This window comes from Canis lupus, chromosome 32 (assembly GCF_011100685.1).
Source record: "Canis lupus familiaris isolate Mischka breed German Shepherd chromosome 32, alternate assembly UU_Cfam_GSD_1.0, whole genome shotgun sequence".
In the NCBI taxonomy this organism is placed as follows: domain Eukaryota; kingdom Metazoa; phylum Chordata; class Mammalia; order Carnivora; family Canidae; genus Canis; species Canis lupus.
Window position 1 is genome coordinate 14,977,228 of NC_049253.1, and position 144,179 is coordinate 15,121,406.

A 144,179-nucleotide genomic window follows, 5' to 3' on the forward strand; every position below is an offset into this window, starting at 1 on the left:
TGTTGTTATTATTATTAGCTATAATTTTCAAGTAATAGACTTCAGTTGTTGATGATCAACCAATTAAGCAGTATTTTAGGAGTTCTCCAATTAGAAGTTAATGGATCATCTCTATACTCTTGAAAATTAAATTAGTAAGTAGTTTTTGACTAATGGACTAATGAAGTCCAGTTAGACTCTGGAACTCATACTTCTGTCAAGAGAGAGACCTCAGGAGAGTTGAAAGCACAGGATAATAAGTAGCAAAATGAAATAAAATCTAGTATAGCTGGATTTGAGCATCAAATCTTAATCTTAGGAATAACGTAGAGATGGTTGAGAGTACTGGCTTAAGTAGAGAGTTTGAGGAACTTCTCTCCTTTCTAGGACTTGATATAAATCTTTGAAATTTACCAGAATCCAGTTAGCAACTTTGAAGAAGAGAGTACAAGATAAGTAAGAAAGTTAGAGTTTTCCTATGTGGGAGCAGTACAGGCTGTTCACCACAAAATGGAGAAAGACGACTCCATACCTTAGTGCATGACCTCCTAATCTGGCAGCTCTGCCAACTCACAATCATGGTCCAATTAGAGCCTTAAAAACTGGACAATCTATAACAATTCCTCTTTGGTGAAAGAAGGGCTTATGACATAAATGAAGCAAATTTCCTCCCTTACTCATTCCAGAGAACTACATAGGAACAAATGAATTGCAATACATAATTACTTCCCTCCAAAGCTTGTCATATAATGTAAGGTAATTCAAATTACTACTTCTACATAACAAAATACCTCAAGATTTAGTTGCTTAAAATAATTATTTTTTTTTCATGGATTCTGTGGATGGTGACTTTGGATAGGGTACATTAAATATAGTTTGTTTTTGCTGAAAAGACTAGATGAATGACATTGATCATTGTTCCACAGCCTAGGACTGGCATCAACAATAAATATGGTTTATTTACACATATGTATAATAATTCATAATGGCTATTTGCTGGGTCCTCAGCTGAGACTTCCACAGAACCTCTTCATGACGTCTGCACTTCCTCACAATATGACTGCATTAAAGTAATCAAACTTCTTAAATAGCATTTCAGAGCTCCAAAAGCAAATATCATGGTGACCATTTCATCATCTTTTCTAACATAGCCTTTGTAGTCATGATGCAATTGACTCATAAGCCTACCCAGAATTCAAGGGAAGGGGACAAGTGTCAAGGTCACATTGTCAAAGAACATAAAGGATGGGAAATATTAGTGTAGCCATCTTTGTAAAATATAATCTGCCACAAAGACATAACATTACAATGAAAGATTAATAAAAATCATGTTAAAAGCAAACAAATTAATTGTCAAATTTTGGAAATTATACTATGAGCATGAATGAAATTCAGGAATTGCAGATATCAGTGAAAGCAACTCTAGCAACAAATAACCTAATGGAAGGGACTTGCCCTGAATTGGGCTTTGAAAGATATGTAATATATTTTAACAATCCCTCTATACTTCAGGAAAAAAAATATTGATGCCCAGCTGTTCTCCATTTTCCATTTAAAACCAATTATGGTTTGCCAATTTCCTGTTAGAGTTAGTGTTTAAAAGAAGAAAGAAACTTTTATATCATTGGCAATGATAAATGTAAGAGTAAGATCTTCTAAAATAGGCTGAAAATATTAAAACAACTTTTTCTAATAAAGCTAGCACAAAATTTTGCTTAACATACAAAAAGGAACAAAATTTTAAGGAGTCACAAAGTTTCAGGTTAAAGAATGTTGGAAACTATAGATTACCCATTGAAAGAAGATTGAGAAATGAGTTTTGGCATTTTCATGATAAGTATCTTTTGAACAACATTTTTTGATGATCTTTTAAGTAACTTAGAACCTGAGAAATAAAAAATCTTTCTGGCCTACCTCATTCAAAACAAATGGCTCACTTCGTAAAAAATATTTTCTGGATACCAGTTTCTAGATATAGCATTCTTTCTCTGAAAAACTAGAAAAGATTAATTTAGTTTATAATAAAGAAAACTGAAAAAAAAAAGAAAAGAAAACTGTTATCTGAATAGCAATTTTAAATATACTGTGAGGGGGATCCATGGGTGGCTCAGCGGTTTAGTGCCTGCCTTTGGCCCAGGGGCGATCCTGGAGTCCAGGGATTGAGTCCCACATCGGGGTCCCAGCATGGAGCCTGCTTCTCCCTCCTCCTGTGTCTCTGCCTCTCTCTCTCTCTTTCTCTCTCTATCATAAATAAATAAATAAATCTTTAAAATAAATAAATAAATAAATATACTGTGTGGTGTCCAAGCATATTATGAATTAGTAGTGAGTAGATTAAGTACATTAGTACTAATAAGTTTCAAATATAAAAATAAAACAACTGAAATCATTTCAGATCTTAAGAATGCTTTGCATCATAAATTATTATTTCTTATATTGAATGGTTATGTCTGTTTGCTGAAAACATCCAACAACGTTGAAGCACACTGAACCACAGATAAGATAGCTTAGCCAATAGGCCATTTTTTAAATACTGGTTCTTTAGCTGCTGGGTTTCATCCACCAATATTTGATGCAATTTTTTCTTGACCATTATAATCTTTGTTTATATAGTCAGTCTTGCTTTGCTTTTAACCCTCTTGCTTTTTGTGCAATTTCATTTTGTGCTCTTCCACCAGGCACAGTCCTGTCATAACTTATTCAAATAATAGAACTCCATTTGCTCCCTCTGGACTACCTACATCTGCAAACTATATTTCTCACTAAGCAACCATGTCTTAGTCTCTTCTTTGACTAGCAAATACAACAAAATGCTAAAACACACTGTGACTTTTCTGTTTGTGTTTCAACACTCTGGAAGATCTGTCTTGATTTTTAATGATCCTTATGAAATGTAGTCTATGCTAATTTCACTTAATCATTTTAACACACAATTTTTAATTGAATAGACAGTGAAACACACACACATATATTTATAAAACAATACATAGCAAGAATCATTACTTTGATGGCACATAAAAGCATAGCAGAAATATATGAAATATGTGTTCTAAAACTTCATTAGAAGACTTGTAGTTTCAGCCCTAACATGTAAAGATCTTATACATTTTCCTCTCATCCTGCTAATGAAAACAAGTTGGACAAACTGAAAATTGGTGCCTTCATTTGGATCCATCATAGAATTGAAGTCATAGGGCAAATGTCACTCCAAAATCTGGAAAAAGAGGTATGTCCAGAAAGTATGACAACCAAGATTTGCTTACCTGGAGCAGAAGCCTATAGAGCCATTAAGTTGAAGAAATGTGTTAATTTTGAGACTGAGAATAGGGCTGTAGTCTTAGAGGAACTCATCCTTTCATAGGCTTCCCCTCCAAGAATCCTACCAGGTGCTCACTGTAATGATCCAAGAAAGTTCCCCTTGTGGCTCTGACAGGGTGAGGAGAACAGTAGCCAATGTGAGACACTCCCAAAGCCTACTTTTCAGGGGAAAAACTTTGTGGGAGCAAAATTTTGAAACCCTATCTAGCTGAGTGAAAGGAATTCCTATCCACAGCAGTCTCTCTGCAGTAGAAGAAAAATTAGTTTCTTGCCTCACTATGGGGAAGAAACTAAATCAACAGGAGACAGAGCTAGAAGGCTATAAATTAGGAATGCTTCAGACAGGCAAGGGAAACATCAAAAAAAAAAAAAGAAAGAAAGAAAGCTATAAAATGGAAGAAGGTCAGGAATATTTGTGAAGGACACAGTCCAAGTCAAAGTCCCACTAAAAGACTAAGGCTTAACCAAAATACAATAGAAAAATTTCCCCTCCCCCACACCTTACTACCACAGAAAAAGGGCTCTCATTTATTTATTTATTTTTAAAGATTTTATTTATTTATTCTTGAAAGACACACACACACACACACACACACACAGATAGGCAGAGGGAGAAGCAGGCTCCCTGTAGGAGCCTGATGTGGGACTCGATTCCGGAATCCTGGGATCACACCCGGAGCCATAGGCAGATGCTCAACCACTGAGCCACCCAGACATCCCAAGGGCTCTCATTTAATAATAATGATTACAACTGAAAAAACTCAGACTCTGAGGGACAATAATGGGGAAGCCTTTAGGACAGGAGAGAAGACAAAAACAAAGTCATTAGAAGAATTTAAAGCCTTTGCACCTATAGCTACAACAAATATTAAACACAGTCCAACTCCAAGATGATGAATAAAAATCCTTGCACTCAAGGCTGATTTCCTTTATTTACTATTACCCAACACAACGTGTATGGCTTGCAACAAAATATTATAAGGTATGCAAAGAGGCAAGAACACCCAGTGGGAAAGGATAACACAATTATCTGAACTAGGCTCACATATGACACACATGTTGGAGGTATCAGAAAAGAAATACAAAATAATTATGATTAATATGTTAAGAGCATGTAATAGAGTTCCCATGATAACCCTCAGGCTCACTGATTTACTAGAAAGACTGCCCAGAAAATGGGAAAGCTATTATATTCACGACTAAGGCTTTTTACAATGAAAGGAGACAGATTAAAATCAGCAACTGAAATGATACATGGGGCAAAATCCAGGAGAAAACAGACATATGTTTCCTGGTATCCTTACCCAGGGAATCACACCGGAATGCACTTAATTTTCCCAGAAATGATGTGTGAGAACACATGATAAATGTTGTCCACCAGGGAATCTTATGTGAGCTTTGATGTCTTGGTTTTTATTGTAGATCAGTCACACAAGCATGCAGCATCTACATGACTCATCTCAGCCACTCAAAATCCCCTCCTCCCAAAATAAACTAATATATATATATGTGTATATATATGTTATATATATACACATATATATACTAATATAATATAAACTAATATATATCTATATCTATATATAGATATAGATATATATTAGAATAGCTACATTACATAAAGCTAACAATACAAATTGCTGGCAGGAATGCAGAACATCAAAAACTTTCATTCATTGCTGGTGGGAATATAAATGGCACAGCCATTTTGAGAGACAGTTTGGTGATTCCTTCCAAAGCTAAACATTGCCTTACCATGATCCAACAATGGCACTCCTAGGTACCTGCACAACTGAATTGAAAACACATGCCAACATAAAAACCAGCATATAAATGTCTATAGCAGCTTTATTCATTTTCTCCATATACTGGAAGCAACCAATGTCCTTCCATAGGAAAATGAATAAACAAACTATGAGACATTCACACAATGGAATAATACTCAATGACAAAAAGGAATAAGCTATCCAGCCCCATAAAAAATATAGATGAATTTAAATACATATTTCTAATTGAAAGAAGTCAGTCTGAAAGTGCCATATAGTTCCATCTTTATGACATTCTAAGAAAGATAAACCACGAAGTTGGTAAACAGATCAGTAGTTGCCGGGGTTTTGTGAAAAGAGATATTTTTAGGGTGGTTAAGCTATAATATGATACTGTAATATTGGATACATGACATTCTGCACATGTCCAAACCCATGGTAATTTACACCCATAGAGTGAATCTTAATGAATGCACATTTAAATTTAAAAATCACTTAGGGGTGCCTGGACGGCTCAATAGGTTAATTGTCTGACTTTTGATCTCAGCTCTGGTCTTGATAGCAGGGCTGTGAGTTCAGTGTAAAGCCTACTTAAAAAAATCATTTACAAGGTTGAAAGGATTGTAGAGTGGAATTCAGACTGTGACAAAGGAATTGAACCATATTAAAAATACATTAAATAACCTCATTTGTGTGAGTAAGGAAGAAAGCTTAGCTTCTGAGCTAAGCTACTTTGAAAATGGCTGAGTTTGTATGTTTAAAGCCAAAAGAAACTGAACACAAGCAAGGTACTCTAACTGGCAAAGTCGTTTTCTCTTGGAGGTACAAGTTAACAATTCTGAAATCATTATACAGGTATAATGGAATTGACAAATAAATAAATTGATGGGTGATGGTGAGATCCAGGTTCATCACATATGGAATGGAATATTATGGTCAAGCCAAAAGAAGGGTAGAAAGATCCATGTAGTACTAGATTACAGTTAGACACATCAATACTAGTACATGTTTAGCCTAACAGAGAAAAAGATGAATACATTTAGAAATATTTGTAGATATGAGTCTATACACAGGCTACTATATGCACATACACATCTTTGTTCTGTCCTCTGAGAGGGCCTAGAATCAAGGACAGCCCAGTAGCAATGAACACACTCAGAGCCCAGATCTAGATTCCTTTTTTTTCTCAGGATTTTATTTATTCATTCATGAAAGACACACAGAGAGAGGCAGGCATAGGCAGAAGGAGAAGCAGGCTCCCTGCGAGAAGCCCAATATGGGACTCAATCCAAGGACCCCGGGATCATGCCCTGAGCCGAAGGCAGACGCTCAACCGCTAAGCAACCCAGGCGTCCCGATTTTGATTTCTAATACCATTCACCAATCAAACGAAATAGGGCTTCTTAGATAAATGTCTTATTCTTAAGCTGGGACAGGAAATATACCAGATAAGGCTAAAGCATCTTACAGCGCCAGAAAGTAAGGAAATGCTAAAATAATAATAATAATAATGATAATTATTATTATTCCAACAATGGAATTTGTTGAATTATGAATAATTATGAATTATGAATAATAATAATAATAATGATAATTATTATTATTCCTACAATGGAATTTGTCAAAGAGACATGGAAGACAACCAAAAGAGCTCCCAAAGGCCAAAGCTTAAATAATTTGAGCAAGAAAATAAAAATACAGTAGTATTAAATTATAATCCAAAATATAGAATAAATATCCATGAGTCTGTACTGATATAGATAGGTAGATAGATAGATGGATAGATAGATATGTACATAAATGGGTAAGAGAGAAATTTCCCATTCAGAAGATACCCAATACATAAATTATTTATGTAGCTACTCTGCCCTGAAGGAGGTAAGCACAATTCCACACTTCTTAAGCATGGGCTACACATGGTGGCTTACTTACAAAGAATAGTATAGAAAGAGAAAGAAAAGTGAGTAACTTTAAAATGGCTAACCATGACAAACACTACCTCAGTCAAGTGATCAAGGCCAATATCAACAGAGATAAGTCTTATTGATATAATGAACCTTTGATGCCATATGATGAGAATAACTTCATCTCTGTGGTCTTCCTCCCCACACCATGTTACTTCGGTCTAATCATGAGATAAGACTTCAATAAACCCACACTGAAGGGCATTTTTTAAAAGACTGATTTATTCATGAAAGACAGAGAGAGAGAGACAGAGAGACAGAGAGAGAGGCAAAGACACAGGCAGAAGGGGAGGCAGGCTCCTCACAGGGAGCCTGATACAGGACTTGATCCCAGATCCCAGGATCATGCCCTGAACCTAAGGCAGATGCTCAACTGCTGAGCCACCTAGGCGTCCCTGAAGGACATTTTATAAAATGGCTCACCAGAAGTTTTCAAAAATGCTTCAGATCATCAAAAACACAGGAAGTCTGAGAAACTGTCACAGCCTAGAGGATCTAAAAGTATAAGATGACTAAGTGTATTATGATAGCCTGAATGACATTCTGGAACAGCAAAACAGCATTATGGAAACACTAAGAAAATCTGATTTAAAAATGTACTTTAAAGTAACACATTTATTAGTTTTAAGAAATGTATCAGAATCCAGATGGGGCACCTGGGTGGCTCAGTGGTTGCCCATCTGCCTTTGGCTCAGGTTATGATCCCAGGGTCCTGGGATTGAGTCCTGCATTGGGCTTCCAGCATGGAGCCTGCTTCTTCCTCTGCTTATGTCTCTGTCTCCCTCTGTTTGTTTCTATGAATAAATAAATAAAATCTGTAAAAATAAAATAAAAAATAAAATTATCCAGAAAAAAGTTATTTTTAAAAACCATTACAATCATAAATTGATTATACTCTCTAGGGGGAAAAGATAGATAGATAAATAAATAAATAAATAAATAAATAAATAAATAAATAAGTTTTAAAGATTTTTCTTTTTAGCTAAAGAGGTTCCTAAGTATAATCAGTGTTTACATTTCATCAATAGTCAAAGACCTATGACATGAGTTAAATTACTGAAGAAAATATGGAGTTTTACTACTTAATATTATCTATATACAAGCACAGGAAAATATAAAAATATACATTTTGGCAGTAAATGTATTTGGTCTCTGACCTATTGATGAAATGTACACCCTGTGTATTTTACACTCTGTATGATGATTTGACATTAAAAAAAACATATTAGCCTCTTCCAATTACTTCCCAATTAAAATGAGGCCAAATTTAAAATGGTTATAATTTAAAGTTGTTAAGTGGGTGGTATTTGCTGTTGAAACCTCTGGATTTGAATGCTGGCCCCGTTAGTTAAATTTCAAATTACTTTTCTGTTAGTTTCCTCACTCATACAATAGAGATGTTAACAATTATGGTAGTATACTTCTATATATATATAATTTTTTGGACTATATACATGTCTATAGTTGACTCAGGGGCACTGATTCCCTGCACAATCAAAAATCCAAACTTTAACTCCCCAAAAACTTCAATATTAATGTCCTATTGTCTCCCAGAAGCCCTACCAATAACAAAAACAGTCAATTAACACATATTTTATATGTTACATACATTATATACTGGATTTCTACAATAAAGTAAGAAAGAGAAAAGAAAATGTTAAGAAAATAATAAGAGGAAATACACTTACAATACTATATTTATCAAAAAAAATCTGCATATAAGTAGATCCACGCAGTTCAAACCCTTGTTGAAGGGTCAACTGTACTATAATACCTTGTGTATGTACTTGAAAGACTTCTGTTCAGGAAAAATAAGGAGTTACATTCAAAAATTTAAAAAACAGGGTATATGGGGAAAAAAGGTTTAGGGACCCTTCTCAAAATATATACAATTTAGTTACAAGAGCACTATCAACACTTCAAATCAGCATTGGAGGGATACTTTGGACGAGTGAAGTAAGAGGTCAACACACCTGGAGGTAGCCTCAACTGATACTAAAAATGTACCCACAAGGGACACCTGGGTGGCCAGTCGACTAAGTGTCTGACTCTTCATTTCACTCAAGTCATGCTCCCGGTTGTGAGAGTGAGCCCCCAAAATAGAAACAAGATACTATGCATCAACTTCCCAGTACTAGAGTTATCATTCCCTCAATTGCCAATCTCATGAAAACTAACACCTACAGGTACTTCAGTATGGAGTGTTTTATCTTTAGTTTTGGGGATACTGAGGAATTCCAAATGTTCCCAGGGAAGAGAATAAAACTTCCTAAAAAGAAAAAAGGAAAATATCTATGTTTCAATCAATTAGGAGGTATATCAATACTATAAAAATTAGGACAACCATTTCTGCACACACCTGCTGACTCCCAGCTGCGTAGACAGCCACGCAAGTTGCAGGGCTGCAAATAACTTGTTTGTACAGGTTGTGTGAGGAAAGAAACTATGAAACATTATTTTTTTTTACTATGAAACATTATTAATATTTCAAATTAATTACAGAAGGGGAATTTTCATATCTATGACCAGATCTATGTGGATGGAGATTACATATTGGGATCCTAACTGTATTTTTAAAAACTATTGTTGGGCAGCCCGGGTGGCTCAGCGGTTTAGCACCTGCCTTCATCCCAGGGCGTGATCCTGGAGACCCGGGATCGAGTCCCACGTCAGGCTCCCTGCATGGAGCCTGCTTCTCCCTCTGCCTGTGTCTCTGCCTCTCTCTCTTCTCTGTGTGTCTCTCATGAATAAATAAATAAAATCTTAAAAAAATAAAAACTTGTCAGTGGTTTCATCTTTCAATTTCATTATATCTTAAATGTACATAATATGTTAGTGCAATAATGCAATTTATATATTATTTGTGCATAAATACATAATGATGCTTTCTTTTCAGCTCTTGATCAACAGCTAAATACTAAACTAGTCAGTTTATAATAGTACAAAGATTAGAAGGTAATTTGTGCCTCAGAGTATTAGCTATATTTGGTTTTTTAATCTAAACCAGATTTAGATTAAACTATATAAAATGCTGATTTGATTATAGATTATGTTCTTAGAAATCTTCTTAGACCACTAAGGACATTTTGGAATAAATATGTATCCAGAAAATTTTGTGCACTATTATGAGCAAAGTTTACCTATTTTCTCTTTAATATCTTTCCATTCTTGTGGAGTTTATGCAGTGATCATATTTGAAATGAAAAATTATGCCAAGCAAAACTAAGCTACTTAAATAAAGATATCAACCTCTCCTCTACACACTAATTTCTGATTCCTCCTTTAAATGATAGTAAATGAATGTGTAGTACAGAAATTATATACCAATCATGGAATCCTATAATTGTACTGATTACCTTTGATTTAATTAACAGATAGGAGTTCTCCAAGGAGCTCTTATTTTGAGAGCTAAAAAAAGCTGAATTGTCCCCCCTACCTACTCACACACATTTTTAGCAGTTTTTAATTTAGAGTAATAGATACTTTAATGAGTTTTGAAAGATTAATTCTTCTCTTAATTATGTCACCTGTATATTTTGAATCAACATGGGAAATGCCAGTGTTCGTAGATAACCAACAGATGTCTCACCTACCACTCCATACTTATTTGAGTAGAACCCTTTCTTCTCTTAGACAAAAAAAAATTAACACATCTTAATGTTATTAAAATTCTGTTGATGAATTTATACAAATATGCTTTTCTTTGGAAATTGTCTCCAAATTACTCAAGGGTATAAATGCAGGTAGCAAAATTGCCATCCCTCTATAACTCTATAAATTATATGTGCATTTCATTTTCTAAAATTCCAATAAACATACTTGGAAAATAAAGGAGGAAATAAATTTCTGTTGTTTTAGGCCACTCAGTTTCTGGTAATTTATTATGACAACCCTAGAAAACTGATATAAATGTCAAATACTAATGCTACAGAAAGGTCAAGGAAGTTAAGGACAGAAAGTGACAGTTTGATTTAACATGCAGATAATTGATAGGACTGTGCACTAAGAGAAAAGTATTAAATATTTGATACTTAAGAATATTATTGTGAGTGAGGAAGTGAAAATATTGAGTTTAGATATTTTGCTAAAGAAGCTCATATGGGAATAGAAAAGAAAGAAAAGTGGTGACCAAAAGGAATGTGGTCAGAAAAGAGCTATTTTAATGTAGAATCTTAGATATGTTTCAATTCTAAAGAAAAAAAAAAGATGCTAAAAGAGAGACAAAAGAGAGGATTTGTTGAAAGAACAGGTAGCACAGATAAAAGAATTGGTTTTAGTAGAAGATAAAGCACTTTCACCAAGATGATAACAAATGATGAAAAGATGGATGAAATGTACAGAAATGTGAAATTCATGGCTGATGTTCTTTTTTTAAGATTTTTTTAAATCTATTTATGTATTTATGTATGTATGTATGTATTTAGAAAGCAGGGGTAGGGGCCGAAGGCAAAGGAGAGAGAGCATCTCAAGCAAACTCCGTGCTTAGATCCCAATGCAGGGCTTGATTTCACAACCCTGAGATCATGACCTGAGTCAAAATCAAGAGTCAGTCACTTAGCTACCACCTAGGAGCTCCAACTTGGCTGATGTTTTTTGGTTTTTGGTTTTTAGGGTTTTTGTTTGTTTGTTTGTTTGTTTGTTTGTTTTCAGATAAATTGGAGATAACTTGCTGAGCAGGAGAAGGATGATGAAGAAAGAAGAAAATTGAAGGAAAGTTTGGATTTGGGAAATAGGAATCACAATACCCCTTTTCTGTGGGATATCTGGCAGACAACAAGCATTTTCAAGGAACACCTGTCTACACAATTGAGTGCAGTTGTATCGATTGTTGATTAGTGATTGATTGCCAGCAGTACTCAGTAGCCTGACTGTAGGAGTCCAAAACTCAGAGAGTGGAAATGACCCGAGGTAATTGCAAAGGAGTATGATGAAATAACAAAGGAAAAAAGTGCAAAGCAAGAGTAGAAGTGTGGACTATCAGACCTGAAATTCATAGGAAAGAAAAATAAATCTCAAAAAGTGGTAACAGTGAACATACTGAAACCAAACTGTCAAAGAGAAGTTGGTTGTCAGAGAAATCTGGAACTTTGACAAGTTTTTTCTAAAAATAACTTCTTCACTAGCCAGCACCAATACCTGAAATTCTACCTTATTATTTTTAAGAGGACTGTTAAAATAAAAATGTAAGTGTGAAATATGCCATATGGTTTCCTTGAGTTGTAAGAGAGAGAATAAAAGGAGAAAGGAGGCAGGGAAAGCATGTCATCAGTATCCATTTTATTATTATAAGTTGTTAGCAAATTACTGGGGCACATTACCAATATGTATTCTAAGTGAAAATATGGAGAACAAATGAAACGAAGGAAATGTAATCTATTACACATCATAAAATAGGAAAACCTTTCTTGGTCATTAGGAATAAATAACAAACATTCACATAAAAGATCATAATTTGTATTAACATTTATGCAGTCAAACCAAAATTTAATCACTATTATATAAAACCTATTAACATCTCCTATGATACTATGCTTGGCTTATTTCCTAGCAGCCTCATGTATTTACATACGGTTTAAATATGCTCAAACACACTCCTAAGCTTCTTTTCCCCCTTACTATACACGTCTCTTTTTATTCTTTTGGTAATCTCTTCCAAAGTTAACCACTAATTCCATTGGTACATGATGAAACATGTTAGGAATCGACTTCAAACATTGGCACAGCTCTGAGCATGGCCTTTCCCTTTACTTGAACTCAGAATTAATACTTTCAGTTCTTATTTTCTTTTATTCCGGTCCCAGAAGTAGTTTTCACTGTAGAAGTCATTTGCAGTCAGTCTTCTGCTTTCTAGTAGTAGTCTACAACCAGGCTCTAGTTTCTCCAGGACGCAACACAGGATGGGTGTAACTATTAAACTAAGAGGCATTCTCTCAAAGAGTTTAAATGCAACTTATCTTTACACAACCTACATGATACGTAATATATATGTATATATATAATAAGATATATATGTGTGTATATATATATATATATATATATATATCTAAAAACAATGCCTCTGCTCCAAATAAATCAGAGTCAAAAAAAATTATGAGCTCAAGATGACATCAGGCCCATTTGTCTAAGTCCTAGTGTTGTGTGAGTGAAGAGCAACAGCCAGTTATGACAACAGGTGATATATCCAAAATAATAGCTAAATTCAGTAACATTTTTCCATTTCTAATCCATTCTTAAAGAAAATCATAGATGAGGTCACTCCATTCTCCAGTAGCCCAGCAGAGCAACCATGCCATCTGTATTCATGTTTTCTCCAATAAAGAACTGGTAAGTTTTGAAATTAGCTAGTATGTGCCTGATTTGTTCCGCAGCTCCTGTCACAAAAATTTTTACTCTTTCTGGCCTCTGTTCTTCAAGTTTGCCTTTGATTGATTTCACATAATCTCAGGTATACTTCCTGTAGGTTTCTTTTGTGAAGCTAGTTTCCTGCAAGTGATGGTTCATGACACTATCAACATCATTGATTACTGTGCTTCCAGTATGTTTGCCTTCATCCCTGTGTGACTTACTTGTTACATAACTGGAAACTTCTGTCTCCCAATCCCCTTCACCCATTTTGCCCACCCTCTCCTTTCCCCACTGGCAACCATCAGCATATTCCTTATAATTATGGGACTGTTTCTGCTTTTTTGTTGGTTTGTTTTGTTTTTTGGATTCCACATATAAGCAAAATCATATGGCGTTTGTCTTTTTTGACTCATTTCACTTATGATACATTCTAGGTCCATCCATGTTGTCAAAAATGGCAAGATCTCATTGTTTATGGCTGAATAATATTCCATTGTGTATATATACCACAACTACTTTATCCATTCTTCTATCAATGGTCTCTTAGGTTGCTTCCATATCTTGGCTATAGTAAATAAAGCTGCAATAAACAGAGAGGTACATATCTTTTAATTACAAAGAAATTCTTTAAGAGAAGTTGAAAGAATCCAGAATCCAGTGAACACAACATCCTCCTATTCAGTTGCACACTTCCATTTTCCTCTGTACCTTCCTATTTTACTATTCATAATACTCTAATGTAATACTTGCTCTAATGTCAAAAATGCTGCCAGACTGCAGGTTCAGTGAGGGCAGGGTTCATATCTGGCTTCTCCCTGTAGTTTCATTCCTCCATCCTTAGTACTTGGCCCAGCTCCTGTAAGGAAGTATACCCAGTACTGATGGGAAGAATCACTGAAGCAATGAATAAACAATAAATCCTCTACTTGGGTACAGAGAGATTCGCTCTGTAGAAGGCAGATCTAAAAGGAAAGCCATGACCTGGATCTTTCTCTTCCTCTGAAAGGAAAGAACTCACTGATTAAACCCCTGGCATTGTAAGTACTTCTAATCCTGTCATTATCACTTTTTTTTTCATATCATTTCCAATCAGGGAAAAGTTCAATGAAGGCAGAATCACAGACATGATACTCTGTACAGACAAGTAAAGCAACAGAGTAAACTGAATGGATTTCTACACAAGTAGATAATTCTACGTTAAATATTTTATCAAAATATCCATGATTACCAAGCCACCACATGACTTATTTGATGAATGGTGCATGTCACACAAAACGTTTTTAATTCTTCCTTGATTTCATTAGAGAAGAAAGAGGTTTTCATTTGTAACTCAAGTAATTTCTAAGTGGTGAATTGGCAGAAAGAAATAATCTGCCATTCAAAAGAAAATAGTTACACTTAGAATTAGTAAGCAGGACATGTGGCATCTCTATTAAATTCTCTTATAATTTATCACATATTGTCACAGGACTTTCTGAGAAGAAATAGTAAATAATAACTTCTGAAAATCATCATTTTCAGCATGCATTTATTTTGAAGCAGGTTTGTATCAAAATACTTATCAGGTTGCCTCAAACATTTCTATACACTACCTTGTTTGTCATAAAGACTACAAGAAAGAAAACATTATTCATTACCAGACATCCTAAGTTCATTTGTACAATACTCACTGCAGAGTTTTGGAAAAATACATCCTTCACCAGGAAACTAAGGAATACAAAATGTTCACAAATCACATGCTATCATTTCTTGAAGCAAATAAAACTTGCTGTGCCAGCCTATTTACCTGAAAATGTCTAGATGAAACAGACAATGATAACAAGAGGAAAGGGTGCTAACACATATGGAGGTCTCCCTCTTCTCTCCTGTTGCTGAAAGTCTGTTGTAACTACTCATCCCATAATTATTCTGTAAATAAGATTTTCTTAATATTCACTTTCAAATGAGGAAACTCAAGTTCAAAGAGTTCAATGTTTGGGGGAGGCTGCTAAAACATGCTTAACCCTAAATCTCTCTATCCCTGCCCCCCTCAAGAAACTAGAGCTTCTACTCTGGAACATATTGATAAATCATCCATCTAAGCACAGACTACATCTTCCAGCTTGCACTCCACGGAACACTGCTGCTCACCTGCTCCAGGCCAACGCTCAGAAGTCAAGGCCCCTGGGTCTGCACAGGAAACAGGTTACTGTCACTCATCCTTCTCAGTGTGTCCTCTTGGTCAGAGCCAAAAACTAAGGTACCGAATATCCAAAGCCATATAACCAAATGAATATGTTCAGATCACTTACAAGATACGTTCACACCAGAGAAAAGAAGTGATTCAATTCTCATCATTGTATTGAAAAAAAAAAAATATCTACACCGGGGGCTTTCTGATTTACCCTCAGCGTGTTATGGCATTCCAGCATGAGCAGAATCCTCCAGGAGAAACCATAGTTTCTGCCTGGGAGGAAGTCAGAGGAAACTGATTTCTAAGTGAGGGAGCTTAGAAGAGGACGAATGGCTAGACCTCAGAAGTGGGAGCGAGAGGGAGAAGGATGTGAGAAGTGAGAACATAAACACACAAGCAGAAAGTGGAGCGAAATTCCAAAAGCCAGGGAACCCCCAACAAAGTGCGCGTCCCAGCCGTGCCCACAGCCTGCAGCCCGTGACACCCACACGCGCCCTTGTGGGCAGATCTCCGGGGATCTTGCCTCCGCTTTGGGGGTGAATGCTTTGATTGGTTTAGAAAAGAACAAACAGCCCGTAATAAAGGTCTGAGAGCATGGACCTTAGCAAAAGAGCTTGAAACTAAAAGAGGGGGAAAAAAATCTTTTTTTTAATTTATTTTTTATTGGTGTTCAATTTACTAACATACAGAATAACCCCCAGTGCCCGTCACCCATTCACCCCCACCCCCCGCCCTCCTCCCCTTCTACCACCCCTAGTTCGTTTCCCAGTTAGCAGTCTTTACGTTCTGTCTCCCTTTCTGATATTTCCCACACATTTCTTCCCCCTTCCCTTATATTCCCTTTCACTATTATTTATATTCCCCAAATGAATGAGAACATATAATGTTTGTCTTGTACAGGTTTCAATTACAAGTGAAGAAGCGCAGCCCTTCCCGAGCGCCTCAACCCCCTAAGGTCCCGGTGCGCGGCTTCCAGGAGCGAATGAACGAGATGCGTGCCAAGGGCGCGCTGGGGAGAGGAGCTCAATCGTAGCCCACGAAGGGGTTCGTCAGCTCCCGGCCCCCACAACGTCACCGAAGCAGGGGACTGCAAGAGACTATAAAGACCCTCTGCAGCGCCCGGGGCCCCCGGAGTGCCCCGCTGGTGACAGCTCCTAACATCTCCCTTCCCTCCCCTCTCCGCCTTCTGGCCTGCGAGAGTCGCCCACTCCTCCTCGGAGAAGGTGCGTCCCCTGCCCCCCCCCCGCATCACCTGCTGGCTCGGAGCATCTCAAACCCAGCCAGGGCCGCGGTAGCGTCTCCGCCTCGCTCGCTCGCTCGCAGGCGGGAGCTGCGGGCCGCCCAGCAGCCCAAGGACCGCGAAGCAGGAGCTCCGAGGGAGGCGGCTGCGCGGGCAGACCCGGGGCTGGAGGCGCGCGGCGATGGGCTCTCTCCCAGCAGCCGCCACCTGGACCGACCGCGCGGGCCCCGCGGGCGCGGGCGGCGGCAACCTGAGCGCGGCGCTGGCCGCGGGGGCGGCGGCGGCGGCGGGGGCCGAGTGGCTGCAGCTGCTCGGGCGAGCGGGCAACCTGTCGGCCTCTCCGCCCGCGGCCTCGGCGGCGCCGGCGCAGCCCCGGGCCAACCTCACCAACCAGTTCGTGCAGCCGTCCTGGCGCATCGCGCTCTGGTCCCTCGCCTACGGCCTGGTGGTGGCCGTGGCGGTCTTCGGGAACCTCGTGGTCATCTGGATCATCCTGGCCCACAAGCGCATGAGGACCGTCACCAACTACTTCCTCGTGAACCTGGCTTTCTCCGACGCCTCCATGGCTGCCTTCAACACCTTGGTCAACTTCATCTACGCGCTTCACAGCGAGTGGTACTTCGGCGCCAACTACTGTCGCTTCCAGAACTTCTTTCCGATCACGGCGGTGTTCGCCAGCATCTACTCCATGACGGCCATTGCGGTGGACAGGTGAGGAGAGGGCGGGGGCGGGCAGGGCTGGGCGGTGGCTGGGCGGCGGGATGCGGTCGCGCGGGCACGGCGACTAGGCGGATCTCGATAAAAGGCGGGGGCCCGGGAGGGAGTTCTTGGGCAAAGGAGGTCACTGACACGCAGTCGTCCTGCAGCGGGCTCAGCCGGTTTCTGCTTCGGCGGCCTCCCACCGCTGTCCCCCGACCCCTGATCCCATTCCGGGCCCTCAGAGGGGCTGAGATGACAAATGAGGGAGATGGGGGAAATCTGTCATTCCAAGTAGGACAAACTCAGCTAGAAACAATGCTAGCAAGCTTTCTCAAGTGGCTTCAAACAACTGCTGAAAGACTCATGGTCTCTTTGGGTCTTCCTTCTTTCTAGTAGTCACTACTCTGTCAGAGGAATGGACTAGGAGTCACCCTCCATCCTTCCCCCTTCCCTCTGGTCTGCTGGGCCTCATCCCCACCCACCGTATTCCCTGGCCTTGCTCCAAAGCCGATACTGGCTGGCGTGGGCTCCCGGTCATGGAGCATGCACTAGAGGTAACAATGACCCTCCAAAAGACTGCTTTATGCTGGAAGTTTCCACAGTGTCTTGGGTTAGATTTCACTTTCAATGATCTGGGGAGGCTATGAGCTGGGTGCACGTTGTTCTTGGAAGATTACATACAACCAAATGTTTCAAATGATGAGGGGAAAATCTCAAATAATAAACGGTTAAGGGGATCCCTGGGTGGCTCAATGGTTTGGCGCCTGCCTTTGGCCCCGGGGCACGATCCTGGAGTCCCGGGATCGAGTCCCACTTCGGGCTCCCGGTGCATGGAGCCTGCTTCTCCCTCCTCCTGTGTCTCTGCCTCTCTCTCCCTCTCTCTCTCTGTGTCTATCATGAATAAATAAATAAATAAATCTTTAAAAAAGTAATAGACGGTCAAAAATGAGACATACTACCTTATAGCTATTTAATTTAGCTAATAATTTATAATAATTAGCTAATAATTTATAGCTAATAGTTTTTTTAAATATTCCCCCATCCACAATGGGGATTTCTGAGATTGTCAAGCGATTAAAAGAAGCTAGATAAGTCACCAACATTTGTTCTCGTATTTAAGTTTTTACATTTTCTGTTTGCATTTGCTTTCTCCTATTGAATATTATGGAATATGCATACTTGTGTTAAGACAATGGTGAACCCCTACTTATTACTGAAAGCTGGTTACACTTTAATTCAATATTATTGTAAAACTTCAACAACACCAGTTGATTCCTCTCTGTTCTGTGATTGGCAGCTGCATGGGAAATGTAGGGGAGGTGGTGATGTGACTTTAACTTCAAGCCTCAATTTTAACTGTGAAAAGAAAGTACTTTTTCTATCTTAACAGCCTGTTTCAAAATAAAATAAGACTTAATATTCTTACTACATTAAGCCACCACTATGAAATAAAACAAAAAAGAAAAAACAAATTCTTTCCATAAATCCATCCTCTGTATTTACTATTTTGAAATAGTGAGCACAAAGATATTGAAAACATAAATCTTTAATAACTACTTTTACATGCTAGGCTCAGAGGATTAAACTGAAGGAGCAGTAGTTAGTAGCCACTAATTAGGATAAATAAGCACAAAATCATATCTTCTAAAAGCCTTGAAACTGTCAATCTTCCCTTTATCTCTGATCTTCCACATATATCTCACCACTTTACTTTTGCAGAAACAGGAGTACAAAGTAGGAACAAATCAGCTCCAAGTGGAGGGATAGGTGAAACTGCCTCTAACCTTGCTCCACCAAGATAAAATGAAATGTTCTTTTGGTTTGAGCATCTTCCTTTTTTTGTTTTGTTTTGGTTTCGTTTTTCCTTTTTTTTTTTTAATTACTTGTAAACATGTGGTTTTTAATGGAATCAGGAGGGGCATTAGCATATCATGTTTTAAAATTCTCACAATCTTCTTGAGCTATTAATAATTCATTATGAAATTTGATGAAAATTTACTGTGTGGGAAATAGGCATTTCAAAGTCTGAAGGGTACAGAAGTGTTACTTTTCCGTTACTTTCTGCCAGCATTTATACAAAATCTGAAGTGGTCTTGGAGTTATTTCAGTTGATAATATAATGCTATTTCATCACAATCACTGACCTGATCTTAATGAATACTTATTCTTTACTATTTCTTTAGTAGAAAATATTATTCAGTCACCAAAACAATACAAAATTTATTGAGCATGCAATTTGTAACAAAATTTGAAGAATGTTTGGCTTAGATACTGAAAAGCTTTTTAAAAACTTGTTATTTAAAGTAATACTTTGAGCATACCATTGACAAAAAGAAATACAAACATATAGAAAAATCTACTTCAGATAATTTTTAGAATAAAAGACTATATGAATATAAGTTATTAGAATTCTCAATAGTTTACCATCCCATGGAATCGTATCTGCACTAGTGTCTTATCAAATATGAACTGGACAAACTAGTCCTGTGGTATTTGTAGTTACTTTGTAGATTCAAGTTTGCAAGATTGACCCCCCATACACACCCTGAGAAATTTCAGGTGAGTCACGGTGTCTTTGGTTATGGATGCATGGACTCTACACCCCGTATGGAACATAGGCAATAGCAGGTGCTCACAGAAATTATATTTTCCCGTATAATTAATGCTTATTGAAATAATCATAAAGGTTATTAGTTCCCTAATTAGTTCTTATTGATAAAGGAATACATCATTTAGACTGCAACATGAATACTTGTTATTGTGCTTTCTATCCTCATTAAATATAAACTGAATTGCATTCTTCTAGGCTAAAGAGAAAACATATTTAACTCACTCTATCCCTCTGCATAAAATCAAAAGACCCTCTGAGCTTGAAAACAATTTCAGCTTTGAGTCAAGCACAAATGGCTTTTCTTCAGCTGTAGCAAAATGCTTGCAATCTCCTATGAACTTGGAAATTGTAGACCTGATTGTAGGTATTCCTTTTATGAACACATGTATTTTGCAAATGGAGAACCTCAAGCTAACTGTGACCACATTTTGTTTTGTTTTGCTTTTGTATGATACTAGTAACTCTGCTAAAGATGTTCATGTGAGGTCACAGGTTCTGGTCTTATCCTGACACATTTTCCCTTTTGCTTTGTTAGAAATTTCTGCAAAGCTATTTTTATTAGCTCAGAAAGCATCTTTCAGTTCTACACAGTCCCCTCATGCCTGGAAGTCTAATACCCATGCCCACAGATACCCACACACATTACAATTATTTGCCAATGAGCTTGCATTTCTCTTCACCATCCTTCCCAAATTTGCCATTTTGAATCTTAACAATTTTTTAAGATTTTATGTATTCATTTGAGAGACTGAGAGTGTGCACAGTGAGAGAGAATGAGAGAGAGAAGGAGCATGAGTGGATTGAGGGGCAGAGGGAGAAGCAGACTCCCTGCTGAGCAGGGAGCCCCCGATGTGGTGCAGGGCTCTATCCTAGGACCTTGGGATCATGACCTGAGTGGAAAGCAGACGCTTAACCAACTGAGCCACCGAGGCACCCCTTGAATTTTAACATTTAAACATGACATTTATTTGAAAGATACTGTACTTTTCTCACCTGAACTCTGGATATAGCCTGAGAAGCAGATAACTCCAAGTTGTAAGGTACGGCTAAAGCTCTCCAAATCATCTTCCTTCCAGCCCTCAATTTCTGATCCTTATCTATCCTCTCTACCATTCTTTTTCCCAAGATCATGCAGTATAGCAAAGATTCAAGACACTGTAATCCACTCATGAGTCTGTGCTATTCTCAGGTTATAATACACTCTTAATGGCTCCTAAAGAATCCTGATGACTGTAGAGTTTAATTAGACAAAATATTACCTTCATTTAAATTAGACTTTAGTGCTTGTTTATATTATATAAATTTTGTATCTATATATTATATATTTACATGTATATATATTTTACATATACACTAATAACAAGATACAACACTAATATAAAAAGAACAAAAGATATGAACAGAAAACGCATAGAAGTAAAAATGTCTAACAAACATAAAATTATGAGCTGCTTACAATCCATATCTGCATTCCTTCACCTGCTATTTGCTCCTCAAACTACTCAAATCTGAATTCGTCTCCAAACACTATCTAAAGGTAAGTTGTGAAACCCAGTAGCCATTTCAGTCCTCAACTTCTTTGATTTTTCGGTAGTATTCCTATCAGGTAGCTACTGCTTCTTGGCTTCCCACTTCCCAGGTGCCCTCCTTCCTCCTTGGCCTGTCTTCCATGCTTGTATTTCTGATTCTCTGCTTCTATATAGTAATTAAATACATAGGTTCCTCAATGCTAAATCCTGGGCCTGAGTTTGTCCTAACTTTATTCTCTCCCCAAGTAAGTTCATCCAAACCCATGGCTTTATTTTTCACTTTTGAATAAAGAGCTCTCATTTTTTTCTATCATCTAATTGGTTTTCCTCTGGATTGTAAGATACATAACAATCTGTACAGTAGACAAATATAAATGAATGAAAAATTAAGTCTGGACAAAATAAAGAGAAAATAGGAACAAAATCAGGGTAAAGTTATAGCATAGACATCAAGTTAAAGAGTCATAATCATTAAAGTTGAACTTAAGATATGTCTGAGATTCTTGATATATATGCAAAAAATACAATTAGTAATATAGCCTACACTGTCCATAAAATAATATATTCCTTAAGAGCTAAGGAATTTCTGGTATTAGGTTTCAAGAAATTCTTTGTATGGGCAGTAAAGAAGATACTGTCCTCAACCACTCTGTCACAAATACAAAAGCAGGTTTCCTACAGGGTTTTTTTTTTTAAATAATAAATTTATTTTTTATTGGTGTTCAATTTGCCAACATATAGAATAACACCCAGTGTTCATCCTGTCAAGTGTCCCCCTCAGTGCCCGCCACCCAGTCACCCCCACCCCCTGCCCTCCTCCCCTTCCACCACCCCTAGTTCGTTTCCCAGAGTTAGGAGTCTTCATGTTCTGTCTCCCTTTCTGATATTTCCTACCCATTTCTTCTCCCTTCCCTTCTATTCCCTTTCACTATTATTTATATTCCCCAAATGAATGAGAACATATAATGTTTGTCCTTCTCTGATTGACTTACTTCACTCAGCATAATACCCTCCAGTTCCATCCACGTTGAAGCAAATGGCGGGTATTTGTCGTTTCTAATGGCTGAGTAATATTCCATTGTATACATAGACCACATCTTCTCTATCCATTCATCTTTCGAAGGACACCGAGGCTCCTTCCACAGTTTGGCTATTGTGGACATTGCTGCTAGAAACATCGGGGTGCAGATGTCCCGGCATTTCATTACATCTGTATCTTTGGGGTAAATCCCCAACAGTGCAATTGCTGGGTCGTAGGGCAGGTAGCTTTTACAGGGAAACCTTCCATGAGGCTTCCAATTTAAATTAAATGTCCCTTTATTTGTTAAGTGTTCCTCTGGGTGAGCTAAAGGCATGTTTCAAAGCAGAATTCAGTGAATGAAGTCCTCAGGATACCAAATCTCTTTTTGAACAGTTTCTAGATGGTCAGGTTGGATGCACTGAAGAAATTACAAGAAAGGATAAAGTACATTTCCCCCAGAAGTATTTTTCTCACCTGAACCCTGGATATAGACTGAGAAGCAGATAACTCAAAGTTGTAAGGTATGGCTAAAGCTCTCCAAATCATCTTCCTTCCAGCCCCCAATCTCCGATCCTTATCTATCCTCTCTACCAGTCTTTTATTCCAATTTTTTTTCACTCATTCATTTTAAGAGGCACATATGCACGGTGCAAAAAATTCAAAAATTTAAATATTAGGAGGTTAAATTTACATCTGGTTATCCTACTCCCCAAATATAGCCAACCTATGATCTTCATATTTGCATTTCAACTCTCATTTTGTGATTTATAATCTCCTCTCATATATATATGATATTTATACACATACTCTGGTGCATAGTATATTATATACATGCATAAATACAAATGTCTTTCATTTATTACTAAAATAATGTCACATTATGTCATTTTTAATTTAATATACTTATAAACATTTATTGAACAAATTATAGATCTCGGACACTATTTGATATAAGAATATAGAGATTTATCTTGCTCTATAATGTTCTTTAAATTTTTAATAGACAATACATATATTTTGTTTAAAATTCAAAAAGTAAATGGCTCACAATTTAAAATCCTATATCTAAACCTTCTTTGAGCTGTGGTTATATGTATTCAGTTACCTACTTGACATTTCCACTTGGATGTCTGAAAGCCCCTTAAACTCCATCAAATGCATTACCTTACCTCTAAACCTTTTTCTTTTCCAATGTTCCCCATTTCAACAAATAGTACAAGCATCCATTCAGTTGTTCAAATAGCTCCCAAATCTATTACCTTTTTTCTGTCTCTACCCCAATTTCCCAAGTCCAGCTATCATTATGATCATACAAAGAATGATGCTTTCAAAATATATATAAGACCATGATTCTGTACCCCTGCTTAAAATCCTACAGTGTTTTCCCATTGCTCTTATGAGAAAAAAAATATTCTTAATCCAGACAATAATGACTGATTCCTTCACCTGTCTAGCTTCATCTCATACTCATACCACAGCTCAACCGGCCTAATCTCTGTTTTAGGCACTCTTATCTTCTTTCAAGTCCCTGAATGTATGATGCTCTATTTTTGCCACAAAATCTTTTTTTTTTTTTAAGATCTTATTTATTTATTCATGAAAGACACAGAGAGAGAGAGAGGCAAAGACACAGGCAGAGGGAGAAGCAGGCTCCATGCAGGGAGCCCGATGTGGGACTCGATCCCGGGTCTCCAGAATCAGGCCCTGGGCTGAAGGCGGTGCTAAACTGCTGAGCCACCCAGGCTGCCCTGCCACAAAATCTTTGAACACAATTTACCATTTCAAATTTCCTTCTGCCATTTCCTCATTAGTTAAATGTACTCCTTTTTTTAAAAAAAGATTTTATTTATTTGAGAGGGACACAGTGAGAGAGAAGGAGAGAGAGAACAAGTGAGCTGGGTGGGTTGGGAGCAGAGAGAGAGGGAGAAGCAGACTCCCTGCTGAGCAAAGAGCCTGACACCAGGCTTGATCCTCAGACCCCTGGGATCATGACCTGAGCCAAAGGCAAATGCTTAACCAACTGAGCCACCCAAGTGCCTCAAAGGTACTCCTCTTAAATAACAGATCAAATGTCACTTTTACAGGGAAACCTTCCATGAGGCTTCCAATTTAAATTAGATGTCCCTTTATAGACTCTTTTAACACATCAGTCATGGCCTTTTTCATACCTTAAATTTCATTTTTATTTAGGAATATTTGATTAATAATTTCCTCTAATAGACTTGTTTATTTTTTCTAGTAGACTTGTAAACACCATGAAGACATGGTCAATTCTGATCTTAGTGCCTTCTGTATGCTTACGCTGATCATAGTGGTTTACACATGGTAGCACACAATCCAGACTATTGAATAAATAAATCTTAAGAGTAATTAAGCAAATGAAAATTAAAATAATGAAATACAACTCTTTATTAAAATTGGCAGAGATTGGTAAGTATGTTTGTAGTGAACAGGGCATTTTTATATATGCTTTTAGGTTGAACCATATGCAATTGCCATTTTTTTTTTTTTTAGTTTAAAATGTCAATATTCTGGGGGATCCCTGGGTGGCTCAGGGGTTTAGTGCCTGCCTTCAGCCCAGGGTGTGATCCTGGAGTCCCGGGATCGAGTCTCACATTGGGCTCCCTGCATGAAGCCTGCTTCTCCCTCTGCCTGTGTCTCTGCCTCTCTCTCTCTCTCTCTCTCTCTCTTTCTGTGTCTCTCATGAATAAATAAATAAAATCTTTAAAAAAATAAAAAATAAAATGTCAACATCCTATATCATTTAGCCTAACAATTGGATATATTTTGTAGAAACCTTTCAGGAGTTCAATTTGCCAATATATTCAAGGATATTTTTCTTATTTTTCTTTTCTCTTCCTCTTTTTGTTTTTAAAAAGATTTTATTTATTTATTCATGAGAGACACATAGAGAGACAGAGACACAGGTAGAGGGAGAAGCAGGCTCCATGCAGGGAGCCTGATGTGGAACTTGATCTCAGGTCTCCAGGATCACACTGAAGATAGTACTAAACCACTGAGCCACCAAGGCTGCCCAGTCTCTCTTTCTTTTTTCTTTCTTTCTTTCTTTCTTTCTTTCTTTCTTTCTTTCTTTCTTTCTTTCTTTCTTTCTTTCTTTCTTTCTTTCTTTTCTTTCTTTCTTCTTTCTTTCTTTTTCTTTCTCTTTCTTTCTCTTTCTTTCTTTCTTTTTCTTTCTTTCTTTCTTTCTTTCTTTTTTTCTTTCTTTCTTTTCTCTCTCTCTCTATCTCTTTTTTTTTTTTGAGAGAGAGAGCGAGAGCGAGTGTGCATGGGAGAGAACAGGGGAGGGGCAGAATGAAAGGAAGAAAGAAAATTCTAAGCAGGATCCTTTCACAAGGCTCCGTCTTAGGACTCTAGGATCATGACGTGAGCCCAAATCAAGAGTCAGACCCTTAACCAACTGAGCCACCTAGGCACCCCTCAAGGATATTTTTCAAATCAAAATTCAAAGTTTAATGAAAACATTAAACATTCAAAGTTTAATGAAAACATTAAAAATTCCAACAAAAGAAAATGATCAAATAAATGATGGGGCATCTATGAGGCCAAATGAAATTCTGTGTAGAAATTTAAATCCCATATTTGAATATAACATTAGTCCTCTCAAGTCTCCAGGCACACATGTATAAATGTGGTAACATTATCAGAAATATCAATATTTTTAGTTCATAACCTTTCCTTATAAACCACTTCTTGGGGCGCCTGGGTGGCTCAGTCAGTTAGGTGCCTGTCTTCGGCTCAGGCAGTGATCCCAGGGTCCTGGGACTGAGCCTTGAATTGGGCTTTCTTCTCAGCAGGGAGCCTGGTTCTCCCTCTCCCTCTGCTACTCTCCCTGCTTGTGTTCCCTTGCTCTCTCACTCTCTCGCTCTCTCACTCTCTCGCTGTCTCTCTCTCTTACGAATACATAAATAAAATCTCAAAAACAAAACAAAAAAAACACTTCTTGGTAGTCTCCAATGATTTCAGAGTCCCTAGGAAGGTCTGATAACAGTTCATCAGTAGTCCTCTTTAGCACTTCTAATCTCCCCATCCTACCCTAAGGAAAAAAGAAAAAGAAAAAGCAGTATCATCACACTGGTAGAGAGCATGACAGTTTCTCTTGAGGTGGAAACACTGTCTTTCTCCAGCTTGTTGTTTGGGCACATTGCATCCAAATCTGCAAAATTCATAAGTTACAATCTTTATTCTGTGCTTGAAATTTTTGTGATGACTATTTGTGTTGAAAGAGCATTTAGAAGAAATCATCTCGTTCCTAATCTTTGTTCCATTAACAGTTTCCTAATGACCAATATTCCTTCATCTTCCACTTGCAATTCTCTCTCCCTGGGCTCAGCAATAAATGATATGTCCAGGATGGGGAACCATACCTCCTCTTCCCCATGCCTCATAACTCTGAGCATAAATCATTTTTATTGAAGCCTGCTCACTGGTATATTAAATAAATTCTGCAAAATACACAATTGGGGTTTGCAGCCCTACCACCTCATTAGACACAGTCAGAGTCTGAATCCCATTTTCGACTCAGCAGGATTTCTAACACATGAGAAATTTTTAGACTATGGATTTAACAGTCTGATATAATTCTATATATGCAAAAGGTTTATTTGCTCTGAATGGTGAGACTTTGGGTAACTTTATTTTGTTTTGTACTTTTCTTTTTAAATTATCTACAACATGTGCTTATTTTACATGAAACAAATTATTAATTAATTGAAGTTCTGTGGATAGTGGTGAAGGCTGCACAACAATGTGAATGTACTTAATACTTGGACTATACACTCAAAAATAGTTAAAATGGTAAATTTTATGTATGTTTTACCACAGCACAAATTTTTCAAATATTAATTAAATATTTTTTTAAAGAACCAATAGTGACTCTGAGATATATGCCAAATAGTTTGAACTGCAGAGCTAAATAACTTGATTAAACTTTGTATAGACATTCTTGTGGTAGATGTCTTATGGCAACATTTTTAAACATATTTCCTGGCTGAGTTTGAATTTATGAAGAAAGCTCTGGCAAGAGAGTACTGTTAACATTATAATAGATTATTTTATAGGCTGTGAAATCTTTTTTTCCAGGAATTGTATAATAATATCTCAGCTGTGTGGAATAGCTTAAAAGCCTGGCTAATGGTACAAGATAAACTTAGTTTGGTATGTGACATAGGTTTTTAAATATTTGCTTAAATATCACATTTTGAGCTTTTATTATAATCTATGAGATTTTTTTCTTCCTATTTGCCCAAGTATCAAGGTTATTTAAAATTCTCTTTTATGCACACCTGTAAGTAAGGAAAATATGTATATGATTATATCACTAGGTAAGAGTTGGCTCAGTTTTGTTCTGGAGCTGGTTTATACTGGCTAGAGGGACTCAACTGCACACATTTCTTCCCAACTCTGCATTTAGTGATGTTAGTTTGGTAGCTGGAAATCATGGTAGGAGTTTACATCACAAAAATCTGAAAACACTAGAAATCGGAAGTTTTGTTTTCCATTTGATTTTTTTCACCCAGTGTGGTTGTAGTTGAACATTTACCAGCATACAACTCACTATATTTGTAGTCACTCACTCAACAGGTATTTCTTGAGTACCTTCTAAGTACTAAACACCGTATAGATATGGTACACACATTGGGATAAACAAGGTAGATATGGCTCATATCCTAATGAAACCAATTAATATATCTAACTTGAACCCCTCAGCTGTATTCCAGCATCTTAAATCCAACAACCTATTCAACTTTACCAGTGAAATGTCTAACAGGCATCTCAGACTATCCTGGGGTTGAGATGTACCCAGACTTTACTGAGTTCTTTACATTCCTTCAAACTTATTCTTCCTGCAGTCTTCTGAGGTCAAAATCTGAGCCTCAGGTCAAAACTCTTAAACATATTCTTGACTCATATCTTATTTCCTACTCCATATCCAATCCATCTAGAGACAAATCTAACACCTCTATTTTTAGAATATATGTAGAACCTAATCACTTCTTAAGATATCTACTGTTGCCTTCCTAGTCTTAATCCATTTCTCACCTAACATGTTTCCCTACTCCTACTCTTATTCATTTTTGGTTTGTTCTAAATGAAACCACCAGAGGTATCCTGTTAGTAATGAATCTGATCATTTTCCCCTCAACAAATTCTCCAATGGCTCCCCAATTCTCTAAGGACAGAAATCAAAGTTCTTACAATGGTTTATAGAAATTTGTAGCAACGGGTCCTTTGTTACTCTCTGCTCTTATCTCCTGCTACTCACTACTCCACCACTCTGCTCCACCATCATTAGTCTCCTCTGTTTCAGCAATATAGTAAGCATATTTTCACTTCAGGATCTTTCCTTTTTCACTTTCTATGTGAAACATGCTTCCTCCAGATAGCCACATTCCTCATTCCCTGTACTACTTCTGAACTATAACAGTTTTACTTAAAATTGATTTATTCTTTATCACATGTATCACCTTCTAAAATACTATACAGCTTTTTTAAAGATTTTTTTATTTACTTATTCATGATAGACATAGAGAGAGAGAGAGAGGCAGAGACACAGGAGGAGGGAGAAGCAGGCTCCATGACGGCAGCCCGACGTGGGACTCATCCCTGGATTCCAGGATCGCGCCCTGGGCCAAAGGCAGGCGCTAAACCGCTGAGCCACCCAGGGATCCCATGAAATACTATACAATTAGTTCATCTTTATTGCTTATTGTTTTCTATCTGTCTGTCCTACTGAGTTGTAAGTTCTATGAGGACTAGATAAGACCTTTATTTCAATTAAATGAGTGAATAATAAAATCTATGATAACTATAAGAATATGTAGTAGGGGAAAGCACATGCAGACTGTTAGAATAGAAAAAGACAGAAATTGTAGAAGCATTTTTAAAGTTCATTGTACAGAGGAATAGAAACTATCTCCTAATAAGTTGACTACGAGTAGTTAATATTTAAGTAAAAATGAAACATTTTAAATACTCTATGCAGCCTAATGCATGATTATAATATCCAGCTGAATTATCAATAAAGAAAAAGGCTTGGAGATTTTCAAAGCATAAGAAACAATTTTGAAGAAAACAAAATATTCACAAAATTGAGTGTTTATGTTGAGTAAGTACCTTTAATCACAATTCAGAATTCCCAGATAAAGAAACCTATTGAATTTAAAAGATGGCATAGTACCCTGTGTATTGATTTTATATACCTTCAAATTGAATGGATATATGTATGTAATTTTTCCCATAAGCTAACTACTCGGCATAAGATAAATTCAAAATCTTTTACTCCTTAAATCAAGATGTTGTCAATATCTCTTCAACAAAGACTTACATAATCCTAATTTCATATTGAAGACTACAGTGTTTCAGAATCAAACAAAATGAGTATAATCCAATATTATTTTTTGAATAATAGATTAAAATATCATTACTATGCAAGATATTACTCATTTACCTGTCACAGAACCATTGCTGATAAATATCTCAAATGAACTTAATATGCATTTTTCCTTTTTTTCTCTCCCCTTAGACAGGACAGGAAGGCTAGGGTAGGATAGAGTAGGATACTTCCCTTCTCCTACTTGCAAGGCTATACAGGGCTGGATTTTGCTATACCTTTCCCCTAAAACAGTTAGTTAGATTCTGAAAACTTGTCAGATTAGACTTGTCTGATTAGGCTCTGGCTAACTAGTTTCTCCTATTGGCAGACCTAATTAAGAACAGTCTTTAATGTGTTTCAAATAGTTCCTTCCCCCCTCTCCTTGCCAGAGCATGAGGGAGTGTTTCTCCGATAGTTACTGTGGTAACATGGTCAAGTTCCTGGAGATAACTCTGATAATATTGTGGGCCCCCTTATGAATGGGTCTCCCTGAAGTCTTTAGGTCTCAGACATGTCCACTCTGAGCCTCCAGCAATTCATATACTACAGCTGAGGTTTTCCTACCCGCACACTAGTTCTGATGGAGTTTTTGCTTGTGAACCTCTGTTCAGATATTTGCCTGTCTGCTCAACTTTGGTTCAGTGGTTTTCCCTACATCCTTCCCTCTCCTCCAGATCTGAGAAACATTGCTGATTTTTCAGTCTGTGCAACTTTTTACTAGTTAGGATGAAGTAGTAACTTCCAAGCTCTCTGCATGCAGAACCCAGAAACCAGAAGTGTCATGATATTTTCTTTTACACACACAAAAAGAAAGGGAAGGAGGGAAGGAAGGAAGGAAGGAAGGAAGGAAGGAAGGAAGGAAGGAAGGAAGGAGGAAGAAGAAAGAAAAAGAAGAAAGAAGAAGAAAGAAAGAAAGAAAGAAGAAAGAATAAGAAAGAAAGAAAGAAAGAAGAAAAGAAAGAAAAGAAAGAAAAAGAAAAGAAAGAAAAAAAGAAAGAAAGAAAGAAGAAAGAAAGAAAGAAAGAAAGAAAGAAAGAAAGAAAGAAAAAGAAAGAAAAAAAGAAAGAAAGAAACCACACTTATTTTTCAACATTTCGAATGTTTAAAATTACACTGCATGAAATATTAGTTTTACTATTTTTTCATTTCCTTATGTACACATGACTGAGATTTTTAAGTTTTTTGCAGAAATTTTTAAAGGTTACAGGAAATCTGTCATTTTTCTCATTGATTATTAAGATCATTTTGCACAATTTCAACTTGCATAGTCATTATGATGTTCCCATACTTTGCTAAGTGAGAACTGCTGGCATGTTAGGCATCACAACTTAATTGCCTAAGTTTGGTAATAAATACTTTTTTTCTCAGACAGTTGCACACTGGTTAGCACATACAGACCATTCTATTCACCCAAGATAATTATTATATTATTTAAGAATAAATCTTGCTATTTGCAATGACATGGATGGAGCCTCAGTATAATGTTAAGCAAAATAAATCAGAAAAGACAAATACCATAGGATTTCCCTTGTATGTGGAATTTAAGAAACAAAACAAATAAGCAAAGGGGAAAAATTAGAGCACAAGAGGGGACCAAACCAAGAAACAGGCATTAGCTATAGAGAACAAATTGATGGTTACCAGAAGGGAGGTGGGTTGGGGATATGTTAAATGGGTGATGGGGATTAGGGAGGACATTTACTGTGATGAGCACCAGGTTATGTATGTGAATGTTGAATCATACATTGTACACCTGAAACTAATATTACACTGCAAAAAAAATAATAATATTATACTGCAAGGTAACTAACTGGAATTTAAATAAAAACTTAAAAAAATACCTTTGTCAGTGATACAAATTATAAAGCTATGCAAATAGAATTGAAAAGGATTATACAAAGAAAATACCAGAAACTAATAAAAAGCATAGTTAGTCCAATAAGAAATTTGGAATTTAATATTTTGGAAAAACACAAGTTAGAGTCTCACTTTACACAATGTGCTAATATAAATATCAGATAGACCAAATAGTTAAAATATAACAATCAAACCATGAAGAAAAAAACAGAAAATCTTATCATTAAATAATCCTAGCTAGGAAAAAAATTCTAAACATCAGAACAGCAAAAGAATACAGAGTAAGATATTAGTTGCTTTGACTGTAAGAAACTATATAACCAAAACATATAGTTTAACCACAAAATCAAAAATATTAAAGCATAATTAAATAGCAAGCAAACTGTTTTAATTATTTTCAGTATAAATTATAGACACAGGGTTTATAACTTTATAATAAGTTCCTATAAATCAAGAAAATATTAATGCAAATATACAAAATATGACAATTTTTTTAAAGAATAAAACTATTACAAAATAAATGAAAAAATATTTATCTTCACAATATTCATTTCAAAATATTTTATACCTTGCTAATGAAAGTTAGAGAAGCAGCCATTCTAAATTTTTGCTGATGGAAATAGAAATCAAAAAACATTTTGTGAAATCAATTTGGTAATGTATATACTAAAATTGCTCATTCCATTAGACACAGCAATTCTAACTCCAAGTATCTATCCATAAAAAATAAGGTTGCAAAGAATGACTTTATTGTTTTCAATTTTTTCACATTATAATAGGTCAGAAATAGATATTCTTAGGCACATTTTAGAGTATTGAGTAGTGATTAAGAATAACATTTCAAGAATATTTATATTCAAAGAGCATACAGTAAAATATTAATTACAGAGAATGTATATTACTATAAACAGGTAGAGGATATAATGATACATGCATAAATATGCATATGCATAAATAAAATAGTAAAAAGGAAATCAATGGGGAATATAAATAATAGTGAAAGGGAATAGAAGGGAAGGGAGAAGAAATGGGTAGGAAATATCAGAAAGGGAAACAGAACATGAAGACTCCTAACTCTGGGAAACAAACTAGGGGTGGTGAAAGGGGAGGAGGGCAGGGGGAGGGGGTGAATGGGTGACGGGCACTGAGGGGGACACTTGACGGGATGAGCACTGGATGTTATTCTGTATGTTGGCAAATTGAACACCAATAAAAAATAAATTTAACATTAAAAAAATAAATAAATAAAAGCCCTCCAGCCCCCCACCCCCGCAAAAAAAAAAAAAAAAAAAAAGGAAACGGAAAATGAACCAGGATATATAGCAATATTGTCCCTTAGTGACAGGATTATAGGGAATTTGTATTTTCTTTTTTTTTAAGATTTTATTTATTTATTTATTTAGAGATAGAGAATGGGCATGGGGAGGGGCAGAGGGAGAGGGAGAAGCAGAGCCCCTGCTGATCAGGGAGCCTGAATTCAGTCTCCATCCCAGGAGCCTGGATCACAACCTGAGCTAAAGGCAGAAGTTTAATCAACTGATCCACTCAGGAGCCCCTGTATCTTCTTAATATACCCTAGTATCCTCAGTTTCATAATCTGGGAGGGCGGAGTAACTTTCTATAAAGTAGGAGAAGATTATTTTTCCACAATTTCATTTTGTAGAAAGACCTGAACATTCACATGCTCATTATTCTATTACTTTGCTGATATACATCGGCTTTGCCTTTGCTGTGACCTGTTCCGTAAAACTCATTTTGAGGTACTTTACATGTATCTGTTCCTACAAATCTATGGAGTTACGGAATAAAGGAGATTTAATGAACCTTTGTACAGTATTTTCCATTCATTTGCTATTTGGATATGGTTCCACTATTTGATTTGTTAATTTTTAGGGAATCACTCTGATAGGTTGTTTAAAAAATTCTACAAGCACCACATATATAAAGTTTCAAAATAAAAGGAGAGAAGTGTTAACATTTTCTGATGTGATGAACTCTCCTCTGTAATTACATCAGGTTCACTAATCATGTTCAGCTCTTCTTCATCTTTACTAGGTTTTGTTATTGTTGTTGTTTTGTTTTCTGCTCTACCAGTTACTGAGAAAAGTATGCAATAGTCCAACTATGCCTGGGAATGTATTTTTCATCTTAGTTCTGTCTAATTTTCTTTGCATATTTTAAAGCAATGTTAATACAAATCTAGGATTTCTTTTGCATTCCTGTTGAATGGATCTTTTGTATCATTATGAAATGTCTATCTTCACATTTTGTATCACTTCATGCCTTAAAGTCTAATGTTTGTGATACTTTTTTGGGGGGAGGGAGACTGTGTTTACATAATAACCTCTTTCACAGAAATATTTTAATACCAAAAATATCTAATATGATTAGAAATCACAAACTTGATTTCAATAATGTATGAAAATATAAATTCCAACTATATAACTTTATTTATGATTAACATACAGTATAATTGATTTTAATTGATGTACAAATGCAAGATTTTTAATGCATGAATAGATTCATTTAACAACCACCACAATCAGAATACATTTTTTTCCCTTTTGCTATATCTTTGTATTCATACCTTCTCTTTGCCCTAAGACCTGGTAATCACTTATTTGCCTTCTACCACTGTAGTTTAGTCTTTTGGGAAAAAAAAATATTAAATTAATATAATCATACAACATGCAAACTCTGAGTCCAGATACTTTCACTAACCATAACATCTCTGAGGTTTATCTAAGTTGCCAAGTATTTCAAAAGTTTTCTCCTTTTTATTACTGAGGATATTGAATTGTATGGATGTACCAAAGTTTGTTCATCCACTGTTGGTAAAACGTTTGGGTTGTTTCTAGTTTTGAGTGATTATGAAGAGAGTTGCTATAAACACCCATGCAAAGATTTGTGTGTGAACAGAAGTTTTCATTTCTCTAGGGTAAATAACAAAAGTGGGATTGCTGGGCCATATAATAAATGTATATCTAACTTTATAAGAAATTGTGATAACACTTCATACCTGTCAGAGTCGCTATTATCAAAAAGACAAGAGATAACAAGTGTTGGCAAAGATGTGGAGAAAAGGCAACCCTTGTGTACTTCTGGTGGGAATGTGAATTGGTGCAGCCACTATAGAAAACAGTATGGAGGTTTCTCAAAAAATTAAACGTAGAACTAGCATACGATCCAGCAATTCCATTTCTGGGTATTTATCCGAAGAAAACAAAAAAGGTTCATTTGAAATAAATAAATAAATAAATAAATAAATAAATAAATAAATAAATAAATAAATAACTGAAATATATATATGTGTGTGTGTATATATATATATATATATATAATCACTATATTCATTACAGTGTTATTTACAATAGCCAAGGTAAGAAAGTAACCTAAGTGTCCATCAATAGATGAATAAAGAAGATGTGCTATATGTATGCAATGGAATATTATTTAGGTATAAAAAAAATGAAATCATACCATTTGCAACAACATGGATGAGCCTAGAGGGTATTATGATAAGTGAAACAGTCAAACAGAGAAAGGCAAATATCCTATGATTTCACTTGTATGTGGAATCTAAAAGATAAAACAAACAAAACAGAAACAAACTCACAAGTACAGAGAATGAACTGGTGTTTGCCAAAAGAGAGGTGGGTAGGTGGATGAGCAAAATAGGTGAAGGGAATTAAGAGTTACAAACTTCCAGTTATAAAATATGTAAGTAACAGGGACATGAAGCACAGTATAGGGAATATAGTCAATAATATTGTAATAATTTTGTATGGTGACAGATGGATAACTACACTTATCATGGTGAACATTTCATAATGTAAATAAATGTCAAATCAGTGTCATGTACATCTGAAACTAATGATATTGTATGTCAACTATACTTTAATAAAAAGAAAAAAGAAAAAAATGTGAAACTGTTTTCCTCAGTGGCTATACCCTTTTGCATTCATACCAACAGTATATGAGAGTCCAACTTATCCAGATCCTCATCAGCAATTGATATTGTCAGTATTTTTGTTTTTATTTAAGCAATACTAATGTGTGTGTAGTTGTATCTTAATGTGTTTTTTTTTAATATTTATTTCTTTGAGATAGAGAGAGTGAGTGAGTGAGAGAGAGAGTTAGAATCTGAAGCAGACTCCACACTTAGCACGGAGCCCAATGTGGGGCTTGATCCCACAACCATGAGATAATGACCCACAGGAAACCAAGAGTCATATGCTTAACCAACCAACTGAGCCACCCAGGCTCCCATCAATGTGGTTTTAATTCACGTTTCATTAATGAATAATAATGTTGGACATTTTCGTGTGCTTATTTGTCATTAATATTTCTTCATACATGAAGTATCTGTTCAAGCCATTTGCCCATTTTTAAATTAGATTGTTTTCTTACTGTTGAGATATTTTTTAACCTTATTGAATTATAATTTACATTCCATAAAATACAGTCATTTTAAGTACATAATTCAATAATTATTCATAAGTTTTTAGTTAGGTAACCATTAACACAATCTAATTTAAGAACATTTTTATTTCCCCGAAAAGAAACTTCACTCTAATTGTAGTCATTCCCTGTTCCACACCCAGACCTACACAACCAAAATGCTATTTTCTCCTGCTATAGATTTGACTTTTCTGGAATTTGGTATAAATAGAGTCATACAATATGTAATCTTTTGTATAGACTTCAAATTGTTTTCTCTGTTTTGAATTGGATTATATGTCTTCTTATTAAATTGTAAGAGTTATTTGTGTATTTTAGACACAAGTCCTTTATTGTACATATTGCAAATATTTTCTCCCTGTCTTTGGCTTGTTTTTTTACTCTCTTCATGGTGAATTTGAAGAGCAAAAATTTTAATTTTGATGAAGTACAATATATCATTTTTCCCTTCATTGTGCTTTTGTGGTCAATTCTAAGAAATTATTAGTTACCTCAAGGTGGTAAAGATTCAGTTGTATGTTTTCTTCCTGATAGTTTTATAGTTTTAGATCTTACATTTATATATGATCCATTTGGAGATAATTTTTGCGTGTGGTGTGAGGTAACAACACAATCCATCTTTCTGTGTGTGGCTACCCAATTGTACCAGTACTGTTTTGTTGAAAAGGCTACAGTTTCCCCTCACAGATTGCTTTGGCACATTTGTCAAAAATCAATAAATGTGTTTATTTCTGGACCTGGGATATTTCTAGTTCATTGATCTACATGTCTATTTTTCTACCAGGACTATAGTATTTTGATTACTGTAGCTTCATAATAGGTTTTGAAATATAGAAGTGTAAGTCCTTCAACTTTGTCCTTATTTTTCAAAATTCTTTTGACTATTCTAGGAGATTTGCATTTCCAAATTATTTTTAGGATCAGCTTTTTAAATTTTTAAACCACAATAAGGATTTTTATAAGGTTTGTGTTGGACTTTTCAATTTAGGAAGTAATGTCAACTTAACAGTTGAGACTTCCCATCCATGAACATGGACTGTCTCTCCATTTATTGAGGTATTCTTTATTTCAGCAATGCTTTGTAGTTTTCAATGTACAAACCTTTCATTACATTTATTTCTAATATTGTATTCTTTTTGGTGCTGTTGAATAGAATTTTTAATATAATTTTTATTTAAATTCTAGTTAGTTAACATACAGTGCAATATTGGTTTCAGGAGTAGAATTCAATGATTCATCATCACTTACATACAATACCCAGTGCTCATTACAAGTGCACTCCTTAATCCCCATTACCCATATAGACTTACTCCTCCCTCCATCAACTCTCAGTTTGTTCTCCATCTTTAAGATTCTCTTATGGTATGTTTCCCTCTCTCTTTTATTTCCCCCTCCTATATGCTCATCTGTTTTGTTTCTTAAATTCCACATTGCTGAATGGAATTATTAAAGTTTATTTTCAGATTGTTCATAGCTAGTATGTAGAAATGCAGTTGACTTACTTTGTTGTATCCTGTGACTTTGTTGAACTTATTTATTGATTCTAATGGGTTTTGGTTTTGGTGCACTCTTTAGGATATTCAAGATAGAGGAATAAATCATCTGCTAATAAAGATAATACTTTCTTCTTTTTAATTTGCATGCCTTTTATCGTTTTTCTTTCTTTTATATTTTATTTTTGTTTGGTTGGTTTTTGCCTGGTTGATTACCCTGGCTAGAATCAATCTCCAGTACAATTTTTAATGGAAGTGATGAAATTGGACATCTTTGCCTTGTTCCACATTATAAGGAAAAAGAAATAAATTTTTAACAATTAAGTATGATATTAATTTTAGATTTTTAATCAGTCCACTTTAATAGGCTGAAGAAGTTCCTTTATATTCCCAGTGTGTGGAGAGTTTTTATTCTGAAAAGCTTTTGGGTTTTGGTAAATGACTTTCTGCCTTTGTGAATATGATCACATGGTCTTTGTTCTTTATGCTATTACTATGGTATATTACATTAGCTGATTTTCAGATTGACCTTGAATTTCTGAAATAATTTCTGCTTTTCCATCATGGATAATACTTTCTGTATGCCACTATTTATTTCAGAAAGGAATTTTTTATTTATTTATTTATTTATTTATTTATTTATTTATTTATTTAAGATTTATTTACTTATGATAGACATAGAGAGAGAGAGAGGCAGAGACACAGGAGGAGGGAGAAGCAGGCTCCATGCCGGAAGCCCGACGTGGGACTCGATCCCTGGATTCCAGGATTGTGCCCTGGGCCAAAGGCAGGCACTAAACCGCTGAACCAGCCAGGGATCCTCTCAGAAAGGAATTTGATATTCTCATTAGACAAAGTTGAGGGGAATTAATTCCTAGAATATGCAAAAAATTTTTAAACTCTCCAAGTGTAACATTGAATATTTCCATTGAATCATTGAATCATTGAGCATTAGAGGGCCTTATTGAAGTTGCATAAAAAAATCTCATTACTCTCTATATAGAAAATTGTTTCAGATGGAGAGATTTAGAAGAGAAATAATCAGTATGTCCTACCTGGATGGGATAGGTTTGTGTTGAAGAGCTAGGGACAATATCAAAAGATATTTTTTCAATCCTTAGAATTTTGGCATAAACTTATTTTTCTTTTAATGCCAATCACAAGTTCTAAGAACTGAGTTAAATTGTTTTTGCCTCAAGCGTACCACTTTAGCTGTTTTTTTGCTTTTGTTTTTTTTTTTTTTTTTGCTTTTGTTTTTATCCTAGGTGTTAATTTCATTTTATTCAACACAGTTTGAGATGTTTTAGATTGTCTAGTGTGCCTGACATTATCTTCATCTCTTTGTACACACTGTTATTTAATGCTATTTTAACTTCATAATCATACTCTATATTATGCTTATTATTCCCATTTATCAAAGTTGAGAAAACTATTGCTTTAAAAATTGTAAACATGCTGAAATTTCTATTTGTAAATAATTATTCACTCCATCCAAATATTCCACAGCCATAGAAGTATTCAAATATTCAACTGTCCAAATGTTCAATAACCATTTGCAGTCACTATTCAACTGTAATGTCAACTACTATAGGTATTTTGTTAGGTGCTATGGAACACAGAGAAAAATAAATGGGTAAAAAATCAATCAATCAATATTTCCAATGAGCTAAAATCAAAATATGAGCATAATGCTGTTGGAGCACTGAGAAGGTTGAAAACTAACTCCAGACAGAGAGAAGTGAAGGAATCCAAAGTGATCATTCTTTAATCTGAGTGAAAACTCAAGGATACTTGGAAGTTAAGCAGGCATAGAATTTTAGAATAAGGTATAAGCAAGAGATGAATTATCACAGTAAAGAAGCTACCATATGAGAAATATGAAATTATTAAAGGCCATGTGAGCTGGACAATTTCTATTTCAGTTCAGATCTACCCTCTACTTATTCCACTGTTTTTTCTGTCCCCTCCCCACCAGGCCATTTCTGTGGACTAAATGCATCTATAGAGTCCCTTGCTCTCTGGCCTCTTCTTGGCCTTGCCTAGGGGGAGACACTTGGAAGAGATGGGAGAAAGAGAGGAGAGCAAGTTTGGGTTGTATCTACCACTCCTTCCATTCAGGATTGCTGTGAATTGACTAAGCCCTCAACAGTATCCGTATTTCTTGTCAAGTGCTCTTCCCCCAAGGGTTCATCTCCTCACTTTAGATTATAGTAGCATCCTTTCATCCTTCAGACCTGGCCAGGGGGGACACCCATTCCTAGTCCTAGGAATGTTCATTTCAAGTTGATTTCCTTTAACACCTTTGTAAAATGGAGTTTGTTAAATGGCTTATCTATTTAATTTTGTAAATGGCCCCTTTATTAAACTCTCTTCAGTTTTCCCACTCCAGTGTGCAATCTCTTTTCCCTGGAGCTCTGACTGACACAATGGAGTAAATTTGAGCATAAAGTAAGATATTTAGTGACACTGTAGTAAAGATTGTGCAGCACTGCAGTTAATTCTGTCGAAAGTGAAGAAACAGTGAAATAATTTAGAAAGATAACTTTAAAGACATTGTGAAGAAAGCGAAGAAAGAGTAGCATCAGGAAAATTCATTATGACAATGTTCCAATAGTCCAAGAATTGAGATTTGGAAGGGACAATAGAACAGATTTGGTGATGTCAGAAGTTGAACTGATAAGGTTTATGATTGTGCAAAGAAAATGAGAAAAATAAAGGGGTTCAGAGTAACTCATATGTATATATGAATGATATTTACAATGATTCATACTCAAAAAAGTATTCATTTTCCAAAAGTGAAAAGCCTATTAATGAAGCATGAACATATTTTCATATGAGTAGTACTATTCATGCTTTTTTCTGAAGCCATTGACACTGTAAAAGAGTAGATATAACATTGTTTCTCTTCATTCTAATAATACTCTTAATGTTGCCCATTAGTTAAGAAAAATGTCTGCCAAAACTATTGACTTATAGTACCAATTATAATATGTAACTTTACTTAACCACATGCATATAAAAGCTATATAAAAAGGGAAGCCAAATAATTTTAAGGCAACACTGATAGAGAGGAAGTGAATTTTGGCTCAATACCATTTAATATATGAGTCATACATGTAGTACTCTGAAAATTATACAAAGTAATAAGTTATTTCACTCAATTGTCCCAACAATCTTCTTCCTGTTATAATTCTCTGATAAGGGACTGGAATTATAATTAATTTTCAGACAAACTCTCTCTGATTAAAATTAGAATCTCAAAGTTGCGTGGGAGACTACTTTTACATATTTCAACAATTTGCCTTACATTTATAATCCTTTAATTCATTCAGTAAATGGTGATTCATTCTATTTCTGATTCCTGAGTGCCTTAACAAAGGAGAGAAAGAAGAAAAAAGACTTATTACCACTGGAGACAATCTATTGTCCCCTAGAGACTTGTGATTCATCTATGTCCAAGAAGTGTAGTTTGAGTTTTACCTCCTATCATGATCTCAAACTGCTCTATCTATTCTATAGCTCTTCATACATTTGACTAAAGCTAGCAAGTGTCCTGAGTCTTCTCTGCTAAAGAAATTTCAGTACCTTTGTTCATTGATTATAATTTTACATATCTATTGCTCCCGCCTGGGAATTTCTTTAGCTCTTATTCTAACTCCTCCACTTTGGGGCAGCCTTTTGAATTCTCTTTTTATCTAAAAACTCTTTTCCTTATAAAACAAAATAAAACTGGATGCATATCTGTTTGTATTGCCCCAAAAAGAGGCTTTGTGTATGCATTTTAGGAAGCATGTTATAGTATAAATAGAATATCATGTATAGTTATACACAATTAGGTATATAGTGTTTTGTATTATCTCTATGAAACACTGAATACTAAAAATATTTATAGGTCAATTTCAACTTCAAATACATTTAAATGAAGGGATTGCTTCCAGGAAAATAATCTTCCAGAGTTCAAAAGTATTTTCAAGGGGAATTAGTTTCTTAATATCTGATTGATAACATAAAGGTGACTGTGAAAGCAGCACTTTCGAAGTGATGTATAGAAGTGGTTATGTATGTTCCCATTAACTTTTAAAATTTATTTATTTATTCATGATAGACAGAGAGAGAGAGAGAGAGAGAGAGAGGCAGAGACACAGGCAAAGGGAGATGTAGGCTCCATGCAAGGAGCCTGATGTGGGACTCAATTCCGGAACACCAGGATCACACCCAGGGCCAAAGGCAGGTGCTAAATCGCTGAGCCACCCAGGGATCCCTTCCATTAATCTTCTAAGACAATATAGAGATGACACAAGATGTAAGTTAGTTGGACTCTGAAAAAATGATTAAGAGTTTTATAGTATCTCATGGATGAAATAATCTATTATATTCTGATTTTTGAATTATATCATCAGAGATAGTATAAATAACATAAAATAATCTTTTATTTTATAAATAAGTTTTATATTGTCAATACAGAAAGCCACTTCTAGGGATCCCTAGGTGGCTCAGCAGTTGAGTGTCTGCCTTCTCCCAGGGTGTGATCCTGGAGTCCCAGGATGGAGTCCCACACTGGGTTCCCTGCAGGGAGCCTGCTTCTCCCCCTATGTCTCTGCCTTTCCCTCTCTGTGTCTCTCATGAATAAATAAATAAAATCTTTAAAAAAAAAAAAAAGAAAAAGAAAACCACTTCTAAATTCATATTTGAAATTCTGACAAGAAATTGTTTTATGTCATACTTAATGAGGTAGCTTTTTGTTATAACTCATTTTATAATTACTATAAATAGAATTTAAAGATTAAATGATTTACATATAAAGCTCTTAGAAGAGTGTCTGGTAGAGGTGTTGGCAATTATTGCTTTTATTGTCAAAAAAGAAAATCTAAATATATATTGAATATGTAATATCAGTGAAGTCATGAGTAATAAATACCTCCATCTCCAGCTTCATTTGACACCTCTGCTTTCCCCTCCTCTGTACTATAGCGAAGCTGGCTTTTTTATTTCCTCAGATGCCTCATGGTTTCTCCAACCTCAGGACTTGTTATTCTGCTTTCTCATCCAATCCCACCTTCATTCTAATTAACTCCTATTTATCATTCTAAATTGATGTTGCTTCCTCAGGAAAGCCATGACTATTAATATATCTCTACCATCATTTCAACCTAGGTCAAATTACCTGTTGTATGCTTTATAATTACTAGTACATGTCTTTATAGCATCCTGGTGTACACAATGGAGACAATTTTATTTTGCAGACCTCCCAAAGGATTAAACTAGACTGACTAGTCTATTGACAGTACAGGGAACTGGGCTAAAGTTCTCAAAGCATTGTAAATGACAGGGTCACCCATGGTACATGTAGAGTTTTTTTTTTTTAATTGCATAATATAAAGTGAGTATAACAAAGAAGAAAAGTCAGGTTTAGAATCATAGGATGAAGACTAGTGGTATATTCTCTCCTCCCCTAAACTCCTAAAATTTTGAAATCTGAAATTCTTTATATAATTGGATTTGTTGTGGAAATCATATGACAGTACAATTTCACTCCAGGTTCACAATGGGTGAGATAAATGTTTCTGACATGGTTTCAAGAACAGAAACAGAGGGTACCAAGTAGGTCAGATTGGATATCACTTAGAAATCATGGGGGAGGATGCTGAACGTGTGCAGGCCATTACAATAAAGCTCCAAGGAAAGTTTAACTAAATATCCTTGAGTCAATGTTTCCCAAGCAACATTTAGGTAATTTCTGAAGTATTTTGTGACTATTTGAATAATGTATTTCTTCTATGTAAGACTCTGAACTCCACAAGAGTAGGAACTATATCTATTTCACTTACCAATATGGCCAGAAAATGTAATACAATCTTGGAAAAAAGCATTCAAGAAATAATTGAAAACAAATAGTTGATACTAGATTAATAAATGAGTAGACAAACCTAATTGTCAAATTTAAATTGAATGTGTATACATTGAAAGTCAAGTACTTTTTCTATTCAGAAACTTTATTTTTTAAATACAGTCTCCCTTAAATGCCTGTTTATAAATTTTACTCATACAAAACAAAAACTTGAGTAAACAAGTGATTTGTTTCTTGCTTGATAATATTTTGAAGTTCCTATTATATGTGTACATATATTTGAATATATGTATATATGTTTGTTTTAATAAATACTTGTTCCCTTAAAAAGTCACTAAGACAATATTTATAATAAATTAATTGGCTCACTCTTGCTTCTTTAAAACACTTATGAAAAAGCACAAAATAAAATTTGTCTACAAAATGCAGTTTCATAAAAGATTATATTTCTCTCTAGTGATTTTTCAAAGCAGAAAATGCCTTAGCACCAAAGGCCTGAAGTTGAAATTTTATGGGTCATGAACAGCTGTTATAACTAATTATTTTACACAGACAATAGCCAGACAGCATATTATATTTGGGCTTTAGAGACTAAAACATTGTCTACCGTGGCCAGAAGCAAATTGGAAAACAGCAAAATCCATGTCTTTTCAGGCAAATATTTTTTGCATTGTTGATATAATCAAGTACCATCTGCAGAGTGTACTCTGTATTCATACTAAAGCTTTAAAATGCAAAGAGGCTCATAAAGATCCAGAAACAGAGCTTAATAAAAATGTTCACAAAAGGAAGAATTATACCAGATATCAAGAACAATTGCAAAATGGAAAAGGCTTACTTATTGAAAAAATTATGTCAAAATATTCTATTTTAGACATCAAAGGACCAGAAAAGACCCTTAAATTATATCAGAAAAATATAAGTGGTAAAGGAATGTGAATCTTATAGTAGAATGAAAAGGGAAATTGATAAAAGATGGCATTAAAAATATGAGCTTTCAATGGGTGCTTCTGAGAATTTCAGACTAATGGATAATGAAAAAGTGATTTTAAACTTGTTTAAGTGATTATGCTAATTGGAAGAGTGAAGAATCCAGTCTTAACTATTGCATACAAAATGACCATACCAAGGAAACTAATGTATTTATGAATCTGTTTAGTGAGAAAAGAATGGTAGTGAGAAGCCCAGCCTAGGAACAGCTAACCTTTGATCACATAAAAAGTATGCATTTCTTTAAAGGAGAAATAAAGTACTGACAATCATTTGAATGATACTGTGTCTCAGATTGGATCATTTCTTCTCAGGGTCCCAGTGATATTCATATGGATGAGCCTTAAAGATCCAGGGTTTTTTTCATGCCTACTTTTGAGCAAATTATTATGGAGACAGTCACAGAATAGGAAATGTTGATGCCACAATGAATCCCTAATTACCAATTTCAAATTGGTCTTGTCAGCAGTGCCTGGAACTCTACCTACTTCTTAGGCCAACGGGCTCTCCCTTTATACAGTGTTTCAGCATTTCTTATTTTCCTCAAACCGTTAACAGAATTCAACCTTCCAGTAACACCCTACTCCAGGCAGCAATCTTCTTATCCAAACCAAAACAATAGCCAGGTTACTTCTTCCCCTGCTTCCATTCTTTTTCCTCCTTCAGTTCCTTTTCTGTACTAAAATCTGATTATTCTTCTCTGACTAATCATCTTGATTACTTGCCATAGGACAAAAAAACAATCTGCTCTGCAACTCCATCTTAAACCACTTCCCCTTTCACTTTCCATGTTCCTATTACAGTAGTGTTTACTCAAGTGCCCAATGCTTCCCCCATCCTTACCCATTGCTTTGGTTTCCTGGGGCTGTTGTAACAAAGTACCACAACCTGAGAGTTCAAAACAACAGAACCTCACTGTCTTAACAGTCTGGAAGCTAGAAGTCTGAAATCAGGGTTTGGCAGAGGCCACGCTCCCTCAGAAACTTGTAAGGAAATCCATCCTTGCCTCCTCCTAGCTTTTTGTGGTTTGCAGGTAGTCTTTGGCATTGCTTGGCTTTTAGGTGCATCATTCAATTCTCTATCTTCATATAGCCTTCTCCATATGTTTCCCTCTGTTCCCAAATTTCTCCTTTAAATCAGTCATATTGGATTAGGGCCCACCCTAATAACCTCATTTTGACTCAGTTGCCTTTATAAAAAGTTGATTTCCAACTAAGACACATTCTGTATCTCTTTAAAAAAGATACAACATATCTTTTTTAGAGAGACACAACTCAACCAATAAAAACCCATTAACACAGGATTTTTTCACATATCTTTTGTTCTTCCAGAAATCTTCCTGGTAATTCCTTTTCTTTTGCCGCCTTGCATAGTCACCTTTCCAAATTTCAACTCAGAATTTTCTTAGGGAAGACTGAGTCACATTCCAAATATGTTTTTCTCAGTAAATGCATTCACATGTCTATATATTGCTTGCCTTTGTACACTTGTCACATTTGTAATTTTATGTTTATTTTACATTATTTGGTTAGTCTAGACTATGAGCTCTGTGAAGGTCATTTCTCCTCAGTGTTGTATCACTATAGTGTCTGGAATATCACAGTAGGCATTCAACAAATGTCTGGTTGAATGAATAATGGATCAGACCAGAAATGACAAAAATGTCAAATTGAAGTTCCTAAATTTCTATTTTCACTAATAGTTAGTTAATGAGAACATAAACTGTTTGTTTTCATATAATTCATATGAAACAATACCTGTCAGGAAATAATTTCTGTAATATAGAGTAATTTACCAAAAAAAATCAATAAGCAACTTGCACCTCATTTTGAATTATATGTGCTAGAGTAACTGTGTAGGACTCTAACTCTGCTCATGTCACTCAAATTCTCTTTTTTAGTCTCAAAAAATAAACTGTTTAAACATCGATATTGCATTCATACACTTCTGAGGCAAGCAGAAAAGCAAAAAATTGTTAGAGTTGAAGAATATTCAGTTCAGTACAACAAAATTTATTGATAAGTGTTGTGCTTGGCTCTAGAAATGCCCATTAAGCAACAAGTCAATATAATGAGAGAAATGCTGTGGTGAATCATAATCAGCAGCAGTGTAAACAGAAGTGCCCAACTACAATTATTGCCTTTCTGTGCTTGACTTTTGTCTTTAATATTGAACATGAACACTTTTGGATTCTGAGGCATAATGTGGTTCTTTGGATGGCATCTACCATATATATTTTTCTTTCTCTTTCACAATTCCTTACATGAACAGTCATATTCAAAGCCATAGTCTGTAAATATATGGACTTTGAAGACTGGCAGGACTGGTTTAGAATTCTAGCTTTTACCATCTGAGGTCATTTTGAACAATTTACTTAATGTCTTTAAGCTTCAGTTTTCTATCAAATAGAGATAATAACAAAAAAAAATAGAGATAATATTATTCGGTTGATTAGATTGTTCTGGATATTAAATATATGTAATGTATATAATAAATTGCCTGCTCATTGTTAGCAATCAGTACATGCTGCTAGTTCTCACCAACATAAGCACAAGAGGTACATTTTAAACAATTTTCAGTTTCAAATATATGCATTTTATTTTCATTGTGTGGTTCACTTTATTTTCTGAAACTATGGTACTGTTTTTATGATTTTTTTCATACTTAACATTCACTTTTATCTATTAGCTGTCATACATAATAATGAGGATGTTTCCTTTAAGTAAATCTCAACTGAAGTTAATATTATTAGTGGTATATAAATAAGTTCCAAAATATCTATTAAAGGTCCAATTTTGTCTAATATTCATAAAGCAAAGAGCAATAAGCAAGTTAATAAATTATCCTTATCCTGAGATATTTATTCTTAAGATTAAAATGTTTTGTGCTTGAGTAACACTCATTCTTTGATTAAATTGTTGCCTTTGAAAATTTTTCATAAATCAAAATACATTTGAGAAACACAAAATGGTCAACAGTAAAATATTTAAATAATGTTTTATTGATAGAAATGCAGAAATACAATTGATTTTATGTATAATTTGTAATTAATTTTCTGCTCTATTAGCCAGAGTTTGGTAATTAAGTATGTTATTCAATTTAAAACTGTAAATTGATTCACTATTTTACCAAGTGAATAAACTTGACTTTTGTTAGCATATTCAGAGAGTTTCCAATTTCCCAAAAAGTTGCACTCAAAAAATCATATATGTGTTTTTCAGAGTCTCAAATATATTTTCCTATAACTATTATGTTATACGTAGTTACATAGACAGTATGAATATTTTCATGATAAACCATGACTTCAATTTAGAGGTAACAGCAAGACATAGCCTCAGTCAAGCTTGACTTATTCATTATTATTTGAGTCCTGAACTTGTCTCTTGAAGGTTTTAAGTGAAGTTGATGATATACTTTATAGGGGGCTCCTCATCTTTGTCAATCATAGCCATATTAGTTCTCTAGAATTTTCTTCTGAACAGTTAAACATATAGAAGAAAAATGGTAGTTTTGAGGTGTAGAACTCATTTTTAAACACTGACTACACACTTTACCAATTCCATTCAGCAGACATTTATGAATTCTAATAATGTGCTAGGCACAGTACCAAATAATTGATACCTTTCACTTACATTATTTCTATTGATCTCGACTTTACCCCTACAAGGCGGATGTTCTTATTTCTATTTTTAAAATAATGAAGTTGAGGTTTAAAAATATTAAATAAGTGACAAAAGAGGATTTGAACTTCAGTCTGCCTGATTCCTAAGACTCTGCCATGATTATCATTCTATGCTGCCTCTATGAGCAAAATCCTCATTAACTTGCTTACCAGAGAGATAACTCCCTTGAAACTCCATCTTTCACTTTGCTAGCAAGAGAGACAACAAAATGGTTTTGTTTGTTTTTATATAGGTATATGGCCATTATTGATCCCTTGAAGCCCAGACTGTCTGCCACAGCAACCAAGATGGTCATCGGAAGTATTTGGATTCTAGCATTCCTACTTGCCTTCCCTCAGTGTCTTTACTCCAAAATTAAAGTCATGCCAGGCCGTACCCTTTGCTATGTGCAATGGCCAGAAGGTCCCAAACAACATTTCACGTAAGTTAATTCTCTATTATGGCTGTTAATTCAATTTAATGAACAGTTGAGGGACTACAGATTGGGAGCAACAATTAAGCAAATAAGATAAACATTTCTGTGAAGGGTTCACACATTACTTGGGGAAAGAGACACATTAAAATACCACAATACATGGGGCACCTGGTTGGCTCAGTCAGTAGAGCAACTGTTTGAATTTTTTAAAATATTTATATTTGTTTAGGACAGAGAGAGAGAGGGAGAGAGCAGGGGGAGTGGCAGAGGGAGATGGAGAGGGAGACAGAGAGAGAGAGAGAGAAAGAGAGAAAGAGAGAGAGAATCCCAAGCAGACATCACACTGACCGCAGAACCCAACATGGGGCTCAATCCCAGGACCCTGAGATCATGACTTGAGTCAAAGCCAAGAGTCAGCAGCTTTTTTTTTTTTTTTTATTGGAGTTCAATTTGCCAACATATAGCATAACACCCAGTGCTTATCCTGCCAAGTGCCCCCCTCAGTGCCATCACTCAGTCTCCCCAAGAGTCAGCAGCTTAACTGACTGAGCCACCTGAGCGCCCGTTTGCATTTTTTACTGCAATTATTTAAATCTTAATCCAATAAAATCTTATGTAGTGTCCTACTTTTCCCTTTCACAATAACAAATGATACAAATATAACGGTTACCTTTTAAAGTAGCTGTTTTAACAAACTGGTCTATACCAAATGTCCAGATTTTTTAAATTTTAAGTTTTTATTTTAATTCCAGTTGGTTAACATGCAGTGTAATATTAGTTTCAGGTGTACAATATGTGATTGAACACTTCTATATACCACCTGGTGCTCATCATAAGTGCCCTCCTTAATCCCCATCACCTATTTCACCCCTCCCCCCTACCCACCTCCCCTCTGGGAAGTATCAGTTTGTTCCCTGTAGCTAACAGTCTGTTTCTTAATTTGTTTCTCTCTTTTTTCTTTCGCCCATTTGTTTCTTAAATTCCACATACGAGTGGAATCACATGGTATTTTTCTTTCTCAGATTGCCCAGAGTCCAGATTTTTAAAGAAAAATATTAGGGAGTATTTATCGAAGGAAAAGCAGGCAGCGGTCATTACACTGAGTGCTGTTATTCTATCCGATATTAATAAATCTTAGCTGTATAAGAAAACAAAAGTAATCATGGTAACAAAATGAAATTACTGGTTGACAGAATTGCTTCCCATTACTGTAATTCAATACCAAATAACCTATCAGGAAATGGGAAGGCAAGGAGGTAAAAGATTCCCTTTACAAAGAAACAGATATTGAGAAGCCTAGTGTACCAAATTCTTTAATTACTACTTTAAAGCCTTCCTAAGACAATAGAAGCTACACAAAACTTTATACAAATTCTAATTGCATGGTTGTATTATCAGTTGCCTTCCTATTCCTCCCCAACTGCATCCTTATAATTTTGACTGAAAGCTATGAAGTCCTAGAATTTAGTTTGTTAATCCTGACACTGATGTGACTAAACATCTGAATGTTATTTACCAAATCAACAATGCAACTGAATGTGTCATGACATTGAAAAAAAATGTGTGTGTCCTTACCTGATTTTTAAAATTACAGTCATATAGCTTAGAGATCCAAAGTGCCTTAGAATAGCTATTACATTTTTTATCTGGATAAAAAACACAATTTATTTCAAATATGGCTGGTGTTGCAGGGATACATAGAATAATTTTATGTGTGAAAAAATATCTGTAATTTGATTCATTTATTCTGTTTGACATCTTTCTCTCTGATAATAAATTTAATTAGGTTAATTCAATAATTTCCAAGCAGAGAAATGGCATTCATCCTGAATCTCCAGGCAAGGAGAGTATGGGTAGTTTAAATTAGCAATGCATTGCAGCTATAGTTTTTATATATGAATCAAAGATTGACAAAAATCAACTTGTAGCCATGACTGTAGTAGACAATAACACCATATCTTGATGGATTTGTGAAATGATGACTTAGAGAAAATGTGGAAATAATCTTTGGAATTGTCAATTATTATTTAAAAGGAGATGATTTCAAAGTTCACATATTGCATCTCAATATGCTCTTTGGCATGTGTTTTTTTTTTATTATTTCTTGCAGTTACCATATTATTGTCATTATACTGGTATACTGCTTCCCATTGCTCATCATGGGCGTCACATACACCATTGTTGGAATTACTCTTTGGGGAGGAGAGATCCCAGGAGATACCTGTGACAAGTATCATGAGCAGCTAAAGGCTAAAAGAAAGGTACTGTTCCATATAATTTTACATAACATTTGTGCAAGTGGCCCATCAGAGAGTGCGAAAACTTAACTATGGCATTTTAATATGATTTAATGCTTTACTCCTATTTTTGTGTTGTTTTCTTTCTATCAATATTTTAGTTTCTTTCTGTCTTCTATAAGCATTGTCTATGTACAATATCAGTCTAGAATATTCACTTTCTTAAAACCAGACTTTTATTATGTTTTGCAGAATACTCTCAATTAGTCCACCTGAAACTTCTGAAATTTCACTTTAAGTCCCAGTGATTATACTTCTGTCTGTAGCTATCTTTGTCCTTTATTGAACAGAATGCCTCTGATGTCCTCTAATCTTCCAACAGCTTCTTTTATCCCAGAATCTCTCCTAGCCTGTGTTATAATTTCCTAATATCCATCTACCTATCTCTCTCCTTCCACCCACACCTCGCCTCCTCCCTCATCCCCATCTGGTTTCTTTCTTTCTTTTTTTTTTTTTTTTAAGATTTTATTTATTTATCCATGAGAGACACACACAGAGAGGCAGAGACATAGGCAAAGGGAGAAGCAGGCTCCATGCAGGGAGCCCAATTTGGAACTGGATCCCGGGACTCCAGGAACACGCCCTGAGCCAAAGGCAGATGCTCAACCACTGAGCCACCCATGCATTCCCCTCCATCTGGTTTCTACCCAGCCATCATATATGTCTGATTAAGAGATAAGAGCTGCTCTAATACTCTTCTATGACTTATTGGGTGGCAAGGAAAAGCTTATTTTTTAACAATTTGCATTAAACAAAAAGCCTCTAAAATTATTATATTGACATTTTACTAGAACTACTTTTTCATTAAGATTTTTTTCTATCATCATGTGACTCAGTAAGTGAGATTTTTTAAAAAATTTGTGGAGTTAAAAAGAATCCTAGAATTATCTATTCCATCTTCACTCTCCAGTTCAAATCAGAGAGGTTTTCCCAGAGATAAAAGTCATACTGGCTATGCCAATTATTATTTATTCCATTTATGATTCATTTATTTATGTAGAACTACTACCTACTACATGGACACTTCCCTTAAAAAACACTCAACAATTTAAATACCACTTACCTACAAACACTCACTTAACAAAGATCAATCATGTTATAAAATCTAATGTAGCAAATTGATTCCATTTTAGTACTGTTATGTTTTTCCTCTGTTATTGATAAATAATGGAAGATAAGACTTCAGTTCAGTCCACATTTTATCATAGTCTCTAGTATTTGAAAACAAAATGTAAGCATGAACTTTTACACACTAATTTAGTCATTTCAGCTTATAATATGGATAACTGGATTTATTTCTCTTTCAAAGAAACTTACCTTAAGAATGAAGTGCACAAACAATCGAACTATGCCTTTAGCACCAAAAACAAACAAAAAAAATCGCCTAAAACTAGCAGAATGCCAATAACACATCTTAAATGAACATTTCTCTTTATACTTTGTAGTGTCAGTCCTCATTTTCCAACATCTTGCTCATATTGCAGGATGCTTTTGGGGATAATATTTTTTATAGCTATATTTTAGGTGTCATCACATTAAATAACTGATAGGTATTTCAGAATAATGTCTGTTTCTGTACTACCCATTTAGTTTCCCATCTTTTACTTCTTTCTTTTGGGTTAGGCATCTTTTTTTTTTTTAACATTTTTTCCTTGCTAGCTCCTAAACAACTTAAAATAAGCCAAGTAATTGTTAATGAAGTTCTCTTTTTCTCATATTCATATACTATTGTCTAGCAAGACATGAAGTGAGTATTCCTGTTTTATTTTTGACAAGGCAAATCTCTGTGTCCTGGGACCCAGGAGACTTTTTGATTTAAGTCCCAGAGGGAAGAAAACCAAGAGGGAATATTTTTGTCTTTGCCCTTATATAACTGATGAGAGTAAGGCAGAAATGTTTACTTTTTGTTTCTTTACTCTATAATTTCAAAGTATAAAGTACAATTCAAACTGAGAGAGTCACTCTTCAGGAACATTTCAGAAAGGTAAGACACTTAAAAGTTCCAGTCCTTATTTCTGTCATATTGTGTTCTGGGCTAAAATAAGCCAAAACGACATCCATGCCATTGACTTCTCATAATAAATCACCTTGCCCTTGGATTTCTTTCTCAGACATGTATTGGAATGATTATCAGTATCTCAGGAGTAACACTCATTTTGTCTAAAAAGTTAAATTTCAAAATAGAGCTAGGTTTTCTCTTAATTTCTTTATTTGTATCTAAAATTAAAATAATGTCTTATATGGTCTGGAACTCAATTATTTATCTAGTAATCATATTTTTATATATTTTAGTATGACAAATTAAGTCAAAGATGTAAATCCTACTCTGCATGAGCACTTTAATTATATGTTTGCTATCTTCTAGAGAATTATCTTTGATAATACAGATTGGACTTCAGAGATTAAATGAGAGGGTATCAGTTATGACAGTACAAATTCATCATGACTATGGGGAAAAACAACTCCACTATGGGGAAAAACCACTCTGAGCCAGCCTCCTAGTAATAAAAGAGTAGTGGAGCTGCCTAAATACATGAACAAGAATAAATGAAAGCTTAAGAAATTTAGGCAAACACTGAGGTCTTTGCAACCATTGAGAAGCCTTGCTTCCATCTCTCTTTTTCCCACAATATGCAGTAATTGTTTTCATTTAAAGCATTGTAGATTAAATTCTCTGAAGAACAGCAAGTAAAATAAATTACTATGTCTATGTTATAATGAATTTAGAAACCTAAAAATTAAACTAATATGAAACTTTCACATAATTGAGGATTAACTTCTCTACTCAATCTTTACATATGACCTGCCTAAGTATATATATATATATAGTTTGAAAATACTACCAGTACTTCTAGCCAACACCAGGTAAAAACAACAACAACAACAACAAAAACAAACAAAAACAACCACTAAATATAGTCTTGAAAAATAAGTTAATACCTCCAGAAATATTTCCTCATCATTAAAATTGGAGTGTTGAAACTGAAAATCAGTATTAAAAATCAAGGGCTCGAAGCAGCTCACTAAACTCTAGGAGGTAGTAGGTAGGATTGTCCAACATTTGAGTCAGAAGTATAGAACTAGGCTTCCAAAAAAAGGTTAGCAATCACATTAATAAATTCTTATATAAATGTATTTTACAACTTTGTGTACCTAATAGCACAATCAGGTATCCTTAATTTATGGTAAATGTTCTAGATTTTAAAATATTCTATGTCACATACCCATTGGCTTTCAATACAATTCTATTTAAATATACATACTAAAATAATAATGTACCTTTAATATAATAAAGTGGTTAACTTAGAATCCAGGCACTTAAATACGACTGTTTTCAAAGAGTGTCAAAATATAAAGTTTCAATTAATATCACACAATCCCCAGAGCTTTGGCTCTCGTTAATCATAATTTTAGTCCCACATCAGGCTCCCCGTGGGGAACCTGTTTCTCCCTCTGCATATGTCTCTGCCTCTCTCTCTATATATATATATCTCTCATGAATAAATAAATAAAATACTAAAAATATATATACTTTTACAAATTTTTAAGAGAATGCTTTTTAAACATTATCCTGTCTGCAAAGCTTGCTATACTAACACTTGCACACCAGTGTGAGAATAATTTAGTATCTAGAAGAAAAACCTGATTCTGGTCTACTTTATTCTACTTACTGGTATATATAGTCACAGATTTTGACTACCTGTGGCTGGAATGCTGTGTATGAAAGGAATCTACTTGTAGGCATAACAATTATACAACAAAATTTGATACTATCTCCTTATGTTGGCATTGTAAAAAGTCAGATTTTTTAATATCTAGTGGTCAACTTACAAACTAATTTAAAATACATTCGCAGTTTTAAAAATTTATTCTAGAATGACAGATATGATCAGAACATTAATTTCATGTATCCCTTGCTTACTGCTATTCTGGATTAAAATCAAATACAGTATAAGGAGAAAATGAGTATGGAGTGTTAGCATCTCACATTTAGGATATTTTGGTAAAAGAAATAAAATATGTTCTTTGACTTTTTTTTCATTCTTGTCAATATTGTTCAATTTCTTTGTATCTAGAAGTAAGAAAACTAAAGTTACTGCCTCATAAGCCATTGTAATGCTTATTTAAGTTAGGATTTTATATGCAACTAAATCTACAGAGCTATAGTTTTAACTCATTCATTTTGGAAAGAATTTGGAAGAGTTACTATCCATCTCTCCCACTTAGTATTCTTATAAATTTATTACTTTCTTGGCAATGTGGGTGAAAAAAAAGTAGTGACCTTCTTTTATAAATGATATTAAATTCTTGACAATGACAAGATATATCCCAAAATATATGTGTGAGTCTGCTGGAATTTTGGAGTAATCATGTAGAACATAAATTCCAGAAGACCAGTGATTTTCAAGATGGAAAGAAAATAAATTATACCTATTAATAGATATATGAGTTGGACATAAAACATAGCTTAGTACTTCAAATAATTGTAACTATTGAATGCATCAATAGGAAAAATAAATAGTGACTAGATAGAAATGAAAACAATGATAGGAAATATATTATATCAACTTCAATTCATTCATCAAAGGTTATTTATTAAAAGTTCCTATTATGGAAAGACCACTGACTAAGTTTGCTGATATCAGAAAAAAATGCTGTCTTGTAATATTCTTACAAATCAGGTAAAGAAAAATGGCCTTGTTGCAAATTGCACTAATATTTATTGAATTTGGATGTTCCATGTGTGCTGATGAAGAGGATATAAGTCTAAACAGAGGCTTTAAGGTGGCATGTCAGAGCTCTGTCCTCAGTACTAGCTCATTCAAACTTGATCAATATCAGGAATATCAACTCTTTGACGATGAAAAAAATAAGTCTACAGATAGAGACAGAATATTAGATGACTGAATTAAGAACTAAGAAAGAAAAAAAAAAAAGAACTAAGAAAGACAAAACCATAGGGCCATGTACATGATGTATGGTCTTGATCCCATGGCTGACCAGAAAGAGCAGGGTATTGGATGTCAATTATCTCTATTCTCTTTTTCTCTAAATTTATCTATGTATTTATTTATTTGGAGAAAGAGAGAGAGAGCAAGGGGAGAGAGATTCTCAAGCAGACTCTGAATGCAGAGCCTGACCTGGGGTTTGATCTCATGACCCTGAGATCATGACCTGAGCTTAAATCAAGAATCAGGTTCTTTTTAACCAACTGAGCCACCCAGCTGCCCCATCAATGATCTCTATTCTAGTTACTGCCCTATCAAAGTATGATCTTAAACATATCTCTTTAACTTTCATAGGCCCTGTGTACTGAAGGCTGCAGGTTTGAAAAATGACCTTTTGGAATTAAAATTCTGTGGTTCTAATGCCCAGCATCATGACTTTTATGTAGCAGATGCTTAATTCCTAATTCTTCTTGAGCCATTTTCTACCTTTTTCAATATGGAGAACCTAAAACTAAATGCAGAACTCAGGTCTAGTTATTTATATCTGACTCTCACTTTACTCCTTTTAATAAATCAATGCTTTGTATTCAAGACAGCTATAAATTTTATCAGGACTTATAGTTGAGATAAACTACATTAAGGATAAAATCCATTTCCACATGGCCTAGAGTTGCTTGTTTATTTCTATGCATTAATTTACAAAAAATATAAATGGAAAATTTCCTGTGAGTACATTTAACCAAAGTAACAACAATAGCTCAACTACATGGGGAAAAAGTGTAACTTTCAATTTTTCAGATTTAGCCTATAAGCCTCTCATTCTTAGAAAATATCCATTATAACAAGGTGAGTCAATAATTTAATAGCACATTTCCCTCTCTTGTGTTTTAAAATTTACATTACATTTTATTCTATTAATCTGATTTTTTCCTAGCAATTGTCTTCCTTTACCTACTGAGCTATATAGCAAATAAAGTAACACAATATGTGCATATTTTTCTAAAAGAGAGCTCGTTGTGCAATGTCAGCGGTGGCAAACACTTAGATTAATTGAGAATCTACTGAAGTGTTGGCTTTGTGAATAAACTAGAAGTTTTGTGTCTGACTTTTTCCCATGACCAATTGTTTTATCTTTATGGACTTCATTTTTTTGCAATAAAAAAAACTTAATGTTATCTATATGATGTAGACTTTAAATATTGATACATTATGTAAATGTACAAGCGAGTGTATAATTCAGAGTGATTTTCCTATCTCTGTAGCCCTCCCTCATTTGTATGCCTCCATGACATATTTCCACTTATTTCCATGCATCTTCCTCAATAATTTCCATAATAATATTATTCATATTATTTTTTTTTTTTTTTTTAAGATTTTATTTATTTATTTATGAGAATGCACAGAGAGGAGAGAGAGAGAGGCAGAGACGCAGGCAGAGGGAGAAGCAGGCTCCATGCACCAGGAGCCCGACGTGGGATTTGATCCTGGGTCTCCAGGATCGTGCCCTGGGCCAAAGGCAGGCGCCAAACCGCTGTGCCACCCAGGGATCCCTATTATTCATATTATTAATCATAAAACCATATATCCCTTTAAAATTATCTATTTTAAGAAACACATATACCTTCTCATGTATTACTTCCTTCAAAATGTATATACTATCATCCAGGTATAAAACCAGTATTTTAGTAGTAAATTTCCTAGGGAAATGAAAATCAAGAACTATAAAATATCTTTTTAAATTTTTTGCTGTATTGCAAAATGTCTCTTCCATAAAGAAAAATAAACATGGTGAGCACTTTAATGTAGAAGTTCATGATAATTTATCAACTATTTTTCATTCATTTATTTTTAAAACAGTTTGTGGGGTTTTTTTGTTGTTTTTGTTTTTGTTTTTAATTTAAGTGAAGCTTGGTTTATTGCTTAAAGGTAAAGGACAAAGGTGGGAGGGAGGATGGCTGGTCCCCACCCACTATGTGCTGGGGCCCAGGGCCTGGCCTCTCTTGCCCATCTTCACCTTCCCTGTTCCCTCCTTCAGTGTCTCCCAACAAAGCCCCCACGTGTCATTTGTTTGCTGGAACTTGTTCTTATCCCAGAAAGGGGAAGGAAGTAAGGTAGTAAGGTAGTAGGTAGGTAGGTGCCTCTAGAGGCAGAGAGACACCAGAAGTCAGCTGATGGGGTGGGTGGGGATGGTGCAGAGAGCCTTTCTTATATTTGCCTTGGGGGTGGTCCCAGGCCCTAAGAGGGACTCCCAGGAAGTCTAAATCAGAGGTTGGACTCATTAAGGCAGGGTTAGGAGGATTATTGGGGTGGCTTGCGGGAAATAGTGCTGCTGAAAAGCCAAAGCCATGGTCTTGCCCCCTCCCCAGATGGAGAGCAGACAGATTTTTAAATGCAAATGAAAATTTAATTCCTTTTCACCACGAAGTATTGGGAAAGGGAGTTGTAGCGGTGCTGCAGAACAACTGGGTGAGGATGACCAGGGTGGTATCATGGAGGAAGGAAGGTGACAGGGAAGGATGAGAACTCAGCCAGTGACTCAGGCACCCACATCTATGCACAAGCAAACAGCTGCAAGTCATGTCCTCAGACACACCCTTACTCCTGCTGCGCCGAGTCAGACTTGCGTGTATGGGAAAACAAACACAGGCCTCTGAACAAGATCTTCCTGTGGGCAAAGGACTCAAAATCATCGCCAGGTGCCCCATAGCCTGCACACAGCCCCCTACAGGTGCGTTAGTACACACATACAGGATGACACACAGTCTTACTTGAACATGCCCACACATGCATACACACTGACTCTCAGTCACACAAGCCCAGACCTCTGAAGAGCTGCGCAAGGACAGGCCCATGCCCAGAGTGCACAGACACACCCCTCTGCCCTTCTACAGTGGCACTGAGCACAGGCCCTTCCCCAGCCCCTGGGGCAGTAAAGAAATATACAGCTTAAAAAGATGAATTACAAATTATACTCTCACCATTTGGATCCTGTGTGGAGAGGGAATGTGAAATTTAAGTCATTTCTTTTGGGAGAGACTTGTTTTGGAAGCTCCTCCCAGCCCCTTTCTCCCCCACACTGTAAAATGTTGGGATTGTGGGTCACAAAAAGAAGTGGGTTTTTTATTTGAAATTTTTTTTTAGATTTTATTTATTCATGAGAGAAAGAGAGAGAGAGAGAAAGAGGCAGAGACACAGGCAGAGGGAGAAGCAGGCTCCATGCAGGGAACCCGACGTGGGACTCGATCCCAGGTCCCCAGGATCATGCCCTGGGCTGAAGGCGGTGCTAAACCGCTGAGCCACCTGGGCTGCCCTAGTTGAATTTTTTTTTAACATTCCTCATAAATGTAAATTTGTACTATTTAACTGACTATTCTTGGTGTAAAATCTTATCATGTGTATAAAAATAAAAAAGATCCCAAATACTCAAAGAAAAAAAAAATCAATGAGCATCATTAGAACATATCTGCTTTTCTTTTTTTATTTTGGAAATTATATACATATTTTAATCCATTGGGATAAGATGAAAATTTATATGATTGGGTCTTTAAAAACCTCGATGTCTTCAAGGAAAAGAATGAAGATCAAAACAAAATCAAAAGAGTACCCGAAATTTATGATAGATAGGAATAATATTACCTTGATATACTTCTAACTGCACTTGATCTTAGCCAAAAGGCCGAGAAGCGATGAAATACTTGTATTTCTTTCTGGCATGCCAGTAGCACTCAAGAAGAGGAAATGTTTACTCCTTTTGAAATGATAGCACTTTTTTTAAAATTATTTACTTATTTATTTATTTATTCATGATAAACATAGAGAAAGAGAGAGAGAGAGAGGCAGAGGGAGAAGCAGGTTCCACGCAGGGAGCCCGACGCGGGACTCAATCCCGGGACTCCAGGATCATGCCCTGAGCCAAAGGCAGGTGCCAAACCGCCGAGCCACCCAGGGATCCCCAAAATGATAGCACTTTTGAAGACAATGTCTGCAGCCCCTAAGTGCTTGGAAATCACTTGAAAATATTTCTCTATGGATTACCCATTAATAGTTCTTATTCTGCAATCACAAGTGCAGAGAATATTGGGACCAGGTTCAGAAATCATAGATTTCTCATGGGAAAGTTAAGCTTAGCATATGAAATCTATAACAAGTGCTATAAAATCAACACACAGGAATCTGTTGCATTTCTATACACTGATTAAAAAAACTATCAGAAATGAGAAATAAACAATAAACAAAACAATCCCATTTACAATTGTATCAAAAAATAAGAAAATACCTAGGAATAAATTTAACCAAGGAAGTGAAAGACCTGTACGCTGACTATAAGACACTGATAAAAGAAAGTGAAGACAACACAAATAAATGGAAAGATACTCCATGCTCATGGATTGGAAAAACTAATATGCCAAAATGTCCATACTACCCAAAGCAATCTACAGATTCAATGCAATTCCTATCAAAATTTCAATAACATTTTTTAACATAAATAGGACAAACAATCCTAAAATGTGTAGGAACCACCAAAAAAATGCAAATAGTCAAAGCAATCTTTAGGAAGAAAAATCTAGCTGGAGGTATTAACTTCCTGATTTCAAACTATATTACAAAGCTATAGTAATAAAACAGACAGTATAGGCAATAAATATTGAATACTCCAAAAAGTGCCTAGCACATAGAACTGTTCTTAGTAAATGGTACCTTTAGGTACTTCATTGTAAATATAGATGCCAGTACTGTAGAGATCAGAAAGGATACTGTGGTAGTGAAGTAAAGAGGTATAAAATTGGCTATTTATCTTTTAAAACAAATATTGACTGACAATTCTGTTTGTGCTCTTAATTCCCTTCACTTATGTCATCCATCCCTCCACCTACCTACATTGACTTCCTTCCACAGATATATTAATTCTCACAATATCTGTGTGAATTTTTCTTGCTTTACAGAAAAAATGAAACTGAGTCCCAAACTTATAAAATTAATAAGTGGCAGAACTTGGACTTGAATCCTAGACAGAAGTTTTTAGGACTGTGTTCTTTTAGAAAACTATTTAGTCCAGAGAACCAGGTTTCAGAATGATACTCTATGTCTGAGTATTATTTGTATTATACAAGGTGCATTCTTATATATTTTCTGTACTGACCTTCATAATTCCCCTGGGGAAGTAGACCTGGTGGAAGGTGTTTTCTTCCATTTAACAAATCAGGAAATTGAAGATCCAGGAAGGTGAAAGTTGCCCAAACTTAGATAGTTGGTAAGACAGTTGGCAGCCTATTCAGAAGGAATGCAAGATGACCATTCCTTCCATTACATTCAATTCTTTTACATTAAATCCCTAGACAATACTTTGCACATTAAAATTTTCCTCCTGACAATTCTGTTATGCATTCTGACATACTCTAGAATAATGCTGTCCAACAGACGTTTCTGCAGTGGTGGAAATGTTCTATATCTGTCCAATGTGTCATTAGCCACATGTACCCAAGTGAATGGACACCAAGTACAGCTACTATAACAAGAAGCAAAAATTATTTTATTATTTTATTTTATTTTATTTTATTTATATAAATTGCAACTTAAATCACCACGTCTGGGTACTGACTATCATATTTTTATATTAGAACAATAAACCAACTAGTTCTTTCAACCAGTGTTTATTCTCATTTACTATGATAATATAGAAGAATTGAAGAAAATTAGTAGAATTAGTAATTCTACCATTAGGTTCTTACAAAAATTAAGATTCTTTTAACATTTTGCTCATTGAATTCTCGTATTTGAAATATCATTTCTCTGTTCTTGATTCTTATTATGTGTCATGTGTATTTCAACTATATTGTGTCACATATATACTTATTTTTGCTACAAGTTTCTTAAGCCATAAGTAAAGATTTATTTGTAAGAAAAGGGCCATCATGACTTCCTTGCATTTCTGAAATCATGCCTAATATAAACACATGTAACATATTTGTGCATTGTTAATGGGAAAAAAAAAAAACATGAACTGTGAAGTCAGATAGGCTGCTTCAATTCCTGTATTGTCTGCTACTCATTCTCTGACCCTTAATCTCTCACCCTCCATTTCTTATTTATGAAATACCAAAATACTATGTCTTTTCTTGAAACTTTTTGATGAGAGCTAATCAAGATAATGTATGTATTATAGTATCTGGTACCTAATGCTCATAAATATGCAATTCCGGTCTGCACTTATTTTCATCTATTCATGAGACAAAAATAAACCTAATTATGATCACTAATAAAAAGAATAATGTTTATGATAGCTTTATAAAATCAACAAGCATTCATTGTGCTTGTTATGTACCAGGCACTTGTTCAGGTGCTTTAAATAGATTAGCCAACTGAATTCAGACAACCACATGAGGAATTTTACAGATGAAGAAGCAGCTAATAGTTGGGTTAAGGAATTGCCTAGTCTCCTGAATGATAAAGTCAAGATTTGAACCCAGCAAATCTGATTCTACAAAACATGTTCTTTTTCTTTCAGACTTATTTGAGAGAGAGCGAGTGAGCACAAGTGAGAATGGGGGGAGGAGGAGAGGGGCAGGGGGGAGAGTGAATCTCATGCAGACTCCCTGCTGAGTGTGGAGCCTGATGCAGGGCTTGATCTCAAGACCCTGAGATCATGACCTGAGCAGAAATCAAGAGTCAAATACATAACTGACTGAGCCACCCAGGCACCCCTAGAGGATGTGTTCTTATTCTCTCATTATACTGATCATTTCCATACTTTGCTCAAGGCGGGGGGAGTAAATAAGATAAAGTAATTCTTCACTTATTTCAATTTGTTTAATTACTGGCAGTACAATTTAATTATATTATTGTATTATTTATTGACATACTCTGAGTTAAAAGGCTTTTGAAGATTAAACTAACCAAAATACATAACATGGTTTTTAAGGAATAATTATTTCACAGTACCAACAGTCAACTTAAAAATTAATTCTTAGAAAACAATCCATCAGTAAACTAAGACTGCATGCAGTCACCAAATTGAAGAGGCATCTATTTTAGATATGCAAAAAATGTACACTAAAAATGTGTTGCTAATCATTAAAAGTTATAAATCAGCTCAATATATAGTATTTTTTGTATATTTGGCTTAGATCAATTGTTAATATTCTAAAGCTCCTTTTGATATATACTGAATAAAAACAACACCCCCCAAGTTCCCCTTAGTTAATATAACACCCTAAAGAATGCTGATATTGTTTTGCAACAACTAAAACAATTTCTCAATAATGATATTACCATTGCCAACTAGCATTAGACAGGTATAAATACAACTATTATATTTGGAGGAAATCTAGATATGTAAAGTCAAATAAGCACATTTTCTGTATGCCAGAGAGGGAGATGAAGAGAGAAGAAGAGAGGGAGTGAGGAGGGAGAGAAAACCAAGTAGAGTGATACACATGATACAAAACAGAAGAAATGAAACATTTTCTAATATAGTGAAGGGAAAACTGGGACTCAGGATGACTGAGTGCTAGACCTGCTATATTTCATCATTCTCTTATTTAAATCATCACTTTTCTCTGGATTCATTGTCTTATTTGTAAAAATAAGAAGATTGAGATATATCACCTGTAAGTTCTATTCCAACTATAAATACCTGTGACTAAGATTCATAAAATCTTTATTCAACATCTAGTATATACCAGGCATTGTGCACAAGTGATTTTATTTCACCTTAAAAGAGGATATATTTCAGGTCAGAGATATTAGTGGTCTAAGCTCACTGAAAATTTTCTAATGGATTCTCTGCAGTTGATTCTGCTTACATACCAAAGTTTTCCCTCGATTCTCTGACCCCACTCAAGCAATCAAAGTTACACATAATTATATTGTTGTCTGAAAGTGATGTATCATGCAGATAGATGGATAGAAAGACCCACACTTAAGGTCAGTTAAGCATCGAGTCCCCTCCATTCAAAAATAAAATCTATCCTTCTTTTAATTTGTAGCGCTTCAGTCCCTACATTTCTTCTCTGTGATCTCAGCCATCCCTCCACTTCCATCTCTACCCTGACCCCTATCTAGTTGGGGGAAAGAAAAAGTATGTGCTTTGATGTATGTTTAGGCAAGTGTTTCATGGGGCAGAAAACAGGAAGGAAAATCACAGGAAATATTAATACTTAGAGTATCAACTTATGCTTATAGTTCAAGGTCATGTCATTTATATGCAGTAGTTCTGTGTCCATTACTTATATAATATGTATTCATATAAAATTTACATGTCTTTATATGCACTGCAGCAGTGCACTAGATGGTGAGGCAAGGAAACAATCGAGCCTGCAACTAGCTCAGAATCTATGATGAAAAAGTTTTCCAATTCCATAACATTTATAACACACAATCTCTACATTATTTTACTTTACACTCACAACAATGCTCTTGGAGCAACAGGAAAGGTTTTTATCTTACTTTAGAGATACATAAGCAAGAAGTCAAAGTTAGTGAAGGTAGAGGTGAAGTAGAAAGAGATCAATGTGAAAAACTTAAAATAATCATCAGAATTTGGTGACTGATTAGATATGAAGACAGAGAGAGGAAATTAAAAGTTTTATTTAAAGACTCAATTACTGAGAAAATTAAGATGCTAGTGACAAGAAACATGAAGCCTGTGAGCAAATCCAGCAATTTGGAGTGAAGATGAATTCACTTTTAGGAGAATCCAGCAAGGTGGAAACGGTCTGCATACAGCTGGAGGTGTGTTCCAGCAGAGGGAACACTTACTTGTGCTAAGGAAGATGACAACTCATGTTACAACTGTGGAAAATGTTTCACACTCCTGGAATCTAAGAGCATGGTGGTCAATCAATCTATTCTGTACTGTGATTAGAAATTTTCATAAGAACATTCTCTGCCACCCTCTGTAGGACATAATTATGAATATAGGTGCAACCCCTTCCATGTATCATGAGCACAAATTTCTCTGTTCATGTCTCTTTTTCCTTCCTCCCATTCTCCACACCACCAACCACCTGAAGCCCAAGTTAGAGGAGCAGAGAAAAATATTTTTGCCAGAAGAGTCTGCTTCTATTTATATTTATTCCATTATTTCTACTTTATTATTTTCAACTCTGTTAAATATCTTTCGATCTGCAGAAAATTCCACTGATAGCATTGTTACTCTTTACTAGAGGTAACCAATTAATAACAGCCTAGTAAAATATTCTTTGAAACAGGTGAATAGCTAACTGACACTTTATGCAGCTATTTTTGTGCTCTCAAAAGTGAAAGTGAATAAATATCTTCTTCTATGCCTGTTTGCATCATAGTCATACAGCCTGTATTACTATCAATGATAATGTAGTAGTAGTCTTCAGCTTGAGATTATCTGATGTGACTGGGTAAAAGTCAAAATCATGAAAGGGGAGAACAATTCTGGAATTTAGACTTCCTGAGTTCTACCCTGGTCCTCTGCCCCTTGTCCCAGCATGCACGGGAAAGATTTTAGGCTAAGTCTGTGGAATAAAGTGAATGTCTTCAAGACTATATTAATATTCTCAGTGCTAAAAAATGAAGTCTACTGATCTATTGCTGAATGAGTTAAACTGTCCTTGAAAAGTTTCTATATTTCATTAAATAAAAATATTCTTAGCCCTGTCACAGGTAATATATAGGACTCTCTCTATTGTACAGATTCTTGATAAAGTATTCCATTAAGCTAAGAAGTCTAGTCAGTAAAACGAGTTTATATGCATGCATATAATACTCATTACATAATTCCAAATTCCTGTAACATAAAATTATGCTGGAAAAAAGTCTCCTTTCTTTCATAAAGGAAAAAATCATTTCAGTGTTTTTGCAGGACTAACTTTATCAATATCAAATATAAATTGCCTGACCATGTAAAATAATTAATAGGTTCAGTTAACAGAACAATGAATAACAGAGGGTATACTCCTAGGCTTAAGTATTGCATATCTGCATAGCAGATTTGCTGTCCTAGCAAACATTTTCACAAACCTCCTGTTCTGCCCTATGCCCTCAGCTGGTAACATCAACCATAAATCTTTTTCTAAAAAGAAAAATCCCTTCCAAAACCCCAAAGAATACATGAAGAACAAGCATTTCTTTCTTAGTGTCCTTTTGGTTGACAGCTAGGACCCAGGGGTTGACAGAATTAAGGGCTCTCTCTGCTGCAGGTAACCAGTAAGAGATAGCAGATTAAATTAGCCACTTCAGCCACAGGAGCAGCTATGTGAATTGCATGGAACTCACCGTGGATCTATCGAGGTTAGGTAACAGAACACAAGTATCAGTTATATTTCATAATACCTCCCACATATGATTTAGAAGTGGTGAGATGACGTGGGGGAGAAAGGTGGAAAGAAAATGTATGAGTTTGTTAGCGAAGCCATAACAAATAACCTCAGACAAAGTGACTTAAAAACAGAAATTTGTTTTTCCAAGGTTCTGGAGGCTTAGAAGATCAAGGTGTCTTTCCCTGGCTTGTGGCTGGCCGTCTTCCTCCAGTGTCTTCATGTGACTTGCCTCTGTATATAAGGACAGCAGTCATATTAAATTAGGGTCCACCCATAGGACTTTCACTTTACCTTATTTAACTTCTTAACGGTCCTGTTTCCAAATACAATCACCTTCTCGGGTATTGAGGGTTAGAACTTTAACATATAAATTTGAGAAGGGGGGGCATTGATAATTTTTGGAAAGGAACCCTCTGATTAAGTCACTTCAGGGCTCTGGCAGCTTGCTGGCACCAAGGAGTATTTCTGCTGTTATAAAGATGCAAGTTCTTTAACAAGGGAGAGAGAGTACACTAAATGGGAGGGTTAGGGTAGTACTTCCCTCTACTTCATTCCAACAGGCTTATCTTCGGCTGACAGAAAACCGAAACCATTTTTCTGTTTGCTGGACTTGAATGTTTTATTCTTTCTCATCCCTAGTTGGCAGTTGGCTTGTGAGAGCCCTCTTCACTACCCTGTTCTCCTCCAGTCCTCTTTTTTCATTCCTGCCCTCAAAGAAACAGTGCCTTCTGAAAAGACTTCACCTTCCCATCTTTACATAATCTTTGCAATCTTTTAAAGTGCCTGCCATGGAGCCCCTGGGTGGCTCCATGTTTGAGCGGCTGCCTTTGGCTCAGGTTGTGATCCCGGGGTCCTGGGGTTGAGTCCTGCATCAGACTCCCCACAGGGAGCCTCCTTCTCCTTCTGCCTGTGTCTCTGCCTCTCTCTGTGTGTCTCTCATGAATAAATAAATAAATAAAATCTTTTTAAAAAATAAAAATAAAGTACCTGGCATGATGCCCAAGCCCCCCAATACAGAGCTTGTGAGTGACTGACTCCCCCCATGTTTATCAAGAGCCAGTTCCCAGGACTCTTTCATTGTCATTTACCATTAGTTATGTGACCTGGTTTTTAACTGACTTCATGTGCATCACTTTTTTTCACGTGTCCTGAATGAAATATGCAAATACCTCCTGGACTTTGTAGATTAGTCAAAAGGGGGAATTTACCTCTCAGAACATAAAATTCCTTTGGCATGTCTTCTCAAGTCAGCAACCACGTAATTATGTCTGTCTCTCCCTCTTCATCTTCTTCCTCCCCACCTGTCCCTTCTTTGCAGCCTCTCCTTGATCCATTTCTCTGCTCCAAAGACCATGCACTCATAATTTTCAATTTAGTGCTGTTCCTACAGTTCCAATTGTAGTATTGTTCCTATAACTCAAATAGTCCAAATTCTGATCTATATCTATTACCCTTCCCAGCAAACACTATATCTGCCCTATATTCAATGTCACTCTCCTCCATGTCAGGAGATGATTACAGATAGTATAATAATGTTGGGGGCACCTGGGTGGCTTAGTCAGTTAAGTGTCAGCCTTTGGCTCAGGTTATGATCCCAGGGCCAGGTCCTACATCGGGCTCCCTGCCCTACGAGGAGTCTGCTTTCTCTCTCACTGTCCCTTGCCCCTGCTCACCTCTCTCTCTCTCTCTCTCTCTCTCTCCTCCCTCTCTTTCTCTCTCTCTCTCTTTCTCTCTCTCTCTCTCTCAAAGAAATAAAATCTTTTTAAAAAAGAAAAGGAAGGTTGTTGTCGATGTTGTTTTCTGTCACACAATGTTGCATAGACCCTTTAATTCTAATTATTTCCTCTAAGTCTTTTTCAGATGTCTTTGTGCTCCTGTTTTTATTTTTATTTAATTTCTGAAAAGATTTCAGAGAGACTTTCCTCTACTCCTTTACTTAGTTAATCCTAAAGAACTATGATTCTCTGTACTTCTATATGCTTTCCTCAGTGTATTTCCAAACTTATGTATTTTTCAAATCATTTCTGTTCCTTCCAAACCTGTCTTTAATCTGTTTTCATTCTGAAATATTTAGAACTAGCGAAATAATACATTGTGAATACTTCTTACATTTTCATTCTCAGGTATTATCTGCAGATTATTTCTGCTTCATTATTTCATCATTCTCCAACATGATCTGGAAGCATTATACAAATCTCTGAAATAGGAATTTCTAAAACCTTTTGCCATAGCCATCTAAGCCCAGATGAGAAGAATGTTTTTCACTGACACCTTAAAGGAACACATACATGCTTCACATATTAAATCTATAAAGGAAAAGAGCATCCTAAAAGAACTGAAAACAATGGATGGAATAGTAGTTGTATACCAAAAGGGAATACAAACTTCAGTATTAATTAGAATAAACAATAGATCCTCCAGCATTATCCATTCTGATTAAAAGGCAGAAGATCACGTATGAGATACTAATTTCCTTTATATTAACAATACCTTACCAGAAATTGAAAAACACATGATTGATGGCCATAAACTCACATACCATGTTAATCCAGCTTGAACACCACAGACTAGTTTATTTTAAAACAAGGTTTCATGGAGAACTAAAAGACACTGTTACTTGACTGAGAAAACAAACCAGGTCTCCATCATCACAACCCCAGTCTTCCTTCTAGCCAGAAGATTTCATAAGACATTTCCTAGAACATTTCATTACAAGACCAGGCATTTTACTAGGAAGGACTCTGTATAGAGAGCTGTAACTCCACTGCTGGGAGACAATAAGTCAACTTGCATTTACTCGGGGATGACCTGTAATACATTGATTGGGAGACCACGGACCTTACAACTTGGTTTCTATTGTTCTCCTATCTTCCTATAAGACATCTTAGAATGTCAGCAGCTTTGAGAAAATTAATCAAATGCGAAGGGTTTTCCCTGTACCTTTCACAAGTCCCATAACCAAAAGGCAAACATACATAGTGCAGGAGCATTTTACTGAGGTGATTTCATTTTATAATACATATGTGGCATACAAATGGCTGTTCTATTATATTCTGCAATGACAAACCACAAAAATATTTTTGCCATGAGCAAAAGGAACTATTTTACAGCACATGCAGTTTTTCTTTCTTTTTTTTTTTTTTTTTTTTAAGTTTTAGAGAGAACTCACAGAATCCATGTCTTTGGGTGATTGAACAACAGATCAGATTCTCAGCTCTCTGAAATGTGTTGCTTCACACATAATCATTCTTTTCTCATCCAAGGTTATATTAGTTGGCTGAAAAATAAACATTCTAGTTTTTTTTTTAGCTTCTAGTTTTATTTATATTAATTTTAAGGAGAAAAATACGAATCTATTTATTTTGAATACTTTTTCTAAGACAGTTGTATGTATATTTCAATTTTTGGACAGGTAGATACAGCAAATGACCTTATAGCATTCCCATTTTTTGTCCTCCAATTCATTCTGATTCAAATTTTAATATGGATTTCATTTTAATTTTAGGAAGTGTGGTTCCTTATAGCTGATGAGTCCTCTTCCCTAACGGCCTTAACAATGGTCACTCCTGGGTTTGATTGCTCCTTGCAATTGAGTTCCACAGCAACACATCTCTTCTGCAGTACAGAACAATTCCCAGCATTCTATTCAGACTTATTTCAGGGTGGAGCTTAAGGTTTCAAGTGACCATAGATTGCTTTCAAGGCTCATTGTCTGCACACCTCTCCAAGCTTCTGCAATATTCCTCTAGTCTTAGTGTTCTCATGTTCTTCATTTATCCATTACTTGTGTTCTGGATCCTTGGCACTTCCTACTCTTCCATCAGTTAAACCTTCTTTCACGTCACTATGATCCTCCTCAAAATGCAAGCATGCTTACATCCCTTCCATCTTTTGCTGTTTTCATTTGCTTTCTTCTCTTGTTTACCAATCTTTTACTCCTCTTGTTATAATTTTTTGGCTTCCAACCCACCATTCTCATGAAACTATCTTTGCCAAAGATACTTTTGCCCTCGTCACTAAATTCATTGGAGATATTCAGCCTCTGACCAGATTGAAGCAATAGATATCTTCTGATCACTTCACACTTGAGATGTCTCTCCTATGGTATTTGCCTTTATTCTTTCCTCGGGCAATTCCTCTTCAGTATCTTTTTCTGGCTTTTCTTTCTCTAACAACCACTAAAGTGCTACTCTTTACCTCTAGAGGCCCATTTTTCATATTTTGATAGCTTTCATATAGAGTCTTATTTGGATAATTTCATCTACGTTAGGACACTTGAAAATTACTTCCAAATCTACATTTACAATATGCCCATTTCTAGACTTTCCTTCTGAGGTCCAGGCTCTAAGCTCCAGATTAAAATTCTATCAATCATTTTTCACCCCAGCCCTATGTGTAATATATTAAACACTTCAAAATAAGCTGGTCAAAATGATATAATCATCTTTATTCTTCTTCCCCATTTCATGCGAGTATTACTAACAGCCAAATAGTGGCCCAGATCAAAGCAAACACACACACACACACACACACAAACAAAAACAAAAAACTGAAAATAATCTATGTCTTCCTTTCATCATCTGAAATCCTATCAGTAACAAGGTTCTTCAAATTAACTCTGAAAGCACTTCGATAGATTCCCTTCTTTCATAAGCTCCTGCTCTACTCTTATTTAGATCTACATAATTTCTCACCTAGAATAATATCCTCGCCTCCATTAAATCTTACTCAAATAAAATCCATTCTACACTGTCTTCATAGTGATGTCTCTAAGATCTAAATCTATTAATAACCTTTCTTAAAAATCCTTCTTTGATTTCTCCAGCCTATAAACTGCACCTTGCCCCTCCCTAATCTCATTTCCATTTCTAATTCCCAGTTTCTCCATCCTATATTATACACGTCATCCTAGTCAGTCAAATCGTTTGTAGTACTAGAGTGAGATATAAGTTTTGCATATTTTATTTTCTTTGACTAGGACACTCTTCTCCCCTACTCTTCCACCCCTTTTCTGCTCCTCTCACTTAGCTACTTCCTAACTGTCTTTCAAATTGTACCACAGCCACTTCTTCCTCTAGCAAGCCTCTTTGATACCTCCACTCCCCATTTGCATCTGGACATTTGCAATATCACATAGAAAACTCTAGTATGCAACTTACTATGTTATATAGAAAACATCTGCTTGCTTAACTCTATCTTCCAACAAACTACAAAGCTGAAGAAGAGCAGGGTTCATGTCCTATTCTCCTTTAGATATTCAACAATTTAGAGAGTGTCTAGCATAATTCACAAACTCTATAAATGCTTTTAAAATGAATGAATGAATCCTTTTCCTTGCATATTTTTTCCTGATGACCAAATGCCCTTCAAGGAAGACTGAAAATATAGTGAGAATTTGATTCTTTGAAATCCATAGAAACTGAATTTTCAATACATTGCATTCTTTTTCATTCATTTTTCTTCTTTATCTATAAACTTCATGGGATCTTCAGGTATATTTTTTTCTAATTGCCATTATTCCTGGATGCCTGATGAACACGTTTTCTTTCAAAGTGGGGATGTATGGTAGTTAAATTCTTTTATTCCTTTATTTAAGTGAGTCATTACTTTAAAATAATTATTATCACATATGAAAGTTTATACTTAACAAGGAGGATAGAATATTTCAAAATTAATCAAATTTTACTGTATGTTGCTTGCTTAATTGTCTTAAACCTGACTCAAATGAATCACAGTCTTAAAATATTTATGACTCAAATATTAAAAGATCATGACTCATTTTGGCTGTCTAAATCTGGTTTTAATTTTTTAAAGATATTTTATACTAACTTTCATGTTTTGTGATTTACTAACAAGAATAGACTCTCGCCAAAAATGGCAGCAATTAATGGGAACTCAATGCTTCGATGATTTTTCTAATTTAAAGGTTCTAAGAAATTTATTTTTCTCTCCTAGAAGTGATAGAAAAAAAATGTCTTATTATAGGAATATAACTTTAGAAAGTGATATAGATACTGACAAAATTAATCAAGTATTATCAAATAATTATTAGCAATATTCACATAACCATAATTGAAATGAAATCCAATGCTCTGTATTGATTTCAGATATTGCTATAAGATCTTCACTTCAGTTTTGATATATCTCCTGATAGCCTGCATCTTTTAATTCATTATAACCACCTTTTCCTGTAATTATTTTAACATAATTATCATAGTTATTGAAAGGCCTTATTTGCTAACTGCAGAACCTATTGATTCATCTTTTTCTTGATTATATATCACATTTTTATATGTGCATGTGTAATAATTTTTGGTTGTGTACTGGATATTGTGAGATATGGTGTTAGGACTCTATATGCTATTATCTTCATCTGAAAACTGCTGTGCTTTCTCTTAGCAGGCAGTAAAATTACTGGTGGGAACATTCAAATTTGGTGGAAATTTGTTTTATACTTTACTAGAGTAAATCTACTTTAGCTTTGATCTTCATTTTAGGATTAATCTCTTAACCATGGGCATAGTCTTTACTCCTAAGGCCTAGTTCTTCTGGGAAAACTCAAGGTGTTTACTGAGACCCTCTAGTTTGTGGAGACTGAAACTCTAAAACTGTCTTTTATATTAGAAGTGGCTACTAAAATCTCTACACTCTGGGAAACGAACTAGGGGTGGTGGAAGGGGAGGAGGGCAGGGGGTGGGGGTGAATGGGTGACGGGCACTGAGGGGGGCACTTGACGGGATGAGCACTGGGTGTTATTCTATGTTAGTAAATTGAATGCCAATAAAAAATAAATTTATTATAAATAAAATAAAATCTCGGGATCCCTGGGTGGCACAGTGGTTTAGCGCCTGCCTTGGCCCAGGGCGCGATCCTGGAGACCCGGGATCGAATCCCATGTCGGGCTCCCGGTGCATGGAGCCTGCTTCTTCCTCTGCCTATGTCTCTGCCTCTCTCTCTCTCTCCCTGACTATCATAAATAAATAAAAAATTTAAAAAAATTAAAAAATAAAATAAAATAAAATCTCTACTCTCTTGCAGCCTTCATCTATTGTTTGCTTCCCAAGTTATTCATAGCTTTGGTCCTGTGCATATACAGTGCAGGGCAGCCACAGACTTAGGAAAAGTTTGTATATATAAATATATGAATTTCACCCAGTTTATATAGTTCCAGATGCACCTTCCTCTTGATCAGTCTCCAGTGCAATGAAACAGTTTTGCTGTTGTTACTATTGTTTATATTTTTTCAAGACTTTATCATTGTTCTTGGGAAAAATGTTTTATCTGCATATGCACATACATATACATATATACACACATATACATGTGTATGTGTGTAAGCCATATACAAGCTACTGTGTATACACAATATATAATAAAATATATACTATATGTATACTTACATAGCTTATGTACAAGTTATATAATATATTAATGTTTCTTATATTGGAAATATCTTTATAATACATACTGTCCTTTATCTTTACTGTATCTTTTGTGCTGTGTAGTGACCCACACACTTGCACTGTTTCACTTCATATTCTCTAATATCCCACCTAGGAGTTTCCTCTAGCACAAGTCGCTAATTTCTGACATTACTGATCTGGGTCCATATCATTTAATTTTCTAAATCACTTCCAATTTTCCTGACACATTATGGGAAGACTTAAATTTGCTGTTTTAAAATATATTTCTGGAATCATTAGAGCAGAGAATATCACTATTTCCCAGAAATTATTCATGCATCTAAAGGAATAGGTACATAAACAGGTTGTCTCCTTTTTTTCTCAAATGAATTTCACAAGCCAAATGAGATCTGAAATACTAATAGAAAAAATTCCAAGATTGTATGCCTTGCATTAATTTTACACTCTACATATTCTAGTTAAATGACCGTGACAGTCTAAGAGTTTAACTTTTTTAACACATTTATGATCTTTTTACTGTTCAATTAATATTTTATTAACTAAGTTTCACATTGCTGATTTTCTAGTGGTAAAGCTAAAACAAATATTAAAAACAGACATTCATATTATTCTTTCTCTTCCTGGTAATAGAAAGCTATTCAAGGAATACCTGATATCCTGTTATTTTATAGAAATATGCTATGTTGGTGAAATGACAAGGCCACTATAACTAAAATAATTAGGCTTGTTTTTTTAAGCAATAATGGAAAACATGTATTTAATATCACTTCTCACTTTCTCTTTCCCTCTCTCACTATCTATCCATCATTCACAATCACAGACATTCACATTCACACACAGGTAGCAGGACTATGATGAGAAAAGAGCCATTTTTAAAACTCCTATCATCTGCACACTTTCTGTTACAAAATTTGGCAAAATTCCTTGGCTCTCTAGTTCTCAATCTGCATTTTACCCATTGTCCCCAGCCTGCCACCACAGCCTTTCTTTGCCTTTACTAAAGACATGTTTGTAATCAATTTAGGCCATGGTACCAATGACTTAAAATTTGCTTATAAATTAGTCAAATTGGGGAATGAAGTAAAAATGAGTATCTCAGTATGCCCAGAGTATCTGATGAGCCTGGCATCCACATTTCCATTTAATTTCCACAGTCCCTGCATGATAAGTATTCTTGTCTTTTCTTTACTACTACTATTATTGATGTGAAGAAAGATGAAGCAATTTTCTAAAGTTCATGCAGCTGTTTATGAACAAGACCCAGATTTAAATTAAAATCCTGGAGTCTAGTGCTCTTGACACTGTAGTACATCGCTGTACAATGAAGACTTCAAAGTTGCTTATAACTATTCCAGAGACTGTATGTTTAAACATATACCACTGGGCAGCCATGTGATGAGCCATTAAATTTTTTTTTTTGCCTAAACACTAAATAGAACCAAGCTAATAAATCCTTAAAATATCAGGGAAAGAATTCTTCTCAGCAACTCCTTAAATAAGTTGTATGTTTTGTGTCTCTCCAAATTTGGAAATCATTATTCCTAGGCAAAACAATGAAATATATCCATATAAATATTAAAACTAATATTGAAAGAAAAACGTTACTTTCTAGAAAACACAATAGATAATTAACAACTCAAAGGAAAAGTCTAGAAAATAAAAGAACTAATACATCTATAAATGAGCACTTGAAACAATATTATCTTACATTTATTATTGCTAAGGACAAATTGTGTCCCCCCCAATTCATTTTGGAGCTCTAACCCCTACTGTGATTATTTTTGAAGATAGGCCCTATAGGGAGATAATTAAGGTTAAATGAGGTCATAAGAATGGACCCTCGTCCAATAAGAATAATACCCTCATAAGAATAATCACCAAAGAGTTTACTCTCTCTCTCTCTGAGCACACAAAGAGGTCTTGTAGGCACACAGTAAGATGATAGTGGCTACCTACAAACCAGCAAATGGACTCTTACCAGAAACTGACCATATTGGCACCCTGATCTTGGACTTCCAACTTCCAGAACTGTGAGAAAATAACTATCCATTATTTAAGTCATCTAGTTTATGTATCTTGCTACCATTTACTCTGCCAGCCTCATTCTGTGCCACTTTGCCATTCATACACTGTGTTCCAATAACACTTGCTCTTAGTTGTTTGAACACATCAAATTTTCTTCCACTTCTCAGTTTTACTCACACTATTAGTGTGATGTGCCCTTTATTCTTCTGTCTATACCTCCTCCAGATTTCAGCTTAAAGAGTGCTACCTCAAATAGACCGTCCATTGTATTCTACAAATCTAGAAAGGATTGTTTTTCTCTATAGAATTAATTTAATATGTTTTGCATACTTATTATTTAACAAATGTCTCTTTGAAAGGATATAAATGCTGTGGAAATAGATAACAATTTTTTCTTTGTTAATTTAGCACCATATCTCTAGAGTCTGGAGCCTTGGTTTCTTAAATAATTGACTTCCTTCTTAAGCCTAAGCCATCACATGGTTCAAATATTCTTTTTAAACATCCTGCTAAACACAAAAGTCAAGGGTCATCATAATTATTTTAATGTAGATATAATATATTTAAATGTATTTTTGTTTTATTCACTGAAATCTATAAATACACAAAACAAACTGATGGTTGCCAGAGAGGAGGGGGATGGAGAATTGGACAAAATATGCATGAAGAAGTGTGGAAGATCCAGGCTTCCAGTTATAGAATGAATAAGTCCTGAGAATAAAAGGCATAGTATAGGGGGTGAGGGGAGAAGGAAAAAATAAAAAGAAATTCTACCTTCCTAATTCAAAAAATATATATTTTGAAATCCTATTATGTACATGATAGGACAAAATACTGGTGAGACAAAGACAAATGAAAATCCAATACCTCAGTCAACAGGCAATTTATTCAATGTCAAGAACTATGCTAGGTTCTGGAGACACAAAAACGAATAATGCATATGCCCATATCTGGACTGAAGGAAACAGAAACGTGCTTGACTGTAACATGAATCTGTGTTATAAGGTGTAAGATGATATGCTAAGACTGATTAGGAAGAACCTAACACTACCTGCGTGAAGAAATAAGGGAAGCTACTGAGAGAGGTGAACTTGAGGTGACCTCTCAAAAGGTGGACAGAGAATTTTATAGGAAAAGATATCGGATCATGGCATTCCAGAGTGATGAGCATGTGAGAATCACATAGATTTACTTCCAAGTTAACTACAAATCAGGATAATATCATTTACAATCCACACCTTCTTAGTTTGTCTTATATCACAGAGAAAAATCTTAATATTCAGTGGCTGATCTTATTTTCTACCAGATTTAGTATAGAAAAGCATATTATTTTAAGTATTCTAGATTTATGCCATTTCAAAAAGCAATTAAAGTATGCACACTTTTAAAACAAAAAGCCTATGAGAGGAGGCAAGATGGTGGACAAGTAGGGCTCCTCGTTTCATCTGATCCCCTTAATGTAGCTAGATAACTATGAAACTATCCTGAACACCTACAAATTCAACCTCAGATGTGAGGAAAGAATGGAACTCTGTAAATAGAAAAGTGACCATTTTTTGCAAGTTTCCTATTTTATCAACTCTTTGTGGTTGAATCTTTTCTTTTGTAACTTTCATATTTTACAATGACGTTATTACATATATTCTTAATTTTTGGCTTCCTTTCACTGTATTCAATTTTATGTTTGTATAAATATAAGTTTTGCTTTCTTTATAATTTTGGAATTTAGAATCTTCTAACACAGAGACCAAAATCTAACAAAGAGACCAAAATACACTCAGGACCAACTGGATCACCTCCTATTTTGGCCACGCTGTGAGATTATATTCTCTCTTTCCCCCTTTAACCTCCCCCCTTTTTTATTTTTATCTTTTTTATTTGTTTTTCTTTTCCCTTGTCCTTTTTCTTTTATTTTCTGGTTCCTGACCTTTTCAGAATCATCTAGTGTTTATTATGCTTGAGTCGAGGTTGATATGTTTTACTCTGTTTACTCATACAGCCATTCTGCACTGAACAAAATGACTAGAAGGAGAAATTCACAACAAAAGAACCAGAGGTTCTTTCTCCACCACAGATCCAATGGATATGAATTTAAGTAAAATGTCAGAGATAGAGTTTGGGATTACAGTTATAAAGTTACTAACTGGGCTTGAAGAAGGCATAAAAGACTAGATCATCTAACTACAGAAATGAGATCTAATCAGGCCAAAATTAAAAATACTCTAAGATGCATTCTAAACTGGATGCTCTAACAGCTAGGGCAAATGAGGCAGCAGAGAGAATAAGTGATATGGAAGACAAGTTGATAGAAAGGAAGAAACTTAAGGAAAAGAGAGAAGAATAAGAGTTCAATAAATAGGACAGGCTCTGAGAAACAAGTGATAGTTCGAAAAAAAAAAAATAACATCTGAATTATTGGAATTCCTGAGTACAGAGAGAGATAGAGAGAGAGAACCAAAATGTATATTTGAGAAAATCATAGCTGAGAACTTCCCTAATTGGGAGAAGGAAAAAAGCATTCATATCCAAGAGGTAAAGAGGACACCTCCCAAAAATCAATAAAAGTATATAAACACCCCAACATATAATAGTGAATCTTGCAAATTTCAGAGATAAAGAGAACATCTGAAAGCAGCTTGAGACAATAGATTCCTAACATACAGAGGAAGAAATACTAGATTAACAGCAGACCTATCCACAGAGACCTGGCAGGCCAGAAAGGGCTGCCATGATATATTCAGGGTACTAACTGAGAAAAACAGCAAGGCTGTCATTCAGAATGGAAAGAGAGATAAAGAAGTTCCAGGACAGACAGAAGCTGAAAGAATATATGACCACCAAGCCAGCCTTGCAAGAAATAATAAGGGGGATCCTGTATAAGAAGAGGTAGCCCAAAGAAACAGAGACAATCTGCAGAAACAAGGACTGTACAGGTAACACAATGGCACAAAATTCATATCTTGTAATGGTTATTCTGAACATGAATGGGATAAAAGCTTCAGTCAAAAGACACAGAATATCAGATAGGATAAGAAAGCAAGACCCATCTATATGCTATTTACAAGAGACTCATTTTAGAACTAAAGACACCTTCAGACTGAAAATGAGGTGGTGGAGAACAATTTACCATGCAAATGGACCTCAAAATAAAGCTGGAGTAGCAATCCTCATACCGGATAAATTAGATTTTAAACCAAAGACTGTAGTAAGAGATGAAGAGGGACACTATATCATACTTACAGGGTCTATCCAACAAGATCTAACAATTATAAATATTTATGCCCCTAATGTGGGAGCAGACAATTATATCAACCAATTAATAACCAAAGTAAAGAAATACATTGATAATAATACATTAACAGAGGGAGACTTCAACACCCCACTCTCAGCAAGGGACAGACAATCTAAGCAGAAGTTCTACAAAGAAATAAGGGTTTTGAGTGACACACTGGACCAGATGGACTTCACAGGTATATATGGAACATTCCATTCTGATGCAATAGAATACATATTTTTCTCAACTGCACATGGAACTTTCTCCAGAGTAGACCACATGCTGGGTCACAAATCAGGTCTCAACTGATAGCAAAAGATTGGAATCATTCGCTGCATATTTTCAGATCACAGTGCTTTGAAAACTAAATTCAATCACAACAGGAAATTTGGAAGGAACTCAAACACTTGAAGATTAAAGAGCATCCTACTAAGGAATGAATGGATCAACCAGGAAATTAGAGAAGAATTAAAGAGATTCATGCAAACTAATGAAAATGAAAGCACAGCTATTCAAAACCTTTGGGATACAGCAAAGGTGGTATTAAGAGGGAAGTACATTTCAATATAAGCCTCTCTCAAAAAATTAGAAAAATCTCAAAAACACAAGCTAACTTTACACATAAAGGAGCTGGAGAAAGAACAGCAAATTAAGCCTAAGAGCCTAAACCAAGCAGGAGAAAAGAAATAATAAAGAGCACAGCAGAATTTAATGAAATAGAAACCAAAAGAACAGTAGAACATATAAATACAACTAGGAATTGGTTCTTTGAAAGAATTAATAAGAAAATAAATTCCTAACTAGACTTATTTTAAAAAAGAGAGAGAAAGAGCCAGAATTAATAAAATCATGAATGAAAGAGGAGAGATCATGGCCAACAACAAAGAAATAAAATGATTTTAAGAACGTTTTATGAGCAATTATATGTCAACAAACTAGGCAATCTGGAAGAAATGGATGGATTCCTAGAAACTTATAAACTACCAAAACTGAAATAGGAAGAAATAGAAAATCTGAACAGACTAATAACCAGCAAGGAAATTGAAGCAGTCATCAAAAACCTCCCAAGAAACAAGGGTCCAGAGCCAGATAGCTTCTCAGGGGAATTCTACCAAATATTTAAAGAAGAATTAATACCTATTATTCTGAAGCTGTTCAAAAAATAGAAATGCAAGGAAAACTTCCAAACTCTTTTTTGAGGCCAGCATTACCTTGATCCTAAAACCAAAAAGGAGAATTACAGACCAATATCCTTGATGAACATGGATCAAAAATTCTCACCAAAATACTAGCCAATAGGATCCAATAGTACATAAAAGGATTGTTCACCACAATCAAGTGGGATTTATTCCTGGGCTAAAGAGGTGGTTCAACATCCACAAATCAATCAATGTGATACACTACATTAATAAAAGAAATGTAATCTCTATCAAAATACCATGGGCTTTTTTTTCTTTTCCACAGAGTTGGAACAAATAATCCTAAGATTTTTATGGAACCAGATAAGACCTGAATAGCCAGAGGAAGGTTGAAAAAGTAATCCAATGTTGGGGACATAAAAATGCCTGACTTCAAGCTGTATTATAAAACTGTGATCATCAAGACAACATGGTGCTGGCACAAAAACAGAGATCAGTGGAACAGAATAGAGAACCCAGAAATGGACCCTCAACAATATGGTCAACTGTTCTTCGACAAAGCAGGAAAGAATATCCAATGGAGAAAAGACAGTTTCTTCAATAAATGGTGTTGGGAAAATTGGACAGCAACATGCAGAAGAATGAAACTAGACCATTCTCTTACACCATACACAAAGATAAACTCAAAATGTATGAAAGATCTAAATGTGAGGCAGGAATCCATCAAAATCCTAGAGGAGAACACAGCAGCAACTTTTTTGACTTGGCCACAGCAAACTTCTTGCAAGACAGATCTCTAAAGGCAAGAGAAACAAAAGCAAAAATGAACTATTGAGACTTCATCAAGATAAAAAGCTTCTGCACAGCAAATGAAATGGTCACAAAACAAAAAGGCAATGTACAGAATAGGAGAAGATATTTGCAAATGATATATCAGATAAAGGGCTAGTATCCAAGATCTATAAAGAACTTATCGAACTCAACACCCAAAAAACAAACAATCCAATCAAGATATAGGCATAAGACATGAATGGACATTTCTCCAAAGAAGACCTACACATGGCACATGAAAAAATGCTCCATGTCATTTTCCATCAGGGAAATACAAGTCAAAACTACTATAAGATACCACCTCACACCAGTGAGAATGGTGAAAATTAAGAAGATATGAAACAACAAATGTTGGAGAGAATGTGGAGAAAGAGGACCCTCTTACAGTGTTGGTGGCAATGCAAACTGGCACAGCCACTCTGGAAAACAGTGTGGCAGTTCCTGAAAAAGCTAAAAATAGAGCTACCCTATGACCCAGAAATTGCACTATTGGGTATTTACCCCAAAGATACAGATGTAGTGAAACGATGGGACACCTGCACCCCAGTGTTCATGGCAGCAATATCCACAATAGCCAAACTGTTGTAGGAGCTGAGATATCCTTCAACAGATGAACGGATAAAGAAGATGTGGTCATATATATACACAATGGAATATTACTCAGTCATTGCAAAGGATGAATACTTACCATTTACATCAATGTTGATGGAACTGGAGGGCATTATGCTAAGTGAAATAAGTCAGTTGAAGAAAGGCAATTATCATATGGTTTCACTCATATGTGGAATATAAAAAATAGTGCAAGAGACCATAAGGGAAGTAGGGGAAATTAAATGGGGAAAAATTAAAGAGGAAGACAAATCATGAGACTTTTAAATCTGGGAAAGAAACTGAGGGTTGCTGAAGGGGAGGTGGGTGGGAGGATGAGGTAAGTGGATGACAGGCACTAAGGAGGGCATGTCAAGTGATGCTCACTGGGTGTTATACTATATGTTGGCAAATTGAATTTAAATAAATTAATAAACAGACAAAAAGCCAACTGCAAAAGTACCTTAAGACACTGGCTGACTTAACATTTCAGACTACAATATATTAATAACAGTGTATTTTCAAAAGGACAAGTTATGTCAATGTAGAACAAGACATAAAATTTCTTGGTCTGGCAAATGATGTCAGCCTCGCCTTTTTACCTGGCCAGGCAAACTCCCAAAATACCAGATTTCCCTCCCCGGCAACTCCTGGAACAGAATAGGAAGAGTTGACCCTATGCCATGTTGTCAGCAGGCTGGCAGCTGATTGCAGTTGTTTGTTCATTTACACTCACTTCCACACAAAGGTAATTGAGGCAGAAATATTCTTCACTCATTCCCCTTCTGTGAATGTCAAAAGATCTTAAATTCTAACAATAACTATTTATTTGGGATCAAAGTAGTCCTTTCAGCAGATCTGCTTTATGGCTACTAAGTATAAAGAATATAGGAGACTGTCCAGAATTTATACTTCCTGTCCATTAGTCTTTAAATATGCTCAACATAAATGCAGTCTGTGGAAGCAAGTGGTACCACACAAGCCCATAAAACATTTGAAGGGCTGAGTCCCTATTTCACAGTTTTAATGCAGATAAATCTGTCCATATTCCCATAGCAATAGATAAACTAGATTCCAAGTTCAAGTTCAGCCTGCTCCATTGTTCCAACTTCTTTTCTCACTCTTTCATCTTCCAGCTTTAGGAAAATATCCTCCATAAAGTTCAGATGGGCAATTCCCTGGCAAAAAAAGGTAGTTTTACTACCCTCCACTTGAGCATCTCCTGAGCTTACTAAATAGAGAACGAAGCCAGGACTATTTCTAAAGGTCTCCAGAAGTAAAATGTATACAAAATGAGCCCTTAACTAATGAAGAATTAAGAGACCCAGGAATCCTAGCTCTGAAGCTGCCTTTGGGATCTTGAGAAAGCAACTACCTTTTGGGTTTTAAGTCTCTCATCCATAAAATGGAGAAGCTATACGGTCAAAGATTTGTCATGAACGTTAGATAAGTTCATATATCTAAGAGTTTTTTTAAATGGTTATAAAAAGCACTATGCCTATTACTAAAATCAAAAGTGATCATGACTCCACTGAGTCATCCACCAGTCTCATCCTCAAATGTGTCTGCTGGCCTTGCCTCTCTCAAAGGACAATGTTGCTATCAGCATGATTTTCCTTTGCTGAGTCTCAAAATGCATGTTAGAATACCTGGCCAATGCATAAAATACAGAACTTATGCTGAACATTGCATTCTGTAGCATAGAGTCTGTATACAGAAAGTCTGTATAGGAAGGTAATCAGGGAAAAGATAAGGGAATAGAAGTTTTTTGTTTTTTGGGTTTTTTTTTTTTAATAGAAGTTTTGAAAGGTAGGATGAAAGTCATTAAGTAGAACACAGGATAAGTTCTGGAAACACTGCTGTACCTTCGAGAGTTTATAAAGCAGAAATTTGAAATGCAGAGTCAGGAATGGGCTCTTTACTACACTCCATTTAAAATTTAACAACCCACCCCCTGTCCCTAAGAGCACAAGATACTGATCAAAGAATTTCAAACTTCATTTCCATTACCAGACTTCCTTCTCATAGTCCATTATGAATTAGTATTATGTTTTGTCAACATGTTGTGAATAATATACAAGAGTACAAGAGTATTACATTTTTGTGTTAATGGCTAAACATGTATATTTTTTTTAAGATTTTATTTATTTATTCATGAGAGATGCAGAGAGAGAGAGAGAGGCAGATACAGGCAGAAGGAGAAGCAGGCTCCATGCAGGGAGCCAGATGTGGGACTCAATCCCAGGTCTCCAGGATCACGCCCTGGGCCAAAGGCAGTGCTAAACCGCTGAGCCACCTGGGCTGCCCTAATTTGCTAAACATGTATTTAAAAGTAATCCACGTTGTTTAACCATACTCTGACATTGCTTCCCATTCTAATAAAACAGAAGCCTCAGGAACATGACTTTGTCCCAATATTCACAAAATGTGACAATTCCTTTTCAAAAGCTCTCTGTAAAATTGCTCTTGATTATTTGGATACCCATGAAATGCTGGTAAATAAATCTACTTCTCCTGTTTTTGTAAATCATAGAAATTGTTCTCTGGCTATTTTCTATTTTAATTTTCTTCCTCTACCCTAACAAGCCATAACAGCTCTGATCTGTCAGAGGTGAACACCTAAATGTAATAACAAAGAAACGCTTTGCCTTAATCAAAGGGACCACTCTTCAGTTTAAGCTCAAGTGACAGATTCAATTGGATTTTTGAATTGTATAACAACCAAGAAAAATCTATCCTCTCATTCAGCAAACAAGCTTTCAACTTGCAGTGTCATTATTTCTGCTGCAAAGGAATTATCAAGGAAAACAGCGCTCCTAAGGAAGACCATATATAACCTAAGAGAGGCTCATCTGATGCAACTGGAGATCTTGGTCTATTTCTGATATTGCGAAAAGCAATTCTACAGGCCATACAAACCTTTCTTGAAATCTCCATTTTCTGGGACCCTGTATAGTATTTTGCCTCCTATTTTGCTGGCATGAAGCCATATCATCTAGTGTCCTCAGCATCTTAAACACTGTTGCTGTCTTTTCAAGCTGCCATAACAAAATACAATAGACTGGTGGTTTAAACAAGACATCTACTTTCTCACTGTTTTAGAGGTGAGCAGTCTGAGTTGAAGGTGTTGTCAGGGTTGGTTTCCTCTAAGGCTTCTCTGCTTGGTTTGCAGATGGCTGCAAACTTTTGTCTTCCCATGGTGTTCCCTCTGCATGTCAGTGTTCTAATGACTTCTTCTTTCAAGGATACCAGTCATCCTGATGTAGGCCTCATCCTAATTAACTCGTTTTAACTTAACTGCCTCTTTCAACACCCTACCTCCAAATTCAGTCTCATGTTGAGGTAATGAGGATTAGGACATGAAACAAATTTTGAAGAGTGATGTCAGCAAGATGACAAAATAAGACATCTCTTGTCATATCCTGAATAACAATTTGGTATACATCCACAGGCAAAGGTGCCTTTATGAGAGCTGAAGAATCCAGATAGATCTGGTACAGTCCAAGAGGGAGGAGAGTCATTTTGAGAAGGCAGACCTGCAGTCAAGAGGATAAAAAGGGTCCTAGCTGTAGACACAGAAATAGCTCTGTACCCCTGACAACTTGAAAATAACCCCATTTGGCTTTGGTTCTTTCGCCAGCACCAAAACCATAGAGTCTCACCCACTATGGGTCAGGTAATAGATATAGAGAGCTCCATGCACCTGGGTACCTATGGTGGCCCTTGAACCAGCTCTAGCTCCTCTCAGCTACAATCCAGGAGCCCTGGAAAACACTGATTTAGACAGTCACCCACGGACCAAAGAGTCACGTGGAAGTCCAGGAATCTAGCAGAGAAGTTCCCACACAGCATTAGAGAAAAAAAAATCTATTGCAGGTGCACTGAAGAGGGTAAGAGAAACCATTTGACCCCACCCACATCATCTCTTCCTGAAAATGACAGCCCAGGGCCAAGAGGGGCTATCTCAGAGGTGATTTCTCCCAAGGCAAGAAAAGAAAGCACATTAGTGAGTGAGTGAGTGAGTGAGTGAGTGAGTGAGTGAGTATGAGTGAGTACCTACTGCCCCAGCTCTGCAGGGCACTGCTGAAAAGGCCCATTTCTCTCTCCTTCCATCCAGAGAACTGATTCATGAGCTGCAGAACTAAGAGAGAGGTGAGTGGCTGGGAAAACAGCAAGCAGGGTAAACAGAACTTATCTGAGGGACTTGGATTCTACCAACCTGTCATGGACTCTATGGGAGGCCAGTCCATAAGCAGCTGGGGATGCCTTTCCTGCAGCTTTTCCACTAGCCTGGTTATAAGATGAATACAGTCTGAGGATCGGGTGTAAAGCATGGGAACTACAGTTAACTCTACTGGGTTATATACTTGAAAGTTGCCAGTAAATCTTAAATGTGCTTATGACACACATGCAAAAACCAAAAACAAGGAGATGGACCTTATTGTGGCAATCATCTCACAATACATATACGTATTAAATCATCACATTGTACACTTTAAACATACACATTAGATATCAATTATATCACAAGAAAGCTAGGAAGGAAGGAAGGAAGGAGAAAAGAAAAAGAAAAGAAAGAAAGAGAAAGAAAGAAAGAAAGAAAGAAAGAAAGAAAGAAAGAAAGAAAGAAAGAAAGAAAGAAAGAGAAAGAAAGAAGAAAGAAAGAAGAAAAAGAAAGAAAGAAAGAAAGAAAGAAAGAAAGAAAGAAAGAGAAAGAAGAAAGAGAGAGAATGAATTAAACAAGTCTTGTATACTTAAAAAAAAAATGGGGGAAACACAATTTTGTCCATAAGAAGCCTCCATACATTTTGATCTCCAACCAGGATCCCATAACATCAGTCATTATTCGTCTTGCCTTAATGTATTTCCTTTTCTAATCTTACCTAATCTTCCCTTGAGTGGCTGCATCACTTTCTTTGGCTAAAATCTTAACGTTGGTCTCAAAGTCTAAGTTTTCAATGGAGAAAATGAAAATACACTAAAAACAAAATATGACCAATAACACAAAAAAGAGTAGAGTCCAAATACAGCACTGCACACACACACACACACACACACACACACACACACGCAGTTTTCCACAATTGCACACAGACATACAGAGGTTTTTTCCATTTGTTTGGGCTTGACATAATTTCTTCCAGGCATTACTGTAAACTAATGTTAACTGCATGTCCATGTTACTTGTAGTTGGCACGAACATCCCATTTCTTGGACAACTCTAACACAATAAGCCTGTATTTTCATTTCACTGTAAAATTACTAGAAAAATTCAACTCCGCTTCTGGACCATGGTGCACTTTTTTTCACAACTATTATTACTTAGTTCATATTTTCACACTCAAAACTGAAAGTTTTAAGCTTACTGAATGTAACTGAAGTGGCAAAAGCTCAACCTAACAGCCCATGAAACAGTACTTTAAACTTTGATGGCTTTTATTGAATTTTTCCCATATCCTATTCTTAAGGATATTATTTTAATTTGCTAATGTGTGGTTAAATTAAACAGGCTTGAAGTTTTGACTTAAAGAAATATAACAGTCCATTAAGAACATTTGTGCAAACAAAAGGGCATGGTGAAGTGGTAGGGTGTGATCCATAGGATGGTTCTCCAGAACATACATTCTGTGGGGGTTCTAATCAAAACAAGAAGCTTCCTATCACATGGTGCTGAAATTTTCCAGTTCAGACACTTAGAAAGAATAAATCCTACACTGAAGAATATAACTCCTAGACATTTTTTATGGTTGGCACTATTTTATTTCATTCCCTAGACTTACTTTTTTTTTTTCTTTTATGACCTAAACCTGAAAATCATCCCTCTTACACTAATTTAATATGAAAGATAAGAACAGCTGCAGGCATTCCAGTGTAACCTGTACAGGATACAAAAATCAAAGATTTTTTTTCTTCAATACACAAAGAAAAGGTGCCCAAAGCTTATTTTCACTTACCAGGACATGCATTTCCGTCCCGCCAATGTGCATAAAGTGGATTCTTAACTACTAAAAACAGGCAGTAGAATTGTATGAGCTACATCGCTTGTCCCACATTCCTTCTTCCTCCTGCTAGTAAGTGTGCCAAGGACAGTAGGTAGGCACAACTGTTCATGTTGCCCTAGAAAATAAATCCCATTGCCTTAGAAGTGGGACATGTCTCAGATTTGTGAAATACCCAATATCAATCAATCTTCATATCTAATTGTAACAAAATTTGTTAAGACATGGTGGAAGATTTGAATTGTCTCTATCCCAGCCTCTTATCTTGCCTAACAATTTCAGGATTCCTAGGAAGTCTATCAACTGAGTACCTTTCCCGCTTAGTGTGTATCTGCTAGTGCCATTGTCCTGCCATGAGACACATGGGAACTACTCACAGTGTTTGCACATCTATCAAGGTTTGTGTTTCAAAGTCCTCTTTTCCTTAGCGATTTAAAGAGTAGGATTACAATTTCATGATTTTGGCACTTCACAAATCAATGCAATTTCTCTCACCCAAGACCCTGCTTTTGCATTTACATTATACCTGGGGTCCTGAAAGTTTGATATCTGAAATAATTCCACAAGATATTCTGAGCAGAGAGTGAAGCTAACAGTTAAAATGTATTTTACAGAAATAAGTAGGTGAAGTATATTATAGCCATGATTCGCTGTAAAAGATTCTTTTCTTTAGGGTCTTTTAGATTTTTCTTTATTTTTTAATCTTTTAGGGTCTTTTAAGTTTTTTCTTTATTTTTAAATAAGTTTCTAATTGTTTTATAACAAAGTCCATACGGCCCTGTATATGTAATTAGAAGTTGTCTGAAACTTCTGTTCCAGAGGCATTTTCATTTAATTTAATTTAATTCTCCACATGCACTTTAATTTTTCCACATTATGGACTTCTTCCACATTAATGGTTGGAAATCACTTAAAAGATTCTGATAGTCTTTGTAGGTCTTTAACTATTGTTAGAAAACAATTTCATGCACCTGGAGTTTGTGGTCAGCCTGTAGAAAAGCATTCAAAGACAAAGAAGCATTTATGCATATTTGCTGATACTGTATTTAACAGAGTAACCTGTACCATGTTCACATTGTCATAGATTTTTTTTGCCCTTAACATTTATTCAGAATAAAATTTAATGCTTTCATGCACTCAAAATCATATATTGGTTATAATGTTTGTACAGTCATACTCTTTTGAATTTGTTTGCCTTATAAAAGTAAGATAGCAATAAAATATCAGGCTCATTTTATACATCCATGCCCATTTTAAACTCAGAAGACAAATAAATGATACCTGTAATTAGTGACTGAGGAAAATTAGGGACATCTCCTAACTGCCTATATGACTCTTAGTTTCTTTTTTTCTTTCTTTTTCTTTTTCTTTTTTGTATTCACTTTCATTTATTTATTTAAAAAATTTTTGAGCACTGATTATTATGAAACCCAGTCTATGTGCCTGCATACATCAGCAAACAAAGCAAGCAGAAAATTCTTGTTCTTTTATATTCTAACATGAGGAGACAGAAAGTAAAGAATAAACATAACAAACTGAAAATAAAGAGCAAGCTAAGGAGTTTGGTGCTAGAAGGGCAGACTACAATTCTAAACAGGTTGGTCAGAATGAGAGTCACAGAGAAAGGGACAGCTGCGCAAAGGTATGAAGAATGTGAGGGTGGTACCCACAGGGAATAATTAGGGGAAGAGTATTCTGGTGGGAGAATAATTTGGGGCAGGAGCTTTACTGTTGTACAGTAATTTGTATGTTACATCATACGAATATGATGTTCGTATATTCAAGATAAAAAGACAATAGAACCTGTTTAATTTAGTCTTATATCCCCTAAGCCTACAGTTGCCATGTATCGAGTCATTTCATTCTTGCTCATAATATAGTAAGTTCTCATAAATATTATTTCTATTTTGTATGCACATGTTTATATTCCACACTTTTCCATGCATTTTATTTACATTTTTTCATTATATTGTAAGGTTCTTCAGAATAAGAAATGAGTCCTCTATTCATTATTTTTCTCTATACTGTTTTCTAGATCTAGCAGATGTTTAATGAATGTTATTAACTGTAAGCAGGAAGAAAAACGACTTAATCTTAGTTTTAAAACTCCAGCTTTGTTTCATGAATCACAGTGGTCAAATCTTTTAGTCTTTGCCTCAGTTTCCTAAAGCACAATTGAAAATCAACTAATAAGTTGTTAAATACATGAAACATTGTATAAATGTGTATTATAATAAAATATCATTCTTTCTTATATTCCACAAATACATGCATAAGAAATAGGAGACATAAATATAGAAATCAGAACACAGCTTTTCAGAAAAAAGAAAAAAGGGCTTAAAGTTTAAAGAGCACTGAGAAAAACCTTTAGATGGTAAGGCCAGTAATGGCCTTCAGTGAGCTATTGACCTGGATCTTCAGCTCTGATGACCAATTTCCATCAGCTCAATACTACTTACCTGGATGGTTCAGTGATTAGGACCTTGGGAAAGAGCCTTCCAGATTGATCCACTTCACGATTTGCCTAGTCCTAGAATCATATATATCTCTCTTGACTCTTAACCTTGCCAATTTTCCATCCAAATCCCTAACTTGCAGTGAAATGATGAATCCAGTCCATGAATACTGTATTTTCATAGTCTAAGATGCCTCATAGATCATTTATGTCAGGACTCTCTCTGATTTGTGTGCTGATCTGACTAAGGGTAAACCCTGAAATTATTTTATTTAACATATATCATTCTAAATATTTTATTTACCTATTTCTAAATTGCCAAAAGAAGTATAGCCAAATTTAGTAGGTAGACTACTAATGAGAAATATCAAATGAAGTCATCATAGAATACTATTTCCTTTTCCACACAAAGCCAAGCTGCTTTGAGTCTACTTTTCTTATAGTCATAAACAATGGACAGATTTTATTTCATTTAGGGACACATAAAACATCCTCCCATTCAACTTATTATAGCAAAATATGCATTGTCATTCATTATTCATTCATTCCATGTCTAATTATTTACCTTCAGCTATATACTTCGGGTTGTGCTAGATGCTGGGAATATTAAGATAATTAAGACATCCTTTCTGTCATTTAGGAACTTAAGGCTTAGTGGTAGAGAATAAAGGTTGATACGCTATTTTTGGCCAGGGTTTTCCAGAATATTTTGTTTCAAAGGTGTGGAAACCAAGGAAATGATCCGTGCTTACCAAATTCATATGACTTAATGTATAGACCAGTTGGCTGCCTATGTATAAATTCAAAAGTAATGATATTTCCTCAGACTAATGTGAATACACATAATCACTATCCAGAGAAACTTTTCCCAATACCAGATTACAAGTGAAACCAAATTAATATTCAGAAGGTTGCTTAGTGGGCATGGTAGTAGAATAAAAAAATCTGAAGAGTCTTAAGCTATATTCAGACTATTATAAATACTGAGGAACCAGCCCAACCCTTATAGCTTACATTATCCCCACAGTGACTCAACAGTCAGTTTCTTTAGATACAGAATCTCTGCTATTTTACCTTTCATGCTAGCACAGCCAAATCCTGTTCCTCTCTCCCCTAGGCTTGTTAGAGTTTTATAAACACTTATTGTCTTCAGGCCAAATAATACATTTGTTTCTGTTTGATTCATTTTAAATCTTTTTTTAATATTTTATTTATTTACTCATGAGAAGCACAAAGAGAGAGAGAGACAGAGACATAGGCAGAGGGAGAAGCAAGCTCCATGCAGGAAGCCTGATGTGTTCAGGATTAGTCCCTGAGCCAAAGGAAGATGCTCAACCACTGAGCCACCCAGGCATCCCTGTTTCTGTTTGATTTAGTGCCATCCATTCACTTGGGTTCAGTAAAGAAAGAATGGTGACATCAGCATGTTTTCTTGAGATTTATCTTAGGCAGCTATCCCTATATTACCTCCCACTTTTTAAATACTAATCCTTAGGCATGCTATGTATGTAACTGTATTGGCAGAAAAATGATTTGCAGTAAGCTACTGCAACTAATATATTTAATGACTTAAATTTTCCAATATTGACCTCTTTCCTTCTTTCTTTCTAGGTTGTAAAAATGATGATAATTGTTGTGGTGACATTTGCCATCTGCTGGCTGCCTTATCATATTTACTTCATCCTCACTGCAATCTATCAACAGTTAAATAGGTGGAAATACATCCAGCAGGTCTACCTGGCTAGCTTTTGGCTGGCAATGAGCTCGACTATGTACAACCCCATCATCTACTGCTGTCTGAATAAAAGGTAGAAACAAGATTACCAAACCCAAGTTTCTCATAATTCCTGGTTTAGCTAAAAGCATATAATGTTGTTCCAGCTTCTTGGTGCAAACTAAAAATGCCCAAAAGAAGGAAATATTTTTAAATTCACTGAGAGGAGTACAGAGTTTGATTTTTTTTTTCTAAATTTCCTCCTACTTTATGAAATATCCCACCTTTACAGTTACATCCTCAAAAGACTGAACTTAAAGGTCTAAATGGGAAATTTTTATATGGTCTAAAGTCTCCCTCCAAACCCTTCAGAATTTTGTCTGCACAGAAAAAATGTTTCCATCATAATTGAAGGAGGTGAGTTGAATATGTGCTTAAGCCCTCAGAGAAATGAGGACACTTCATAAAATATACAGGTAATTTCTATAAGATGGAGAGATGATGTCATATGTCAGTGAACTCTATTAACAAGGATGTCTTATAAATGGACTTCAAAATCTAAGATGTTGCTGTGAGGATTATAGAATCAACAGTAAGGGCAAGGAGAACGCCAGTCCTTCTGCCTATATAATGAGGTTAGTGAGTAAGAGAGGGTGCAGTCTCCATGGAAATGGGTTGTGAAGAAATTGAAGCGGTCAGGGAAAAGCTGCTTTTAAAGTCCAGTTTTTAAAAGGCAGTATTTTGACTGCAGTCAAATTTAAGACTTGAGGGAAAGGCAAAATGTGGTTTCCAGATTAAATCACCTTGGGTGTATGGTCAGCACACGGAGAAGCAGAGTTAAATTTCCTAAGATTGATAATTCCCTTAAGAAACCAATGTGTTTTGAGCACAACAAGAAATAGAATTTCATGTAAGTAACTGTGAGCTAAATTCTAAACTCTTTCCAGTTAAGCCCCTACTGCACTGTGCCTTAAGTTTGTTAAATACTTAATTCTTCCTTTTTTTTTCATTAATTGCATAAGCCATATATCAATTCAAGCCATCCCACAAACAGTACATCTGTTTTTAATCAACTTCATTTAAAGGTTTACTAAGCAAAGGATTTTGCACTTTCATATATGATTAGATGAAAAACATTAAGATCAGTAATTAATTCTAACATTAAATGAGACTTTATCAATGTGTAAACATTTCTGAAAGAAGCTGTTTTTAAATATGTCATTTTTAAGTGCCTTAACCACCAAGCCTAATTTGATTACACTTCAGTAAATATACAAAATTATTGAAGAAAGGTACACGTTTCTTTGGCATATGGATTACTCAGTACTGTGCTTTTACTATTTGATGACTTGCTTCTCATTGATAGGGAATTAAAATCCAAAGAAGAAAACTGAAAACACTAGTACCAATCCTGTGGCATATGCTTTAAGAGTTTGGCTAGAAAATCATATTCAAAAATTGATTTTGCTTAATTGCTGTAAGTAGGGCTTTCTGTGGCAATTAAAGGAAATTTCCACCTAAAAACATGATGTTTTCTTTCTGTGGCCTGCTTCTCTTCAGATTTCGAGCTGGCTTCAAGAGAGCGTTTCGCTGGTGCCCTTTCATTGAACTTTCTAACTATGATGAGCTGGAGCTCAAGACCATCAGGTTTCACCCGACTCGGCACAGCAGCCTGTATACGGTAACCAGGATGGAGTCCATGACAGTAGTGTTTGAGCCCAGCAATGCAGACAACACCAAATCCAGTCGGAAGAAGAGAGTGACTCCAAGAGATCCAAGCTTCAGTGGCTGCTCCCGCAGGAATTCCAAATCTGCCTCCACCACTTCAAGTTTTATAAGTTCACCCTATACATCTGTGGATGAATATTCCTAAATTCACTTCACTTCAGAGAGTAGTGTGAGGGCATCATGATGTCAGCATATCCCCCATTATCCTGTTTAGCAGTGCTATCCCACCTACTTTCTGGAAACAGAGGGCAAGTTGGAGGGCAGCTATGCTTCAATTGAGAAAGGTAGAATAGAAATGTAACAGAGACACTATTTAGATATCTGTCCCCTCAAAAATAAAATAGGCTGTCCATTGATTCTTTGAAAACTCCAAACTATTACATGAAACAAACTAAAGAGACATCTGAAAAGTACTTCTAGAGTGTTGGGTTTTTCTCATTTAAAATTTTCAATATACATTTATGATACTAAAGTGATATATGATTTTTCCAAGAGATGAAAGAAGCTTTAAAAACATAATGTTATGAGTGAATAAAAACAAAATATATATAAAAGAAACATTTCATTTTTATCTATAGCTATAAAACAGAAAAAAGTTAAATGACTCATTTTCCCATTAGAATGAAAGAAAATTGCCTCAAAGAGTAGGAATTAATGAAAATCTTTGCTCAAATGAACTCACTTTGTAGATGAAAAAATTTAAAGATCTTCTCCATGAAATGTAATTGGAAAGGAAATCTAATAAAATTATCAGGCAGCTGTACATGTCATTCTCTTTATTATTTTCTCTGAGACAGTGGCTTCAAAAGAAAAAATAATCCTTTACTTTTTGACTATACTAAACTAAAAAATACTCAAAATGACCTTAAAAGGACAAAGAAAATTCTTATGATCCTCTTTATGTTATTTTTCACAAATATTTAAAAATTTTTAGAAAACAGGCAGATTATAAAACACTAAAGATGCCTTCTAATGAAGAAGAGAGGAAATTCATTCGTTTCTGAAATGGACTGACTACCAATTTTTAGGCAAGAATTAAAGATAGTAATTCATAATTATGATGGCAGACAGGAACATCTACCAGCCCCAAAGGAAGAAGTGTTTCTACCCCATAACTCAAGGAAAAAGCTTAAGATGGACATCGACTTTATCAATTGTATAGCGTCCTTCTCCCCTCCTCTCCCTCCGTTGAGAAAAAGAGTAAGGACTAGGGGAAAGTATCAGAAAATATACTCAAATACAAATCCTTAGAAAAGAAAGTCTATGTACCACCTATATGTACTAACAAACATGTAGAAAAGTGAATCAATCAACTGTTAGAATAGGAAGCAGGACAATAGTTTGGATACATATGAACTAATACCAGGCAAACAAGAATATAATACACACCTTTCCACAGAGAACTTTCCTTTTGTCTGTTTAAATAATTCAGACATCTCCCAGGAATAAATGAGCTAATGGTCCTAAAGGAGCACCTGTTTACTATAAGAAAAACTTATTGACATATTTCCAAGAGCCATAGTGAAAACACACACACACAAAAAAAAAAAACAAGAAAACACTTTAAGTGTAGAATTTATCTTCCAGACCTCAGTGCTTATAAATCCTCTTTCTTTGAACTAAAGATACCGTCAATTTTGCTCAAAAAAGGAGAAATCTTCTGAGAATATGGATGTATAATGTAAACTTTTCATAAAGTTTAAAATATTCCGTGGGATTTTTTTAAAGCTATCCAGTGAAAATAATTACCTGTAATGTGTTACTGGATTGTTATGTCTCCATCAGTATAGAAACAACTATTGTTTTGAAGAACAAGATAAAAGCAATTATTCAACAACAAATCATGGTCAATTGCTGCTACTACACTAAATTTTCCAGTCTTCTTTCCTATTTTGAACCCAAAGCCAGACATATCTGATTGTTACAAAGTGTTAAAGGTCTGAAGAACTCCATCTTCTTCTGATTGTACCAATAAATGGACACATGTGTATATGTGTATACACATAGGAGTGTGCAAATACAATCTTTCTAACATATGTAACAGCTTCAAAGAATTATTTTTTAAGAGTTTATTTATTCATGAGAGATTCAGAGAGAGAGAGAGAGAGAGAGAGAGGCAGAGACACAGGCAGAGGGAGAAGCAGGCTCCATGCAGGGAGCCTGACATGGGACTCGATCCCGGGTCTCCAGGATCACACCCTGGGCTGAAGGCAGGCTCTAAACTGCTGAGCCACCCAGAGATCCCAACAGCTTCAAAGAATTAAATTCAAAATGGAATGCCAAAATAGTAAGTGGTTACTACAGAGGTGCCACAAAAAGATTAACAAAATCTATGAAGCTTGTGTGCATGCTTTGGATAAGCAAAGTTATCATTATTTAGTATTTAATTGTTGAATTTAATTTTTAAATGTTCTATTCCAAAACATGTAAATGTTTATCATACAATGTGAAAGTGTCAAGAAAAAGTCTAACATTTTAAAGCAAACATTGTCTTCTTAAATTTACAAATGATTGTGAGACTAGCATTAATTAACCTTCCTGAGAGATGCCTGGGTGGCTCAGTGGTTGAGCATCTGCCTTCAACTCATGGCATGATCCCGCAGTCCCAGGACCAAGTCCCACATCGGGCTCCCTGCATGGAGCCTGTTTCTAACCTCTGCCTCTGTTCGCCTCTTTCTGTGTGTCTCTCATGAATAAATAAATAAAATCTTTAAAAAAAATAAATTTCTCGATACACTGGACCATACTCAGCTGCAAAATGTGAATGTGAAGTACAGCCCTCAGATTCACCATAGTCAGCCACCACCAAATACAGTTTGAAAAACCTAACTCCTGGTCTTTGCACAGTAGGAAAATTTAGCATAATTTGCTAGGACATCTAAGGAAAAATACTGCTTCAATCTGCTGCTTTGTTTGATTTCTTTTGTTTTTTGTCTTTTGGTTTTTCAGTAGATTTCTTGTTGCTGTGCTTACCAAATATCATCCTTCAACTGGGACAGAAATTCTGTAGGTCCAGATGGTACTGGGAAAACTGACATCATTAACTCAGTACTTACGACTCCTAAATGAAAACTTACTAAGCAGAATTTTTAAGGTCAAAGTTTAAAAAATAATAATAAAACAAGAACAATGTGAAAGAGAGAATACTTTAGCCCTTTTGTCTGAATTTTGACACTGAGAATAATACACATGAAATCATTTTTAATAGAGGTCACTTTAAATAAAGCTATGCTGATATTTTCATATTTGTTAGTGTTTGGGATAATTTACCTCCAAAACTCACCCTACTCTCTGATGCTAAAGTTCACTGCAAATGTTTTTCATTATTTGAAGGTAAAAGCAGGCTAGAAATATGAGGCAGTTGGTTAAAACACTGTAGGATATTTTGGATTTAGATCAGCAACAGAAAAATACAAAATATTTTGAGATAAAAGAGAGAATCAGAAATACTTGTATCATTTTAAATATTTTTTTAAAAGACAAAAGTAAATAAATAATGAATGTTGTATTTTCATTATTTTGAATCTGGAAAAGTGTTTTTGAAATTACTTGCATAGGAAAAAATTCACGCAAACATGATTATTGTAGAATCTTATCTAACATCTTTATTTTTTTAGCAAGTTCAGTATACTGCTGCATTATTCCATCTCCCAACTTCATGATGGTGACATTCTGACCTACAGTCAAATTTGTATTCTTTTCCAGATCCTGCCAAGATCTGATCAACTTCAAAGTGACCTCCATACTTACAAAGCACACAGAACAATGCCAAGAAGCTTAGTATCAAACCTCAGAAGCACAAACTAAATGTGAAAAATCAATGCTAGCCAGCTGAGATTTGAGCTTGAATTTTGTTAATGCAGAATTTCATCAGAAAACTTCTGATTATTGTCTGGTAAATTAGTCCAACAAATGCAAAGTCATCAGAGAGTTACAATTTCTCACACTTTTAATAGTAACAAATTGAGATCTCATTTGTTGCTAATAGCATTCCAAAAGTTAAGGAAATGAAGCATAACACCTGCCATTTAGAATAATGTTGTAATAATTTCCCTCAGGACTAAGCAAGAATAAAGAATAAAGTACAAAAAAACATTTAAAAAATTAAAAAATGAATAAAGTACGATAGCTCTGTACAGGTCAGTGATTGCATGTTGTAAAATAGCTTGGCAAAAATTCTGTGTATATAAGAAATAGATGAATATAAAGTTTGTAGCTAGTAAATAAAGTATTTTTAAGTTGTTCTAATTATACTGAATAATTTAATACATGCAAACCCTTTGTATATGTGCTAATATGTGACAGATTTGATTTTGCTTTTTTCTTTAAAAATATTAAAAATAATATTAAAAGCAAAAGCTGTCCTAATATTTTCCTACTGGCTAGCAAAATATATATTATGGAAGGTCCTATATTGCCTGAACACACAACCTCAGAATTATTTTGTGCTTTCTTCCTTAGTTTTCCTCATTAAAAATATCTAGTTTTCCTAAGTTACCTTGTTGCAGAAGAAAAGCATCTATAGAAATAAAAGTTATCAGGCAGCCTGGGTGGCTCAGTGGTTTAGCACCTGCCTTCAGCCCAGGGCCTGATCCTAGAGACCCTGGATTGAGTCCTATATCAGGCTACCTGCGTAGAGCCTGCTTCTCCCTCTGCCTGTGTCTCTGTCTCTCTCTGTCTCTCTTTCTCTGTGTCTCTAATGAATAAATAAATAAAATCTTTTAAAAAAATAAATAAAAGTTATCAAAATGTAGAAAAATATTCTGTTGGAAGAGCAGGAGTACATGAATTGGAATATAGAATAGAAAGAGTATGAAGTTAAGTACAGAGCATAGCATTTTAGAGCTACTGCTTCAAGGCTTCAACAATTGACAGACGAGTTTAAATCTAAGCCTCGCCAACTGATAGCTGGAGAACCTGGGGCAAGTGATTTGGCTCTGACCTCATTTAACATATCAATAAAAAAAGAGAAAAAAATAAAAAAAGAAATAAAAAAAGAAAAAAATAATAATTTCCTCAATTGAATGAGCTAATGCATGAATAGGACAAAGCCAAACATTAAACAAATGTTCAAAACAACATTATTAGAAACACTGTTTGCATGGGGAGAATAAAAAAAAAAATTATTTTTTGCTTGTGTCATTCTGCCTCCATCCAAAGCCCTTTGAGGCATTTGTAGCTACATAGCTTCCCATCACTTAGACTTGGGCTATTTTCAGAGTCTGCACAAGATTTCATGGATTATGTATGAGTGTTTTGGGAATTTGCTACCTGGCCCTGGGCCCATATGTACAGAAAGCTGTGTAGGTAAAGGGTTAAGAATAACCAATTAATAGAAGTGACTTTGGACATGTGAGGCTAAACTCACTTCTTGGGAAAGATGCAGCCATTTCAGGTTGAAGAATAGGAATGTTAAACTTCAAAAGAAAATAGATGAGGAAGACAATGCAGAAAAATTTCTTTTGAGATTTCCAGGATGGCTCCACAGACTGCTCTCTTGGTGTTCCTCCCATGTGCTCAAAGAAGAGTGCCCAGAGACAATTCCATGTCAGGTGTCAGCATTGCCTATCCATTTCCAACAGTTGCACTTGATCCACTTCCTCAAACCCACTCAGATACAAGCCAAGTATCCTCTACCCTATTGTATCAATTTATCATAAAGAGAAGAGAAAAAAGAAGCAGAATATTTTCACCAGCCTACCACGCATCCAAAGCATCAGGACATCCTCTAAGCTCTCAAAATATACCCAAGGTTCAATTGATATGTACCATATCAACTGCTACAAACCTGGTCCAAGCCCCCATAATCTCCTACTTGATTACTGCAAAAGCCTCTACTCCATGCCCTCTCTAAAACTGATTCTCAATAAAGCAAGCAGAGTGATTCTTTTTAAATAGCATTATATCATTTCACTTCTTTGCTCACAATCCTCTCATGGCTTCCCACTTCAGTTAGAAAAAAATATTTTCTTCAACCACAGTGTAATGAAATTAGAACCCAATAACCCTCAAAAAGTAGAAAATTCATAAATATATGGAAATTAAACAACATGCTCTTATACAGTCAAAATATTGAAGAAGAAATCACAAGCGAAATTAGAAAATACTTGAGATGAATGAAAACAAAAATACATTCCAAAACTTAGGAGATGCAATGAAGGTAGTGTTCAGGGGAATTTATAGCTATAAATGCCTACAGTAAAAAAGAAGAACTATTTCCAATTAATTACTCAACTTTACACACTTTCTAGTTAGATAAAGAAGAACAAACTAAGCCCCAAACTACTAAAAGAAGGAGATAACAAAGATGAGAGCAGAGATGAAAGAAAGAGAGAATCGAAAAACAACAGAGAGAATCAATGAAATCAAAAGTTGGTTCTTTGAAATGATCAACAAATTGGACAAACTTTTAGCTAACCTGTCAAAGAAAAAAGAGAGATATGCAAATAACTAAACTCAGAAATGAAAGTGGAGATAAAGTATTATAAGAAATACTAGATTAGATGATCTAAAGTGCAAACTCCTAGAAATACACAAATTACCTAAGGTCATTGAAGAAGAAATAGAAAATCTCAAATATCTATAACAAGTAAAAAGATAGAATTGTAAAAATATCTAAAAACTAAAGGATTGGGACCAGATGGCAAACAACTAAAGAAAGAATAACAGCAAGCCTTCTCAAATTCTTTCCAAAAATAGAAGAGAAAGAAATACTTTTTTAGCTCATCCTATGAGGCCAGCATTAATGTGATACCAAAGTCAGATAAAAACATCACAAGAAAAGAAAATTACAGGAAAATATCCTTTATGAATATAGTTACAAAAATCCTCAACAGAACCCTAGTAAACTGAATCCAATCGCATATTATTGAAGGAAGCATAAACATAGTACACTGAAAACCACAACATATCACTAAAAGATATTAAAAGCAAACAAATAAATGAAAAGACATCCTATGCTCATGGATTGGAAAACTTAGTATTGTTAAGATGTTAATACTATCCAAAGAAATCTAAAGCGTCAATTCAATCCCTATTAAAATTATAAACAGCAACTTTTGCAGGAATGGAAAAGTCAATCTTCAAATGCATATGGAACTGCAGTGTACCTACACTGATGGAATAATTTTTCTTTAAGATTTTTATTTTATTTATTCATTAAAGGCACAGAAAAAGAGAGAGGCAGAGACACAGGCAGAGGGAGAAGCAGGCTCCATGCAGGGAGCCCAACCTGGGACTCGATACTGGGTCTCCAGGATCACGCCCTGGGCTGAAGGCAGCGCTAAACCGCTGAGCCACCCGGGCTGCCCAGTCAAAAAGAATTTTATAAAATATGTCAGGTAACTAACAAACTCTTTCTGAGAACCCAAAGAACAGGCCTAGGGCAATGCAGTCACTGGCAACAGGCAAAAGAACAGCTTAGAGCCATGAAAGTAGCGATACCACCACCAGAACTGCTGGGCACAATCATTGTTATTTGCAAAATTTCCATCATCAAAATCAAGCATCCCGCACTGCTGACATACTGCTGCTTTAACCTCTGGAAATTGCATGTTGGTGCCACTGCAGCACCATCTTCATTGGAACGGGTCCTCCTGCATCTCTGCTGCTTTGCTTCACTAGCTTTCAATCCAAAGCCCATGGTGGCTGCATCTGATTGGGGTAGCCTAGGCTGGGTGCATGCCCTTAGCAACAAGCCCAGTTGAAATGAATATTAGATTTTCTGCTTTTAAAATGAGAGACAGGGGATCCCTGGGTGGCTCGGCAGTTTAGCGCCTGCCTTTGGCCCAGGGCGGGATCCTGGAGTCCCAAGATTGAGTCCCACATTGGGCTCCCTGCATGGAGCCTGCTTCTCCCTTTGCCTGTGTCTCTGCCTCTCTCTCTCTCTGTATCTTTCATGAATAAATAAGTAAAATCTTTAAAAATAATAATAATAAATAAAAAATAAAATAAAATAAAATAAAATAAAATAAAATAAAATAAAATAAAATAAAATGGGAGACAGGTTCTGCCTCATTGGTAGAAATTCCCCAAACACACATGTTAGGTATTTGATAAGGATGGTAGATGTTTGTTATAGGTGCCTTGGGGAAAAATATATATATTTAAATGTCATGTAAATATCTTTCATTAGTAGATGCACAGTTTACAATTTTCCTTTTATTTTTGCGTTAACCACATTTTCCTTAACAAGCACATACTGTATAAGTTACAAAAATTTTCAAGAGCATTATTCTGCAGGAAAAGAGTGAAGCTTTCTATTTTAATTGTATTCACAAGAAATATGTCCACTTTTATAAAGCTTATTGTTACCATGGCTTACAAACATAAAAAACAATTGCTGTGTTTTTTAAAGGTTAGAATATTTGGCTATTGATTGGCAGATGATATCACTATTAGATGAAATTAACATAATTACTGTCTAAATATAATGTCATATTCATAAACACATGTAGAAATTAAAATAACTCCTGTGACTCTCACAAACCAAACAAGGAACAATGAATGTTGACCCAATCTCCACCTAAAGAACTTGAAATGCCCAGTCTGAGATCTCAGGAGGACAAGGTGAAGCCTTTTGATTAATTTGTATTTTATATCAGTCAAATGTTCTTTCAGTTTATAACAAAACACCTGTAGTTCGTTTTAAAGTGTATTGGGAAATCTATAGGAAAAGATCCTATAGTGTATGAATGAAAAGTCACCAGAATATGCTCCTGTGTGCTAAATCAGAATTCTCATTTGTATCAGAACTCTCAAATGTTGGGTTCCATTTTCCTCCAACCTCCAAATAACCTAAGAGTGGATCTGTATGGGCAGTCCTAGGTGGCCTGAGACACAAATGCATTTTAACAAATATATCCCCTGAGCACAGGCTTATGCACCAGGCTAAGGAAAGCATGAAAACACATAAAACTTCAACTTTGTGATTCTAAAGGGCAGACCCCAAAAGTACATGACTCTTAATTTAATACAGCACCATTAAGTCTTAGATAATTAAGTGAAGTGGGTGGGGAGAATTTGTAGGATGCATAGTTGAACTAATAGATTTCAAAATAAGCAATCATGATAGCAACAAACCCTCAGCATCCAAAGAGCCACTGAGCCATGTCTATGTCTTCCTCTGTGAGATTTCTGTTCATGTCTTTTGCCCATTTCATGATTGGATTGTTTGTTTCTTTGGTGTTGAGTTTAATAAGTTCTTTATAGATCTTGGAAACTAGCCCTTTATCTGATATGTCATTTGCAAATATCTTCTCCCATTCTGTAGGTTGTCTTTGAGTTTTGTTGACTGTATCCTTTGCTGTGCAAAAGCTTCTTATCTTGATGAAGTCCCAATAGTTCATTTTTGCTTTTGTTTCTTTTGCCTTCGTGGATGTATCTTGCAAGAAGTTACTATGGCCGAGTTCAAAAAGGGTGTTGCCTGTGTTCTGCTCTAGGATTTTGATGGAATCTTGTCTCACATTTAGATCTTTCATCCATTTTGAGTTTATCTTTGTGTATGGTAAAAAAGAGTGGTCTAGTTTCATTCTTCTGCATGTGGATGTCCAATTTTCCCAGCACCATTTATTGAAGAGACTGTCTTTCTTCCAATGGATAGTCTTTCCTCCTTTATCGAATATTAGTTGCCCATAAAGTTCAGGGTCCACTTCTGGATTCTCTATTCTGTTCCACTGATCTATGTGTCTGTTTTTGTGCCAGTACCACACTGTCTTGATGACCACAGCTTTGTAGTACAACCTGAAATCTGGCATTGTGATGCCCCCAGATATGGTTTTCTTTTTTAAAATTCCCCTGGCTATTCGGGGTCTTTTCTGATTCCACACAAATCTTAAAATAATTTGTTCTAACTCTCTGAAGAAAGTCCATGGTATTTTGATAGGGATTGCATTAAACGTGTATATTGCCCTGGGTAACATTGACATTTTCACAACATTAATTCTGCCAATCCATGAGCATGGAATATTTTTTCCATCTCTTTGTGTCTTCCTCAATTTCTTTCAGAAGTGTTCTATAGTTTTGAGGGTATAGATCCTTTACATCTTTGGTGAGGTTTATTCCTAGGTATCTTATGCTTTTGGGTGCAATTGTAAATGGGATTGACTCCTTAATTTCTCTTTCTTCAGTCTCATTGTTAGTGTATAGAAATGCCACTGACTTCTGGGCATTGATTTTGTATCCTGCCACGCTACCGAATTGCTGTATGAGTTCTAGCAATCTTGGGGTGGAGACTTTTGGGTTTTCTATGTAGAGTATCATGTCATCGGCGAAGAGGGAGAGTTTGACTTCTTCTTTGCCAATTTGAATGCCTTTAATGTCTTTTTGTTGTCTGATTGCTGAGGCTAGGACTTCCAGTACTATGTTGAATAGCAGTGGTGAGAGTGGACATCCCTGTCTTGTTCCTGATCTTAGGGGAAAGGCTCCCAGTGCTTCCCCATTGAGAATGATATTTGCTGTGGGCTTTTCATAGATGGCTTTTAAGATGTCGAGGAATGTTCCCTCTATCCCTACACTCTGAAGAGTTTTGATCAGGAATGGATGCTGTATTTTGTCAAATGCTTTCTCTGCATCCAATGAGAGGATCATATGGTTCTTGGTTTTTCTCTTGCTGATATGATGAATCACATTGATTGTTTTACGGGTGTTGAACCAGCCTTGTGTCCCAGGGATAAATCCTACTTGGTCATGGTGAATAATTTTCTTAATGTACTGTTGGATCCTATTGGCCAGTATCTTGTTGAGAATTTTTGCATCCATGTTCATCAGGGATATTGGTCTGTAATTCTCCTTTTTGGCGGGGTCTTTGTCTGGCTTTGGAATTAAGGTGATGCTGGCTTCATAGAACGAATTTGGAAGTACTCCATCTCTTTCTATCTTTCCAAACAGCTTTAGGAGAATAGGTATGATTTCTTCTTTAAACGTTTGATAAAACATGGCTTCTTCTTTAAACGTTTGATAGACATGGCCAACATTCATATGAGAAAATGCTCTGCATCACTTGCCATCAGGGAAATACAAATCAAAACTACAATGAGATACCACCTCACACCAGTGAGAATGGGGAAAATTAACAAGGCAGGAAACCACAAATGTTGGAGAGGATGCGGAGAAAAGGGAACCCTCTTGCACTGTTGGTGGGAATGTGAACTGGTGCAGCCACTCTGGAAAACTGTGTGGAGGTTCCTCAAACAGTTAAAAATAGACCTGCCCTACGACCCAGCAATTGCACTGTTGGGGATTTACCCCAAAGATACAAATGCAATGAAACGCCGGGGCACCTGCACCCCGATGTTTCTAGCAGCAATGGCCACGATAGCCAAACTGTGGAAGGAGCCTCGGTGTCCAACGAAAGATAAATGGATAAAGAAGATGTGGTTTATGTATACAATGGAATATTACTCAGCTATTAGAAATGACAAATACCCACCATTTGCTTCAACGTGGATGGAACTGGAGGGTATTATGCTGAGTGAAGTAAGTCAGTCGGAGAAGGACAAACATTATATGTTCTCATTCATTTGGGGAATATAAATAATAGTGAAAGGGAAAATAAGGGAAGGGAGAAGAAATGTGTGGGAAATATCAGAAAGGGAGACAGAACGTAAAGACTGCTAACTCTGGGAAACGAACTAGGGGTGGTAGAAGGGGAGGAGGGTGGGGGGTGGGAGTGAATGGGTGACGGGCACTGGGTGTTATTCTGTATGTTAGTAAATTGAACACCAATAAAAAAAATAAAAAAATAAAAAAATAAAAAAATAAAAAATAAAATAAAATTAATTCTAAGTTTTTTGTTTTGTTTTCATAATAAAGACCTTGCTAATAAAAAAAAACAAAAACAAAAACAAAAAAAAAAAAACAAAGAGCCACTGAGAACCTAAACTAGGCAAAGAGAGACCAAATGAAACTGACCTAGTGAGAAGTGCGTGAGGACCCTGGATCAGTGAAGAGTCATATGATGGTTTTAAGCAAGAGAAGCTGACTCAAAAATGTTGGGTACTAGGGGAAGAACCCAGATATCTGAAAGACAATTTTCCATAGGTATATGTTTATATATTCAGAGAATTCATGCTAAAATGACAGTCTTGACAAATATGGCTAATTACTAAAAAAATGAAGGAGTTTGGTTGAAATTAAATTTTCTCTGCTTATTATTAAAGGCACAAGAGATCAAGAAGAGCATAAATTCTCTAGACAACTCTTTACCCTTTCATTTCAAGGCCTCATGAGTAGAGGTCAAAACAATACTGTTTCTTTACTTAAGAATAGTCATCCAGGGACTCCTGCGTGGCTCAGCAGTTGAGTGTCTGCCTTTGGCTCCCTGCATGATCCCAGGGTCTGGGATCAAGTCCTGCATTGGGCTCCCTGCAAGGAGCCTGCTTCTCCCTCTGCCTGTGTCTCTGTCTCTCTGTGTGCCTCTCATGATAAATAAAGTCTTAAAAAAAAAAAAAAGAATAGACATCCAGACTAACGCCCAAAAAAATTGTGAAATTTACCTCCCTACTCACCAAAGTAGACCTTGCTACACAGGAACTCCATCTTATCCATGGAGATGATGGTCAAATATAAAATGTAGTCCCCACCCACCACATATGATAACAGAAAAGCAGACTATTAAGGACAGACCTCTACAGATACAGGTGAAAGCAGCTAAAAATATTTAAACATTAGGTAATTGCATTGCTAATACTCTTAAATGATTGACATTTTATTGTTCAGAATGGGGTTGCAACAATTGTAATGTTTCAATTTAGAATTATGATTGTCCTTACAGAATATAGATTTTAAGTATCTTGCCCAAATTTCAGCTTGCTTCTGGTGAAAGTTAACCCTTAAAAAAAAATTAAGACTTATTTATTTATTTATTTGCGCGAGAGAGGGAGAGAGTGTGCTCAAGCAGGGGAGATGGAAAGGGACAAGCAGACTCCCCACCCTGAGCAGGGACCTAGATGGGGGGCTCGATCTCAGGACTCCAAGATCATGACCTGACCTGAAGTCAGATACTTAACTGACTGAGCCACCAAGGCACCCCTAATCTTAAAGATTTATTTACTTATTTGGGAGAGAGAAACCTTTGCATGAGCGAGGAGGGGGATGTGCAAAGGGAGAAACAATCTTGAGCAGAATCCCCTCTGAGTGCAGAGCCCAACACAGGGCTCCATCTCAACCCTGAGATCATGACCTAAGCTGAAATCAAGAGTTCAATGCTCAACTGACTGAGCCACCCAGGTGCCCTGGTAAAATTTAACATTGAATCCAGGAAGCTTGACTTCAGAAACTACCTGTGACTTTGACTAGAGTAGTCAGATCTAGCCACACGAACTTGGTTGAAGTAAAGGCTGTATGTGTCTGTCTCTGATAATAATCTTAGGAAACAAACGACCCTTTCACATTCTGCTATCTTCATCTTTAAATCTGAATATTATGCATTTAAGGTGGTAATTTTGAAGTAAATGCACTACCACTACCAAGTGTCTCAAAATATGTAGTGCTTTCAGAGAGGATGCTGATCAGTATGATGCTCAGACATCTCATGAGGTCTAGTTATCCTGATGAATAAACAAACTCCAGTCCTCATTCTTATTATATATTATTTTAGTAAAACTGACAGGAAATTGGAGAAAATACCAGAACATTGGCTAACTAGCACATTAATGTCCCACATGGAAAAACAATTATTCAGAAAATTGATGAACATGGAATCTCGACAAGGGTTATTATATAGTCATTTTCTTTTATTGGTTTCCTCTATTTTTTTTCTCTTGGACTACAGTTCCCATCCGTCACTAAGATACTATTGATAAACATAGCATCTATCTTGAATCTATCTTGTTGAATCTTCAAAATATTAAGCTCAGTTACATTTATGAACAATAATTTCACTTCAACATAATAACTGACTAAGATTTATTGTGAGACACCATGGGAATAGACTAAGGAGAGCACCTCTGCCTCTCTGGGATTACAAGGAAAGAAGAGATGCATAGAGAATAATTTTCACAGATGATGTTTGAGCTGAATCCTGAAGGATAAATACGAATTCTCCAAAGAGAAGAAAAGTCAAGCATAGAGAACAGAGTATACAAAGGAAAGGAGACTTAAATAATCCACAAGGGTTTTTTTTTTTTTTCACTAACAGTTAAATCACTTTCAAAATTAAGAGTAAAGAAAGCCAATACTAAAACTGTCTTGAGTGAAAAAAAAAAACTGTATTGAGATGTGAATATGCCAAAAAATAGATTATTTCTGCCAGCTTTTATAATGCCAATTTAGATTCACACAACCAAACAAGTGCTCACATCTTCCTCACATTCTCCTTGGATTCTTCTAGCCATGCATCACAGTCATATGAATGGACATTAATATGATTACAAATGACCAAGGCCTTTCCTTTCTGTAACTTTTCAGGTCAAACTTAGTATGCAGTAAATTTCCTGAATAATTACTAGCAATGAAAGGAATATTTTATTATTCTACATTATTTGTCGAAGCTGTTGGATTTCCTGGGTACATAACATTTTATTTTGGCCCAGAAACATTAATGCAATCATTTTTTTTAATTTCAGGAAGACTTTAATATGAAATATTCACCTTTATTACCATACTGTTTAAAACAGATGTATTCATTCCTTGTATGAGATCAACCTCTTAAGATGAGGGATGAAATGAAGGAAAAGATGATGGTCAAGTTTGACTGGAGAAATAAATGGCTTTGAATAGATTTTTTTAAGGAGTGAAATGGAACACAGAAAGCTATTATGTTATTATAATATTTAAAAAAAAATTTCTTCCAATAAGCTGGGAACACCTGGGTGGCTCAGTGGTTGAGCTTCTGCCTTTTGCTCAGGTCATGATCCCGGGATCCCAGGGTTCTGGGATCAAGTCCCACAGCGGGTTCCCTGCAGGGAGCCTGCTTCTCCCTCTGCCTATGTCTCTACCTCTTTGTGTCTCTCATGAATAAGTAAATAAAATGTCTTAAAAAAAAATTCCAATAAGCTATCCTAGGCACAAGGTAAAATGAAAAAGCAGTTGAAATCAGTTTTTTTTTTTAATCCTTACTGTTAAATGGATTCCTTCCACTTCCACTTATGATTGAGAAGAGAAAACCCAAAAGATTTACGGTTCATTCACACTATGCTAAGACTTCTGCCAAACACTAGAAACATCATTAAGAACAAAATAGAATAGGAAAAAAATAATAGAAAAAAAAAAAGAACAAAATAGAGATCAGGAATCTTAGAACTTACGGTTAAGTAAAGAGATAATAATTACCTGTACTCAAATAATTACCTGTATATGCATTCAATCATGACCATCAAAGAGTTGTAAAGGAAAAAATTACAATGAGAATACATACCAAGGAAATATAACCTAACTTGAGAGGCCAGGGAAATTTTCTGAGAAACAGACATTTTAACAGAAACCTAGGATGATCCTGATTATCCAGAAAAAAATGGAGATTGTTTTTTCAGGCACAGACAAAAGCATATGCAAATATCCTGAAGCAGGTACCTGCCTTGCTTGTGCAACGAAAAGGCTAACAAGGCTTCACGATAGTTATTGAGGGAATGTGGCATTAGTGAAAGCAGGGGCATGTGGTGGTGGCCTATACCTCCACCTGCTGCAATTTCTCAGGTGACTAAGTACTTACCCTATAAGATAAGAAACACCCCATAAATTACTACAATGCTCTCTGAAAGACAGATAAAGCTAACTTCCTATGGAAAAAGAATGAATGCTTCTTTTCTTTTCTTTTTTTAAGATTTATTTATTTATTTTAGAGAGCAACAGAGAGAGAGAGAGAGAGAGAGAGCACATGCACAGTGTGCAGAGGGAGGGGCAAGGGAGAGGGAGAGAAGCAGACTCCCCACTGATCACAGAGTCTGATGCAGGGCTTGATCTCACAACCCTGATATCATAACCTGAGCCTAAATCAAAAGTCTGATGTCCAACCAACTGAGCCACCTAGGTGCCCCTGAATGCTTATTTTGTAGATCCACTTGACTTAGATTCCAAGCAGATTTCGTTGTCAAAATTAAACAACTAAATCTAGAGACCAGTAGACTCACTGGTTTCACTGAGCTACAAATTGAGACCAGCACAGAAAGTCTGGTTTCCTCTCCATTTCCTACAACTCCACAGATATTCTCTGCTCAAGGTTATCAGGTTGTAAATCCAGAGACTACTTAAGTTACAAGACCACTCCGGAGCATTTGTCACATATGTTCACTTCCTTCTTGAAATATTTCTCTTGGATCATGATACTTCACCTTCCTGGTGTTTTCCCTATCTCACCAGCTACTCTTCCTGGTCTCTTTGGTACTGCTCCCAAAGTGGAAATGTATCCAAAGCTAAGTCTTAGGCCCTTTTCTCTTCTCTATTTATATACTCTACTCTACTCTCCCATCCAGGACTATGATTCTACACATCCATGTAAGGATAAATCATTACCTCTAATTCTGACCCTCACAGTTCTAGATGTATATATCCAATTTGACACCTCCATGCAAATGCAGTCTTCACACAGACATCTCAAACATAACATGGCCAAAAAACCTCAATACCCACCCTCCCTATATTATAAGATCTAAAATTTCAAGTGCTGCCTTGACATCTTTGAGCCTCACAGGGCCCCAAAAGTCTAGCTGTGAGTTCCTCTGATCTTGCCAGAAGTACTCCTACCCAGTGGGAAAGTTTCCCCATCTGAATACTACTCCCATGAGCTGGACCAGCTGCACTGTCCCCCAAGCTAATATTCAACCTAACAGATTCACCTCCCTGCTAACCCATGAAATCATCCAAACAAGCTAATCATATCTGCCTGCAAGAACCAATGGGCACCGTACCTTCCTGTTACTATCAGGCCTGCCTCCCACAACCCTTGTGGTTCACCCAGCTCCCAAGTACAACACATGTATGGCCTACCATACTATGCCGTGTACTCTTCCCCTTGACTAATAAACTGCTATCAATCTCATTTGTCCAGTATCAGGTGTTGTGTGTTTGACCATCTCCTATATTTTAGGGCACAGGACCCTTCTTTCACCAATGGGATGAATAACAGGTGGTTATGACACCCAAAAACTAACTCTTCCTCTAATCTACATCTCAATATATAGTGCTATCATCCAACAAGTTGCTTATGCCAGTAAGCTATCTTTGATTCTTTTTCCCTCCTACACAATCTAATCAGTTTAAAAATCCTGTCAACTCTGCCTCAAAAACTGTTTCTTTCTATCTGTGTTACCTCCTATGTTAAGCTAACATTATCTCTCTATATCACTGTAGTGACCCCGAGCTGGACCCTTCATCTTTACTTTTATTATAAACAATTATGTATTCACACAAAAGCCAGTTTAAAACTCTCCAGTGGTTCCAGAAAGAATATAAATTCTTTCCCTACTTTACAAAGTCTTAAATGATTTTGCTCTGCCTGCCTCCTTGATTCATCTTCCCTTATGCTTCACATCACTCACTCTACTTCAACCATATTAACCTTCTTCTGTCCCTAGAACTAGATTCTTGCCTTTGGGTTTTTACATTAGTTGTTCTTTCTGCCTGGAAAGAGTTCCTTCTGATATTGTTATGGCAGGCTAATTATTGTCAATCAGATCTAGGTTAAAATGGCATCTCCTCTTAGATATATCCTCAGATATCTCAATCTCTATCATATCACTTTCTTTTCATTTCCTTCCTGCATTACCATTATCTTATATCTTTCTTATTTATGTATTTGCTTATTTGCTTTATATCCATCTCTGCTACCAGATTGAAAGCTGATGAGAGCCAGGAATCTTAATGGTTAAAAGAACAAATGAATAAAACACAGGAATCCAATGGCTAAAGCATAATGTTTGGATTCATACAGGCTATTGTTCAAATCCTAGTGTATGATCTCTCTGAATCTTCGTTTTCTTCTGTAGAATGGGAATAATAACTATTTCATAGGGGTTTCTGGGTGATGGATGAGTTTTAAATTTCTAAGCAATTCCTAGAAAATAATAATAATAATAATAATAATAATAATAATAATAACTCTGCTTCAGTCAGCTTCTAATACATCTTGAGACAACATACAGAAGGGAGCAAAATCAGAATCACAAACTCCAATTCACTCAGATTACTCCATTGCTAGACAGTTTCTTTAAGAAGATTGAATAGAAATTGTATAACTTCTTTGTCAGCTTCTAGTTAAAATCCATCCTTCAAATTATAGCAAAGTAAATAAGCTATTAGGAAGAAGCATCTATTAGAGAAAGTCTATCCTTTATAACTTATTTGACTGAGTTATGATCTTATCATTTATATTAAATCATAGCTCACAAACTATGCTTAAGGCTCAGGACAATTGTGTAACAATATACAAAAGTCATAGGCCCATAATGCTATCCTGAAAATTTATGTAGATGCTTGATATTACAGGAGTGGAAAAAATTATGCAGTTTTAAAAAGCTGAAACACAATTCAATGTGCCTCATCCTTTTGAGCTACAAATACTATACAATTTACATTATTGAGAAATGATCAGGACATGCATCTAACAAGCTTTAATTGACAAGAGGAAAACTACTTTTATCATGAACTATGATTTCTTTTTTTTTAATATTTTTTTAATTTTTTATTTATTTATGATAGTCAGAGAGAGAGAGAGAGAGAGAGAGGCAGAGACACAGGCAGAGGGAGAAGCAGGCTCCATGCACGGGAGCCCGACGTGGGATTCGATCCCAGGTCTCCAGGATCACGCCCTGGGCCAAAGGCAGGTGCCAAACCGCTGCACTACCCAGGGATCCCCCATGAACTATGATTTCTTTCTATGTATTTGCATATAACACTTAAACCAAGCATTTGTCAGGAGCACATGTTAAGTATTTCTCTCCAATTAGTCCCCTTCACACTATTTCCACCATATAACATATGATGTATATATGATAATAGAAAGTGCTCTATACTTGTTATAAGACTATGTCAGGGCAGACCTGGTGGCTCAGCGGTTTAGCGCCACCTTCAGCCCAGGGTGTGATCCTGGAGACCCAGGATGGAGTCCCACATCAGGCGCCTGCATGGAGCCTGCTTCTCCCTCTGCCTATGTCTCTGCCTGCCTTTCTCTCTGTGTCTCTCATGAATAAATAAATAAAATATTTAAAAATAAGTAAATAAATAAGTAAGTAAATAAATAAATAAATAAATAAATAAATAAATAAATAAAACTTTTAAAAGACTATGTCAAATCCATAGCTTACCATCAAACAGAAATTTGAACATCGAACTAAAGACTAAGTAACATTTGAAAGTAGCTACTATGAAACTTCTTTTACTGTTTGAGATTTTAAAATTGTTATATTAGATTAATGGTGTACAGTACTCCACTCTGTGTGGTTATCATACTATATTGTATGATTGAACACTGGGATATTTCCAGTGTTGGGGCATTTCAGAGGGTGATGCTATGAGATATTCTTGTGTTTGTCTTTAGGTGCACTGGTCTTAGAGTTGTAGGGCATATCTATATTCCGCTTTAGTAGATGCTGCCAAACAGGTTTCAAAAGTGATTGTTGTAATTTATACTATTGTCTCCAGTGGTTCCACATCCTCAACAACTTTGGATTATCTGTCTTTTTTCACATCAGCTGTTCTGGCAAAGGTGCATTAAGTTATCTTATTGTTTTCATTCTTTACTTATGACCAATTAAGTTGAGCACCTTTTTAAAAAATGTATTGGTCATATTAATCTATGCTTTTATGAAGTGCTTGCTTGAGTCTCTTGCTCAATTTTTTATTGGATTACTTGTTTCTTCTACTTGATTTGTATGATATCTATGTATTTTAAATATGAGTGCCTTGTCAATTATGTACATTTAAATATATCTTCTACTGTGTAGCTTGAATTTTCTAACATTTGATTAATATCCTCTGATGAAAATAATCTTTAATTTTAATTATATTACTTTTTACCAATCTTTTCCTTTAGAGTAGGTGCTTTCTGTGTCTTTAAAGAAATGGTTGTCTACCTCAAATTTAGGAACATAATCTCCTAAGATTTATTTTAGAATCCTTTTTGTTTTACTTTTGACATTTAGATCTGCTATCAGTGTGGAATGATTTCTATGTATGGTGTGAAGTAAGTGTCAAGATTCATTTTTTTTTTCTTACATATGCCTAATTACTTCAGCATTACTTACTGAAAAGACCATCTTGGGCAGCCCAGGTGGCTCAGTGGTTTAGTGCCTGCCTTCAGCCCAGGGCATGATCCTGGAGACTCAAGATTGAGTTCCACATCGGGCTCCCTGCATGGAGCCTGCTTCTCCCTCTGCCTCTCTCTCTCTGTCTCTCATGAATAAATAAATAAAACCTTTAAAAAAAGAGAGAGAGAGAGAGAGAGGAGACCGTCTCTCTCCTGTCTCACTAAATTGAAATGCCACTTTTTGGCAGAATAAATATCCATGGGTATTTTTCGGGTGTATTTGTTTATCTGTATTCCATACTGTCTTTTTTTTTTTTTTTTTAAGATTTTATTTATTTATTCATGAGATACACAGGCGAAGGGAGAAGCAGGCTCCATGCAGGGAGCCCGATGTGGGACTTTATCCCCTGGCTCCAGGATCACACGCCCAGGTCAGAAGACGGCGCTGCTGCTGAGCCACCCAGGCGTCCCTCCACGCTGTCTTAATACTATAGCTTTTACTAAGTCGATAATATGTGCAGGTGAAATCCCTCCAATTCTTTTCTTCCTTTCCTTCAAGACTGTCTTGGCTATTCTAGGTTCTTTAAAAGTTTTGCATTAGCTTGTCATTTTTAACAAGAAAATTGTTCACCTTCAAATGAGATTACACTGAATACAAGAATAATTAAGAGGAGGGGAGCATGAGTGGCTCAATCGGTTACACGTCTGATTCTTAGTTTCAGCTCAAGTCATGATCTCACTCAGGGTCCTCGGATCAAGCCCCACAGTAGAGGCTCTGCACTCAGCGTGGAGTCTGCTGGAGATTCTCTTTCTCCCTGCCCTCTCCCTCTGCTCTCACCCCTGCTCTCTCTCTCTCTCTCTCTCTCTCTCTCTCTCTCTCAAATAAAAAAAGGTTTTTAAAAAGGAATAAATGAGAGGAAATTAACCTCTAAACAACACTGAGGTTTTTTATCTATTAACATATGTACTTCCATTCCTATACGTTTGTTTTATTCTTCTCAATAACTCATAAGTTTCTGTGTAGAAGTCATTGGAATTATTCATTAATACCAGGTGTTTTAAGATACCCTATTAATGGTATCAATTTTTAATTTTATCTTATACCTATCTGCTTCTGGTACATTGAAGTAAAATTGATATTTGTGTGTTGATTTTGCATCTGGATGGCCTTGCTAATTCACTTAGATGTTCTAAAAACATGTCAATAGATTCTTTTGGATATTCTATAAACAGCATCATATCACTTGCAAATCATCAGTTTTTTATTTCTTTTTTCCTAGTTCTTTAACATTTATGTCTATTTCTAGACTTTTTGCACTTGTTAAGAAAAAAATACTGAATAAAAGTAGTAATAGTGGTCATATGTGTTTTGCTCCCATATCAGAGAGGAATGTTACGTTGCTATTAAGTATATTGTTTTTTATAAGAGTCTTGTGATAGATGTGGCCCTTGTGAGCTAATTAATGAATGGATGAATAGATGGGTGATGGATGGATTGACTACCATTCTAAGAAAAAGATTTTATAAATTCCAGGCACAACTCAGAAAGGTTTCTAGCTACAGAGAAGTGTTGACACAGTTAACAGTTTCATCCAGAAGAAGAAAAAATTATTTTTGTTTATTTTTTAAAAATAATTTGAGAGGGCAAATGATTCATTTTACAATTTTGATTACACCAGATCACAGAGTCATTAAAAACTCTTGTCTTTGTGGTAGGAGTAGGGACAGTTGGAAGAAAGCAAGCAAAGGAAATGGCTATTGAAACTTTTATCACAGCTGTTCAAATATACACTAGAACTGTTTCAAAAGATGTTAATTTTTTATTTAAACCTGTAATATTCCAATCCTAGGTATATATCTGAGAAATCTACACATTTGTGTACCAAAAAATGCATTCAAGAATGCTTCTACCAGTACTATTCATAATTGCCCCAAACTAGAAACAACCCAAATGCCCACCAGCAGAATGGATTAAATAGATTGTGGTATATTCAACAAAGTATTACAACCACAATTTTGCAAACAGAAACAACAATGAATGACTCTATTGAGAGAGAGAGAAAGAGAGAGATGCCAAGGTCTCCCAGCTGTTTCAGCCCTCAGCTATTTGAGTCTCCTGAGACTAGGCTCCAAACATATGAGTGAATAAGCTTTTGAGATGACTAGCCCTAGCCACTATCTGGAAACATCAGCATGAGAAACCTTGAGTGAAACATCCTAGTCAAGCCCCACATTTATAAGCAAAATAAACTATTTTGAGGCACCTGTGTGGCTCTGTTGGTTGTGTCCAACTCTTGATTTCAGCTCAGGTCATGATCTCAGGATCGTAAGATCGAGGCCTGTGCTAGGCTCTGCACTGATTGTAGAACCTGCTTAAGATTCTCTCTCTCTCTCTCTCTCTCCCTTTCTCTCTAAATAAATAAATAAATAAATAAATAAATAAATAAATAAATAGTTAACTATTTTGGTTATTTAAAAAAACAACAACCAATTGATCAAGAGAATACTAAGAAGGGAAATACTCAATAGATGGCTTGATAGCCATATTCTTCCTGACTGCAATGTGAAATAATGTCCATATCCTCTCCTGATGATAAGAATCAATTACCTCTGCCAGGTTGATGACTCCTCTTTCTGCAGGATGGTTGGTGGGCATAAGGAGGACAAAGTGCACAAGTGGAATTTGTAGCTTATAGTTCAATAACCCAGAGTTCTAGAAACCAGGCACCCAAATTTCTCCCATATGATCATTTGGAATGATGGCAAGTTATGGGTCCTGTTTATATATCCTTGTTTTCTAGCTCCATGTAGTATCATTTTTTAGGATCAGAACCATACAAAATTCTCTTACTCACCATGTATCCTGAAGCCTAGAGGATGACTCTCAATGCTACTAAAATACTACCTTGAAATAGAACTTCACCTGGGCCTTCAGGAATCCATTCCAATCCTCTACCTCCAACCCTACCACCACTTCTGGGTGGTGCAAAATGTCATAAGATCAGTGAATTCCATGTTCATGAGTCCATTTCCACACATTGTTGCTATAAAGTGGGTCTCTTCATCTGATTTGATTTTTCCTGAGAATTCCATGACAGTGGGTCAAACACTATCTCTCAGATAAATGTGATGGTTGAGATCCTGCAGGCAAATAATTATCTGCAGTATGTGTATATTCCTCTCAAAGGAGTTATTGGCCTTTTCAGAGTGAAAAAGCCCAATCTATTCAACAATTCTCATATTTGGAATTCAACATTGGTTTCTCTTACTGGAAGGTAGGCATGCAACAGTAGCAAAGTTATATTCACCTAAATAAGACAAGACCCATACTGTTAGGCTAAGCATAGCCTCCATCTCTCCCACCATGGCCCCATGTACATGTTCCTATCAATATGAATAAGCACAGATATTAAAGTTTTTAAAACCCTGTGATGTAATATCCCAATTATTGTTAGAGAAAATAAAATATTTATAATATACAGTATATATAATATATTAATATATTACATAAAGGTCTCTATATGCCATTATCATTAAATATACTTCTATTCCAGAAGAAAATGCAATTCAAGAAGCATTTTTTGATTTAGTTTTTGATGGGCTTAACTTACATTAACTTTTAAAAAGACAACTTTTGACCTAACCTCTGCAAAGAGCTAAGTTTTAGAAATGAATCCTCAAGTGTCCACATTAATGTGTTTAATACAACCCTCTCTATAACAAGTGTCTTGACTTAACCCTACAGAACAGTATTTCTCAGCACTAAAGTCATGGTCTTAATCAATTCAGGCTGCTATAACAAAGTAAAATAACTAAGTGTCATAACAACAGAAATTTATTTCTTGTAGTTCTGGAGGCTGGAAGTCAGAAATTAGGGTGCCAGCATGGTCAGGCTCTGGAAAGAGCTCTCTCCTGGGTTGCAAACTACTGACCCCTCATCCTCACGTGACATATAACAGAGGACAAATGTGAGCTCTCTGGTGACTCTTATAAGGGAACTAATCCTCTTGATGAGGGCTTCACCCTCATGACTTCCTCTAATCCTAATCACCTCCCAAAGGCCCTACCTCCTAATACCATTACCTTAAGCGGTAGGGTTTCAACATAAGAATTTTAGGGAGACACAAACATTCAGCTCATAAAAGACATCAACTTTATTACAAATACTTTGATCACTGCCCCTTTGGGCATGTAGCTTTACAGAAATTTGGAGAGTAAATGTATTTTTAAAGAGTTTTGAATGATGTTGAGGCAGGAGGCCCAATTAGCCATCAACTCTTCTCTTACCATTGAAGGGAAGAGTCCATTTCCCAAGCCCTTGAATCCGGGTTAGCCATGTGACTTACTTCACCTAAATGGAACATTAACAAGCATTATTATGCGAGCAGAAGCTTGCCAAGAATTTGGTTTGTTTTTAATGCTTGGAACAAGAATAAGGCTTGCCATATTGCTGCATTTAAAACCCATGTTGAGGGATACATGGCCCAGCTGCTCCTGGGTCATGCCAGGCAATTGCCAAACATGTGCCTGAGGCCATGCAGAACCAGTCAGCCATAGCCACCACACCAGCTGATCATAAAGGCATGAGCAAACCTAGCTCTGATGAGCAAGACCAGTCCAGATCAGAACAGCCCAGAGGCAGTAGGAGTTAAATAAATTGTTACTTTAAGCTAATTTTAGAGCCACTGAAGGTTGTGTTTTTTAACAGAAAAGATTACTAGTAGATGTAGTGATGGTTATTTATCTTTGTATTATTATTTTTTTTAAGGAAACAAATATTTCTATTAAAGGGAAATATCTACTCTCTGTCACTGACAGTTTTTGCATTCCTTGAATACTACCCAAGTAAAAAGATATCCAAAATCCTTTTCATTTTTTTCCAACAGAATTCATAACGAATTAAGTATTTTGAGTCAATTTGCGAATAACTATGCAATTTAATATACTAACAGAGATTCAGTATACTATCAGTTACATCCAAATTTGGTTCTTGGTGCTTACATATTTTCTATTAGAATGAAGACAGATAATAATGATATGTATGGCTGTATTTACATTAGAAAAAGAAAGAAAAAAACTCAGAAAATGAGATAAGAGATATTGACATCACTGATATCATTTTTAAATCTAAGTCAGAACTCAATTATCGGTTGTATTTGCTGTTTATTTAAAAAGTTACTTGGAGAGTCTTTCAAGGTGCTTGCAGCAGTGAAATTATTTGCCTGTGTTCAGCAGCAGGGAATGAAAACAGAGTTGTTTGGTCCATTACAAAATGTTAAAAACAGTAAGAATCTTAAAGGAACCACATAAACACCCCATAGGCTATAAAGATGCCTTGCAAGCCATAAAAATGTTCTCAAAACCTCACACCACAAAAGAACTAATTTGCACACCAGGTACGCAAGAAAAAAATTCATACACATTCAGAGGAATTAACCAACTCAAGATAAGAAAATGTCTAGAGTGATCAGAAAACAAATGCAAAATATTTAAAGACATGAAGTATCTATATAATTTCCTCACCTCTTCACTCGGCAAAATAGGATGACACTTAACCTACCATCACACCATTTAGGAAAAAAAATCATACTGCACCATATGCTTTCATTAATATGCTTTTCCAAACAAGAAAACAGAGAAAAATGAAACTGTAACAGAGATGTTAAGTTTCCGTTTAGGTTACCAAATATTTATGGGCCTTACCATAGGTTAATGCATGTGCTTTTGTGTCTGTTTCTATTGCTAATTATGTGATCTTGGAAACAGTACCTTTTATAGGTTTCACTACAAAAAAAACCCTAAGATTTGATCATAGAACAAACACGTGTAGTGTCTAATGCTTACAACAATCCTTTGCAGTTTTCAAAGCGTTTTTATAAAAAAAAATTATTTTGTCTTGTTCAGAACAATCCTATTAATAGGTATTAGTGTCTATATTTTACATTTAAGCAAGCTGGAGTTCACTAAGGTCAAGTTCCTTGAAATGTACAAATAGATACTAATGTATATTTAAAACACACTTTAAAACTACCATCCAGAAAAGGACTTGGCATTTAAGAGGTATAGATGTGATACCTGCCTGATTTGTAGAGTGAGAGTAAACAGTCAACTACGATTAGGAGCAGACAGTTACAAGTATTGTTTTTTAAAAAGTCACGGGACAAAAATGAATATAAGCCACTATATTTGTCAGGGTTCTACTGAAAAAAATATAAATCTGCTCTACCTAGTTTGAGCAAAAAGTGGTTTAATTCCTTGAACTTTCTAAATCATTAGAGTGCCTTGAGAGGTAAACCCTGGGCGAGCCTCCAGGAATGACTCCAGGAAGGGCATCAGAGATGCCACTTGCCCAGTATGCCATCTTCTCTGCCTTTCCAAAGTCACAGAGGCCAGATGATTCTTCTTCATTTTCCAGCAGAGTTCATGATTAGTTGTAATACTCCTCTTCTAGGAAGATTTTGCAGAACCACCTCCACCCCAGATTTATGCCACTTCTGTAACCTCTATGATATTAATATAATGCAGAATCCATTTGTGTTCCATTCTATTTATTTGTTTCAATGTGCACTACTTCTAAACTCAGTTCTTAAGGATGTGGTCTCTTTTTAGCTATATCCCTAAGTGTTTATCACAGGTCTTGAATTATAGTAGGCCCTCAATAAATGTTATTACTTACTTCATATCAGCCATAATTCTAAGCACTTTCATGAATTAACTTATTTAATATCCATAATTTCTCTGTGAGAAAGATCCAGTTATTATCCTCATTTATTTATTTTTAAAGATTTTATTTATTCATGAGAGACACACAGAGAGAGAGAGAGAGAGAGAGGCAGAGATATAGGCAGAGGAAGAAGCAAGCTCCATGCAGGGAGCCCAACATGGGACTCAATCCCACGTCTCCAGGATCACGCCCTGGGCTGAAGGCAGCACTAAATCACTGAGCCACCCGGGCTGCCCTATTATCTTCATTTAAACCTAGGCAGTCCAGATCCAGAGTTCACATCCTAACTACCATGCCACCTTTCCTCATTGTAAAGGTAACGTCTTCTCAAAAAAGTTTCAGGAGATTCGATGAAAGCGGTTTAAAAAAATAGATGATAGATAGATAGATAGATAGATAGATAGATAGATAGATGATAGATAGAAGATAGAATAAAGTGAAATAATAAAGGAAAACATGAATAAAGGAAACACTGAAACTCCACAGATTCAATCAAGTTATAGAGACTGAACTAATTTGATGGATCTTTAATGAAAAGCTTTTTTATTATTTATTTATTTATTTTTAAATATTTTATTTATTTATTCATGAGAGACACACACAGAGAGAGGCAGAGACACAGGCAGAGGGAGAAGCAGGCTCCATGCAGGGAGCCCGATGTGGGACTCGATCCCGGGACTCCAGGATCATATTCTGAGCAGAAGGCAGACACTCAACCTCTGTGTCACCCAGGCATCCCATAATGAAAAGCTTTTTTAAAGCCACTCTATATTGAAATAAATAGTCATCTATCATAATTTATTGCTTTTTACAATTAAAAAACAAAGCTAGAATCCTGTTTATAAAGGCTTTAAATGTGACATCCTATGAAAGAATTCAGATATGGTAGATGACAATTTAAAAGAGCTCACCACTCCCTGATCTGAAGCTTGATGGGATAAAGTGAGTTGTAGATGGAAAGATTTGTGGGGAATGTGACTAGAAAACAGTCTTTTAGGAGTGTGGGTAGAAAGTCTATTGTATTTTAAGAACACTTAAATAGTTTTTCAGTAAATGTTAGATATCAAGGCAACTGAAAAAAAAAAAAAAAAGCAGTAGAGTAACCAATTTTCTCTTTCTCCACGAAAGCATTATTTCAGGAAGCAATATCTGAAAAGGCATGCAGCATAATAGAGAAGGCAATGTGAGGATCCTGGACAACCCGGAAATTGGATAATCAGGCCCATAGCTATAAAACAGAAACTATTGCTTTGCAATAATTCATATTAACTACTCATTTCAATGGCTTTTTGGGGAATAGTGCAACACTCCTATAATCCATTCTTTACCAACTGAAGAAAAGGAGGGTTAGATGACTCAAGACTGCTCATAGCAAGGCAGTTGCAATTTTGAGACCATTCCTTCATGCCCATGAGTCAGCTCTCTGCTCACCTGGGGAGGATTCATTTCCTCTTAAAGGAACAAACACCACATAACAATTGCTTAACATTCCAAAACCTAAATGAAAATTCTGTGAAAAGAATAACTACTTCCTGAAGACTTTTCTAAGCCAATCTCATAAATATTTTATTTGGTTCAAGATAATTGCGTTGGTCTTTTAGCCACTAGTAGAAAAAAAAAAGAGAGATAAACTATATCAAATCTTTTTTTATGGGCCATCTCTGCCACCAAATTGTTGGGGCCAGGCGGGAAGGGAAACTCCTCAAGATGGCGGATACGCCAAAATGGCTGAGGTTCCTGTCACCACCTCCACTTGGGACGTCAATGGACCAATGACCTGCTGACAGCTTGAGCAGACCCTTACACCTCTCCTTTGGACTTCCCGAACCGAACCCAATGCCCTTCAAACCCCAGAGGAGGAAGTCACCTTTGACTGGTCGAATTGCAATCCTTCCTTTGCATAGTGAGGGTCACTCTGACTGGTTGGATTGCAATCCTTCCTTTGCATATGAGCCAACCAATAAGAAACCGTTCTGCCTTACAACGTTATGTAAACCCCCTACCACCTTGTCTTGGCACGACTTCCTCGACTCACTCTCTTTCCCCCGTGAGTCGTGGAACCTCGCCTGAGGGTGCCTGCAATAAAATCTGTTCTTGGACCCTCGCTTGCCTTGGTGGTCTCATTTCCATCTAGTTACTAAAAAACTTAACACAAATATACCTTTATTAAGACACAATCTTAAATATCTTTCTTCATAAGACTGTTGACATTATTCATGTTTACTATAACATTTACATATAACCGAAATAATAATAATATCAATAATAATAAGTTATTGGGCCAAAGGTTCATTCTAATACTTCTGATCCTTCATTTTCAGGAATGGTATGCACCTGTTTTGTATGTTGAGAATTGTTGTGACACCTAGTGTAGTCAAGACAATATACTAATAGTAACTTATTTAGGACCAGATAATACCTTTCAACTCCATTGTATATAATATAGATTCAATTATGTCAAACGTGATGTACAGAAATCTCTGAGCTACTGAGGGAGCCAACCAAAATTTCAGCATTCAAATCTAACCATTGCTTAAATGTTGCTATTTATCAAACAAATTCAGCACCCTCAGGAATTTAAACTTTACAGAGTCTTAATGTGTGAAATGTATAAGCTGAAGCAATATTCACAAATTTAGAAATCCACCAAGCTCCAGTGTTTCAAAGATAAGATAACTTTACCCTCTGGTAAAAAAAAAAGCTGAGACAAAGCTATTTGCATCTATTGGCTCTGCATTATAATTAGTAGCAACCCTTTCATTCTTGATGGGCTCTGTTTGGATGACAGATTAAATGGCTCTCTTGCTCACTGATGACAAAACTCTATTGTATTACCAAATTTTGATGATAAATTTTTATCAAAATGTTCATGGGCTCTATTGGCAAAAATGAAGAGTAAAGATACATAAAGTGGTTTTGACTTTGTCAATTATTTTAATGATGACTAAGATATTCTCATTTTGTTAAAGTTCCATTACTAAGACACCTAAGAATCTGAACCTTTAGTTATGCTTTCCTGTATTTCTCCTTCCATCCAACCTGTCAGTAACAGGTCACAGCCTAAGACAGCAGTTCTTAATGAGTGGCAGTGGATACATGATTATTTTCATAATAAACTAAAATGCAATTTGCCCTTTCACTCCCTTTTTTCATAAATGTATGGTAGAGTTTTCCAGAGACTTTATGATGTATGATGACATCATCACACTGATAGTTAATGGAAAGAATGCCTGTGTATTCTGTTATGTTCTAGATTTTGTTAAAGTAGAGTTTAGGGTATATATAGAAGTACACAGGTTCAGATTTAACTCACTTTTTTCTCAGTACCTCTACTGTATTGTTACTATGTTCTTGGTTATACAAGCTATAATCTCTATAACTTCATAATCACACAATGAATCATTACCTTAAAATCTCTAAATTTTTCTTATTTCCTTATTACTTCCTACATAGAAATAAAACAAGTAAGTTTACTACATAATTTTGATCTGTAAAAATAGTGAGTAAGGGACAGGCAAGTCTAGGTAGTAAGGCTAGGTAGGGGGCCATTGAATCAGGCTCACAAAAATCCCAAAAATGTGGAGTTGAAAGGGAACCAGAGATAAACAAAGCAGGCCATACAGTCCTAGGTGACAGAGGTGGGGTCTTGTTATAATAGCTACTTGTGACCAATAAAGAATAAAGGAAGTAAGCCATTGAAGGTGTTATCACTAGTCCTCACACAAGGGTGAGGACTCAATAGAGATGTTAAAAGGATTTAGGTTCCCTGGTTGGCTTTTTTTTTTTTTTTTTAAGTTTTTATTTATTTATTCATGAGAGAAACACAGAGAGAGAGGCAGAGACACAAGCAGGCTCCATGCAGGGAGCCTGAGGTGGGACTTGATCCCAGGTCTCCAGGATCACACCCTGGGTGGAAGGTGGTGCTAAACCACTGAGCCACCCAGGCTGCCCCTGGTTGGCTTTCAATAAAAGACCAACCCCACAAGCCCCCAGTGACAACCCTGTTGGGACCCCTTTCACTTCTGATAATTTTCTCTGTATCCTCACTTAATAAAACTCTATCACTTTACTCACTCTCCTTCATCAGGATAGTCATTCTTCCAACTCTGTGAGACAAGAACCTAGTTCTACTGCTTCAATAGTTGATAATTTTTCAGAAACTAAATTTTACATTTTAAAATTTTAATTGTAAATTTAAATTTCTAAATTTACATTTTCTAAATTTTCTAAATTTTACAATTTATGTAGAGATGTCATTGTTTTAGGATTTAAAAATATTTAATTCCAAATTAAAGAAAGAATCTTTTCTTATGGATCATCAGTTTTATTGATTGATTGATTGATTGATTGAGAAAGAGAGAGAGTGCGAGCAGGGTGAAGGGCTGGCTGAGGGAGGAGAGAGAGCCTAGCATGGGCACCATCTCATGACCCTGAGGTTACGACCTGCCTGAGCCAAAACCAAAGGCCAGATACCCAGACAACTGAGCCACCCAGACACCCTGGATCATTAGTTTTAAAGGAAAGAGGCTCACTTCAAAGAAACTGGGCAAAACTGTAAACAACAAAACAAAAATATGATGAAAGTTACCTTCCCCTAGTTTTACAGATATTAATATTAACCTTTCTATGTGTCATTTTATTCAATAAAAATTTTTAATAAAAGTATAATATCAGCTAAGTTGCATTATCATTTTGAGACTGGGTACAGTTTTTAGCTTCTACTGTGCAAAATGTCTTTAAAGTATCCATATTATTGCATGAATCAATAGTTCATTTCATTTTATTGCTGAATAGAGAACTCCATTGCATGGATGTACCACAGTTTTTGTTTGTTTGCTTTTACTTTTGATGTTTGTTTGTTTATTTATTTATTTATTTATTTATTTATTTATTTATTTTTATTGACTCATCTGTTAAAGGACATCTTGGTTATTTTCAGCTTGGAGCAATTATGAATAAAGCAGCCATAAGCATTTGTGTACAGGGTTTTGTGCAAACATAAATTTTCAGTTCACTTGAGTAAATGCCTAGGAATGAAATTTCAGGTTGTAAGATAAAAGTTTGTTTACCTCTATAAGAAACTGTCAAATGGTTTTCCAAAGTAACTGTATTTGTTTACATTTCCACAAGTAATAAATTAGCATTCTTGCTGCTCCATATCAGCTTTTAAACAAGCTAAAATTCCTTTTAATTTTTTAAGATTTCTTTTTAAAGATTTTATTTATTTGAGAGAGAGGGAGAGAAAGCATGAGGTGGGGGGGTTGGGCAAAGGGAGAAGCAGACTCTCTGCTGACAAGGAACCAGACAGAGATCCATCCCAGGATCCCATCTGAGCTGAAAGTAGACGCTTAACTGACTAAGCCACCCAGGTGCCCAAATTCCTTTTATTGTAAACTAAAGTCTGGACTAACCTGGAAATCAGGTATGTATATATTCCACATCTATTCTGCTTGAAGCTCAAGGAACCCATTTCCAGAAAGCTGTTTCCTTCTAATCTCATCCCACTGCCAGCATAGTCCTCATTAACATAATTCTCTAATTATTGTGAGGTGCTGGTTATCAGCATATGACTGGTACAGAGAAAAAAGTCCAAGGAAAGGAGGATATGCATGAGGTTTAGCCACTCTAGAAAAGTCTGCGCTGTTAAACAAATTTACTAACCCCACTTCTGGCTATTTGTACAAGAGAACTAAATTTACGTTCACATATATGCAATAGTCAAAATCTCATCCCAGATGGGTGCAGACATCAGTTTCATGTAGTCCTAACTGGGGCCCATTGCCCAGTGCAGTCATGCTCATAGGACACAGGGAAGACAAGAATAGAAATATTATAAGCCTGATGGCAGTTAAAAAGAAAATAAATGTGGCTTTTTTTGGTTCACTTTTAGTCTAAAGAGAATCAAAAAGCAGCTAATGTTCTCAAATTTCAAATCAGATTTTCTTTAGAAATTGATCCTAATGTAGTGTTCCCCTACAAAATAAACTCTGTTAGGGTAGAACATTAGCTTGCTCCAAATGCTCTCCTAGGAAGATCACAGAGTTTGATTTTTTTAGCCTCTCTGAGTACATTGATCTTTCTGGTTTCTAGGAGAATTTTGTAAAACTCAACCTTGTAGAATAAGAGAAAAAGATAGAAGGGATTTAAATATAATTAAAATAATATCTCAATGCCTTGTAAAGATTATATAGCCCAATCTTTGATTCTTAAACATTTATCCAGTTCTGTGACATTTTATTCATGCAGAGTGACAGTCTGTTTTAAATTTGGTTTATTTTGCCTTAGTTAAGTTTGTCTTCTAATCTCTCTTTTATCTTTCCCATTTTTTCCCTTTGTGAATTATTTACATTTAAATAAAACGAAGCAAAAATTAAGCATGTTTGTATATTTAGAAGATAGAGAGGAAAAGATTTACAACTGAAAGGCATTAATATATACATTAGACCTTTTCCTGCTATCTCAAAATTTCAGCTAATGCCTCAAAGCTGGAGAAAATGAACCATACATTCTGAGAAGCACATTGAACTTAATAGGAGCTATGCAAACAGGTCTTTGGCAACTTCAAGCTAGATGAAAATGAAAGAAATCCATCCATATAAGTAGAGAGCCTTATCGTGGTTCTCCTTATGAGGGAGAGTAGAGGGGATGCTCAGCCTCCTCCTCAAGCCAAGTTGGAGAAGGGAAAAAGAACTCATGGAATTTGCAATTACCTGCAATGGAAGAGATTAGACTGTTGGATTTGTGAGGTCTCCTCTTCATTCTTACCCGTGGAAGCATGGAGGCCAGGTGGGTTCCCAAACACACTGACCTCCAGGGCTCCCGCTTGATGCCAATTGATGGTAGTGTTGCAGGTGATGATGGAGCCCTAATGATCTAAAGCTGGGAAACCAAAGTACATACTTCTAAAATGGAAATATAAATACTCATTTACCTATCCCTATTCATTATATCTCAAATATAAAACCCAGGTCATCAGCATTATGTAGTGGATTAGGGCCCAAACGTGTTTTCATCCTTTCCTTACCAGTTATATAAACTTAGGGGGGCTATATGACCTCTTTTTTTTTTTTTTTTTTAATTATTTATGATAGTCACACACAGAGAAAGAGAGAGAGAGGCAGAGACACAGGCAGAGGGAGAAGCAGGCTCCATGCACTGGGAGCCCGACGTGGGATTCGATCCCGGGTCTCCAGAATCACGCCCTGGGCCAAAGGCAGGCGCCAAACCGCTGCGCCACCCAGGGATCCCCCTATATGACCTCTTTAAGCTTCAGTGTTCCCACTGGCGAAATATCGATATATTATATAATATATGTGTACATGTAATTTAAGTATCTGATTGTTGTACAAATTAAATAATATATATAATGCACTTAGCCCAACATAATGCACCATTTATGCTGTTTATCACAGCATTATTTACATTAGCTTAGATATGGAAGCAACCCAATTGTCCACTAATAGATGAATGGATAATGAAAATGTGAGATGATAGATAGATAGATAGATAGATAGATAGATAGATAATCTCAGTAATATTTAAAAAATATAGCTCAGTCAGTCATAAAAAGAGTGAGGTCTTGCCATTTGCTACAACATGGATGGTACTAGAGGATATTAATGTGTGTAAAGTAAGACAGAAAGATAAATACCATGTGATTTCACTTATATGTGAAACCTAAAAAAGAAACAAACAAACAAATAGGCCAACAAACAGAAAACAGAAACAGACTCTAAAATATGGAGAACAAACGTGTTTGCCAGAGGAGAAGGGCGTAGAGGATGGGCAAAATAGGTGAAGCAGATTAAGATTATAAAATAAGTCACAGAGATGGAAAGTATAGCATAGGGAATATCATCAATAATACTGTAGTAACACTGGATGGACACAGACAGGAACTACACTTCTTGTGATAAGCACTGAGTAATATATACAGCAGTTGAATCACTATATTGCACACCTGAAACTAATGTAACATTGTATGTTAACTGTACCTCAATTATATAAATTTTTTAAAAATAAAAAAAGTAGGGGCACCTGGGTGGCACAGTGGTTGAGCATCTGCCTGTGGCTCAGGGTGTGATCCCAGGGTTCTGGGATCGAGTATTGCATTGGGCTCCCCACAGGGAGCCTGCTTCTCTCTCTGCCTCTGTCTCTGCCTCTCTCTCTTCATGTCTCTCATGAATAAATAAAATTTTAAAATCTTTTAAAGATTAAAAATTAAAAAATAAATAAATAAATAAATAAATAAATAAATAAATAACGTAAAACACAATAATGACAACGATTTACATCTCCAAGGGGCACAGGAATTTATAATTACAAGTGTTCCAAGTTGAATACTTTAAGAAAAGGGAAGAGAAGGATTTCTAGGGTATAGATTCTGTAAGGACCAGGGCTGAGAGGGAGGGTCCTAAACACAGAAAGAGGGCTGTCAAAATTTTAGTTGAACTGAGGAGAACATTAAACCCATCTTCATCACTACAAAGTCAATAAGAAACACAAAAGATAAATTTATAAAATAGGGACGCCTGGATGGCTCAGCAGTTGAGTGTCTGCCTTTGGCTCAGGATGTGGTCCTGGGGGTCCTGGGATCAAGTCCCACATCGGGCTTCCTGCATGGAGCCTGCTTCTTTCTCTGCCTCTCTCTCTCTGTGTCTCTCATAAATAAATAAATAAAATCTTTTAAAATTTTTTAAAAAATAAAGAGATGTGTTATTTTCCTCTCAAAATACCGTGCCCTTTTATGTCATTCCACTTAAACTTTAATTTGTATTTTTATAAAAGTTTTTTTCTCAATCTAGTATTCCTTGAGATTATATTACAATTCACCTCTTGTTCTTCAGCTCCAGGAAGGCTTGGATCCAGATATGCAGCAGCAATAATACAACTTGCCATCAAAGCCCCAGCTGGAACCCTGAGACTAGTTACTTTCAAGTATGTCCCATCTTCCTCTCTATTCCTTGCTTTTCTAGTGCCCTTGATCTATAATCCACATTGCAAACCTTCCACCTAATTTATGTCTTCTCCTCTTCAGAGCTATCATTCTCTTGCTGATTCTACTTCTACCTCTTTTACTGAAATGACATAGAATCTCAACCTATTTCAAAGAAACTTCTTGATACACAAGACCTTGACAGCTCCCTCTACCTTTTGGCCCTAACTACAACCTGGCTGACCTCTAATACTATAATTTTCCTAAATAAGTCCTCAAAAGAATGCTAATTCTCCCTGCATTTTTAGTGAGGAGGTATGTACACCTTTCTCCTCATTATTCATTCTCATTACATTTCATTCTTACTACATTTGATACTCCTCCAAAAACTCCTACTCATGCGAGTCCCTGAAAATTCAACCATACCTTGTGTTACTCATCTTCATCATTCTCATCAACTGACCTCTACTTCCCTATGCCACATTTATTGAGGATTTTGCTATCTGGATTATAGTCTTTTTTTCCACATTCTGAAAACAACACTCATGTGGACGGCCATCAAACAAACTCTGCTCTCATTTGCCTCTGACAAAACACTAGTAAGTTTCTTTTTTTTTTTTTTTTAATTTATGATAGTCACCCAGAGAGAGAGAGAGAGAGGCAGAGACATAGGCAGAGGGAGAAGCAGGCTCCATGCACCGGGAGCCCGACGTGGGATTCGATCCTGGGTCTCCAGGATTGCGCCCTGGGCCAAAGGCAGGCGCTAAACCGCTGCGCCACGCAGGGATCCCAACACTAGTAAGTTTCTATTCCAGACCTCATCATCTTCCCAAATTTATTTTCTGATCTGAGATTTGAAAATATAATTTGCACACCTACCCTTATACCTCTATCACTATTTCTTCTCACTATACATCTATAGGACCTTCTATACTCAATTAACACTAGGAACCCACACCTCAAAGACGTTACCCCAGCACCATTAATTTCCTGTTGCATTTATACTTCTGCCAGCCTGCTCTGTCAACCTCTATCCTGGAATTCTGACAGACTGGGTATAAACTAAAGCTCTCCTAATTAATAATCATATGTCCTAAGGCCATTTCTTTAAATTTTCTCATCTTTAGTTTCCTCATCTTCAAAATAAAGGGGTTCAAAGTGCTACATGAAAAATTGCATGTTAAGTTCTAAGCTCATACCTGAATCAACATAAATAGTAGCCATTATTAATCATTATCATCACCAAAATACACTTTCTCTGAAACTAAATGATGCTAGAGAAAATCATAATGGTTAGTTACCACGACAAAGCTATGGTTTTCAACCACAATTGAATATTCAACATTGTTCAACAACCATTTTTCCTTTTCTCATTAATTTTCCTTCATCATTTTTCTTTGCAGATATATAAAAAATTATATCAAAATTCTCAATTCTTCTTTCTGCAATTATGTACTTGCTTTTGCAGATAACATCTATAGAGAAAACCAAAGGTGTCACACTGGAGTTGTATCAGCTTCCCATTCATCTCTAAATTTACCCATATTTGCCAACCCACCCATCCATTCATCCATCCATGTATGCATTCAAGAAATATTTACTAGGTACCTGCTTTGTGCCAGATCCTGGGCAGGAAGAAACAAGACTGAGAATTCCTTTACTCCTGAATCTTATACTCCAGTATGAGAGTCACTGAAAAAGATATTACAAGTTCTCCTGGTGTTACAGAGGAGACAATAACTTTCCACAGGAACATAAAATATTCTTAGTACTGAATAATAATTTTCAGCTAGTGAAGAAGAGGATGAAGGCATATAAAGCAGAGAGAATGGCATGGGCAAAACCCTTAGGGCAAAAAAAGACCATCAAGAAACTAAATCTCAGTGTCTCTGGACCACAGAGAAGGAAGAAAGAAAGAACAATAAATGTAGCTGAGACTGCTAGTGATTCACCAAAGCTCTCCTTCACTTCTTCCATAGTTATTGGACATGTGAGTGTCCAGTTCATTAAATTTTCCAGCCTCCTTCGCAATGAAATATCATATGTGGCTAAGTTCGTTCCATTAATATGACAGTGAAAATGTGTTCCACTTTGATGCCTTACCCAGAAAATACCCTATGCCTGCTTTTTATCCTCTTGATTCCTCCTTTAGGATGTCTGTCAGGAAATGTCCAGAACAATTTTGGAAGACAAGAATTAAAGATTACTGAGATTATCAGTCTGGGTCCCAGTGTGGAGCACACCTTTTCACCTGGAATATCAACTCTGGAATCTTATAAGATTGAGAAATAAATTTCCACTGTTTGAACTCTTACTTTTGGGGTATATTTGTTAGAGTGGTTTAGTCTACTCTAATGGGAAATGTACAAAAGGGATGTTTTATGCAGAGCCTTGTAACCCATAATAAAAATTGGAACCAACTGATGGGTATAAAGGAGAGGGTAAGTCAGTGATATCTCATAAGTTTCCAGTTGGAGCAACTGAAGAAATGGTCATGCAACTTTCTAAGATAGGGAATTCTGAGGAACGAATGGAAATAGCAAGATTGTGAGTTCCATTTTACACAGATTAAGTGTAAAATGTATGTGAATAATTCAAGTAGAGATGGTTAGTAAGTAGTAGCTGTATAGAGCTACATAGAGCTCAGAAAAGAGATTTCAGCTGGAAATAAAAATGTGAGTGTGGTAGATAGAGAAGAAAATTGAAGCCACAGGAATTCATGAGATGAGCTCTTACAGTAAAATGCTTCTTTTGCTGAGTAGTAAAAAGTAATTTATCTTTTCGCTCTAAAACAATTTCTACTAATGGGTATCCCTGGGGCAATGTAAATAGTAATTAAAATGCCTTTATTCTTCTGATAACCCCTCAAAAGTAGAAGCTATGATAAATCAAGCCATTGGTACAATTCTATAAGTATCTATTACAATTTTATTAATTAAATGATAGTATCCTTCTACTTTAATACATAAACAGAAACAGAAATTATACTTTGCTTCTAACTCATAATTGAACTGTAGCTCAAAATATTTCTTCTTCTTTATGCAGTTACTGCCAATAGCAAACCTCTTTGTTATATCTCAGCATCTAAGCTTTTAGTATTTTTCATATTCATTCATAAGATTGGCAATCTATTATGCCATTTTTTTCAACTTGAACAACTGGGCTTCATATGTTGAATGCACATTGTTGCATGTATGGGAAAGGAGGAAAAAACAAGCAATTTAACAAGTGCTTGCTATGTGCCATGTACAATGCTAAGTGCTTCACATGCTATCTCTTAAATTGTCAGAGCAAATCTTACTGGAGTTGAAAAAATTTGAATCCAAAAACACTTAGCCAGTTTGACTGGGCCTTCCATTTTTGTCCCTCACTAGCAGATGGAACAGCAAAACTTCAAAGATTTATACCTCTGGGTTACATATGTGACAGTATCTGGAAGTTTTGCTCTTATTCCATAGTTTAAAAAGGTCTCACCAAGGTCAAATTTCACAAACTAGTTAATATGCCTCTGTCACAGACTGAGCATAAAAATAAGACTCAGATGAGAGAAACCCTAACCTGTGTATACTTTATATAAGGAACACAATTCCTAAAAACAGAAAGTGAGAAACTCTCCATATACATTAAGAGGAAGAAGAGGTGAGGAAGGATGGAGTTCAAGGGGCTAATGAGGTTATAAATCACATTCCTGGGCTTCCTGATATTATGGAATGTGGAAATCCATGACTCTTCTCTTTCCAACTGCCTGCTTGACATAACCATGTTTATTAAATAGATTCATATAAAGTGTCCACACCTGAACTTTTTTTATTGCAACCCCAAAACTGACTTACCTCCCAGTCTTTCCTGTCCTAGTAAACATTATCATTATACACATGGTGGCTCAAGTCAAAAATTTACATGTCTACACTATACACAAAAATTAACTTTAAATTGATCCAAGCTTTAAATGTTGAGTGGAAAATGATAAAACTTCTAGAAGAAAACATAGGAGAAAATCTGCATGGCCCTGAGTTTGGTGAAGAGTTTTTACATACATAAAAAACATGACCCATGAAAGAAAGAAAATGATGTCAAACTTTATTAAATTTTAAGTCTGCTCTGCCAAAGACACTGTAAAAAGAATAAGAAGACAAGCCACAGATTGCATGAAAATATTTGCAAAACACATATCTGCTCTAGGACTTATACAAAATATACAAAGAACATTTGTAACCAAATATATATATACATAAAATTCTTAATATATATAATATAAATATACATAATCTATACTTAAACTTTATATACATGTGTATAAATATAAATATATATAAAACTATACGTATATGTGTCTGTATATAAAACTATAAATATGAAGTACACATATTGTGTGTGTCTATATACATACATAAAACTCTTAAAACTCAACAGTAAAGAAAAAAATTCAAATTTAAAAATAGGCAAAGATCTGAGAAGATACCTCACCAAAGAAGATATACGTATAACAAACATATGAAAAGATGCTCACTCTCATTTTTCATTAGCAAATGCAAATGAAAACAATGAGATATCACAATGTACACATCTATCAGAATCATTGAAAATACAATGCAACAGAATTCTCATTCATTGTGGGTGGAAATGCTTACATGTTTTAGAAGAAAATTCTATTTGCTTTTCTTATATAGACTGTTTTCAAGATGCTATCTGACATGTTGCACAGCTGTTTCATATTTTGGAAATAAGAAACAATTCTACAAAATAAAATTGAACTTTAGGAGTAGATCTTCCAAAATATATATTTGTCTAAGTATTTTTATAGGAAATCACGACCAATATTAAAAATATTTTTTTTTATTTTTCAGATTTACCCTCTTGCAGTTTGAGAAAAACAAGAATCAAATTTTATTAAGAAGCATTTAGTTGTCTGCCTTCCTTTTCCTTTATACAAATGAATTTAATATACATTATTTCTTCCTCTAAAAACTGAGTTTGTTGAGAATTTCAGTTATTCTTATGCACCTCTCAGATATTTTTCTTGTTTCATTTAAAAAAATAATAGTTCAAAGGGTTTTTTAAAAGTATAACATTACCCCTAACTTAACCCCTTTCTTTTTCCCATATTTTGATCTTGTCCTTGTCCATATGCATTCATATTTTAAATGGCTGGAAAAATAAGGTCATGTTATAAATTCTCTATCTCTATTCATATCCCTATGTGTTTCAGCCAGTATCTGAATGTATTTTCCAGTCCAATACACACCCCACATCCCAGCACTTTTCTACTTTTAGGAAAGAATGTGGAAACTGATGGATTCTACATTTCCCAGTTTCACTCATAGCATAGCTGTGAGTCTTGAGTGATGAGAAAACCTGAATGATTTGGAAGAGCAAGGCACTGCCCCCTCACCTTGTAAGAAAGAAGGCAAAGTTCCCAGTTACTCCCAGCTCTCCTTTTTATATCATCTCTCCTTGCAGAAGTCCTTCCCTTGTAAATTCATAGTATTCTCTTGCTATTCCTAGTCTTCCTGAAAGAAGTCAGCAATATGCTAAATTTCAGGTGAAGATGTTCTCGACTCACTATATTTTTTAAAACTCCCATTACTACACACTGGAAAAAAGCAAGTCTTCACCCCCCAAAAAAGCAACTACACAATAGTGAAATTCTAGGCAGTTTAGGACCTCGGTAGTGGAGATATTTCGAGAAGTCTTTCTGGCACCCTCCAATTGCTTTCCAAAAAATGCAAAGCCAGCTGCAAGTTCATATCCTCAAAGACATAACAGAGGATTAAGCCTACCATGTAATTATAGAAACATGTAGTTCAATAAATTCTCTTTTTATCTTTATTTGCTCCCAAGTGGGTAAACTGGGACTGACACTTATCTATGTATTTGTTGGTTTGATAATTTATACATGTGACCCATTACACAAACCTATAAATCAAGATGATTTCTTCTGTTGTTCACCAAATCCTTTCTCCTTAAGTTTTGCTGAGTGCATTGGCAGAAAATATTTTCCTCCTCTTTCATATCCTCTGCTCTGCAGTTTAACACATATTGAAACTTAGTTTCAATAAGAACTGCAAACTGCAAATAACTTCCATCTCTGTTCCTAAATTGCATTCTCTTTTCCAGTGTGCATGAAAGAAAAAGGGTATTACTCCTTGACATTGCCCTCATTTGAAGTTATTTGCTCTCTGTAGTGGGTGCTTTTAGTGGGCTAATCAAACATCTCATAAACTGAGAGAAAATGTTCCTTAAGTCATAGAAAAGTCACAATTATTAAATATAACAGATATAATGGCTTAAGAAATTGCAATTTTCAATGTTCCAGGCCTAAAACATCCTCTCCAACCAGTATTCCTTATATAAATGGATAAAATGAAATGTTCAGAGATGATGAAATTGACACATCCCAAGATAGTGTTCACTGGACTATAAATTGATAACCTATGTAATAACATGTTCAACTGGATATTCCCCACAACTTGAATTTCCTGGGGTAAGCAGAATAATGGACCCCCAGAAACGTTCCGACTCTAATCCCCAAAACCTGTGAATACATTACTTTACACAGCAAAAGAGATTTTGCAGATGTAAATAAGGTTAAGAATCTTGAGATGGAGAGATTATTATCCTTGGTGATCTGGATGGGTCCAATCCAGTCACTGTGAGTTCTTAAAAACATAAGATGTTTTGTTTCTATAGTCACAGAAAGTCACTAGATACAAGTTATAAACTTGTTTCCCCAAAATTCATATGTTGAAACCCTAATTCCCAATGGAACTGTATTTGAAAAGAGGGCCTTGAGAGTTATAATTAAGGCTAATTAGGTCTTAAGACTGGGGCTCTAATATGACAGGGCTAGTGTCCTTTTAAGATAAGAAAAAGAGAGGCGTATGGGTGGTTCAGTGGTTGAGCATTTGCCTTCAGCTCAGATCATGATCCCGGAGTGCTGGGATCGAGTTCCACATCAGGCTTCACACAGGGAGCCTGCTTCTCCCTCTGCCTTTGTCTCTGCCTCTCTCTCTCTCTCCCTTCCTATCACCTACCCACTCCCACCTCTGTTCATGGACAGAGAAGAAACTGTGAAGACACAGAAAGAAGGTGGCTGTCTAGAGACAGGAAAAAATGTCAGAAACCTGAGGACACCTTGATCTTGAGGTCCCAGCATCCAAAACTGTAAGGAAATAAATTTCTAATGTTTATGTCACCTATAGTATTTTGTAATGGCAGCCTCAACTGACTAAGACACTATAGAAAAAGAATCAGAGGGATTCCACATTGCTTACTTTGAAAATGGGAAAGGGGTCATGAACCAAGAAATGTGGGTGGCCCCAGGAGCTGAAAATGGAAGAATGTGGATTGTCTCTTAGAGCCTCCAAATGCTGGAACTGCTCTAAAGATGATCCTATGAAGTTTGTGACCTTATCTCATCACCCTCTCCAGCTTCTATTTACATATAAGAACTATCATGTGGAGGCACTTGCAGGAAAGTGTGATAGAGTGATAGGCCATGTTAAGGTTGTGATTCCCCTTCTTTCTCATCTTCAGAAGAAGGGAGAGCTGCCCTCCAAGCTAAGAGAGGGGAATAAGAAGCTCCAGGAGATAGGTGGTTGCTAGAGGAAAGACTCACCATGGACTGGATATTCGCTGAGTACAGAAGCTTCCAGATCTTTGCTCTGCTGCTACTGAGGAAATAATATGACAGTCCTTGAAGAAACTTATGGATGAGGAACAAAGTTTAGAGTTTGACTTCTGCCTGGAAGACTCAAAAGGCAAGAAGCAGCAAGAGTTGCTCCTAGCTGCTGATCAAGAGACAAAAAGCCTTCAGGAAAGCAGGTTTGAGCTTCTAGAGATTGGTAGAGCAGTGTGAACATGCATAACTTCCAGAAACCAAAATGGACACTCTAGAAGTTAGCCAGGGTTGGTCAGTTTTTAAAGGACTCCCTCCCAGGATAATAACCTGCTCTGGTTACAAGGAAAAAAAAGCAGAAAGAAAAGGCATGACATATGCCACTACGACAGCTGTCAAACAAGAGCCATGAGAAGCTAGTGGAGATTAGGAGCTAGAATCTCAAAGATATCAGCTGGGGTGGGGAGAGTTCTCCTATAACCCACAAAAAAGGTGCCACAGGGGAAAGCTAACATTTATGCATCTACCAGACAGAAGGCCTAAAGCCAAGTAACAGTGGCATTTCCTCTGAGGTCTCTCCCGGTCGTGACACTGGAGGTAAAGGAATAGAGTAAGGGGAGAAGAAAGTGGAAGAACAGGTGGAAAAAAGGTAAAGACAGATCACAGCCTCTTTCCCCACTGGACTGTAAGAGCTGGCCTGAGCTGGTGGTAGTGACACAGCAGGAGTTTGAAATGGAAGAGAGACTAAGTTTCAATTTAGACAGGATTTGTCTTTTTAACACATAAGAATATGAACTAGTAAATACCTGAAGAATGACTAGAAGATGGTGGGCCTTACTCTAAAGTCTATTCTCAACATATACATACTCCAGCAATGTTCATGACACCTGTGGACGGTATATCACTTTTGTAAAGCTAGACAATAAAATCACTACCTTTGAATTTCAATATACCTCTGCTTATGTTCGTTCCTTCATTTTATTTTCTCTTCTGAATTTATAGATGTGGTGTAGGTTCTTTCCTGTTTATCTATCATCTTTTTTGTCTGGCAATAGGGCCTGTTCCATCTGGATATCTGTTTGGTTATCTCTACAAGTGTGGGATTAGCACAGGAATAGTGAGCTGCCAGGAAAGAGTTATAAGGATAACGCTGGTTTTGTAGTTGGGAATGTGCTCCTACCAAACCTCTTTTGCCCTCTGCCTACAGGCATGGCTCACTTTGCTTTTCAGAATTTAGGAGATAAATTCAGAGAAGCTCCTTAAATCACTCTCTCCGTGTGTTGAATCTAGCGATGCTGTTTATTGTCTCTTTTCCATCACTGCCCTCACCTCCATATAGCCTCCTTCAATAGAAGGCTATGCTGCAGATGAAATGGTGTGTTGGTGACACCTTCACATTCCCCTTCACGTCCTAGCCATGCTGTTTTTACAGTGGTGTAGAGCTGACTCTCTTTAGATACACTGCCATGTTTCCAGGGCCCTTTTATGCCTCAGCTACTCTAAGCTAGGAAAGGAGTGTTCTAGAAATCTTTCAGAAGTGCAGCACTTACTTTTAGAGAAACCACCATACCTAGATTCTAAGACATATGAATCATCTCTTAGCATCTTGTCTCATATGGGACCACATTTCATAAATACTACAAAAAATAGTGCACGTTTAGTGAGTTCTGGAATATTCTGTCTATAATACCTTAATTCTTTTCAATGTGCAGCTGATGGGCAAAGGTTTGGAGTTGAGACTATCTTTGCCATTGCTATTATTAATTGAATGATAAGGATTAATACTATTCCATTAAACAGTAAGGATTATTTTTCTTTTCTGCTGTTGTGGTTGTTTTTTCTGTCGCTGGAAGACCAAAGAACACACAGCCTCATCTTCAGACACTAAGCCATACGAACATTTTGCTCTCGTCATACTTAGCATTTACTAATTACTTGAGCACACATAGTTCACAACCCAGACCTTCAACCATGCTGCTCCTTCCACCTCCTAAATATCTATTTCATCATGACATTTCAAGATTTACGTCTTTGTGACAGCTTCTCTGATTTCCCCAGAAAGAGTTAGTCAGCCAATTCCGCCTCTACACTCCCACAGCATTTTCTTCCTGCCTTGCTCTAATATCTGACCTTTAAATGAGAAGTCTCTCTTTCCTACCCCTGTAGACTCCAAGCTTTTGAATTGCTAGCACTCAAATAGCATCTTGACAAAACAGGCACTCAATAAGTTATATGGGATAAAATTCATAATAATAAATATCAATTAATCAAAAAAAAGATCTAACAATCTATTCAGTATTTTACACAGCATGGAAAAACTAGACAAAATTATGTAAACCCCTTACAAAAATGTTAAATGTGAAGAATATTTAGTACTTAAAGGTAATAAAATTAATTTATGTGGAAAACAATTAAGTAGAATATGGATATTGAAAAATTAAGCATCATTACAACATATTCACTCACTTGTTTCATTTTCATACTTTTGATAGTATTCCCAAATAATTTTCAAAATATAGTTCTACTAAAACTTTGAAATACACCATTTTTCAGTGGAATAAATAGTATTAATACGTTTTTTAAAGATCTGTGTTTTAGTGTATTTGCTAATATATTGTTTGTGCAGTTAACCAAAAAGTTCTTTTAAGAGAACTGGAAAAAGATATAGATGAAATGAAATGAAAATAAATGAAATAATAAATAAATGAAAACTGAAAATTGAGAGTTTGCAGTCTTCCATAATTATTGAAAGTATACACTACTAAATGTTTTTTCTAAGAGCTCTGGTTTCATAATATCCTGATTTCTTCAGTGAAGTAAGCCTATCTATATGTAGATGTGATACCAAAAAATGAAACTGTATTAGTTATTAAAAATATATGTAGTGACTTAATGAATTTTAACTGTATTGTGACATTTTAATTTATTCTATCAGTCAATAAGCACTTTCAATGAATATATATTATATGAAAGGTATGATCTCACATGTTGGAATACAAAGAAGAATAAAGCATAGTGATTGTTTTCAAGTCTCGTAATAACTGAAGGGATAGTTAGTCTGCAGAGAAATTTCTTTAAGTGCCATAAAGAGAACTGAATATTGTGCCAAAAGAACCCAGAGGATAATATTTGAATTGAGTTTAAGAAGTAGTTTGATAGATAAGGAAGAAAGAATTTTCTTCCTTCTGCCGTATTTTCCATATCCAATCCACCACCAAGTCTTTTTTTTTAATTTTTTTTATTTTTTTATTTTTTTATTTTTTAAGAAGAAGTGTCAAGAGGGGCAAAAAGAGAGGGAGAGAGAAAATCTTAAGTGGGCCCCATGCCCAGTGCAGAACCTAAGGCGGGTCTTGATCTCACATCTCTGAGATCACAAACTGAGCCGAAATCAAGAATCTGACACTGACCGATTGAGCCACCAGGTGCCCTGCACCAACAAGTCTTTTGGATTTTAGTCTCCTAAATATCTTTGGAAAGTTCTACTTCTCACCATCTTGAGTCTGACCATTCTCACTCAGTTACCATCATCTCTCAGCCAGACCAATGCAACAGCACACCAATGTTCTCCTTGCATTCATTCACTTCTCTCTCTCCAGTCTGTTCTATATAATACAGCCAAATCCAGTCATGTCCCATGTACTCCTGTCATGCTTAATCCCATTTGATGGCTTCCACTGATGTCAATATTAAGACCAATATCCTCATCATAGATACCTACACCCTGTGTAGCCGGTCCCCTACCTACCAGTCCAAAATCAGTGTTTATCTCTTGCCCCCTTTCTGTCTTCCATCTATGCAGATCTCACTCCAATAGATCATGTTCATTCCCACCATAAGGTCTTTGCTAATGATAATCTCTTTGTCAGGAATGCCCATTCTTCTATTTTTAATCTTTCCTGACTACCTTCTCTTCTACAGATATATCAGGTAACATTTTTCGGGCACTCTCATGGTACTCTATCCCTTTCCTTCAGAGCATTTACCTCTGTTTTAAATTTTGCATTCATTTGGGGGTTTTCTTAATATCTGTCTCCCTTCCCACACTATATTATAAATTCACTTCAAGAGGAACAATACTTACTTTTGCTCATCATTATATTCCAAGTACCTTTTACAGTAGCTGTCACATAGTGTCATCCAATAGTATACATGCAGGATCAAGCAATGAATAAATAAGGAATAGAACATGCCTACATGGGATGGGGAGAAGGATGAGTAAACAGGAACAATTTCAGAAACTTGAAAAAACCTAGCAAATATGGTGAATGGTAAATATTCAATGCAAGCAGCATGTTAAGTTGCCTAGAGAAAGGCAGTCAGAAACAAGAAGAAAGGGCAGAACAAATAGCTTGAAACATTCTTAAAAGGCTTACTATCCCTTTTTCTGTTCATATTTTTGGTTTTGTTCTTTTTTTTTTAATTTTTATTTACTTTTGATAAGCACACAGTGAGAGAGAGAGAGGCAGAGACACAGGCAGAGGGAGAAGCAGGCTCCATGCACTGGGAGCCCGACGTGGGATTCGATCCCGGATCTCCAAGATCGCGGCCTGGGCCAAAGGCAGGCGCTAAACCACTGCGCCACCCAGGGATCCCCGGTTTTGTTCATATTTTATAAGTAAATGGTACCAACAGATGTTTTAACTAAGAAAATGATATGCTTTATTTTGGTTTTTGGCAGTGTAATTCTGGTGAGGGGTGAAGGATAAACTGGAGTGGTTAGAAACTGGTGTAGTAGAGATCATTTTGAAGATTATTGCAAAAGATGATGTTACCTTGGAAAACAGAAGGAAGTGAAGGTGGAAGAAAGGAAACCAGAGGTTACAGACAACTCTAAAGGAAAAAGCACCTTCACCAGACAGCACATTAATTGTTGGGTATGAGAGAGGGAAGGTCCCTAGATTGGGAGACTGGATGGATGCCATTCCCAGTGCCAAAATGGATATGGAAGTAAGAGTAGTTGAATATGGGATGATAGGAACTTCCCATCTTGACATGCCAATCTGAAGGTTCATATAGTGCATGTTCAAAGCAACATTTAGAAATATGGAGGTGGAGAGGCATATTTACGAATCTTTAGAATACAAGGTGGCAAGTGAACACATTAAAGTGGATTTATTCAACCAGAGAAACCATCTAGGATTGGATAAGTAAATATTAAAAAAGAGAGAGAAAGAAAAAGAAAAAAACAGAATCACTGAAATGGCAGAGTTCAAAATTTGTTAAAGGCGAATGAGATCTAGGATATATGCTGGTCTCAAAAAAAGCAACAGCGTGTTCAGTGAGTAGCCCACCATGTCAAAGGCTGATGAGAAATAAAACACAATAAAAACTGATCATAGGACTTCAGATTTGCAATTAAGAAGATATTAGTGCTGTCAGAAGAACAATTTCAGTAGAATATCAAGGACTGATGTGGATTTTTAGGCACCGATGAATGAAGTTAAGGAAAGAAACAGCCATGCAGTTTGCTCTTTCAAAAAATTTGTCAGTGAAGAGAGAGACCACAGTGATGGCTAAAGAGAGGAGCATATCTAGCCAAGATATTGTTTATTAATTATTTTTAAAGCATCAAAACACCCACAAATAGTTAATGCCTAAGAGAAAGGAAGTTGTAATGAAAGACTGGAGAAAAAAATACAAAGACTGTGAAATATTCTTAGTGTTTCCTTTTTATGTTTTTATTATTTGAGATGGAAAGTGACCTCACAACTCATTAATTAACTTAGTCAAATAGGACAGATATATATATATATATATATAATCCTGATTTCTTTTATATATATATACATCTCTCCCTCCTTGAGGATCTTAAAATCTTATGAAAGAACACAAAATAAATAGCAATAATACAAAGCTTGATCTCGATCAATTCATAACAAATATCTGTGCTTCCAATCAGCCAAACATTATGACAGATACAAAGAACGAGTAGGGCTCATACCAGATGTGGTTGGACCCTCATGGAGCCTGCATTAAGCATTAAAAATGGAACAAATAGGATAGAATGAAATAGTTATATAATCATTATTTTCTACACTCCAGGACATGTAACTAAGAATTCTTTTTTTAAAAAGATTTTATTTATTTATTCATGAGAGACACACAGAGAGAGAGAGAGCCACACACACAGGCAGAGGGAGAAGCAGGCTCCATGCAGGGAGCCTGACGTGGGACTCAATCCTGGGTCTCCAGGATCACGCCCTGGGTCGAAGGTTGGCGCTAAACCACTGAGCCACCCGGGCTGCCACCTGGACTGCTCTGTAAGGAAGAATTCAATGGAAAAAAACCTTTAAAATCAAGTAACCTAAAACGCAGTCTTATCTCTGACAACAGAACCAATCAACTATAGGAAATCAAGCTGTTATCCTAATGCCAAGGTTACAATAATAGGATGAAAAAGTAAAACTAAACACTATTCGTTGTTACTCTTTTAGGGTTTAATGAAGTATACATTTTAATATGTATGTAAAAAATTTTTTTCATTTGTTCTCATTAGGGATATCATAATTCAGAATAGCCAAGTGTTTACATTTTTAGGTACTTGCACAACACCTACCCAGCCCTGGAGGATGAGAGAAGACTATTCTTTAAACTAGACTCCTCAATGTGTACAGCCTTTTTTCTTGATCTTAACTATGAATACATGCTTTCACATTTTCTTCTGCAGCCTCCCATGTGTTGGCTGTTTTATCTCCTAACCACACATACAACTGATCTTGGAAGGGAGGTGGGGCCCTTCTTGTTCCATATCACCTCTTCTAAGCCATCATTGTTCTTTATTCCCTACAAAAATACCTGTTCTCAAGTATCTGGCTGGTTGTTCTTGTCTAAACCATTCTTCTTGCTATAAGTCTTAACTCAAATCTCCATCTAGACAATTCTTCTACACCTTGACTTTAAACTTATGAACAAAATAAGTTCAAAAATTCTGACAAACTGCATTTCCTCATCCCACTCATTCTCCCCATGATGATAAGACACTATTCCTACCTTCTTTCTCCTTAAGCCTCCAACAGACCCTCTTTTCTTACTATTCTCAGCTATTGATCTTTCTTATATCACAGAGGGAAAAAGAAACAATTAGGAGAGAACTTCCACAAACTTCCATTACCTCATTTACCCACTTTTATCTGTACTCCTTCATATTCTACTCTCTCTCCAATTATAAAGTCAAACTCTCTGGGGTCCCATCCAAGGCCAACTTCTCCACTTAGGTACTACAT

At 35.8% G+C, this 144,179-nt stretch overlaps 1 protein-coding gene and 1 pseudogene across 1 annotated transcript; one reads left to right on the forward strand and one right to left on the reverse strand.

Moving 5' to 3' along the window:
- Positions 1-16,966: 16,966 nt before the first annotated feature.
- TACR3 (tachykinin receptor 3) lies at positions 16,967-93,645 on the forward strand. Its single transcript, NM_001097541.1, is given in 5 exon segments — positions 16,967-17,496; positions 48,603-48,791; positions 50,896-51,046; positions 91,670-91,866; positions 93,333-93,645. Coding segments are annotated over 5 exon segments (1,380 nt in total).
- Positions 59,575-59,719, reverse strand: LOC119867236 (annotated as a pseudogene).
- Positions 93,646-144,179: the final 50,534 nt, after the last annotated feature.